General features: G+C 35.0%; 1 protein-coding gene, 1 non-coding gene and 1 pseudogene across 2 annotated transcripts; all 3 read right to left on the minus strand.

Moving 5' to 3' along the window:
- Positions 1 to 1,019: 1,019 nt before the first annotated feature.
- On the minus strand, positions 1,020 to 1,205 carry LOC129246510 (U2 spliceosomal RNA; annotated as a pseudogene).
- A 238-nt stretch (positions 1,206 to 1,443) lies between these two features.
- On the minus strand, positions 1,444 to 1,644 carry LOC129246533 (U2 spliceosomal RNA). Its single transcript, XR_008582474.1, has one exon. It is a non-coding gene; the product is annotated as a U2 spliceosomal RNA (small nuclear RNA).
- Positions 1,645 to 50,880: 49,236 nt separating this feature from the next.
- Positions 50,881 to 105,822, minus strand: LOC129245888 (uncharacterized). The gene is made up of 3 exons (XM_054884321.1): positions 104,744 to 105,822; positions 98,147 to 98,307; positions 50,881 to 52,972 (listed from the first exon to the last, which is right to left on the minus strand). The coding sequence occupies exons 1-3, from the start codon at positions 105,752 to 105,754 to the stop codon at positions 51,814 to 51,816; spliced, it is 2,331 nt and encodes a 776-aa protein (XP_054740296.1). The 5' UTR covers positions 105,755 to 105,822; the 3' UTR covers positions 50,881 to 51,813.
- Positions 105,823 to 144,179: the final 38,357 nt, after the last annotated feature.

The raw sequence follows: 144,179 nt of genomic DNA on the forward strand, positions 1-144,179 counted from the left end.
ATTAGAATTAATTAGCTGCCCACGGAGTTACATTCATAATATCTGTTATTCAAAGACATGAAGTTAAAAACCTTCCTTCAAGAAATAAGTTTTCAGCTTGGAGAAAATTATGCGTAAGAAAAAATTATAAAAAGATAGTTTGATATAATAAAAAAAAATACCAGTCTAACGGTTAGACTTGATAGAAGTGAAACCTTCCGTAAAACAAACTGAGAGAGAATAAGACAAAAGCAGCGTTAGGAGCGGGATAATTATAGGTTCATTATAATATTGCTATAAAGTTCATATTTTATTTTCTTCATTTTATCATTATTCATCCTCAATGTTTTCAATTTCAACAAATGATACGAGTGGCTTATGATAGATAAAATATGATACAAATGCTTTGGTTTCGATGTTGTCAAAAAAAATACCCAAACGGACCGAAGAAACAGACTTACAAATTTCTTCCATTTTCGTCTACTTGTATTCATATAAAAATTTATGTCTCTTCCCACCAAAGCTAAATGTATTAGTATATTTTTTCTTGTATTTATTCAAGGCTGAAATCCAAAAAACTGTTTTCAATAAATAATCAGAAATGTCCTACAATGCAAATTTCAAAAAAAAAAAAATTTTATTTCTTGTGATTCGAACCAAGAATTTTGGATCGGAAGCTCACATTGCTAGCCGCTCGGCAATCGCGCCATACTGTCGGTGTTGGCCTAAAAGTTATTTAGTTCGTCGCTACGTTTATATGTAATTCGTTTCACTTTTTCCCAAATCACTCCCAACGATTCTAAAGAAGTTTTCACTTCAAAAATTAATGTACGAAATATTTATACCGATTCACTTAAACTGACTTTCAGTATCTAAACCAAAAATAGAAAAGCCAAAAAACTGTTTTCAATAAATAATCAGAAATGTCCTACAATGCAAATTTCAAAAAAAAAAATTCCATTTTCGTCTACATGTATTCATATAAAAATTTATGGCTGTTCCCACCAAAGCTAAATGTATTAGTATATTTTTTCTTGTATTTATTCAAGGCTGAAATCCCGGCGGTACTGCAATACCGGGTCAACCCGTGGCAGAGGCGGAGCAAGCCCATAAAACCCTCCGCGCATTTCCAAAAATTAGTTTAACATTTGTTGTCCTCCGATGGAGGATCTATCAGATGTTAAGCTGATAGGAAGAGATACCACACTACCTACTTCAATAGATTTTCTAATAAGCCTTTTGAGAATTTACACGCTCACAAAAATTAATGTACGAAATATTTATACCGATTCACTTAAACTGACTTTCAGTATCTAAACCAAAAAACTGTTCAATAAATAATCAGAAATGTCCTACAATGCAAATTTCAAAAGAAAAAATTCCATTTTCGTCTACATGTATTCATATAAAAATTTATGGCTCTTCCCACCAAAGCTAAATGTATTAGTATATTTTTTCCTGCATTTATTCAAAGCCGAAATCCCGGCGGTACTGCAATACCGGGTCAACCCGTGGCAGAGAAGGAGCAAGCCCCTAAAACACTCCGCCCATTTCCAAAAATCAGTTTAACATTTATTGTCCTCCGATGGAGGATCTATCAGATGTTAAGCTGATAACCACACAACCTAGTCAATACATTTTAAATTATAAACCTAATAAAACTTTTGAGAATTACACGCTCACAAAAATTATTTATATCAACATATAATATAACGCTTCGTAACTAAATAACTTTTAGGCCAGCGACGACAGCATGGCGCGGTAGCCGAGCTACTAGCAATGTGAGCTTCCGATCCAAAATCCTTGGTTCAAATCACAAGAAAAAATAAAAGTTATTTTTATTTAGTTCGTCGCTACTTTTATATCAACATATAATATAACGCTTCGTAGCCAAGTTGGTCGCTTTTTTCGTTTCACTTTTCCTCAAATCACTCCCAACGATTCTAAAGAAGTTTTCACTTCAAAAAAATCCATTCCATGCCTTTGTTTCAAGTCTCCCTAACTATGTAGGTTACATAGATTAACCTCAAATATCTCCATAAGTTTTTCTCCGATTTCTTTGAAATTTTATACTCATCGAGGAGTGAAATGTATTACTTTGGGCTGGGTAGGCGATGTACAAAAAAAAGCTATATCAATCACGACATCCACGTATTGAAGCGCATTAAATTCAGCGACTGGGCTGCCTAGGTCATGTTGAGCGAATGGACAATAGTGTTCCAGCAAAGAAGGTGCTCTTTTCGAATTCAAGGGGCGGAACTCGTAAACAAGGAGGCCCTCATCTACGTTGGAAAGACCAAGTTAACGTCGACCTGACCGCCCTTGGAGGCGCTTGGCGCAACATTTTGGTAGCGGCCAAGTTCAGCCATCGGTTGTAGTTGTCAGCTAAGTTAAGTGGAGTGGAATGCGGTTTGCTTGTTTGAAACCGCAATACCAAATATACATGGATAAGCCAGAATTTATTCAAAAGCAGTTTTTTTAAATGGAACTTGCTGTTTAGTTATCCCCCATGCAATACTCGCCAATCTTCCCATATACATATAATATTCGCTTACACCCTTCTTGGGTGTTTAGCCGAGCCGTATCAAGTATTCTAGTCGTCAAAAAATACCAGGAATAATATTTATGATCAAACTGGTCACAATGTCGATTTTGAGCCCATTTTTTTCTAGCAAAAATTAAGCTCAGTATTTTATCTCTTGTATCATAGCACTTTTGCCTAAATTTTTTTAAAACCATTTAAAATATATTAAGAACTTAATGAGCGATTTTAATACTTATGTCAACATTTCAGTTCTCATTCTATAGTTTTTGAGAAAACCGGCCCGCTTAATACCACCAAGAAAACAATACTATCTTCTTCTAACAAATGATTAAGAAGGATATATCTCTAAATTTTTATTTTGTTGGTGATATTTTTTTTTTCTAACTGAATATTTTTAAGCCTGGACGCTTTTAAAACTCCTGTATTTCTTCGCCCAGCGCCAGTTCGAGTGTTAGTTTTGTTAGTTTTGGATTTCAAGGCTGATCTTGTTATCGGTGTTAATGCTGGTTCCTAAATACACGAAGTCTTTTACAACCTCGAAATTATACCTGTCAACAGTAACGTGGGTGCCGATACGCGAGTGCGGCGACTGTTGTTCTATCAGATCAGATATAAATCCGGATCGTTCATAGTAGTCCGTATTCCCGGCTGCCAGAAAAAATGCTCATTTTGCTTACTGTGTTTTAAAATTAAAACAGTTGAGATTGAGAAAGAAATTTGATTGAGAGTACTAGTATTAGTTACTCAATGGCGATTAACTTGTTGTTGTTTTTGTTTTTTGTACCCAAGAATATAACGTTACACTGTTTGCTGACTTCTCTCGAAAAACATCAAGAGTTTAAGCTATCGATTCTTGCTCCATTGGAAGAAGGGGAAATGAGCTTGTATCCTTACCATGGGCGACGCCTGTACTTTAACTTAACTTTAAAAAAATGAATTCACTATTGATATGTTGTTGCCCACACGCATACGCCTTCTCGCCGTGACATGCTAAATATCTAAGGAAAGAAAAGGTAGCATGCTTTAAGGAGAAATGTTTCAAGTAGAATGTGGAAAAACAAGATTTGGTGGAGAAAAACGCGATGAGCACCAAAATGTTCATACTATCAGTAGGAGGAGAGTTTTTTAGCTGTAAAGAAACAAAGAAAAAAATACAATCAAATTTAAAATAAAAAAGGTAAATACGCAAAGTGAAAAAAGGAAAGCATTTTGTGGTTTGATGTTTTTCAACGCAATAAAAGCAATGAAAAAGTGCGAAAAAAGAGAATAAAGGAAGTTAAGTTTTTGAAGGGTTGATTTTTCAAATTCGATTGTAAAATAAATTGCTTGACAAAGACAAAGAAATGATGACAGCAAACTAAGTGAGAATGAGTCGAGTAAAACCGAAGAAAGTTGATACGATTTTATTCGAAACAAAGCAGAGGCAAAAACAAAAATAAAAATGATTGTCGTTGCTAGTAAATACTATACAAGAAAATAGAGTAGCCGTAGTAGTAGACGTAGCCAAAATAAAGTGAAAATTGTAAATTTTCATAATCTGCGACATACACGCGCACAACAACAAAAACAAATAATCTACAATATAATAAATAAAATTACTAAAAGCAATAAAAGCAACAAAAAAATGAAAACTAAAGTAAAAACACGTGCTGTAAAATATGAGTTAAGAAAATCGTATCAGATTTCCGTGAGTGGAAAAATTGAATTTTCGGTGTTGGTGGAGTGCACAGCGTAGCCAACAAAATTTGCATACTCCATTGAGTTTGTGCTTGAGTGAGCCGAATAGTTGCATTTGCATGTGCATGTGTGTGTGTGGTGTGTGCGCATTGGAAATTTATAAAAACTAAATTTGATGCACATAAAAAATTTATTTCATTTTCGCACAAAAAATATGAAATAAAAAAGTAAATATTTTTCATTCTTCTCAGTTACTACGTGTAATGGGATATTGATGAATGGAGCTGAGCTGCGTTGATGAAACTAAAGTTATTGAATCTTTAGGAGTATACAGCATTGCGCTTCTTTTTTTTTTCTGATGCGTAATGACACTTTAATCGCCATATGACGTGACTCGGTGGATTGCAAAAATCGCGACTCACTGAAGACATTTAGCGAAAAACACTCAACACTTTAACACGTGAAGTAAATTCATCTTATATGTATACAAATTTGCTTAAATATGTATGTAAATACTTTATAAATATATTTCTTATTTCTTCATAAATGTATTTAATTAGTTTAAATTTAGATGCTTACTTTGGCGCTTAAGGAATGCTAATGTGACCGAGAAATCCGAGGTAGCCGAGAAACTTTCTTTCGAGTGCATTTTTTCGAAGAGTAATGGACCAAACCACTATTAGTTAGCTGAAAGAATGCTGAATAGAGTTGACAATCCCAATTTCTCGGTATTCCGAAATGTCGGAATTTTTAAATAATTAATTTCTTGATATGAGCACTCAGGTAATTTAAAATTTTTTTCAACTTAAATTGTATTAAAATCTTATTGAAAGAATGTTGCATTATTCTAAATTATAAGAAGCATCATCTTTCTTATACCACGTGTTTTTTTGTTTTTTATTTCCTTGTTCACTCCACTCAGGAGAATAGGGCCACGACAAGACCCAGTCTTGCGTTGGTTTCGTTAATCTATTTGGTTTCTGACAGGGTAGGTGATTAGTCTGCCGCTACTTAAGTGTCCTAAGTGGTGGAAATGCCCACCTGTCGTTGCTTAGGAACAAAACCTTCTTACTGCTTGAAGCGCCATCTGTGCTTCACATTTTTCTGGCAGAAGGATCACACAGGTGGTTGAGGACTTCGCTAAATTTGCAAATATTTGCAATGTAAATAATACGCTGACTATTGTGCGGGAGTAAGGATGGAAAGGATACATTTTTGGTTTTGAGGAATTCGATTTTTTTTGTTCTTGTTTTGTGTTTAGAAACAGGGAATGTAGGTAAATTTGGAAAAATGCGAGGAGCGTGCTTTACGTGGTATACGAACTCACAACCTCTGGGATGGCAGGTTAGTGCACTAACGCTAGACTACCGAGGCTGTGTGTAGAGCATCTCTGAAAACCTGTCAGCAGCCTGGCATGCCTCGAGTCATACAAAGCATAGAATTTGCCATCTCTTTATCAGCACTCCACTTTTTGTCTTTAAAGAGCTCAGCTGACACGCCATCAGTATTTGCTTAAATTATTGAATAGAAGTTCTCTAAATGTAAACTGCGCCTAAAAGCTGCAACAAGAAATTTGCAAGTTTTTTTTTTAAGAAAATAAAGGGCCCGCCATCTATCGTTACGGATTTGAACTAGGTATTATTTGAAGAATGGTAACACTTAGCTGTCATCTGATTTGACAGAAAATTAGTTTTATTCTTCCGCTGAACGAAAATGGTTGTGTATACGTACAAAGTCCAATAGGTTCGGCAGCTGAAGCAAATAGACCACCCAAGGCATTTTCGCTTCGCTTCATGGGCTTGGGATCGACTTGAACCGACTTTTACCGAAAAATCATCTTTTCGGGTGAAGCTCATTTCCGATTTGACGCCGTTGGATTATTATCTTTAAGGTGCCGTCAAAGACCAGTGTTGTGCCAAAAAACCAGCATCAATTGATGCGCTGAAGACCAATATACGCGATGTCATAGCTGAAATACAGCCGCATACAATCGAAAATGTGTTGAAAAATTGGACCGATCGTATGGGATGGTGCATGGCTAGCCGAAGCAGCCATATGAATGAAGTTGTGTTCCATGATTAACCGGAAGGATTGTACTTCAAAATAAAAAAAACAGTTTGGAAAAATATTGAGTAGTTTCTTTTTTATAGCATTTTTAATTCCGTAAAGTTACATGACGGACCCTTTACCTTACCTTAAGCGTGCTACAGCTATTGCATATCCTAAGGCGCACAATTATTTAATTCAGTTATTTATGTAGCTTAAAATGTTTTGAACCTTCGAATACGCAATAGCGGTGAAAATAATAGTAGTGCGATATATTGAAGAGTTCTGACTATTTATTTATTTTTTATTTAATTTTATGCGTTTAAATTTTTATAAAAATATATACAAGCATTGTTCACGTTACAAAAAAAAAAACAAAAATTAACGCCACCATTTTGAAATATTATAACTCTTCCGATAGGATGATTAATTCTGCGCCATTTTGCATAAATCATACTTTTAAGCTGTCTACAAAATTAAAAAAAAAATAGAAAAATGTTCATCAAAATTTCAAATTTTAGAAAAATATGCTGTATGAGTATGCATTTTTGTAAACCATTCGATTTTTAGTTGCTTCTTCCATACACAAAAATTTTGAAGCATTCGCTATATAGTATGAATTAAAATGTATTAATCAAAAATTATCAAAAATCCCTCTAAATCCTAATTTTAGGCCATTTTAAACTGATACTTTATTATTTATTGAAATTGTGATTTACACGCTTTTCCTTATGGTAAGAAAAATATTTTTATAAAAAAAATTTATAAAAAGAAAAATATTCACCACTATTTTCACCGCTACCATGTGTAACACATTTAATTTCGTGCCCATTTTCAATCCTTTTACAAAATAACCTGCTGATATGCAGCAAACGTAAGCCCTTGAAATGTCATTCAGTCAAAATCGTGTAACAAAAAATACATTTACATGAATGTGAAAATAAATTGGTTCATATGTGTGCATGTATGCATGTATGCTTGTATTTGTTATCGCATGAACTTGCATGCGTGTTAGTAAATCATGTAAGGCAAAAGATGAATATCTCAAATGTAATAAATCTCTCATAAGTGCTACTCAAAACTTTTTCCGATTTTCATTTCCTTGCTTTTTCATTTCCGGATTTTTATTCAGTTTTTCTTGTTGAAGAATTGTTGTTCGGTAGTTTGAATGTCGATTGCTGCACAGTATTTCAATTTCGTAATAGTAAATCGACTTGTAACTGTTGAAAAGCTGAGATGAATATTTAATAAAAATATAATAATAAAATTGGTACAACTTTTAATTTTTATGAAATGTTTTTTAATATCTCAATTTTTATATAAGTGCATTGATATGTTACATTTTTGAAAAAAAAAATTCAATAAAACTTATCTTTTTATCTTTTTATATTTAATATTTAATTTTTTTATTTTATTTCGTTTTCCTGCGTTTTTTTAATATTCAAAAATTTTCTTACATCGGTGAACTATTTTTTTCATATTTCATTTTTACTTGAATGCCACTTTTCGAATACAAGGCTTATTTAATTAAATTTGGTTTTTTAATTTTAAATTAAAACTAATTTAAATATATTTTAAATTTTCACTTATTTACTTTTTCATTTATTTTCTTTTATTTAATTTTTTATTTTTATCTTAATTTAATTTTTGGTTTATTTTCCTCCGTTTCTTTAATTTTTAAAAATTTTCTTTCATATGTTAACTATTTTTTTTTTTTTTTTTTTCGCCATGCATTTTTCTCTTCCTCAGCGTTACCACAGGAAATGGCTCTACTTAGTGCTTTTGAATATTTCAATACATTTGAATATAAATTTACTCACACATGAAGCATATAAACTTCGCCATAGTATTGTTGTGCTGCATTGCCGTTAGTTTCTAGACTAAAATGCACTCACTTGAAAGTGTTTTTGTTCGCTTACTTAGCTTCCACTCCAACAGAGGGTTTTTGTTTCCAAACATAAATGCAACCAAAAAATTTCCAATCTTTACTTCCTTACCTTCTGCGCGTTTACGGCGCGAAAAGGAGAACAAATAAAACTGCAAATAAAGTTAAAAAAAAATGTACTACATCCTTAAGAAATTTGATCTATACCAACCATATGTGAACTACTTCCAAAGTGGTCCAAAATGGTTATGGTATGCATTTCGGCAGTGGTTAGGGCGCATGAAAGTGAAAAAGAAATGAGCTCATGTTAGAGGCCTAAGGTGCCTTATAGACAGCAACGCAAAAAATCTTCACTTCCAAGTGAGCCAATATCCTTCTGTCCATTTTTGTAGATGCGAGGCTGAAAATATGTGATTGTAGATACATTTCATGGGAACTCAAACATGAAATTATATTTGCTCTCTTGTCGAAGTAAAAGCTTTTTCAAAGGTCTACTTTTCATATTTTCGGTAAGCAACTGAGTAAGCGACTGTTAGGTTAGGTTACGTTAGGTTGACCTGACTGGCTAAAAGCCATCACATAGACCTATTGGCCTTTAGTGGTACCAGATGGAGCTTGACCTTTACGTTTCCTTGTAGTAGGCTTCTTGTCATAAGCCTGCGTCTTTTGCGAATCTAAGTAAGATCTGAAGCTCTAACTCCGAGAGACATTGTAATCTCTCATGTTGTAGAGCTCCTAAACATTTCATTCGGGTTCTAGCTAATGCAGGACAAGAATATAGAAGGAGTTCTAGAGTTTTCCTCTCTTCTAGTTCGCTGAAGCACTAGCTGGTGCAAACCAATTAGAGATACCATTCAAAGCGATGCCCTTCCTCACTTGGTATTTTCATCCATTTTCTTCTGCCACCATCAGCAGGTGCCATAATGCATATCTTCAAGGCTCAAAATTTTGTATCCATTTGTATTTCTTACCCAGCGGAGCTGCTCATATTTCATTTATCGCATTGTGCCTAGTCGCTGAGAAACTCAGGCAGCTCTTGGGCCCATTGTCTGCCATATTCGGAGTTGCGAAGGCTAGAAGAGCCATACATTTTTTGCAGCATTTTTCCTGCGACCAGCCCAAGAGTCGCATTGGCGGATGTTGGTATTAACTACACTTGCGCCACATAATAGCATAGGCGTGATGAAAGACTCATAGAGAAAGTTTGGCTTTCGTTGGTTGAGAGAGTAGTTTACTAGATTCTAGCAATAGTGCGATCCTATAAAAAATGGTGTCTCAGCGATTTGATTCTGCTGCTGATGTCAAATTTTTCAGCAACTATTAGAAGGAACTCGCACGAAAGAGTGTTACCCTGCCTCAAACCTACATTTAAAATAGCATCTAACTGTTTGGAGAAAGCCTTCCCAATACTGTCTCAGCTAGAGGCAGTTTTTTTTTTTGATGGGTGAGTTTGGGTTCGAAATGCCTTCGCACTTACACCGATCGTCGTCTACTGCGTTGAGTGGTGTGACCGCTAAAACGAACCCTTCTCTCCTTCTGGGGAGACACCCCGAAAACAATAACAGGCAATCCTTTTGCTTTCTGTTTATGATCGCCTAAAAGATGGTGCATGTTAGTTCATTTTTCACCGATCTTTTTCTAAAATTTGAAGTGGTAGATTTACCAGATCTGAAGTCACTGTGATAGGGCTTCAGTCGTTCATATAAAAAAGTGGAAAGAGAGCATAATTAGCAATTTTTATAAGACTTATTAGGAGACTTGAGAGAACGATACTTAGCGTATATTGCAGTATCACTCTTCCTATGGATTGGACAAGGCACACACATATTTTGATAGGCAGCTATGTAACTGCTCATTCACATTCTATATATGAATTGGTATACTTGCACCAACCAATATTAATTTGGATACTTCAGATTATTTTTCATATACCCTATGATCAAAAAGTATCGGGAATGTTTAATGTAAACAAGTCACGCATGTGGGAATCGGTCCATATATTTTTCTTATGTTGGTAGGAATGTAAGACACACATCTGTCACTTTTTAGCGACATCGGATCATTAGTGTCTGCCGCATTTTACCATGGATAATTTTGCTGAATAAGGCCGGATTCACACTATGATGCCGATCACGGTCCGCTCTCGGTCCAGTCTCGGTCCGGTAAAATATTCACAAACGAAAAACAATGACTGTATTCACACTATCCGTGCTGTTCAAGTTTCGGCACAGTCACACTCCAGCATCGATCAAGTTCGAAGAATATTTTGCTGGAGCGTGATCGAACTTGCCGCGACTTGTACTGATAGTGTGAATAACGTTGCGTTCTCGGTTCAGTCTTTCGACAATAGCAAAGGAGTGCAGATCGAAGTTTTTACAATGACAGCTGAAAAATCTTGGTCTTTTGAAAAAGGTAAGTAATTGCATACAGGATTTATTATAAATTTTGAAGTTTTATTCAAATGGTGAATAACTAAAAAATAACGATCAATATCAGTATTCAAGATAATAAAGTAATCAATATGACGTGAATGAATCGCGACTGGACCGATGTAAGAACACAAATGTAGATGTCGAAAGATTTTACCGAACCGAGACTAGACCGAGAACGAACCGTGATCGGCACCATAGTGTGAATCTACCCTAAAGAGTTTGTTTGAAATTTTGTGTTGCGAATGAAATTTCGTGTTCCGATGCACTGAAAATGTTGCAAAAAGTATTTGCCGAATCTGTTATATTAAGAACAAGGAGCTTAAGAGTGGTATAAAGACTTTAAAAGTGGTCGTACAGTGGTAGAAGGTTTGCCTCGCTTCGGACGCCCATCGACGTCGAACACAAAAGTGAAAGAAATCGTCCTTGAAGATTGTCATACCAGCTTAAGAGAGATTTCTAATGAACTTGGCATGATGGCAGTGATGTTTTGGGTATGGGACGCGCTACAGCCATGAGATCAAACAGGATGCGACGAAGGAGCTGAAGGCCATCCCTTCGTCGGCCTACCAGGGGTACATGGAGGACTGGGTTAAACGTTGGCACGTATGTGTTGCTTCAGACGGGTCATATTTTGAAGGAGATAAAATAAATTTGCCTGAAATTTAACTCTGTTTTTTTTTAATTTAAATATTCCCGGTACTTTCTGATCGTAGGGTACACCCGGTTGCAAAATTATATTTAAACAAACCATTATTTTTTTTATGAAAACACAGTTCATAATAGAAAAACAAAAAACACCTATAACGCAAAGTTTCAAACTTTGTACAAAATTAAAAAAAAAAAAAACAAATTAAAAAAAAACCATAAAAACTTTCCAATTTTTTAACTCAATTTTTAGAACACTTCTGGTCATGCAGTTTTATAGCCTATTGATTTTTAATAAAACAAAGTCAAGTTTGAAGTGCCTAAAACATACCTTCGATTTTTTGGCTGAAGTGTCGTGTCTTTTCTACATATACATATATCATATAAAGCACTTGTTTGAAGTTTTTATATGAAAGAATAAATCAAAAACAAAAAAACAAAATCTATTTGAAAATTTTGATTACTTTAGCTATCAGGATACTAGCCTCAGCTGCTTTCTTATTCCATTGCTCTTCGTCCGCCATTATTGCCGGGACACGGAATTCCATCTACAACGATTGTGATACTGCGGTATTCATCTTCTCCGTAGCTTTCCCTGCTAACGATATTTAGCCTGTTGCCGAAGTGGTTCTTTTAAAACTTAAGAACTCTCTGGGCATATAACTAAAGCAATCTTTAGACATCAGTGGCCAGATTGTCGCCTTAATTGTTATAGGAAGAAAATACAATTTGGAACAAAACATGCATATCACTTGCGATAGGCCCAAATTCCATGTCAGTTTCCAGAACTCATTAAAACACCATTGGATGTAGCAAAACATCTGGCTTATATCTTCACTGCCTTTAAAATGACTGCAATTTCAAGATAAGGAAACCAAATTTAACAGAAAAATTAAAAATAAACCGGAATTTCAGGATAAAGAAACTAAATTTAATAGAAAAATTAAAAACATACATGCCTCGTAACTTCAAAATATCACTACCGGAGACATAACTTGGGGCCGATTCTCTAGCGAAAGTGAACAAATCAAAGTCAGCGGCATAAATGTTGATCTCGGTAAATTTAATATTCTCAAAAATGTATGCAATAATTTCACATAAAAAAGGACAAAGATCGAGATCAGTAAGCTGCTCATAAATATTATTTTAGGGCAAAAGGAAATCCATTGTTTTTCGGTAGATGGTCGTCGGTAGCGGTCGATATCTCGTAAAGTATCGAAACCATTTAAATTTCATGATCATCGTCAAGGTGACATTCACACTAAAAAAATTTTTTCGGTGTTTTTTGTTTATTCCACTCAATTGTGAGTTACAGGGTGTTAACAATGGAAGTCAACAAAGAGAAAATTCGGTACATTTTACACTTTTTCAGTGCAATTTTGGTTTCGACGATTTCGTTCAGGCATTTTTGATGTTAAAGAATATCGATATTTTTCATGCCGTAAAAATCACAGAAATAATTGAAGTTGAGCGGCACGTTAGTAGTCGTATTATCGCTCAGGAAATTAAGATCGACCATAAAACAGTTTTGAAATTGTGTCAAAATCAATTTTTACGCAAAAATAATGGATTTCCTTTCCCCCAAACTAATGCATTAGTAAATTTAAAAATATATATAATTGATAAATAATAAGGACATTGTGTGCGAATAACCAGTACCATGCCCATATGGACTAGTTCTATGGTAGTTCTTAGCTTGCTCGATGGTCTACGTATCTTTTTCCCAAAATACGTGCAAGTAAATATTCCTCTGCCATGCATTTGTGCTATCCATATTTTATTGCAGTTGCAGTGTATGCCTTGCATACTTCTAAGTTTGCCGCGTTTCCTCACATGTGCAACTGTGCACAGTCACGAGCTGTAGCTAAATACTCCGTACGAATCGCATCAGCTTTTTATGCACTTTCTCCGCCCCTTTCTTTTTCCTCTTCCCACTCACTTCCCCATCTTTGGGTCTCCTGATATGGTTTTTCCAAAAAATTTCCGGTTTCCTTGTGCATCTTCTGTTGTAGTTTCACTGCCGTTGCAACTTTTTGTATTGTCTTTCAACAAAAGTTTATTACTTCTTTATATGTTTTATTGCGCTACTTAAAGTACAAGTACTGTTGTTTGCTATTTGTTTTTGCTTTATTTTGGGTTCTTTTTTTTCTACTCATTTCAACTTTTCCGGCTGCATTTGAGCCAGTTTTTATTTTTCTTTTGGTGCGGAAGTTGCAGCTTTCAAGAGCTTTTTTGCTTAGATTATTTGCTCGGTGTAAATATGGATTTGTTGTTGTAACCACTCTGCGGGGAACAGTGGGGCTTACTTAGATTTTTATTCTTTCCTTTGTTTTGAAGAAACTTAAGTTATAGTGCGGAAATGGGAGCGCTTTGAAAAAACAATTAAAATTATAATAACACACCGTGCGCCAAAAATTTCCTTTTTTTGTCATCCTGGATAAATTTCATATGCACGCAAAATTAGAGATTTTACATAGTAATGCCGCATACCCAGTTTTTTATTTTCTCATCAATTTAATTTTTCAAAGGCCCTTCAATTTCAAAGGACTAAGATTTGAAATGGTTTTAAATACTTTTACCCACTCCATGATATTAATAAGGACGGCAAACATAAGGGGACATATCCAACTATTAAAAAATATGCTTTTTTACTTTTCGTCAGGACAAATATGTATAGTACAGTTATGTGCTTTGAACATTTTTTTCTTAAATATCCTTGACATTTCCTTATGAATTAATTTGCAAACAAATTTTGCTAAAATAGTTTTTTCAACTCATATTTTCTCATATAAATAATGTTTTCCTTAACATCCTTCAAAATCAGTTAAATAGCCCCTTAGGATATACTTTATTTATTTTTTCTTAGTTGGAGAGTAAGTCTGCTTTTTACGTTTTATGAAGCTTGTAGTACCTTTAATATAAATATTTTTCAAAATAATTCATTAGGAAATTTCAAGAACATTTAAGGATATATTTTTCAAAAAACATTATTGTACCATATTTGTCCTGACAAAAAGTAAAAAAAAAATATTTAGTAGGTGGATATATCACCTTTCGTGTTATATCCATTTTAATATCATAGAGTGTGTAGGAGTATTTAAAACCATTTTTTTTTTGTTAATTTAGACCTTTGAAAACTTAAAGTTCTTTAAGCAAATATAAGTGATGAGAAAATGAAAGACTGGGTACGCCGTATTACTGAAAACAATCTCTAATTTCACGTATGAAATTTTGTGTTGATAGCTTTTACTGACGCTCTGTGCTCTCTTATTATAACATTTCTAGTATTTAATGGTTTCTTCTATTATCTAGATAAATCTATTATCTATTATCTATTATCTATTATCTATTATCTATTATCTATTATCTATTATCTATTATCTATTATCTATTATCTATTATCTATTATCTATTATCTATTATCTATTATCTATTATCTATTATCTATTATCTATTATCTATTATCTATTATCTATTATCTATTATCTATTATCTATTATCTATTATCTATTATCTATTATCTATTATCTATTATCTATTATCTATTATCTATTATCTATTATCTATTATCTATTATCTATTATCTATTATCTATTATCTATTATCTATTATCTATTATCTATTATCTATTATCTATTATCTATTATCTATTATCTATTATCTATTATCTATTATCTATTATCTATTATCTATTATCTATTATCTATTATCTATTATCTATTATCTATTATCTATTATCTATTATCTATTATCTATTATCTATTATCTATTATCTATTATCTATTATCTACTATCTATATTTTTTCAATAATGCATTTTCCTCATTTATACTATAATTTATCTGCTGAATTTCCTTTTCATTTACTTCACACAATAACCCACATTTTTCTAATTGAGCAAAACTTCCGCATCTGCTTTCCTGTAACAGGCTTTTTCCAAACTATCATCCTGGTTATTTAAAGTATTATATTTCCTTGTTTTCCTAAGTTTACTGCTTCTTGCGTATTTGGCTTTACTCGCATGCCCATACCCAGAGATAATTCTGCTCGTGTGCACCAGAGTAACGTTTATTAGCTATTTGCTTGCTTCTTGCCACACACATAGCCACAAAAACAACCGCCTGCATGTCGGTATGCAGCTAATGTTAGTGGTTTAGTGGCTTTTGTCTGGTACTCTGAATATTTTCATTGCTAAGGTTGAGAAAGTACTAGGCAAAAAGTAAGAATAAGACAAAAACAGCTGAATGGTTTAAATTTCTTGCTCACTTGATGCTAGTATTTAAAAATGTTTATTCCATTGTTGTAATGCAAATATTTTTCCTTCTACCCCTCACAAATCCACCGGTGAGAGAATCGGAATGCTTAAATAGAGCAATAGCTGTCCGTCGGTGCTGTTCAGACTGGGCGGCAGAGAGTTACGCATAGTCAAGGAGCTACTAACAGGTCACAATACTATAGTGATGGAGGTTTGGGGGAAAGGCTGAAGTCCCCCACAATAACTTCTGTGGAAGCTGCGGGAATGGAGAAGAGTCAGAGCTAGAGTCAAAAAATCAGAGAATTCTTTAATAATCTGCTTGCTAAGCTAAATGAGTTATGATAAACCAACATTTTTACTGCTCTAACTATGAATATGAGATGGATTTTAAGCTATCGAAATTGGGTACAATTATGAATTGACTCACTAAAGACATCTCGGGAAAAATGCTTAGAGATTTTTATTACAGCTAATTCAATGGGTCCTTACAAGTATAATGGGCGTAGCTGCTGAGTTATATCTTTTGACAGCCACTGCAAATCTATCCTCATAAATAAAAAAGTGTTGAAAAGTTACTAAAACTAAAGTTGATGGACCTAATTGTACCCAAAGAGTAAAATATTTATTGACCTTTACCCAATCTTTGTTCAATTATTGCAAAAGGATTGAGTTTTTTTTTCCTTATTCACTCCACTCTTGTGTTGGTTTCGTTAATCTATTTTGCTTTCTGGCAGGGTAGGTGATTAGCCTGCCGCTACCAGTCCTAAATAGTAGGAATACCCACCTGTCGTTGCTTATGAACAACGCCTTCTAACTACATATTAGAGCGCCATATTTTTCTGCCAAAAGGATCACACAGATGGTTGAGGACTTCGCTAAATTTGGTGTGTCTCCGCTATTACTGCGGTTGCCCGCTTCCTCTTGCTGGCGCCACTTTTTTTGCTTGTTTTAGCAGCCACAATGCAAGTAATGCGCTGACTTTTATGCAGGAGTAAGGATTGTAAGGATAAGGTTTTTGGAGTTGAGGAATGAATTTTTGGTTTTTGAGTAATTAACTCTAATTATCCCATGTAAATTGGATTCTATATCTATCATTTGGCTCCCCCTGATTCTATTGCATGCCCTTTTTTAAGGTGAGGGAGAAAAATTTTACTTATATTGTGCTTGCAGCTCAGATTTTTGGTTTATTGTGAAAACTAGCTAAGTTGTAAACAACTGATTTAAAACAATAATCGTCTAGATATAGGTACTCTTCCTTTTTTCTCAACAATATATTTCTTAGATGTTCCCCTTTTTTTCAATAACATATTTGCTATGCCATCAGCTGTGCAATTTTTGTGCCATTCGTCGCCTTCTCATTCTTCCTTTGACCAACTTTCATCACATTCACTACAAAATAGTCACAAGTTTTTAAGCTACCCATAAATTTTACACATTTTCAATTGGCTATCTTTCAAATGAAAATAAATATAAACATAAACACATAAATTTCAACAGTTGCCCTTTTAGAAGACAAATTAGGTGTTTAAATTAAATAAAATGTGTAGTTTCGCATCGCTTTGGCTTAGTGAAAAATCTCAACAAATGCAATATAAATAGAAGCCTTTTGACACAATCATCAATTATCCGAAGAGTGTTTGCAGCCACACGAAGTTGGTCAGCGAAATAGGGTCAGTTTGAGCAAAGCCGGAGAGCCTGATACTACAAGAAAATCCTATTTACTTGAAGACTTTGCACACACATTTGCACACACGCGCACACGCACACGCACACTTTATGTATCGCCTCATCTCTCACTAAGACCGTTTTTCTTTGGTCACACGCCTGACATAACCTCAAATATAAATATCATTTATATCAATTTAAATAATGGCCATTCAATGTATTTATTTCACTTTCTAACAAGTCATCCTTTTTGGTTACTCATACGCCTCCGTTGCAAATTGGCTGGCTACTTAGCAGTGGCTAACATTCAAACGTTTTCTATGGTATTATTTATAGCAGTTGACTAGTGACAGCCCAAAGGCACCTACGCTTTACATACACATACACACTTACATGCATTTGCGAGCGCAGTCATGCAATCACACACACACGCATGCATATATATTTTAATGCTATCTTCTTAAATCTCTCTAATGCTATTGGCAAATATATTACCTTGTGCTTCTGCATCCCCATCTCTTCTACCCTTCTCATTTTCTTGCTACTACATATCTTTTACAATTCTTCACATTCGACCGCATTGGCAGATAAGCAAACGCCTCGTTGTCCGAGTGCTGAGATAGCGTTGACAGTGGTAAGCTATAAACCACAGGAAATCGGGTATACTATTAGTTAAGATGCTGTCAAAGTGGTATTCAAAGCTGGCAAACCTAGGAAATTACGCACGGCAGAACAAGAAAAAATAAATAAAAAATAAAACTCAATTGTGACCACAAAGCAAGCAAATGCTTTTGTAGCCCAGCGAGCTACACCTTTTTCCCCTATCATACACGCAGTTTCAGCCTGCAGCCATCAGATCTAGTTACATGTTTGTATGTATGTATGCCCGCTTTTCCGATACGTTCGAACTTTGTGTAACAGAATTTGACAGTTAACGAGTAGAGCTACGTCGTGTCCGGCGATAAGAAAATACATTCATCTTATTTTCGACCACTCCATCCAAATCTTCTAAGGACGTTTTCCTTTTTCTTAGTTCCTTGTTAGCGCGTCGCAGCCACAGCAGAGTGAAAGTTAGTGAAAGCAGCGTGTGGCGCCTGCTCGACACTCTATTGGCATCTTCGGCAGAAATTTGAGAATAAAAGCAAGTAAGCATTAGACTGCCCATTCCTTTGTGTGCACCAAATATTCGCAAATTTTCACCAAATTAAAGTACGCACTGGAAGAAATTTCTGAGACATTTAGCGTTGAAATAAATTATGAAATTTTTTACATCTATAGAGAAATACCAACTATGCACTCAAATACAAAATGCATGCAAAAGAAAGTGGCAAATACAAAATAAAAATTTTATAAAATTCCTTGCAGGGCTTTCCAGCTATGGTGGGGTATTAATGGAACTTTTTTTTTAGTTGAAAGGACCATGCCATTAAGTAAATATGTAAAGGATGATATATATATTTATAAAGTTCAAATTTATGCGCGATGGCATGAATTCGAGTGGCTTTACTGATTTCGAGAGGCTCGCACGCTTCCGGTGTTATTTTTAGATATAGACTTACAAATATAAGACACTCTACAAAAAAATAGTCCGGAGGGCTCAATTCATGTGATATCGATGACCAATCCACGTCATCTTGTCAAGCGATAATAATCATTGAAATCGTTCTTAAAATCGTCTCCGTTATAGCATTCGCTGTACGGCACGTTTGACCATTGACACCTGCTTCAGTAACTTTTTTCCAAGCTATTGTCATCTTGATGATTGGCTTAGGTCGAAGTGGCTGCGTAGAAGCTATGTCCCCACAGTTACGCTCATAATGGGAACCCATTGTATTAGCTACAGGTTTAGTAAAAAGTTCTAAATTTTTCCTCTAGTCGTTGTTTCAATCATATTTTTTCTAGCTCCATATACAGCCTGCAAAAAACTATAGTACCACAACATTTCGTGCAGTTTTGGCTGCTTTTATGTATTTACTAGTTTTTATTTTCTTAATTTTTTTATATAAATATTTAAGTTTGTCTGCAACATTTTTAAGGCGTCTGAAGCCAAAATTTTGTTGGAATAACAAAATTTCAAACAAATTCTTGGTTCAACTTGAATTTCCATCGTTAAATTCGAAGAACACACTCGAGATTGACTTGTTTACAGTAGCACAGAAAACAAACTATGTGACATATCACATTGAAATTTGCCATGTAAGCTTATAACAGTCCTACCAAAAAACAAAAAATTTATTTTTGCCATATGTCATTCGCGGACCGTTTTATTGATAACGTCTCGTTCATATTTGAGCAGAAGTTATTCGAACACTTTTCTTCGAACTTCCACACTTTTTACACAGAATGTTTAGTAAAATTTTCGAAAGAGGTTTGTAGCCCATTAATTTTTGTTTCAAAATTCGCATCGATTTCTTTCTATAATGAATATAAGTTTTTTATATAAATGCGCAAGAAAAAAATTATGGGAAAGTTAAAAAATTATCAAAAATAAACTAGAATTGTCAGCCAATTCAAATTTGCACTTTTTTTTACTAGAATTTAATTGAGAACAAAACCGCGTACCCATTTTTTTGGTTTTTTGAATTCTGATGGAAGTTTTGTTCCAAATTGTTTGAATTTTTATAAACTTCGTTTGTTTAAAGTTTAAACTTTCAATTTTCTTGGTATTTGTTGTAAAATACACTACATGTAAAGTAAAATTTATGAAAATACAACACAAAAAAAAAAAAGAAAAATACTAAAAACTGGTCGTAATGTTGTGGTACTATAAATTTTTCGCAAGCTGATGCGCTATTTGGGCCAAAAGAAATGCTTTACCATCTATCTGCAGCCTGATTAGTGTCATTTGCCAGAAAGTTTGGACGCAGCCGGCTGAAAATCTGCACCAAACAGTAACTTTTTGTGGATATTATTAGAAATGGATCCAAAAAATGCAGCTTTTCTCTAAAGCGGAAGCCTTTTTATTTACTATTTAAATTGATTTGACACCCTCTTTAAGAAGTTCAAAACTATGTACTGGAAGTCAAACAAAGGCAAAGTAATACTGTTACAACTCACATTTTAAGGTTGAGCCATTTGCCCTTGCAACTGGTGCTCCTTTGTCATCGTAAAATATTAATTTTTTAAATAAGTAAATAAAGCAATTTAATTTTAGTAAAATATCTGGGATAGAAAAAATGTGCTCTTGTTCATAAAGAGTCTTTCAAAAGACGCGCTTAGTTGTAGTTTTAAAATAAAACATATACAAATTTAGTTTCGATTTCAGGTTTCACTATATTTATTCCCTAGCTAAATATATGTATATATATATATATATTTAAATATATCGATGTTATATATATATATATACAGGGCCCGCCATCTATCGTTACGAATTTGAACCAGGTATTATTTGAAGAATGGTAACACTTAGCTGTCATCTGATTTGACAGAAAATTAAATTTATTCTTTCGCTGAACGAAAATGGTTGTGTATACGCTCAAAGAACGCTGGGAAATATTGCGACATTACTTTGAAAATCATGGTAATGGCAGAATTTGTACGAAAATTACGTACGGCAATGGGAAGAAGAAAAGCACCGAATGAAGCGTATGTGCGTTACTTTGCGAAAAAAGTAAGAGAAACTGGGTTGCTTATTGACAAACCAACGCGTGACCGACCAAAAACCGTGCGTACACCCGAAAATATGCTGCTAAATCCAATTCGTTCGGCAGCTGAAGCAAACCGACCACCCAATGCGTTTTCGCTTCGCTCCATGGGCTTGGGATCGACTTGAAGAAGATGAAGACTTTTACCGAAAAATCATCTTTTCGGATGAAGCTCATTTCCATCTCGGCGGGTATGTTAACAAGCAAAATTGCCGCATTTGGGGCTCAGAAAACCCGCACGCACTCGAAGAAAAGCCGATGCCACAACGAGTCACTGTTTGGTGCGGATTTTGGTCGAAAGGCATCATTGGTCCGAGGAGTGGCCGTAACCGTCAATGGAGAGCGTTACCGGGCCATGTTGAACGAATTTTTGTTCCGAGAAATTGAAGAGGGGGATATTGGTGGCATTTGGTTCCAAAAAGATGGCGCTACTTGCCACACAGCGAATGCTACGATCAATCTTTTGCGCACTGTCTTCGAAGATCGCATTATCAGCCGAAATTCTGATATCGTTTGGCCGCCTCGGAACTCGATTTGACGCCGTTGGATTATTATCTTTGGGGTGCCGTCAAAGACCAGTTTTATGCCAACAAACCAGCAACAATTGATGCACTGAAGACCAACATACACGATGTCATAGCTGAAATACAGCCGCATACAATCGAAAATGTGTTGAAAAATTGGACCGACCGTATGGGATGGTGCATGGCTAGCCGAGGCAAGTTATATGGCGGACCCTGTATATATATATATATATATATATATATAAGTTCCTCTAACTCATATATATATAAGTTCCTCTAACTCCAAGTTTTGTCCAAGAGCTTTCAGTTTGCTCCAGGTCTTATTTGCGCCCTGATTCTCGCTTCCGTTGAATGGCGCCAGGTCTGCCTGCACTTCGTCCTGCCTGTTGGAAGGGGTTCCATTGCAGCGCCGGCTTGGCGATGTTGTCGTCACTCTTCTTCAGGGTGTGTCCGATCCACTGCTATTTTCTTCTGCGGATTGTAGTCACCATATTGAATTGATTAGCCTTCCTCCGTAAATCGGTGTTGGTTCGAGGTCGGAAAATTCGCATTATGCGGCACCAGCAGCGGTTGATGAGCGTTTTCAGACGCCCTGTGATCATTGCGGTGACCTTCCACGTTGTACAGCCATATAGCAGAACGGACTTGACGCATTCGTTAAAAATTCGGAAATATAGGAAAAATTACAGCACTTAAATGTCCACCAAGAATACGTCTACAGGCGAAGTCCGCCAAAGAGTCAATTCATGAATGCTTAATTGTTGAGAACGTCGAGATATCGATCAGCAAGCAATATTCCCAACCAAACGTCCAGTTTCTGGTCTGCCAGTTCCCTCAATGGAACCAGTTTCTTGACATTTTTTCATTAGCTTTTGAATTGTCGACTGATTATTTCTACGAAAAAAATCACGAATTTTGCGATATGTTGTTCTTAAAGAAAATGAAAATAATTTTAATAGTTTTAACGCGTTGTTCTCTCCTCTAAAATAGTAGATCTGTGTACCTGAATAATTTCAAAGATGACACAAAAAAGGCATCGTCTACGAATTATTCACCACTGACATCTTGGCTTCTTTTTTGAAAGACTTTCACATAAATCGGCTTTTTTCTGCGTAATAAATAAAACAAGTGGCTACTTCGGCTAACTGGTCCGCGAATCATGGAAAAATACTGCACTGGTGTGGGATTGTGCCCGAACGTTGAACGTTCAGGATCAAGCGCCATACAAAGTATAGCGACTCACACCTCTTCAGTGTCTTTAGATTAGTTTGTTGAGCCGGAGTTTGATTCTCCAAATTATTTTGGTCTATTATCTAGTGAGGTGTGTGTTTTTGAGCCTGAGAAACGACGCTTCATAGTATGGACTGCTGTTTAATGCAGGATTATTACCGCTTTACATAAAACGCCCTTTGGGTCTATATCTTCATGACGATGTTACCGGTAAGAGTTTAGGAACTAAGTCTATTGGATACAGGTTAAGCAATATTTGCTAGTGCTTCTAATGCAGTGGCTGGAAGCGGTAGTACAGGGACGGCACTCGAATTGTAATCAACTTCAGACTGCTCACGCTAGTTGGCTGAATGATAGTCTTTTGTTTACAAGCGCGCTGAGGCATTTTGTAGAGAGTAAACGCGAGAAAAGAAAATCAGTAATGGATTTCAAACGTAAAAGTGTGATTGTATTATATTTGGCTAGAAAATCACCACCAGCGATTGTTCGTGAGCTCGAGCACCTTAAAGTAAATAAAGTTTTTGACACCGTTAGCATTGCGAAATGTCATCAAAAGACTGCAACGTCACGTGAAATGGTTCAAAAAGTGAAGAAGCAACTTGAGCGAAATCTTCGACGAAGTACCAATCAAATGGCAAAAGAATTGAAAATATCTGACCGTAGCATCCGCCGCATATTGAAAAGTGATCTCAAAGTCAAGCCTTACAAGTTCCAAAAAGCGCATGATCTCGCATCAAAGCAGCAACAAGTCAGACTTGAGAGAGCGAAGGAGTTGCTTCGCTTGGCCGAAAGCAGTAAATTTCCGAACATTGTGTTTTCTACCGAGAAAATCATTCAAATTGAGCAATTCGTATTCGATTAGTCACCACAGGTATTGGTGTGGGCCGCTGTAATTACAGATGGTCTCTCGCCAATCGTTTTCATCGAGCCTGATGCCAAGGTGAATGGAAAATATTACCGGGAAAGTATTCCGGAGGTTGCTTTGAAACCGTGGGCAGACAAACATTTCGGTGGCAGACAATGGACGTTTAAACAGGACTCGGCACCGTTTCACAAAGCTCGATTGAACCAAGAATTGCTAAAAAAACGTTCTCTTTGGGCCATTTTGGAGAGAAAAGTTCGAACTAAAAGATTCACCAACCTCGAGGCGCTGAAAATAATACCTGCAAGTCACATTCGGGCAGCTTGTGATTCGTTTCTCATCTCAAGGCCATAGTCAAGGCAAAAGGTGGTCATATCGAGCAAAAGTAAATTGTTTTTTAATTTTGTATTATTTTCACACATTTTTTTCTTTGAATTGAATAAAAGAAATTTTCCAAACTAAATATATGACTTTTTTTTATTTATTACACTTCGAGTGCCGGGCCCTGTAGTAATAGTTGGAAGATACTCTACACAGCCAAAGAGGGTCTACTCGCCACCTACACAGCCTTATTAACAGTTTAGCGCATTCTGACAGAGCTGTGAAGATTCCATTGCGATTAGTAATTAAACACTTTAGGTTTGCGTTTTTTAATAATTATTTTAATTTTTTTATGTAAGACATCAATTAGTAATTATTTATAATTAAAAATAAACAGAAATATTAAAAAATGAATAAATACATAATTTTGAATAAAAAAGGTAAATAATCAAAAATAATGAAATAAGCATATACATTTGCATATAATAAAAAATAGTTAATTAATTTTTAAATTTTTCTATTTTTTTTTTAATTTTGAATTAAATTAAAATCAAACCAAAGCTGGTATTTACTTTCAATATTTCTATTTAACAGATCTGTACGCGTATGCAATTATATTATATGTAGCATCATTACAATTTTTCTCAATGTATCTGCACTACGTTGCACAAAAGCCTCTGTGGTCTCTTTGAAATTAAACATTTACCAATTGGCCAACCTTACACGACCCTAATTTCCTTAGAACGTCGCTCTACTTACCCAGTTTTCTTGCAGTCTTTCGAGAAGTTCACACAGCAACCACAAAGTCTTAAACCATATGCAAGGCAGAAGATGATAGCCTCTCACCGATACGAGTATTAAGCGAGCAGAGTGGGAAGTGTGATGTCAGTGATATGCCATTTCGAGTAACTGTATCATATCAGTTGGTTGCTGGCTGGAAGGCTGAGCAAATAATGACACCGGATTACGCAAGAATGAATAGTTGGAAAGGTAAAAGGGGGGATGCTAGTGTAGTTAACAGAGAAATAGGCTGATTTCTACTTCTTTTGAGGTTTTACTTTGTACTGCTTTGCCTTTTTTGTTTTTTTTTTTTTGTTATTTACCCTCTGTTTTCCATCATTTTCTAATTTCTTTGCCACTTAGTTCGGTCTGCCGTCTTATCTTATTTAACATATTTGGTATTCTCATTGAACACCTCGGCCATATTTCATTGGCTTGTCTGGCTGACCAGTTGCTAGCAGCAGTTCGGGTGGCCTGATAACCGTTTGCGGTAAGCTTGGCGTAAGTAGGCTAATTTTTTTTCATTTTTTTCTTTGATATTGCATCCTTTCATTTCGGTTATATAAAACCAAAGCGCACATAAAAACTGAGTCAATTTTTTGCGCAAGCTCGAGAGAAGGGCGAACACAGCTAGTTAGCAATTTATAAACTATTTTTTCACTATTTCTGATTTGTACTATTTTAGTTTCTAGCTGCATTTTCCTTTTGCAAACACCATTCCGCTTTGTGGTAAAATTTTACGAAGAAAAGAAGAAAAGGTAAATAAATAAACTTTTACCCATTTGTTGATTTCTGCTGTTAACCTTAAGCTGTGTTGCTATGACGCCTTTTGATGCCCTGTTTACAAATACTGGATCCATCTGAAATGCTATACTCGCATTTAAGAAAATCTGAATATATGCGCCATGGGTATGTGTGTGTTGTATATCCATCAGCATTTTTTGTGTTATTTTTAGTTACATTTTGGTGTATCACTACTTTTTACTCACCCCCTCACTCATTCACTCAATCTTTTTTTCAAACACTTCTCTGCTCATTCAATAGTAGTGTTACTTTTGCTATTATCATTTTTTGTTGTCATTCCATTTCAAATGTTGAATTTTAATTTTACTGAGCTGCTTTTTATTGTATCCTTTGTGCTTACTTTCTTTTGAAAAAATCTGAGGTCGTCACTTTGTTTAGTTTTGCTCTTTGAATTTACCGCAAAAAATATAAATCCCTTTTTTCAAAGGAGATTACTTAAAATGTATGCAAGTTTCTGTTTTTAGCTCCACAATTTTTTTGTGTGATTCAGGATTATTCTTAGCTTTTATGCGCTCTTTTTTATCACACAAACCTTTAAGTTGAAAACTATTTGCGCATGCGAGCCACAGATTGATTTCAGGCGCTGACTTTAATTGCAATAGAAACTATTTTTTGAAGATTTGCCAGAAAAGTATTTATAAAAGTATTTTACAAGTTGCTATGGGGCTCTATGTTCTACACAGAACTGAAAGGATCAAATACAAGTTGGCGCAAAATTAATCACCTTTTTGGATATTCTATCATTTTTGGAAATGGCGTCATACCTCAATCATATTTGACACGAGAGAAATAGATTGGTGCAGTATAGAAACAGACAAGTAATGAAGCGCGTAAAGGTCAAAATAAAGGTGTCAAAACGTATTATTATTTTGCAATTAGTTAAAAATGTATCCAAAAAACAAAAACGAAATAAAAAAAAAACTTGGATATTTTGAGCCACCTTTTGGTTGGCAGACTTGTTAGATACGAATATTGGTGAAGCAATGAGTTTTGTGTAATTTCCTCCAGACATCGTTAGTGAGCTGCACTTTCGCTTATAAAGGGTGGTTACGTTTTAAGGGCCGGTGTTGATTTTGAATAAAATACAATTTTTGTAAGACATTATTGTCATCTCTCTTTATTATGATAATACTAGTATGGTTCAATAACGCATGGATCAAAATATCGGCCAAATGGCCGCCGCGGTCTCGGCGACACACCTCCATCCGATGGTCCAAATTTTCGATGACGCTGCGGCATAATTGAAGTTCTATGCCGTTAATATGCCGAATTATCTCATCCTTTAGCTCTTGAATTGCTGCTGGCTTATCGACGTACGCCTTTTTTTTCAAATAACCCCAAAGAAAGAAGTCCAAAGGTGTCAAATCACATGTTCTTGACGGCCAATTGACATCGCCGCGACGTGAGATTTTTCGGCCATCAATTTTGTCGCGCAAAAGAGCCATTGTTTCGTTAGCTGTGTGACAAGTGGCACCATCCTGTTGAAACCACATATCGTCCACATTCATATCTTCCAATTCGTGCCATAAAAATTCGTTATCATCTCACGATAGCGAAAACTATTCACAGTAACTGCCTGACCGGCCTCATTTTGGAAAAAATACGGCCCAATGATGCTGCCGGCCCATAAACCACACCAAATAGTCACTCTTTGTGGGTGCATTGGGTTTTCGGCAATCACTCTTGGATTATCATTCCCCCAAATGTGGCAATTCCGCTTATTGGCGAATCCACTGAGGTGAAAATGTGCCTCATCAGTGAAGATGATTTTCTTCGAAAACTGGTCATTCACTGTTGCCATTTCCTGCCACCACTCTGACCATTGACGACGCTTAAATGGTCAAGAGGCTTTAGTTCTTGAGTCAATTGCTCTTTGTAAGCGTGTAAATGGAAGTCTTTATGGATAATGTTCATCAACGACGAGCGTGAGAGCTGCATTTGTGGGGCACCACGATGAGTTGAGGTGGACGGCTCTTCAACCACACTATCGCGAACAGCAGCAATATCAAATCATGAAAAAATTTGCGCATATTATAAAAAGAAAACTTAAGACGCCTTCGATTCGCCACTTCTCTGCTCGCAATGTTTGGGGTCTGCTCGCTTGACGAGACGTTTGCATGTGAAAGCAACAGAAAAGTTGTCGAACAAGATTTGCAGCAAGCGAGTTGGCTATACCTCATAAAACTGGCAAAACTTACTATTTGCATTGCTGCCAGTTGTCTTTCAAGAGAGTTTCATTAGACCGCGTTCATACAGAGAGACTTTCGTTGATCAACATTGGTAGTTATCGGTTGGTGTTTTCCGCCTTTTCCCCACTGCTCGGAATGCTTAGTTTTTAATCTACAGTCAACTACACCATTGAGAAGAACAAGAACGCGAGGGGGTTTTAACAGTGTATGTGCATCACAAGTAAAGAGTTGAAGCAACAAATGTTTCCCTGTATGAACGCGTTCTTACTAGACCTCATTAAGTGCTTCTAGACAAATGCAATTTTTGACAGCTATTTTCCAGTGCTACCAGCAAGCATTTACATTCTGTCCAAAAATCTCGGGAATTGTTTATTTAAAAAGCGCGCGTTACACATACATATGTCTAAATTTTTTTTCCTGGATTGTTGGTACAACTGTCCTCTACAGTGTCGTCGATTTTGTTTTTGACATTTCATTATATCAGTCAACTTCAGGTGTGCTCTGCGATTTTACAATGGATAAAAATATCGAACAAAGAATTTGTCTTAAGTTTTGTGTTTAACAGGATTTCGAGGGCCGAATCGCTGAAAATATTGCAGTAAGCATATGGCGAGTATCCTTTATCAAACACAGGGTACATCGGTCTACGAGTAGTATAAAGCTTTTGCAGAGGGTCGAGAAGTCGTGAAAGATTTGCTCCGATCTGGTCGTCGACAAAGTCAAGGAAATGATGCTGGAAAACCATCATTTAAGTTTGAGGGAGGTAGTCCGTGGCATAGCGTGTCTCACGAATCAATTCGCAACATTTTATGCCATCAATTGGGTAGGAGCCGCGTGGCTGCTCGACTCTTTGCTAGACAGTTGAATTTCTTTCAAAAAATGCATCGGAGGAAGGTGGCTGAAGACTTGCTTGACCAAGTGAATTCGGACCCAACGTTTATCCAGCTCATCATAACAGATGAGTTTGACATGCAAACCAGTCCACAGGCGGCTGAATGGCGCTATCTACATGAGCCCAAACCAAAAAAAAAAAACACTTCAAATTCGGTCAAAAGTGAAAGTCATGCTACTCGCTTTCTTTGATTATCATGGTTTTGTGCACTCGGAATTCGTTAATTCATTCCAAATTCTTCTACGATAAATAAAGAATATTATCTGGAAGTGATGCGACGTTTAAGAGAGGATGCGCTTAGGGTACGGCTCAATTTGTGGAAAGAAAACTCATAAATTTTGAACGATCCTGCATGATAACGCACCGTCTCACAGGGCTCATATTGTGAACACTTTTTTGACCAAAAACTATACAAATATCATCGAACAACCCCCGTATTAGCCGGATTCAATCCCCTGTGACTTTTTCCTTTTCCCAAAACTTAAATTGCTACTCCCCGGATGCCGCTTTGAGTCGATAGAGGCAGAGGCCATTAACTAGAATTCGCTGAAGCAGCTAAAGAAGATCTCTTCAAACGCCTTTGAAAGGTGCTTTGATGACCGGACTAATCGTTGGCATATGTGTATTGCTTCAAATGGAGCCTATTTTGAAGGCGACAAAATAAATTTTGATGATTAAACAATTATTTTGCGTTTTATTGAACAACAGAAAAAGAGAAGAATCGTTTTATGGTATACTTTCATATAACGACAACCAAAGCGAAGAGTCGGAACAGACTGTTAAAAAAAATAATTAGTTAAGTTAGCCGGTTGGTTGGTTTTGAATAAAATACATTTTTTTAGGAAATTATTGCCAATTCTCTTTATTATGATAATATTTGTATGGCACAATTACGTATGGGACAAAATAGCGGCCATATGGCACCTCCAAAGACCACCAAATGCAAATAGTCCCTTATCTAAATACAACGCAAAGCAGTCGTGGAAGTCATCTAGTCAAAAAAGAAGTGAACAGGAATTGATATGTTAGCCAGAAAACCACCATCATTTGTATAAGCCTGGTCTTTGATAATTTTTTCCCAAAAAGGTTTGGTACATTTTCTATGTACAACCAATGCCCGGAATTTTGTTATATGGAGAAAATGTGAGATATCATCAAGAGAAAAAATTGTCAAAAACCAGCGAACATTTGGAGAGACTTCGTATTTGCACTTTGTTATCCTAAAATTTGGTAGGCTATAAAGCTACATAATAATTTTTTTAATTGTGATTAAAAATTTTAATGAAACCCAAAGTTTTTTCTTTTAAATTGTGGCCAAAATTTAATAGGCTATAAAGCTGTATACTCAATTTTGTAAATTCTGATTAAAAATTTTGATCAAAATCCATTTTCTTTTCTTTTAAATCTTGTACAAAGTTTGAAACTTGGTATTTATTATGGAATTAGCTATATTTTTATTAAAAAAATTTTTGAAATAAAATACAATAATAAATAATCAAGTAGCCAAAATTTGTCTATATAGGATACCTTTATAATAATTTCGGGACGGTGTATCATGAATAAATATTTCTCAATGCAGCAGCTCATAAATGTCTCGTATAACTTATTGTGCAAGAATTTAGCGCTGACAATTTCTGCAGCCAATTTGCTAACATTAAAATTAATGCCTCACCAAAGTTGTTTCTCCTTTAACTGTCTGCCATAAAAATGCAACGAAAACCAACCTAGAGCGGGAGAGAGAAATGGGTAGCTGTAAATTGTACGAGTATCTTCCGCCACTCAAAAATTCTTTAGCTTTGCTGCTGTGTGCTTTGCCGTCACTTGTGCAGCCCTCGCCGTGGCTGTTTGGCAATTTCCTAAATAGCCGCATTCGGCAATTAAAATTGTTCGAAAGCCTCATCACATCGTTTATTAAGAATATTACTGTTTTTGTTGTTGTTATGATTGCTGTTATTAACGTTTGCTGGCGCAGAGGCTTCGATGAATTACGATGCGTTTCCGCGTTGATGACATTAATGTGCGCCCGGCATACTGCTGCTCCTTCATGATTTTGTTCCTTCATTACTCTGCTTCCTCACTCTTACCGCTTGCGAATTGCTTTTGCTTTTACTGCACAGCGATAATTTTTGTTTTTCAGTGGCAGCCACGTTGGCAAGTTGCGCCTGATTACAATTATTGATGCTTTGAATAGCCTCAGTTAGCGTTACTGGTCCTGCCAATTTCCTTGAGTGTCAGCCACCTGCTTTCCTGCTTAATTCTTGCAACTTTTCACCAGGGAAATTGCCATGATTCTAGTTTTTTTTCTCTTTTTTTCAAGCGTCTCCTATTTTTTTATCAGTTCATTTCCGTATTTTTATTTTGTAGTCAATAAAAATCATATCTTTATGCTCTCGTATTCCATGCATAAATCGTTCATTTGACAACGTCCAATAAATGAAATGGCATTGTTAATTGCTGTTGTTATGCTGTAATGTGCGTTTACATAAAAAACATTTTTACAGCACACTTTGCTCCAAAATATTAAATGCTTTAATGGGGTAGGAAAGCGGACATACGTAAATGTGCATTGATAAATACCTAGCGGCAGGTGCTGAGATGAGCTGTGGGTATGGCTTCAAGGCAGAATTTATAAATTCTAAGTTATGGCCTCTTAAAATTGTAATCGTAGGCGTAATAAAGTACATTGATGCCACGTTACTCTTACCGAATTGCATGTGTGTGTATATGTGCCCGCTATGCTGAAACATATTTTTGTCTGTAAACGAATGGTGGTGACCTGGTGACAGACATTCGATGTGTACTGTAATGGAGCTGTGAAAAAATAATGCATACCTGATGGGCGGAAGCAAGTGCGAAAATAAAGATTGAGAGCCTTTAGTTTACGTGCCCTTTATGTGCGCTACGATTTCGCTACATAGCTTTATTAAGCACGCCAACGGAAATTTCTGACTACTATGTAGAAGATGAAATTCCAATAACTGCACACAATGGATGATAGCTGTGATGAAGATTGTGAACGAAAATCAGCAAGCCTCACATTCTCACGACTTTGCAGGGTTCCATATCAAGTGGCTTAAGAATTTAAAAATTTGTTCTGAATTCTTATAAACCTCATTTATTTGAAGGCTTGAGTATAAAAAAGAGATAATTGATCAAATTTTGAAAAACAATAAGTTAAGATTTATTCGATGTAGATGTATAGGCGGCCGCCGTAGCCGAATGGGTTGGTGCGTGACTACCATTTGGAATTCACAGGGTGAACGTAGGTTCAAATCTAGGTGAAACATCAAAATGAAGAAAAACATTTTTCTAATAGCGGTCGCGTCTCGGCAGGCAATGGCAAACCTCCGAGTGTATTTCTGCCATGAAAAGCTCCTCATAAAAATATAATGAAAAAAATGTCTGCCGTTCGGAGTCGGCTTGAAACTGCAGATCTCTCCATTTGTGGAACAACATCAAGACGCGGGCCACAAATAGGAGGAGCAGCTCGGTCAAATATATAATTTCTTTTTCTTTCCGCAGATTAAAAATAAATTGTGATGTTGACGTTTTTTAACAGTTGCTGCCTTAAAGGGGGAGCCTGCTTTAGAGGCTTCAAAAAACCGATTTTTTGGTGGATTTTTTTGGGAAGGAAAAAAGTATTCGATTGAGACGAAACTTTCAGGTGTTATTGTAATATATTTCAGCAGTCTTATAAAATTGTTTCATTAAAATATATGTCATATTATGCCTGGTACAAGCATTTTGCCGAGGTGCCTCGAGTGTGCATGTGTCGTGCGGTGGGAAAGATGCAGGTCGCAATTTTCATCTAAATCCAAAACCCAAAAATTATTTTATTTTCGTATAGTATACCTTCTAGTTAAGCCAAGAAAGTTAAACAAAAGGTGAGAAATTCAAAAATTTTTCGCTAATTAAAAAAAAATTCATTTTTTTGGAAAAACAAATTCACTTTAGATTGTTTAAGGTACTTGACCACCTTATAAGTTTCAAAAAATTAAATTTTTTTTTTTTACATTTTTTTCATTCCTTATACTTTTAAAAATCATCACCTGAAACTGTTTTTTTAAATTCGAATTCTAACAAAGTGAAATCAGTGAAAATGTGCAGGCGCATCCTGCACTCATTACTTGCTGACTCAGCGGAAAGAAAATAGCAAGTTTTAACTTTAAACGCGTTTTTCCAGAAATTACTTTTTTTCGAATGGCGGACACTTTATCTCCGAAACTGCTTAGCCGATTTTAATGATTTTGGTCTTGTTTTATTTGTTAAGATGTTTTGTATGCCAATTTACCACATTTTGCAAAAAAAAAGTTAATAAAGTATTGCTTTTTAAGCATAACATTGTGAAAAACAGGGGTGTTTTCTTAACTTTTTTTCAAACATCCGCCATTTTTTTATTATTTTTTTTTTTTTGTCAGTTTGTGGTAAATTCTCACGCAAGGAGCCTTCCTTTTGAAAATTTTGTTTCTCTCTTTTGTTTTAGAATTACCATTTCTAAGATTAACTGTCCGCCGCAAGACATGATTTTCTTCAGGCCTCGACTTTGGCGCCTCCTGGATATATGTTAAAAAAAGAAATTTTAATAAATCAATTTTTTTTTGTATTATATAAGCTCTAAATAAAAATTAAAAAAAAAATTTATTTTAATATATTATACAGAACATGAAAAAAAATTATTGAATATGTTGTACTTTTTAGCTTTTCAAGGTGGTCAAGTACCTTAAAAAGTGGGTTAGTCATAACTTTCATAAGGTTCAACTAGAAGAGAATTTAGTTCCGAATACAATCAATGTTATCTCGTTTCGATAGGACGTTTAAATTTTTCCCTATCTTTCCAATTAGGAAAAATCGTAAGAATAAAAAACCGAGAAATCGCGCGTCAAAGTTTTTGTATATAAAAAACCCGCTCGTATACCTGCTCGACGCTTGCTCACAATTTCTTCTGTAACTGCGAAACTATTTTGAACTAGCTTCTGAAATTTTGAGGACACATTCTTGGATAGTTTGAGAAGACACTTATGCAAAAAAAAATCGATTTAGCCTTAATTTCGCGTGTAGAAAAAGCTCCGAAAATTGATTAAAATCCATGAAAAAGTGTTCTTGAAAAATAAGTTCATAAAAAATAATGCCATTTTCGTGTATATAATAAATACTTATTTTTACTTTTTAGCTCAAAAATTAAGGGGTTACATACGTCCAGCAGCGCAAAAAATGCGCTGAAAGAAAAACTCTTTTTAGAAGGGATAACAATAGAAATAAATATAAAAAAGTTTTGTACATTATTTATTTGTACTAAAATTTTATAAAAAAATTTATTTTAACTTTTCTTTACAAAAATTAGTATCATATATTTATAAAAAATCAAGTGACCCAAAGTACAATCAAAAAAAAGTTGCTCCACAGTCTGCGTCATTTCTCCTTGAAATGTTAATGGATCTGCAAAAAGTAAAAAACAAATCTTGGAAAATAAAGTTGTGTGTCTGCCAAGCCGGATCAGTATTAATAAAGGCCAGTACTCGCATAAGATATAAAACATTCCTGCCTAAAAAAATTCCACTTATTTCACTAGCTCTGCCAACTGAGAAAATGTTACAAAATCTATTTTTAGTAATAAAAAAGAAATTAGAAATAATGCAACCAATATCTGTTTTTGCTCTAGATAAGCAATGCTCATAATTTTTATACGTATTCTCATTATATTTGACGCTGCTGCAATAACAAATTCGGCCTTTTCAATAGCAAATACAAAGACAGCACTAAAACGAAATTCACGCATAAAATGCTGTAAAGAAGAAAAGGGTAACAAAGGTCGCTATAGCAACAGAGAGTACACAAAATCAGCAAAATACAAACATCACCACCAGCAGCAAGCAAAATAAATCTGCATGCTTTCTAAATAATTAACGCATCCAGCGGCGATGCTTCTTTATTTTGTCACTGTTGCTTTTTGCCGTTTTTTGTTTTCGTTTTGCGGACACTCGGGACCAGCTCGTGCTAAGTGAGAAATTGCTAACCATTTGCTAACAAACAAAACAGGCTTGAAAACATAAGCAGGCTAGTGAACAAGGCGGAGTATATGTAGTGGTATTTGTGGGCAGCGCTCTCTACATATGTATGTAACAGCTTTCTCATCCTAATGATATTTTGTTCTTACATATTGTTGTTGTATTTGTGCAATTACATTAAATGACCAGTTACTTTTTTACCTTCGTCGCTACTGAAGCTTTCAGCGCGCCTTCGGTACCCCATTGCTATTGTGGTTGTGCTTGTTGTTATTGTGCTTATGTCCTTTGTTCATTTGTTAGTAAGCCAACTGTTGTACATTGTTGGCATTCTAATCCACAAACCCAGTTAGTCAAGTGAAGCAGAAGCTGTCAGTTCCTTTGTTACAAGGACCGCCTCATTTACCTTAATTTTTTATACAAACTCTATTGTGTAATTTCCTCTGCTTTACTCTGTCACTTTTTATTAGAAAAATATAGAAAATAAAAAAGCAAACACAGCTAATACACTGGCTTAGCATATTGTGCTAACTAAGTCCAGTAAATTGGTTTTCTTCATTTGAGTTTATGAGGCGAGCTATACAAGTTTACTATGTGAATTAGAGATACCCGCAGTGTCGCTGCGGAGCTACTCAACATCTCAATTTGAGCAATGAACATCATTAATATAATGCCACTTGGAGCAATTTAAATAATGAGCAGAAGTTTTGAAAAAGCAACAGTGAATGGTATTTGATACACAAGTATCTATGGTACTTGTATAAGTAATCAGTTAAATAACCAGTGGGTTGCCTAAGGCGTAGAAAAGGTGAAACTTTGTAAGGGCAATAGTGATTTCGGCGCTGCTTTGTTCTTCATGGGCAGATACGTGTAACTGACTGGTTATATATTGGGTATGGGAATAAGTTTCCGCCCTCGTAAAATAGGTGTCACCACTGATCTGTTTTTGTGTTCGCTCTAGTAATATACTGGTGTTTTGAAGGCATATATGTGAGGTCTCGATCGCATTAGTTGACATTCGTTTGACGCGTAAAGGTCCTTTTTTATCTGACGTCAATATTCGTTCCGAAAAAACAGCATTTGCGTGAAGTCAAGCACGCGATGCAAATGATCCAGAAAGCAGGTATCTGGATGCCACATCAAATGAAGGAGAGGGAGGGATATCGAGAGATGCTTCTTGAATGACAGAAGAGAAAAAGTTTTCCGCATCGCATGATTATGATAACCCTAAGCGTCGAAAATGTTTAAGCCTGCCAGGGGAACCAAGTGCATCGACAGCGAAAAAAAATATACAAGCTTTAAAGGTTAGGTTGTTCATCTGGTGGAATCAGAAGGGTGTCACCTATTATGAACTCCTTAAACCATCTGAAACCATCACTGGCGATCGTTACCGATTGCAGCTAATGGGTTTAAATCGAGCTCTCAAAGCGGCCGAAGTGGGACAATGAGGGTAGACATGACAAACTGATTTTGCTGCATGACAACGCCAGGCCACACGCTGCTTAATCGCTCCAGAAATATTTACAGGGACGGAATTGGGAAATCTTGCTCCACCCGCTGTATTCCGCAGACATTGCACCTTCGGATAACTATCTGTTCCGGTCAATGCAGTTAGCCTTTATTGAAGAGCAGTTCACTTCTTACGAGAGCATCGCAAACTGTTTTAAGGAACGGATCAAGTCAAAACAACTCGATTTTTTCGTCAGAGGAATCCGCATGCTGCCTGAAAGATGGAATAAAGTTGTAGCTTCCAATGGCACATACTGCACATAATATCACGTCTTATTTAAATGTCTAACTAATTTGTAACTTTAACAAAGGAAGAACGGACACTTTTTCCCATACCTAATAAATAAAAATTAAAAACAATATATTCTTTCTTAAAACTTCGCTTTATTCTTTATTAAAATTTAATTCTTTGATGTGTATCACCCTTAATTATGGTTATTAAATTAAGCCAAGTGATTTGAGTTATCTTTTGTTTTTTTACCTGTTAGGTTGCCATATCTGTAATTAACATTCCTGCTAAACTTTCAAAGCCATTCCTTGACGTTACGACGTGGTGTAAGTCTTGATGTTCTAAAGAATGGTTAAATTTCAAGGGCCGATGTTGAATGTGAACCACATCTAAACGTCAACGACACCGTTGGACTTCTTTCTTTAGGGTTATTTGAAAGAAAAGGTGTACGTCGATAAGCCAGCAACAATTCAAGAGCTAAAGGATGAGATAATTCGGCGCATTAACGGCATAGAACCTCAATTATGCCTCAGCGTCATCGAAAATTTGGACCATCGAATGGAGGTGAGCCGTCGATGCCGTGGCGGCTATTTGGCCAATATTTCATTCTATACGTAATTGAGCCATACCAATATTATCATAATAAAGATAAATGATAATAATTTCTTAAAACAATTCTATTTTATTCAAAATCAATACCGGCCCTTGAAACTTAGCCACCCTTTATAACAAATGGAGGGATCCATAGTTTTATGCCCTTTCCGAACACAGATGTTGTTGTAAATGGATGTTGTTTCGATAAGGTGATTAATTTTGTGCCACCTTGTAGTATCTTAGTAAATGAAAAGTGTCCTTACTTTAATTTAGGAAGGTATAATAAATTGAAAACTTAGTAACATTCATCCAGCAAAAGAGTGATGTGTGCTACCTCGTCATATGAGCTGGTCTTAAATTTAGATTTAAAGGCACCATTTTTTATACTAGACTTTAATTTTCTTTAAATCCGCCCGACCTCCGAAGAAATCTGAAGAGATCTTGTGGTGCCAAGGATCCAAAGTGATCGCTTCTTAGCGCATCAATGCCAAAGACCTCAAGCCTGTATAGACCGAAGGCCGGGCAGATGCACAGTAAAAGGTTCGCCGTCTTATCCTCCTTTCCATATGCTGGGCAGAGTGCACTGTCTTAGATGCTTACCTTTTCTGTGAGTTTTGCCCATAGAAAGTGGGATGCCATCAGTTCAACCAGCTGCATACAGTCCCTTTTGCTTAATGACAGGAGGGTCTGCGACAGTCGGTCGGACATGATAGGTAACAACAGGTTTGTCCATCTGCAGCCTCTCTCGGCCTGCCCTGCTCGTTTATAAATTGAGGTAACCCGTTTGCTAATCGTGGCTTTGATGGCTGCAGAGGGAAGTGACAAGATAGGCTCCGGCCCAAAGAAGTTGGCCTCAGAGCTTATTCTATTTAAAGAGTCTGAGGTCTCGTTACTCGCGATACCCACGTATTCCGAGACCCATGTTAGGCTCTCAACTACCCTTTAAGTGGTTGGAGGGTGGCTTTCTAAGGTCTTGAGACAGATTTGTCTCTCCACCTTTTTTTATTTGCTTCATTGAACATTAAATAGTTGATGCGGCACACTTTCACTGGATTTAGAATTTTAAGCAATATGTTTTGGAAATATAAATCTTGAATTTGGAGAAATGCTTTTTTCGTTGAGCGTCTGGTTGCAGAATTCACCTTTAAAAATTTATCTTTTCAATGATTTCCTTACTTTCTACTTACCTGCCCTGATTGCCTCGTAAATCTAGAAAACCTTTTGTTTAGGTTTTTATATTTTTGCTTTTAATTCCAGCTTTATTTCTGCATCTTTCTCAGTCTTTGTATAAGAAATAACATTTTTTCGCTTAAATTTTTATAATTCTTTTCTTACACTTTTGAATATAATTACACAATATAGTAATAGTAATAATAATAATAGTCGTATTCTTCTTAATTTTTTCCTTGTTAGTTTATTATATATAAATTTATTGTAAATTATATTTATAATTCAAATAATAAATTCTGGTTAGTTTTTTTGTTTTTGCTCTTATTTTAATATTTTAGTGTCTATCCATTTGTTGTCCGCTTTGCCTCACGTATCATAATAACTATTTTGATTTTTTTGTTTTTGTATTTATCGCTTTCCGCTTGTGTTGGTTAATACTCTAGTTGTTGCACTTACCCAAGTATGTAGTTCTTGTATTTGCATTTAGTATTTTTTTTTGCTCAATAAGTTTAGTGCGTTTAGTAGCTGTGACAAATTATGCTGACAAAATTCAATTTTTTTGTTTTTTTTTTTTTGTTTTGTTTGTAACGCAGCTATTTTAATATTTATTTTATTATCTTTTCCGTTTTTCTTAGTTGATTAAACCTTTTTTAATCTGTGCTCCGCTATATGTTTTTAAGCTACCCCAGTTTTTCATACAGCAGCATAAACATTTTTTATTTTCCGAGTTGCTTGTGTGCTTTATTTACAAATGCAAAATAAAAAGCAATCCCTTTCTAACTACACAATTTTGGGTGACGTGTACTCGGAATTTTTTACCGAACACAGGCATTTTTGGAGTTTCCTAATTTGTTCATATTGTTAGCAGCGTTGCCTTACGATTAATAGTTAAAAATAATTTATGGTAAACAGTGAAAAAATGTATAAGATAATAAAAATATATTATTAATCATAATGTTAATATAAAGGGTGGTTAAGTTTCAAGGGCCGGTGTTGATTTTGAATAAAATACAATGTTCTTAGGAAATTATTGTCATTTCTCTTTATTATGATAATATTGGTATGGCTCGGCCTCGGCGGCACACCTCCATCCAAAGGTCCAAATTTTCGATGACGCTGAGGCATAATTGAGGTTATATGCCGTTAATGTGCCGAATTATCTCATCCTTTAGCTCTTGAATTGTTGCTGGCTTATCGACGTACACCTTTTCTTTCAAATAATCTCAAAGAAAGAAAACCAACGGTGTCGTTGACGTTTAGATGTAGTTCACATTCAACATCGGCCATTGAAATTTAACCAGCCTATATTATATATATTTTTAAGCATTGAATTGAGCGCAGTTGGCAACAATTAGTAATGATTTTCAATTGTTGCAGCAGCAGAAACATTCTTCAAACATATATGTACATACATGCTGGAGTGAAAGTCCTTGGTGGGATATAAATCCGGATCGTTCGGTAACGTAAAACCGACTGTCATGGGAACATTTTCTATCTAGTAGCTACATTTCGCTGAAGAAGTACCAGCAAAAGTCAAATGACTACTAATGTCGTTAACTACCTAGTTTTTATGTATCATAGTCCAAAACACGAAAATCAATCAGAATATAATTTCGAAAACTGTTTTTCTCTAGATTTTATAAATTTTTTTTTCGTACATATAAAAGTTCACTAAGCTGTTCGAAACTTAGTATGGTGACTAATAGTCATAGATAGGAATAATAATAGCCTTTTATTCTTGCCTGATACACTGTTTTCTCACTTTAATAGTTTGATTGAAATAAGAAAAATTTGGCAAATATTTACATTTTTTTCCAAAACAAAAAAATTATAATAATATTAGATTAGATTAGATTAGATTTGTGGGCGGTTGGACAAGTCCAAGCAGTCAGTCAGTAGAGCATTGTACTGCACCCGGATAGATATCAGTAGAGAGAATATAGATAGGAATGATAAAAAGTGGATGATAAAACGGACAAATTAGTTTGAGGTCACTCTTCCATAAATCTCTTGGATTAATTGATAAATTTACCTAAGAGATCCGGAAGAGGAAGCGTATGAACTTTGTCCATACTCAATATAACGCAACACAATGGAAAATGTAGGACAGCTACAGAGAGAATGCTCTGCTGTGTCGTCATTCTCAAGACATGATAGGCATATCGGGCTGTCTACAGACGTTGTGCCCTGTGATTACACCCACCAGTACTCTCAGGTCCTTTCTGCTGAGTTTTAGGAGAAGCGTCGCTATTTTCCTGTTTCGTTCTTTCACAAAGCACTTGGCTACTCTACACGAGTTCAACCCAGACCAACGTCCTCTATGGGTAGACCTCATGAAGTCGTCAATCCATAGTTGAATCGATGCGGAAGTGACACCTAGAAAGGGTTCAGGGCCTAGTCGCATACTTGAAGAGCCTTCATTTACCAATTTATCAGCCTACTCGTTCCCAGTATAATAATATTAATTAATATTAAAAAAATTCTACCGAAGTGGCTAAAATTGCTAATGTTTTACTTTTTTTATTTTGTCTGTCTTCTTCCTTTCTCACTGTTTTCTCAAAATAATAGTTTAAAGTAGAACTTGGTAAATATTTAAATTTTTTCTAAAACAAACAAAAATTAAAAAAAACAAATGATAATAGAAAAAATTTTTATTTATTACAAGGTTCATAAAAGTTAATTTTGACTGAAACTGGGAGGATAAATCTAATATAACAAATTCTGCGATATAATGCAGTACTTTTTAATTGTGCATAATGATTTTTTTGTCAACTTTCTATGGAGTTTATAGCTTTACGGCATACCAGATTGGCATTGAAAGCTAATATTCATCCTGAACGATTCCACGTCAAGTCAAATCCAGGTATTTGGAACATTGTCGTAAATTTTAATGAACATTTTATCATTTGCAGGCTTGAGTGTAATAAGAAGTAAACTGAAAATTATTTGAAAATGTTTACCTTTTTTGAGATTTATTCAATGAAAATTTTGATTCCGAGGTTTTCAAAGTGAAATATAAAAAAAATATATTTTTTTTTCTTAAAAACGTTTTCCAAAAAATTTACTGGCTTATACATTTTGTTTTATATTTAAGGATTAAAACAAGTTTTTTGAAAAAAAAATTAAACAATTTAAATAATGTTTTACTGAAAACAATTTAGTTTGAAAAAAAAAATCAATTTTAATTATAATAATTAATTTTATACATTTTTTAAGATAAATATACTTTTTAAACAAATTTTTTGGAAGCAAAATATATGAAAAAACATATTTGTTTTTAATTTTTTCCAAGCAACTTAGTTGTTTTACAGATATTTTGTTAAATTTCTTAAGATAATTAAAATACTAAAAAAAAAATTACTTTCTGCTTAAATAATTTTCCCAAAAAATTTAGTACTTTATAAATTTTGTGTTAAATTAGATATAGTTTTTAAAAAATATTTTAGAAATTTTTTCCAAAAAATTTAGTATTTTCATAAATTTTTTCAACATAAATATAAAACAGAGAAATATAGAAGAAACTAATTTTTTTATTAAAAATTTTATTTAAAACTTCAGTGCTTTTATAACTTTTTTTAAGATAAGTATAAAAAAGTGAAATAAAAAAAATTTTTAGGAAAAGTATAGTTTTTAAACATTTTTTTTGGAAAAGAAATTAATTTTGTCTTTAAAAAGAAATATATATTAGTTTTTTCCTTAAACATTTTAGTGGTTTCATAAATTTTTTAGGATAGAAATGCTTTTTGAAACAAATTTTTTTATAAAAAAAACTTAGTTTCTTGCATCAACATTTTTCCAAAAAAATTTAGTACTATTATAAATTTGTTTCAGATAAATTTAAAAAGTTGAAATATAAAAGTAAAAATTTTTTTCTTGGAAATTTTTTCCAAAAACCTTTATACATTTTTTTAAGATAAATATAAAAAGTGAAATATAAAAAAAATAATTTTTTTTTTAAAAATGTTTTGAAAAAAATTCAGAGGTTTTATAAATTTTGTGTTAATTTTTAAATGTAGTTTTAAAAAAAATATTTTTGGAAAAGAAGTGAATTTTTTTCGAAAAAATTTAGTGGCTTCATAAGTATTTTAGTGGTTTAATAAATATTTTTAGGATAAATATGCTTTTTTAAAAAAAAAATTTTGAAAAAAAAAAATTATTTCCTGCTTCAAAATTTTTCCAAAAAAATGTGTACATAATTTTATAATTTTTTTGCTTAGTTTTTTAGGATGAATATACTTTTTAAGCAAAATGGTCTAAAAAAATTTACTCAGAATTTTTTGTTCTGTTTTTCTTTCTTTTGTTTTTTTTTTTTTAATTTTTGGTTTTGAACATGTTTCATTTGTTTGTTTGTGGAATTTAAATAAAACACTCCAACTTAAATTTTTTTCTCTTTTTTTTTTTAAGTTGAAACTTTTCTCTATATTCTCCAAAAGTTTCATAGAGGGATTCCCGAAACTTTTTGGGCTATATTCAAATAGGTACAGCGAAAAATTTACGGCAATGCCGAAAATACTTCGGATTACTTAACATGGAATTGCACTCCTGTTATAATAATTATAATTAGTTGCTGTGGCGCCATCTGGTGGGCGGTTGGTGCCTCCTGTTATAACTGAAGAGTACTTTGACGAGTTTTTAGATATACCAAACGTGATTTCAAACAGAGTGAAGGTTGTAGTTTTAGATCCGCAGGGCCTTCGGTAGTGAAAGTTAGCTTCTAAAACCTGTTCTTCAAGTAAACACTTGACATCTCTGTTCAAAATACTCGTGCAAAAAGACGCACAAATCTCGTATCACGCACCAAGTAACGTAATCAAATAGCCAAGTCGTAGATATTTATTTCCATAAAGAAATTTATTATCCAAATACATATGTTCCGTTATGCCAAGTTTGTTTGTCTTCTAGTTATATGAATGAATAATATTGCCTGGTTTGACCAAAGAAGAGTTCTTTCATCTCGAAAATCCCTACTTGTTTTGGTTGAATGCTAAAAAGAAGCATCATTCATCCATTATTTTGCCAAAGCTGACTATTGAACACTACAGCCAATTAGTTCGCGGCCTTTAGGTTCCAATGTGGAGTTGCCCTTTTTAGATATAATATACAGGCATTTAATTGTTTGTCTAAGAAACATAGGGCTAACAAATCGACAATTAACTGCGTACGCGCGAGTGTTAGCAGTAATTAGCGACTCTGTGACGTACTTTTTGATAGTTAAAGTGGAACACCTAAGATGCAATAAAAAGTAGTTTTCATATGTTTTATTATAATAAAAAAATCAATTATTTTCAATGCTGAACACTTTCAGTTTTCGCTCAAAATTGGTGATATAAGAAAAAATTAACGAAGCCACTGCTTATCTTGCCGTTGGAACATCAACTGTTTGGAAGAGCGCAAAAGTACGTGTGAAATGAGGGAACACAATACTGCTGCCGAGTGCCCGAATTTTGCTTTAGATTGTATTTTATCAGCCTTTGGCGCATACACTTCTGTTAGGTGTTTGTCCGAGCTCCTCCTCCTATTTGTGGCGGGCGTCTTGATGGAGGAGCCAGTAGTTTTAAGCCCACTCCGAACGGCAAATGGTTTTTTATGAAGAGCAATTTGCTCCCTATATCTATTTGAGTGATGCTTAATTTCATGACGTTAATGAGCGCCTACCTGCAAAAACTATGAATAACTCTTACATATTTTTATGTTATCATATTTTTTCCATGTTGGATTTCGGAAGGCTATTATAAGAATTTGAAATATAAAATTGTGATTTAATGTGCGCTGATGTATCAGAAATTACTTAAAAGTCTTACAAGTAAAAGTTCCTTAAAATAATATTATATAAAAAACTCAAAACGTCATACAGCCTAGACTAAAATATTTTCGGAAATGAAATTCCTACAAATTCTGCTATTTGCGCTCTGAACCTTTTTACTTATGAAAAATGTAAGAAATAAAAAAGCCAAAAATATTAAAAAAAAAATTCGAATGCCTCAGGCGTAGTGAAATATATAGCCATTTGGCCATGGTTGCTGCCAAAATTTTTCAGGGAACATGTTGCAGGAAATTGTTGTGCAACATTGTGTATAGATTCATCTGAAAATGCTGCGTTCTGTAAACTTCTAAAATACAATTTGTGGGTGTGAAGTAAAAAAAAAAAATTGTAGTTTTTGGTTTAAAAAGTACACAATTTTCTTTAAACAAATTATGGACCTATTTAAAAATTAAAATTTTCAAACTTTTACGAAAAGCATTCAAGAGACATCCTACGCTGCACAAGGAGTTAAAAAAACGTATACATTGTAACCTCCAGACACCAGACTCCCCTATTAGCCGGACAACTTCTTTGACAGAACATTTTTTGCAATGCCTTTTATGTAACGGATGAAGTAAGCCTCTTTGGAGTGAACACCCGAGACTGAAAAGCTGATTGGTAGTTAGAGAGAGGTTTCAGCGTCCAGAAGATATTTCACTGTATATGGATTGGAAATAACAAGGTAAATAAAATTCCTGCAAACCTACATATTTAATAGCCTTAAGGGGTTAGGGGTAGTCAGAATTTTCTTAAAGTTTGATTGTTTTTTACATTGTCTTAAAGTATAGTACGCCAAAAAAATTGTGTGAAAGTTTGAAGAGAATCTGAGAAATACTTTTCGAGTTATTTAACAATTAAGAAAGGGCGCTCGAGCGCTCCGGAACGTTTGCGAGCAGCAGCTGCAAGCAATTCTCCTCGGTATGCTGAAAAAATGGATGCTGCACGTAGCAGATAAGCGCGCTAACGATAATTCTCGAGAAGGTAGAGTGCTATGTAGGCAACAGCAGATCTATATTTTGGAAGCTGCTATGACGGCTGAAGAACTATTATATGGCCCAGGAAAAGATGACCAGGAAAGAGTAATTGAATAATTTGTATAACTCAACATAACTCCCTCAAAACTATGTTTTTTGCACTGGTGATCATTGTAACTTAAAAACCGCTTAGTAGGTTTCAATAAAATTTATACTGCTTTTGAAAAACAAAAAAACCTCGTGCCTGATCGAAATATTTTTTTAATTTCGATTTTTTTTAAACAATTAATTGTCGGTTTTTTCTCGAAAATCTGAAAAACATTTCCTGAGGCCACCATATTGCTAAATTTGAAAAAAATCTTCGATCAGGCACAAGATTATCTATTAATAAAACTAATTTTTCTTGTCCGATTGATTTTAGATGAATCTCCAAGGAGTTGTGATGATCACCGCAAGCGACTTCTGGAGAAACGGGCTCCACATAAACAGCGATAACTTTTACAATTATGCATTGATTTTTTTTTTTGAAATTTTGCTAAAGTCGAGTCGAAAGATGATGTATTAATGCTATGTTTTTATTTTTATAAAATAAACAATTGACAAAAAAAAAAAAAAATATTGAAAATCATCATCAGCAACACACCCGTTAAGATCTACATGGACGGATCTAAACTGGACACCGGTGTAGGATCAGGGTTATATGGCGAAGAGTTTTCTATCAGTGTATCCTTTAAACTACCGGATGACTGTAGTGTTTTTCAACCGGAAATAAACGGTTTTCATGAAGACTTCAAATGGTTAAAGATACACAGTATATCATCAACAAATAGCTGCACTCGACAGCCCAGCGGCCCTACGAGCGCTGGATCCAAATAACATCAAGGAGTGTCTTGCAATCTCTTAATCAGATGGCCAAACAATATCGTATTATATTATGCTGAATTCCAGGCCACACAGATATACCAGGAAACTGTAGGGCTGACCAACTTGCAAGAGATGGTACCTGTATGCCAGACATAAGTAATTTTGTGGAGGTATCTCTCGCAACTTGTAAGCTTCTCATTAAGGACGCACTACTCAGTTTTGCGGATCAAAGATGGATTAGGATGAAAACCTGTGAAATTGCTAGGCAAACATGGCCAATACTAAATCTACGTCTGTCCAACAGTATTATACAACTGAATAGACTTCGAATTAGGACCTTAGTAGGGGCCCTCACAGGACATTGTCTCATAGGAAGTCACCCAAGAAGATTAGGCGTTTACATACATAATTTCTGTCGTAGCTGCAGGAATGAGAAGGAGTTGGAAACAATTCAAAACCTTTTTTGCACTTGCCCGACTCTAGTCAGAAGCAGGGACCGATATTTAAGATCCTACTTCTTAATGAATATAGATAATCTATACACTTTAGGTATCAACAACATTTTACGTTTTGTCAAATGCTCAAGATATTTCAATATGCAAAGGGAAATGTAGCCCAGGCCCCGCGGCTTACATCGGACACATTTCGTGGTCGCAGTGGCATCGCTGCCTCTATGTGCGATGCGGTTGCCAAACCTCATTTTTTCGGACCTCTGACTACCTCTAACCCCTTACGAAATCAATATAAAAACTTGTTTTTAAAATTCAAATTTTTTATCATAATTTTTTGCTAACAAATATTTACCTATAATATTTTAAAAGCAAGCATCAATATGAGTGTAATATTCATTTTGCTCAAAAATTTATTTTTTTTAAACTATTTTATGGTGCGATCTATTAAATTTAGTGCATTTAATAAAAAGTATGTGACAAATTATAGGATGAAAAAAATTTCATTTTCATAAGAGCCTTTATTGTATTTTGCAGGAAAAATTAAAACTATTATTTTTTTCTTATTTTTTTATTATAAAAAAATTTATTTTGTAAATTCAAAATGCATACATGGCAAACTTATAAAAAAATTATTTACATTAATTGGAAAATTGCGTTCGACTTAAAATGAAACTCACGTAAATAATACATAGTTATGCGTAATATTTGTTCAATATACTAATTTTATTATTAGATTAAATTTTTTACATCATTAATCTGTTGTTGTTTTTTTAAGTATTTACAGCGTTTCTATGCTACTTTATGAACTTAAAAAGCAGTTATTTTTAATTAATGTGAATTTTTTTTTATATTGTCCATTTCATTGTTTTCCTTCGCCTATACACTCTCGAATTTTTTATTGCCAAACGCATGTGGGCAATAGTATTATATTTATAGATGTGTGTGTGTAGTGTGAAAAAATTATAAACAACGTCGAGTAGTTTACAAAAAAGCCAGAGGTATTTTAAGCGTAGAGGAACTCGCTAATAATTTTTTTTAAATGCAACGTTGATTCAAAAAATGTCTATAATATTACATAAAGTATTTATACAATTTAAACATAGTTTGAATAAAAAATTTTTGCAATTTTTTTAGTAAAAACTTCATGGTTGAAACTCTTAAATCAAGGAAAAAAATTATTTAAAAATCTTAGCGAACAAATCATTTTTATATCTGCATTTTCTATACAAATTAGCTTAACTTCAGTTGCAAGGAATAACTAAAACTACTTTCTTACTTAAAATTAGCGTTAAAATTTAAATAAGGGACTATTGTACATACATACATACAAAATTTTTAGTTACTTTCACAAAATTTCTAACTTAAATTTGTGTCACTTAGACCGAATCAAAAATAGGTTAACTTACTAGTATTTATATTTTGAAAATTTACACAAGGCAGCTCATTTAAATAAAGAATTTGAATAGGTCGGAGAAAATTTCTTTTCAACTAATAGAAAATTCCTACTCGTCGATGCTATTTCTAAAACTATTAGATTAGATTAGAATTTAAAATTTTATTAGTCATAAACTCCATCAATGGAGAAATGAGCAGAATAATATTTAAGTTAACTAGCAAAAATGCTTAAAAAAAATTTCAAACTAAAGAAACTAAGCTAAAAGGCCGAAAGGAGATTTGTGAAAAACCTATTTACAAAATTTCTAATGCCTCAGGCACAACGAAATGTATGGTAAAATGTTTAAAGCAACATGCTGCAGAAACAATGTTGCGCAGCATAGTGTGGATAGACACATTTGCAATTTTTGCGTTTTTGAAAATTTTAAAGGAAAATCTATAGGTGTGAAATAAAATATAAAAATTCATAGTTTTCGCTGGCGTAGTTAAAATCCATGATTCAATTATTAAAGGTTTGCTCACTAGTATGTACATACGATTTTTGACACTCTCTTACAAAAGGTTGTATTTAAGAAGGTGAATAAAGTGGAAAATATTAAATTATTTTTGGTAAAAATGTTAGCAAAAAAGTATTTTCTTACTTAAATGGAAATAAACTGCGAACGGTGTAAAAAATTAATTTTAATTAATATTTGAGAGCAAAGAATGGTACAAATAGACGTTATTTGCGGAAATTGCCAAGTCTAATATTAAAACAAGAAATTATTTCACTTAATCCAAGATTATATTTTGTGAATTGATTTTAAAATTTAAAACCGATCGCGAAGTTGCGAAGATTCGCCAAAATGAAACTTTTTTGTTAAAAATAGATAAATAATTGGCACGTACAATTCTGTTAGGTGTTTGGCCGAGCTCCTCCTCCTATTTGTAGCGCGCGTTCTACAAATGGAAGGACAGTTTTAAGCCGATTCCGGTAGATGGTTTTTTACTGTGTTTTGCTAAGCCTCCTCTGGACAATTCATCCATCCATGGGAAGGTGGGCTCATTGGAAACAAGTTCCGTCAATACCAACTTTTTTATAATGAGGTCTGAAATGTTATCGACCGCGTCGTGACTATCCAATTATTCTCCCTGCCGTAACTCTTTGGAAAATGCTAGCTTTTTGCAAAACATGAATTCTGTCTAAATCACATCATAAGAAATAAAGCTTTGTAAATTCTCCACTCATCGATCTAGGATTGCCTCAATTACTCGATCATGTCTTGACTTAAGCGGTATGTATTTCATGTCAGACTATCATAGTCCTGAACATACCGATGAAAACTCTTTAGCGAGCTGTTGCTCGTAAGCAGACCATATTGAAAATGAAATGTTTTTTCTACAAATACTTTTCTTTTCTTCACTTCTACAAATACTTTTCTTTACTTTACTTTTCTTTCACTTTTACTTGAAATTTCTAGAGCTAGCAACCCAGTGTCTTGCAGTGGAAGCCGATTTGTCAAGAGAGAACGTTAAAGCTGCTTACTGAGCAAACATTTCATCATTGAATCATGGTTAAACACCTATTTTTGTTTTTTGGACTCTGAAATTTTTTTGAAAATTCCCATAAAAACTACAAACTTTTTAAACAGAATTCTTGGAAAAATATTTCAAGTACGCAGTTTTGTAGTGCATTCAATTTTAGCATAAGAAAGTGCACGTTTCAAGTAGCCCAAACATCACCCTTTTGAATTCGCCATGTCGTAAGAGCCCATGAATAAACAAGCAAAAGGAAGTGGAATTGCTTGCTTGAGAAGAAGAAGAGTAGGCGAAAGCAATGGAAACAACCAAACACAACAAATTATACGTACACACACATACTTTTTTGCCACGGCGTCTTCCGCGTAGAAACGCAAACAAACTGCATTTGGAGGCTTCATACTAATTTGTGCTCTCACAATTTAATACACTGCACTTCGTTTTTCTTGGTTTGCTTAGTTTAAATCTCACATATCACAAAACTACCAAGCCATTCACTGCATTTTCAGAAACATGTAAGTTCTCTTACTTTTGTTTGCTTTGTATTGCGAAGCGAGCTGACGTCAGACTTGTCAAAATCGCGAAAAATAAAGTAACTGTTTTTGAATGGCGCTACCTACTACTGCTCAAATCGCCTTGGAAGAAAAGCACTGATAGAAATCGATAGTTGCGGTTAATCAGCTGTCAACACAGAATGAAAAAAGGCGAATTCATTCTTTGCCATGCCAATCAAACCTACAAAACACTATTGTTGCTCTATTGCCACCACCTTTAACCCCTTGCCGTGCAAATTTAGCTCAACGTCCACGAGTGGTAAACAGATCAGAATAATATAAATTACTTTGTAATAGCAATTATGAGACTCGTGACTAACTCTGGCGGCGTACACATAGAAACTAACATTCAATCACGACCCAGGCTCGTGATGCTTATTTTTGATCCGACGATCTATTCACGAGCCTGGCTCGTCATATTCATGTTTGGACCAACATTTTCATCACGAGTCAGACTCGTTAAGGGGGAACTCGTGAAAATTGAGTGATTTTCATGAATTTTTTTTTATAAGTAGAGATGATAATTTGAGGATCGGACAGATTATAATTTATTTAACATATATTCAACTATACTGACGCACATTTTTATTAAAAAAATATTAAAAGTAACAATTGTTATTAATAATATATAATATTAATGCAATGACGTCATTAACAACTGATGCACCCTGGTGGCCACGATACAGCGTTGAGAAAAATCATCTGAAAGCAGAAAACCAAAAAATTTCTTAATCTATACATCAATGGTTATCGTCGTACGTGGCGGTTTTGTTTTTTTTTTTTTTTTGAGAAAAAGTTGCAGGTTTGAAAAATTAGTTTGTGTTTTTATCCTGTTTTTGTTTTCGAAAGGCTTGAAAAAATATTAATTTTTGGAATTTTTAAAAACGGCTATGTACGACTGTAGGCAATACAAAAAAAAAATTAAATTGGCTCATAAGTCTCCAAGAAATCGAGGCCACCTCGTTCAGAAAAGTCGTTTTGAGAAAAACGCGTTTAAAGTTTTCATTGGCCGTTGTAGCCCACTACCTGCATTAATTGTATTGGGTATAACTTCGTCAAATTTCAAGATGTTAAGTTAAAGTTTTTTTTACATATTTTTGAATATATCTACTTTGAGAAAAAAATCGATTTTTTTTTTAAATCACAGTGGTGTTCCCCCTTAAAGCACGGCAAGGGGTTAATGAAAGCGCCTTAGTAGAAATATTGGAGTTCAGCATCAAAATTAGACCTGAAAAGTGCATGGTGCCCTGATGTGAAAAGTTTCGACATGTAAAACGTACTCTGTACTCATAGTCATTAAAATTAGTATGGAAAGAAATTATTTCACAGCAATCTGCTGCCAGTTTGGCAGATTAAGAAAAAATATTACCGGAATTTGTAGTTCAAAAATATTAAAATAATTAAACAATTTTATATCTGTTAGTTTTCTTAGTGTTTTGTTCTTTTTTTGCTTTGCTTTGTTATTATTAAGTGCCTCCTTTTTCACATTACTTTCACACCCATTTCGAAATAAATTTATATTTTATGTAGGCATTATTTGCAATTTTTCAACTTGAACTTGATTTTAGGTTTTTGCTTATAGTTTAAGTTCTACTGCATAGTTTTCCGGCTATTTGTTTTTTGTTTTTTAAGAATTTTTAGTTTTGCTTCTTAGTAATTAATTTTTCATATTTATGATTTTTGTTTTTAGTTTTGCTTTAGATTTACTTAATTTGTAATTTAGCTATTTTAACTCTATACGTATCCCTTGTTTCATTTTACATTGTTTCTTGTTACGTTTACGCAAATATATTTTATTTCATGTTTTTGTTTAAGTTTTGCAGGAAACTCTTCGCGAAAATTTCATCTATGGCTAAATTAGTACATATCATGAATATTAATGCATAACGTTTGCTTGTATTGTTGTTGCTCTTGGTGTATGTATGTATATATGTGTTTAGAACTTATTACTAACATATACCCTTGTTTCGATTTATCGCTGCGTTCATATGACCTTAGCTTTGTTTATACATTTATAGCTGTTTTTTGCAGCTTTTACAATTAAAGCGCTTGCTTTTCCTTGCTCTCTGCTCTCTTTGCTGACACTCTTCTTACATGCGTTTCGCCCAATTCAGCTGTTTACATTCGAATACACTCATCTCCATCTCGTTCGCTCGCTGCATCGCGCTCTCTCTTCTTTTAATGAGCTCTCTTCCAGCGCCACTCTCTCTGCTACTATCCGCCTCCGTGCCCACGTTCTAAACTAGTTTCACGTAACTACTGTAGTTGTTGTTGATGCAGTAGCGCATTTCGCCTTCGGCCTCCATACCCATATCTCCGTACTCATCACTTGCATTACCCTTAGCGCCAACACCCACTTGCCCACCCGGGAGTCATACGTAGACGACATGCGGCTTAGCCGCTGTGCCGCCAGCACCAATCTTACCCATCTGCACCATGCCATTGGGGGTGGGCGTATTACCGTCATCAGTGGTGGACATGAGCGCCGCCTGCTTGGACTTGCTCATCGTCTGCATGTCCGGATAGTCGTAGTGGTCGAACTTTTCATACAAATGTTCCGGTTCATCGCTGTACGCATTCGCATCCTTTACTGGCGGCAGCTCCCATGGTTTCAAGGCACGATACTCATTGGCGATCGCCTGCGCCGCCAGATATCGTTCCAATTCCAGTTTGTCCACTTGTGCCGGCAGCGTTTGTTGATACTCATGCGGATGCAGCGGTAGCATGGCGTGATGTGTGCCACCCTGTTGCTGCAACGTATGATGTGGATAGGTGAGACCGCCCACACCCATGCCTAGCGCACCGCCAGCGCCCAGCGGCTGATGTTGTAGTATGCGATCGTGTACGTTTACGATCGATTTGCCCGAACGGGTGAGCGAACGGTCATGCAACAGCTTTCGGCGTCGCTTCACAAAGCGCAGATAGAAAAGAATGCTGGCGCCGATGGCGAACACGAGCAAGAGTGTGAAGATGGCGCAAACTATGGTGACAATGTGCGCGGGGCAGGTGATGTCACTTTCGGACATGGTTGCGAGGCGACGACGTGTGCGCACATTATCCTGCCAAATGTCACATCCGATGCGTTCGATGTCGAGTTGTAGATAACCGGTGGAGGAGCTGCTGGTGCGTGCGGGTTGCGTTGGTATATGTTTTTGCTGTGCCACATATGCGGCGGCAGCTGCTTGCGCTGAACCGGCATCGGCTGCACCCAGCGCTGCCACGGCCGCTTCGCCCTGACTGTGCGTGACATGTACACCGGCAATGTTGTTGGATTCGCCATCAAAGTTGCCGGTGACAAGACGCCATAGCCAGAGCAGCGAGCAATTGCATTGTAGTGGATTGTCGCCGAGGTACAGGCGCTCCAGTTGATCGACGGGGAATTGTGCGGAGTAGAGTGTTTGTAGACTGTTGCCTTGCATGTAAATTTCGAGTACGTTGGGATTGCCCTGGAAGAGGCGCATAGGGATGTCGTAAAGTTGGGGATTGTTGCTGAGATGGAGCTCTTGTAGATGAGTATTATCGATGAAAGATCTGTAAAGAGATAAAAAGAAGAATAAAGGTCAATCATGAAGAAGGAAAATAAGTTAAAAATGAATTTCGATTCAATGGTTCGTATAAACAGAATTTTAATAATTTTTTGAATCATGCAGCGAGTGCAGGTATCGATTTTGTATCAATTGTCTACTCCATGTTCTTGGATAAGCTTCTTCAGTTCAAATCCCTCTTACTTTGCACAAAATCTACTATTCGAAAGTACCTGGGCTCCTCGCCTTCAGAATAACTGCCACGAATAACTGCTAGGTATGAAAAATTAACGTCAGAAAGACAGTTCTTGGTGCATGTGACTCAACTATGGAATTCTCTTCTCCAAAATTTAGTATCTACAATATAAGTAGCATGGCGGCCTCCGTAGCCTAATGGGTTGGTGCACGACTACCATTCGGAATTCACAGAGAAAACGTTGGTTCGAATCTCGGTGAAACTCCAAAATTAAGAAAAACATTTTTCTAATAGCGGCAGTCAATGGCAAACCTCCGAGTGTATATCTGCCATGAAAAAGCTCCTCATAAAAATATCTGCCATTCGGAGTCGGCTTAAAACTGTAGGTCCCTCCATTTGTGGAACAACATCAAGACGCACACCACAAATAGGAGGAGGAGCTCGTCCAAACACCCCAAACGGGTGTACGCGCCAATTAAAAAAAAAAGTAGCATGAACTTATTTAGATGCGAACTTTTGAGATATTGTATATTACAACTAAGAGAGTTAATTTTAATTTTAGTTCATAAGTGATTTCTTTTTCTTTGAAACTTAAAATATAGTATTTTGGTAAATTTTAGCATACAAATTGTAACCTTGTGACTAGCACCAATAATTATAAGGTTTATCCTTGATGCGAATAATAATAATATCTAATTTGTGATACAAAAGTTTGCACTGTGTTATGCAATAGCAGGTTAGGTAAGGCTAGGTAATGAGTTGCACTCAGCCACCGTTTGGTCGTCATCCTCCTCTAATTCAAAGTTCGCCCTTTCTTTTTGCCTCTCTGTTCTAATTATTTTTCCCACTGTTTTTCCTCTGCATGGCATCAGCAAGGACGGATTTGATTCTTTGTCCAAGTGAGCTCTTACATGAGCAGCTATTTACTTTAAGACACCTTTTTGCTCTAGGATTTCGAAAAAAATCGATTCTTTTTTAAGTTATGATAGTTTATACTTTCAGAAATATACTTGCAAATTTTATATTGAAATTCGTTCTAGTTTAGCCGTTAAACTCCTTAAAACGAGACCGGTTTGGAGTACGACGCCCAGGTATAAGCGCGTTAACCATGTTTTTTCGAGACTATTTTTTCCGAGTTAGCGTTGGTAATTTCTCAAAAAGTACTAAATCGATTGATTTGAATTTTTAATATGTTATTGAGTAGACTTGTGGCTCTCGCGAGTACTAGAATTATAATTTTATTATACAATTTTTCTATTTTTTTAAGAGCGAGAACGTGAAAAAAAATACTTTTTTTTTGTTTTTCCAATAAACAGATAAAATATCTAGAAACAATTTTTTTTTGTTGTAAATCTGCTACCCACCATAGCGACATGCCTCCGGATGAATAATCGACCGATTTTTTTTTTTAGACGTACCTAAGCAGCCCAATCAGTTACGCCAGTGGCATGCGTTACGTCAGTGGAAGCAATTTTTTTTATTATTTTCATTAAAAAAAATTGTTTGTTTGTTTGTTTTTTTTTGTAAATAAAGAATTGATCTAATTAATAAATACGAAGATCAATTGATATCGATTGTTTTTCTTCAATTTACAAGCCTTAAATTTTCAAGTCTCTAGACCAGAAATGTGCCTTAACCTACGCAATAGGGGTTGGTTGGTTGGATTGAAGTGCTTCCGCTCTATTTATTGCCCCATACCCGCCATCAAGAAGTTGTACGGTTATTCCATCACGACCATATCTGGTTCCTACGATTGAGAAAACTCATAAGGTTTCTTATGCCTGTATCTGCCAGATTTTCGAGGTTTTCAAAAAGCGGTTTACCAAGGATTAGGTAAGTAGGTAGGTGAAATAGTTGAAGCACCATTTTCCAAGAAACACTAAAGCGCCGCTTCGGCACCATTATGAGACCTCCAGGGTAGATATCTACTGCCAAACAGAGCTGTTGATGTAATGGAGAAGAGTGGAATTTAGGTTGGCACACAGACTGCCGAAGAAAGGTGCACCCAGTGACCTTAACCGTCTAGCTGCTAAACCCGAACATTTACTGAGAAAGTGCTCAACAGCATCCTTCACTGAAAGGTCGCCAAAATTTCTACAAGGTGTAAGCGCTGAATAACTTTGTCATTTACCAACCAATCGACATCAACATACATGTTTTCGATACGTCAATTCAGTACAATTTCAACCATGGATCGCTTTACACCGAAAAAACGCGAAGTCGATGATATAAAACCGGAAAAGCTTGGTAAGATGATGATAAACGCAGAAAAAAGATCGCAGTTTGTGGTTGCTAATAAATTGATTGATACTGTATTCAAAAAATAGTTTTAATAAATTGTAAATAACCAAACCAAATAAAAATACCTAACTTATACAAATCAGTTTTTTTTTCAAAGTTATACAATGTTTTCATACCGACATAAAAGATGGCGTACCCTGTACTATGCAAGTTAAATGGTAAGCCCAATTTTTCCGCGTGTGTGTCGATTACCCAATGACCGGTAAACACAGCTACGAGTTTGGAAGTTGAATGGGTCGAAGTCCCCAGGACTTTCTGAGTCCACCTTCCATTGCACTGGGTTCAAAGTGTAGTATGATTATAAGTCGGATATGCCTTAACATTAATATTCATAAACATTTTGTTTTGGCTTTTATTTTATTGTCCACTTATGCATTCACTGTGCTGTGCCGTTTTAAATAGAGTATCATATTTCTTAAAAGGTTCATTACACTTGAAAGTAAACGCAAACATAGCTAACGTAATTATTTTATGCGCGGCGCGTGAATGCTAGAATCATATTACACAAGTAAACACCGAAAAATTGTTGTTGGCTTGCATTGATAAAAATTACTATAAAAACGCTTGTACTTAGTATGTAAGACACAAGAAAGAAAATAATCGTTTCACAAGCTGGATGACTAGCTTGGAACGACAAATAAATAAATATATTTAACTCAAATAAATATACTTTCTTTACAAAAGGGTTAACATCCTCGCCTTCTATAGGGCAGAACATTCGCAAAAGAAGTGGAAGATAGTGTCTTTTTTCACCGGTGGTTTGGCAATGCAAATGAATTTTTTAAGAGGTGTTTGCAAAAAATAAGGTGAACTTTAATATTTCTCAAAAAATATTCATTGACTCATCAATTTCTATTTTATTTCCTTCAAAGCAGTCCCCCTCAGATATGCACTTTTTGGTATGTCCTTGAGCTCTCTCAGCGATTCGGTTTTTGTCTCCTCCATCGTCGCAAAACGCCATTCTTTAATGGTTCTCTTCAATATTGGGAACAAGGGGCCAAATCTGGTGAACACGGTGGCTGAGGGTATGATAACGGTCTTGTTTTTGGCCAAATAATCTCTCACAAGCAAAGATGAGCGGGCAGGTGCATTATCATGATGCAAAAGACATGCATTTTTTTCCACAACTCCACATTGCTTCACGCAAATAGAGCATAGCTTCAAGGTAATAGTCCCTATTTACCGTACGACCTTATGGTAAGAGCTCCTGATGCACCACGCCATGGTAATCGAAGAAAATAGTGAGCAAACCGTGGACATGTGATCGAACTTGGCGTGCTTTTTTTGGTCTGGGCTCTCCTGGACTCTTCTATTGCGACGATTGGGCTTCGGTTTCGAAGGCAAAACTAAATGCCCACGATTGGCCACCAGTTATGAGCCTTTTAAGCTAATCTGGCTCATTGTAAACGTCACTCAACAATTCCTGAGCGATGCTAATGTGACATTGTTTTTGGTTAGAATTCAGCAATTCGCCGCTTCACGCCTGATGCCCAAAGTTTCCGAAATTGGATATTTTTTTTTGTACCAAAGTTATAGTTTTTTTTTGTTTTCCTTGTTCACTCCACTCGGGAGTATAAGGCCTCGATAAGACTCAGTCTTGCGTTGGCTTCGTTAATCTATTTTGCTTTCTAGCAGGGTAGATGATTAGCCTGCCGTTACCAATTATAGTTACCCACCTCCCTATTCCTTTTTACATTGGCTCAAAGTTTTCAAATTTTGTCAAAAGAAAGCTTTATATAACGCTCGAAAAGTTTTAGCAATCGATTTCTGACAGGAATATTGTTGTCAACATTCCATTATAGAAATTCACGAGGATTATTTTTGTGGAACACTTTAACCCTTTGTGTGTCAATTTGACCTCTTCTTTAAGAAAAGTTCAAAAAGTCCTTTTAAGAAGAATATTTGAGCACTAAATTGTTCTATGAAAATATTCGCCAGATAGTTTCAGTGGCAGTTGCCGAAGGCACAAAAGCCATCAACATAAGCGTTAACTCGTAATTTACCAAATTAGTATACCTATGATCACTTTTCCACTCCAAAAATGCTGTTGGACGCTGCAATTAAAATACCAAATAATTAAATGCTGAAACTAAAAGCTGTGCAGCATAAATTAGCAGCAATGTAAATTTACAAAATAAATATTTGCCAGTAAATCTGCTGCAAGTTGCTTGCCAGTGACATATTATTGTCGTTGTCATTTCTAGCGAACATTGTTGCTCAAGTTGTTAATGGCACTGCATACATTTCATGTGATATTACAGAATCTCTGCTGCTTTTAAGAAATTTCTAATGTTAATGCTGCTATTGGAGCTTTTTTGTTATTGTTGCCATTTGTTTTCTTACACAATTCGCCTCGTTTTCTTTATTACATGAGAAAATATGTTGGAAATTAATTTCAGCAAGAAAATGCTTCACTAGACTAAATTAATTGCCAGTGTGCATAGCTGAGACACAAGTAGCAGCAGCGGCGGCAGCAGGAACAGTGGAAAAAATAGCAGAGCAGCAGCGACAGCAACAGCAAAAGCAGAGACAGCAGTAACAGCAGCAAAAAGAACAACTGCAGCAACATCCGTGTGTTTTATTCCATATGCAATACACCCATACAGGGACACTTAAATCCAAAAAAATAAAAAATTAAATAAAAATAAAAAAAATATATAAAAAATGCAATGTGTGCAACACTCACACATGCCATTATGCTTTTCTGAGAAATTTCTCTCTTTACCCCTTAAACTAATAAAGAAATTGTAACAAATGACATTCTCGCTACTGCTGCTCCATTGCAGCTAAAGTTGCTGCTGCATTTGCCTTAACTCTACATACGAGTATATAGCCACACGTGTATGCATTCCACTTGTTGTTGTCGTTGGCAAGTTAAGACTGACGCATAAGCTTACTGGAAATTTCCTACTCGTATACTCTGTCTTTGACAACTGAACCTCCTATTCTTCGTCTTTCTTGGAATTTTAGTTTCCTCAAGATTTGTGTGCTCGTATTTGCTTGGCGCTTGCTAGCTACTTGGTGTGTGTGTGTGCGTGTGTTAGTTTGTATAGCTGCTAGGCGACATAGAGTAATGCAGCAATTTCGAGTGAAATAAAGCCAAATAGGAGCATTTGAAGACGTTGCTACAAGCACTAGCGATATGTCCCATATATGCAGGTGCACAGTGCTTAGGAGTAAGTGAAAATTTAGTGAGATATTCTTTTAGCGAAAAAATTTTTTTGCGAAAAAAAGAAAGGAAATTTTAGTTTAGTAAACATTTTTTCATCTACTGTACCAAATTCAAGGTAGTAGTCTGGTCAAAAATTCATTTTTATGAAGGGTGGTTAAGTTTCAAGGGCCGGTGTTGATTTTGAATAAAATACAATTTTTTAAAGAAATTATTATCATTTCTCTTTATTATGATAATACTGGTATGGCTCAATTACGCATGGATCAAAATATCGGCCAAATGGCCGCCGCGGTCTCGGCGACACACCTCCATCCGATGGTCCAAATTTTCGATGACGCTGCGGCATAATTGAAGTTCTATGCCGTTAATGTGCCGAATTATCTCATTCTTTAGCTCTTGAATTGCTGCAGGCTTATCGACGTACACCTTTTCTTTCAAATAACCCCAAAGAAAGAAGTGCAACGGTGACGTTGACGTTTAGGTTTGCTTCACATTCAACAACCTTTAAATATTTTTTAGGAGTTTTTTTTTTAATAAAATGCGATCGTTTTGATTTTATACCATAGTATGTTATTATTGCCATCAAATTGTATACAAAAACATTTTTTTTCGAAAAATTATTTGTAGTAGGGTGGCACGAAAGTAAGCGTCTTAAAAAAAGATAGGTGTCTTGTCAACAGGATTTTGGCTCTTGAGGGCATCTGAAATGAAAAAGTTAAACTGAGGCTTGTCATTCTGTAGGCTTGTCGGGATTTTTTGTTTTTTTTTTGAAAAATATCAAATTGGCGGACTTTTGAAAAAAAGGTATGTTTTTCGGGTGGAAATCAGACTGTAGTATGGAAAGTTAGGGCTGAAAAAAAACGAAAATAGCACCTGCCAGAATGACAAGCCTCAGTTTAACTTTATCGTTTCAGATGTCCTGAAGAGCCGAAATCCTGTACACAGCCTATCTCAAAGGGGACATTTTTTTGAGATTTTTAAATATTTTGATCCTTTCGGCAGTTTTAGGGACTATTAGACACTTTTCAATTTCAGAATTTTCATTTTAGCAGAATTTTCAAAATATTTATGAAGAATGTTTTGTCCTGTTACTACAACAACAACAAGAACATCATTGCGGTCTTCAAATTTTTTACTCATTCTGACATCTTTACCATTTTTTGGTGTTTATTTTGTTTTGTTGTTATTAACACGTTCAGCACCAAGGAAGTTTAGGCAGTCCCTCATCACAAACCAGGTAGAAATTTATAGCTTTTTGTCTAGGACAAGTGTGGGTTTCACATAACTTAGTTTCATTCAAAGATACAAAATTTACAAAATATTTTATGTGTTAAATGAAAATTCAGTTGTCTTACGACTTCTTTTGGATGTGAAAATCTCGAATACATGGATTGATACACACACCAATTCCTTGACCTTTGAGTTAAGTTAAACCAGCGTCCACGACGGTCCTACGTGACAACCGAGCTGACACATATATGTGACGCTTGGTACCGGACGTATTAAGGTAAGATTGATTTAGCGTTAGTTTTTACATTAAGATGTTATTGCTTTGTTCAGCAAATTTTCAAAAAAAGAGAATTTTTGGCAATATTCTCCTAAAATTTGCATTGCAAAATAATAAACACTTGGCAATTGGCAGCGAAGAAAAAAGAAAAAAAATGGTTTTTCGGTGTACAGCATAACTCGCGACAGAGTTATCTGAAAACAAAAAAAAAAAAAACAAGAAAAGCATTTGTTGAACGATTCGTCTCCTTACTGATTTTTTTTTCGATTTTTTAATTTTTCGCAACACTTGGAAGGCAAAAAACCGATTTTCGTTATTTTTTTTTATTGTGGGATTAGTAAAAAAAATATGTAAGACGACTGATCCAGTAGAATTTGGGTTATGGCGTTTGCAGACTTTAAGAAATATAAAGTTTTAGAATAATTCTTCAAGGTCAAGCAGGTGGAGGGATCCGGCCTGGCACAAAGGATGCCAGAATACTCATAACTGGGCTTCCAGCGATTTGAAATTTTTAGACAATATTCTTGAGAAAAATCACCTTTATTTAAAAATATAAAAAAGTATGCAGAAAAACAAAATTAAATAAATTTTTACACAATATTTTTAAGATAAGTCACTTTCATTTAAAAATATAAAAACAATTTATTCAAAAAAAAAAAAAATTTTAATAAATTTTTACACAATATTCGTGAGATAAATCACAATCATTTAAAAATACAAAAAAAAAATTTAAATAAATCTTTACATAATATTCTTGAGATAAATCACCTTCATTTAAAAACATAAAAATAAATTCATGCAAAAACAAATTAATTTTAAAAATTTTAAATTTTTTCTTTAAATAATATCTTTGCCAATGATTCGACTATGGTGAGTAGAGCCGTATCCAGTCTATTGTGTGATAAATACGAGTAACTGTCACCTTTTTCCTGTAAATATTTGCTATAGAAGAGCCAGCTTCACATTTTCCAAAATTTTTTAAGAAATATCAGCTCATAAAATTGGAACATCTCTATGTTACGTTTTGCAAGGTACGGTAGGTAGGTACATGAAATGGTTAGAGTACCAGACTGACACTCCTCAAGTAGCACTAAAACACCATTATGATAGTTATAGCCAGCCAGAGATGTTTGTCGATAGTATTTAGGTTGGACCACTGCCCAGAATGTCGAAGAAAGGAACACCCACTTTCTGCATCCTGCGTCTATTGTACCGGGGCTATAGGATTTTTGTAGTACCACACGAAGAAATGGAGCTCTATCTGATCTATGGTTTCCTGCGAAATAAGTTGTGCAATTCCTCTTTAGCAACAGTGAGGAGTATGCCGATGACCGACCGAGTAGGAGACCTCTGAAACCAATTTAGCCGACCATTTGCTTCAAGCTTGTCAGACATTTCATTTCTGTCTATGCCCCAATGTCCTCGCACTAAGATCAGAGAGCTGTTATCTGCACACCCAAGACATTTATCTTCTCACAGTATTCGGCAGTTTTAAGGAAAAATATCAATCGGCTGATTAAGAGAAAACCCCAGCTCCGACGCCCGATTCCATCTTGGAGCCATCAATGAAGGCAGAAGTAACAGTACAGATTTTTCCCACGTCCTAATCCTGCCTATTTGGAAAGATTTGCCTGGTGCAACCTTAAACTCCAGTTTGCGGATAGAAAGCTCTGTATGATGTTCAGAGCAAAATACGGTGCTAACTGCCCAAAAATGTTACCATGTCCCTTGAGAGATTGCTTCCAAAAGTCAATCACCTCTAACCTGATTGCACCTTGCTATATAAATCATGTAAAGCCTATGGGAAGTAGATGCAAAACGATATTAAGGGCAGCACTGGCATATGCGCTGCTGATGCCACTACAAATAGTCCTTTGCATCCTTCTCAGTTTAGTGATATTATAGCCCTTCGGAAGAGCTTCCCACCAATCCATACATCCTTGCGTTAAAATTGCTAGAACCCCTACGTTGTTCATGCAGAGAACGATCTGTGGTTTGAGTCCCCATTTTTTGCCGAACACAGGTTCGAATGAGATTCTTTGATATAGTAATATTGAGGGAAATAAATTAGTGGCAAAAAAATTAAACGCCTTAGTTTTTACTTGTTTGTTTAATATTTACCCGTGCCGCCAGGCTTTGAAAATTGCCTTTGAGTCCCCATAGAAAGAATGCACTTTTCCGTAAATATGGTATAAAATGTTTACCGATCGATATTTTTTAATCTGTTATTTTAACTTATCTTCATAAATGCGCAAAAAATTATGCCAAAGAAAAAGAATTAATACATGTTTTTTAATTGAATTTTTTTAATTATTATTTTTTAGAGGGGTTTTCGGTGTCTCTTTAAAAAAAGTTAAAATTGTGTTTAAATAAAGCATATTTCGTACAATACTTGCCTCACCGGATAGACTCTGATTAATGAATATTATAAATTTGAGTGAATACCGGGTGCACCATCTTTTATGTCCATATGAAATCATTGAATAACTATGAAAAAACACCACTGATTTGTATAAGTAAGGTTTTTTTATTTGGTTTGGTTATTTACAATCTATTAAAACTATTTTTTAACTATTTTTTAAACTAAGTAAAACAGTCGTAAGAGCTACAAATCAGTCAATTTCACAACCATTCACAGGATTCCTCTAAAAATTTTAGTCCACACCCTTTCAAAATGAAATTAATTAAAATATAGGTATGATGCTCTGTATCATTTGAAGCGCCGAAGCTTCTCTGGCGGCGATCTGGAAAAGTTATATTTCTATATCTATTGAAAATTCGTATATCGTCCATTTTGGAAGAAAATAAATTTGTTATAATTTACGTTTACCAATTTCCTTATTTCAAATCCAAAATTCACTCACTTCCATCTGTGAGTACATATTTTCCCAAAATTGGATGCTGTGCTTGTGCAGCTACAAACACTTGGCTACTTGCTACCTACTGCAGCTGTCTTCAGTGCCTACTGCAAATCTGTGTGTTTTACTGCTAATGCAGTTGACTTGCTGCCGCTTAAGAAACTCTGCTTGCCAAGCAAAAACAGGCACGTACACACACAAACACACACACACACACTAAGATATATTTACAAATGCTACTTTACGCACATTCAAAAGCCGCTGAACGCCAACTTTGTCACTCATACGCCACGCTGCACATTTTCATTTGACTAAAAGTGCTGTTGCGTAATGTCATTGCGAGAAAGGTATAACAAAATAACACTTACAATTTGCTGTATGTGCTGTAGTGTGTGTGCATATTGTAATATGATTGCGCTATTTTGTACCTTTGGCCAAAATCCCTATACGAGCTTACGCAAACACTCGCACACTTAGATGAGCTGTCGCCTATATGGCATGCATTTACGTGCTCAAACAGGTACATATATATGTATGTATGAACTCACACGTTCATTTCTTGGGATCTACATCATTTCACTTGGTTTTATTAAGTTAAAATGGATGACTTTAAATAAATCTTCATTCATCTCCAACTGTCTTAAGAGACGTTGTCAGCCTGTATTTCAGTTTCTATCTATCTGCATGGGGATATCAGTAGCTTCCGTTTGCATGTCAGTTTAAATGTTATCCTGCCAGCACTGCCTGCTGTTGCTGCTGCTCCCTAACTATTTGGTTGCAAGCGTAATAGTGGCTTGCAGCTGCTTTTATTCAACATCCGACTGTCGGTCTGACTGTTTGTGGCCTTCCTGCCTGCCATTGGCTTTTAGGTTGATGAATTGTTGCGCTATAATTCAGACTAAAAAGCTGTTGCCGGCATCAAGCTGGCGCTCTACCGGTTCGCTGTGCTGCTTGTTGCAACATGTATATATGTACGTATATACAGGCATAAATACATTCATTTCTTTATGTATGTACCTAGCAAGCGCAAGCATTGCGATTAACTCGCCAGTTGAAGCAAGCATGAAGCGTAGTTAAGAGATCAGTTGGTTGCCGCATTGAGGGGGTTTTGTTGCAAGTTGCAAGCATGCTTGCAATTTCCTGTTGCTTAATTAAAGTGTACAATTTTAATGTGCAGCATTGAATTGCGAAAATTAAATAATAAAAAAATGGAGTTTCAACGAGAATTAAACTAAAAGAGAAACAGTGAAAAGCTGTTGAAGAATAATTCAATGGAAGTGTAGTGCAAATTAAATAAAAGATAATTAGAAATGTTAGTAAAAAATTTAATTCTCCAGTGAAAAATATTTATGCCTTTACAAAATTAATAAAAACAAAAAACACGAAAGCCGCCACAATTCAAAAACAAAAGCAAACACAGTGGCAATCCAAACCAAATAAATGCAAAAAGATGTTCCACCAAATTAACAAGGCACACTGTAGCAACCACAAAATGCAACAACAAATATGCGGAATTCTGTAACCACAAAGAAGCAACAACCAAATCCCCCAAAAGCACTTAATAATTGCTTTGGTTAGCAAAAGTAAGCAACTTTGGTGAACACTACCCTAGCAAATGGAGCCACGAATTCACAGTACAGCCGTTGCATTGGTCTTTTAGGTGCAGGCCAATATATTTTTTTATAGAGACCCATATAAGAATAAAACAAATAAAAAAAGTAAGAATAAAACAAATAAAAAAAGTAAGAATAAAACCTAAGAATCTTTGCTAGGAAAACTTTGCATGCTTTTATGTGCGAATTAACACATTTTTCCTATGCAGCGCGATACAAAAGCCATATAAAGGGCTCAAATTCTAGGTGAGAATAAGAATGCGAGACCCATATAGTGAAAGTTTCAAAGTTTTTTAAAGTCAACTTTGCATATTTTTAGGTGTGCGGCACTATTCTGGGGTTTCAAGTTCAGGATGAGAGTGTAAGACTCTTATTGACAACCTTCTTAAGAAGAAGTCAGACGCAAACTTAAAAAATGGTGTGCCTGTTATTATTCCTATTACAACATTTCATTAAACCTTAGTATTCGGAAAAGTTTCTGATTATGTTGTAAAGTGTTTATGTTTATTTTGAAAATAGTTGAATATGGTTCACAAGGTTTTTGTGCTTTAAATGGCTTTCGGGAAAGTGGAAAAAGGTTAAAATGCATATCTAGGCGAAATACTCGCACCTCGAGTTGGTTGGTTGGTTGGTTTAAGTGGTGATTCTTCCAGAATCCAACTAGCGCTTCCGCACCATTTTGTTGCCACATTCTCGTTACCAACTTCTTTACCAGTTATTTACAGCATAACTATATCCAGTCTGACTCCAGACTCCCGAACAGCGGTGTACCCAGGGTTAACATTCTGTCCTTCCATAGGGCAGGGCATTCGCAGAGGAAATGGAAGATTGTTTCATTTTTCTCCGGTTGTTTACAACTGTGACAGTATGTGTTGTGAGGGATGCCCAGTTCGGCTGCGTGTTCTCCCACAGACCAAAAGCCAGTTATGACTGCCGTTAGTCTCCAGGCGCCCCGTCGTTTCATGTTTCTCAATGTTGCTTAAGGTTGTAGGTGAACCATAACGTCCTGCTAATTTTGCATTTCGTCTGGTCTCTCCATCTACAATCTGCGATTCGGAGGTATTTTGGGGAAATTGCACTCTTGCCTACACCTAATGGTGTGAATACCGATTCGGCAAGATCCTTCTTCGTAGCAGATCCCCTTCTTGGCTGTCCATCTGCTTTTTCGGACCCAGATTAAGGTAACTTTATGGTTTTCACTCAAGGTGGCGTGGCTATTCCTGCTTTGTTCCACCAGTTTAGAGTTTGTTGTAGCTGAACCCAGTGCCTGGATTGCAGCTTGGCTATCAGAAAGAATAGCGATATTGCCCTTAAAAGAAGGATCTGCGATTGGTAGCCTACGAGCTTCTCCAATTGCCAGTACTTCCGCCTGAAAGACACTGCAAGCATTAGGGAGACGCACAGATCTTTGAATTTTAAGTCTATGAGAATATATATATCCCAGCTCCAACACCACAGTACATTTTACCGCCAACTTGATTAGTGAGAATCCTTTATTCCATTCCTCGGGTACTTAATTGAAATATTTTAAGAGAAAATTTAAACCTTTTAACTCTTTTCGAAAGGGTCCTTTTTCTTCCCTTTGTTTCAAGAAGTCTGAGAAAAATGAGCTTAAGAGGACACTGGAGGTAGAGTTGTGCTAGAGATTTACTTATTTGTGTAAGATGAGCTGATGATAATGTGGCAATATTCTTCTTAGTCTGTTAATGGATGAAATTGTATGTATGTAAGTATGTATGTGTATGGTAGCCATATGAAAGGAAAATACGTAAAGGAAAATAAGAAAGCTGCACTTCTGGTTTCGTTGCCTTCTTAATACGATAGTTTGTTGGCATATAAGGAAATCTCGAAATAAACAGAATATCATCCTTACTAGTCAGGATCCTCTCGCGTATCTCCATACATATATACATATCTCTATACATAAAAGGCGGAATACCTAGGTCGGGCATATATAGACAACAGGAGAAATATTTTTGTAGAACATTGAACACGTTAATTAAATCACGAAAAAATGCTTTTAGGATGTTTTTTAAAGGTAAAAAAAAATTGGGGGGTCACCTGAGTTAAATACTTTAAAACCTAATTTTTTTATATTCATAACCTTACGAAAATATCGTTTCAGTAAAATTCTTTTTGGATAGTCTGAAGAAATTGGTTTGCTAGGTCGCCAGTGGGTTGAAATGTTTTATGAAGTTTGTTTTCCTCACCTATACTATTTCACGAAAAAATCATATTAGAGAATAGTTTTTTTGTTTTTTTGAAAAGTCTGTAAAAAATTTAGTTTGGGAAGTCACCAGTGGGTTCAAATATTTTAAGAAATTGAATTATTTGGCTATTAATTATCTCAGGAAAAAGTTGATTTACAAAGTTTTTTTTCAAAGCCTGGAAAATACTCATTTGAAAGGTCATCAGAGGGTTAAAATGTTTTAGAAATTTATTTCCCGGAACATTAATCATCTCCTGAAAGAATAGTTTTAGACAGGTTTTTTGTTTTCTTTGAAAAGTCTAGAAGAAAATTGATGTGAGAGGTCAGCAGAGGGTCAACAGAGTTAAAAAGTTTCAGAAACTTATTTCCCTGAACATTAATTATGTCATGCAATAATCATTTTAAGCTGTTTTTCTTAATAAAAAAAATTTTTTTTCGAGAGGTCAGAAGAGGGTTAAAACGTTTTAGAAAGTTATTTCCTGGAACATTAATTATGTCACGAAAGAATCGTTTTAAGCAGCTTAAAAAAAATGTTTACAAGAGGTCACCAGAGGGTTAAAACTTGGTAAACAATTTTTTTCGTGAAAGCTTGACAAGGAGTATTCACACTCAAAATCTTCATAAGAAGAGTAATCAAGTTTATAGGAAATAAAAAAAAACAATTGACGTAGTTTCCCTGAAAATATGCTTTATTTCAGGGACATTTAGGGAAAGTGCATGCGTAGCGAATGGACAGAGCTGTATATAATACAAAATTTGCCTGCGTCTGTAATTTTCTTTCAGTTAAGATTATATAGTAGATTTAGTGTAATGAAAAGAGATATCGAAAACGACTATCTTGGAAGTGATGACCGCAATGCATAATGACAATGATAACCACAATGAGTGTAGGATTTTCAGGTCTCGGCTAGAACAGCAAACGGAGATTAAATTGCAAATTTGAACTAAGATACAAGTAAGTTAGGTTAGATTTGGCAACCGCATCGCACATAGAGACAGCGATGCCACTTAGATCACGAAATGGGTCCGTTGTGAGCCGCAAGGGCTGGGCTACATTTCCCTTTCCATATTGAAACATCCTGAGCTTTTGACAAAACGTAAAAGGTTGTTGATACCTAAAATGTATAGATTATCTATATTCATTAAGAAGTAGGATCTTAAATATCGGTTCCTGCTTTTGGCTAGAGTCGGACAAGTGCAAAAAAGGTGCTGAATTGTTTCCAACTCATCCTCATTCCTGCAGCTAGGACAGAAATCATGCTTGTAAGCACCTAATATCTTTGCGTGACTTCCTATGAGACAATGTCCTGTGAGGGCCCCTCCTACTAAGGTCCTAATTTCAAGTTTACTCAATTTTATAATACTCTTGGACAGATGTAGATTTAGTCTTGGCCATGTTTGCCTAGCAATTTCACAGGTTTTCCACCTAATCCATGTTTGATATACAGAACTGATTAGAAGATACTAGTAAATATAATTATATTTGAGCGAATATCCATTAATTTAATTTTTAATTGCAATTTTCCAGATTTACCTCAACAGTGTAAACAAGAACATAAATAGGCCACAGTGGGAAAGTTGGTTTGCGAGTGACTACCGTTCGGTACTTTCGGGTTCAAAAGATGGGAAGTACATATTGAGTAAAACAAAGAAAATGTTTAAAGCATGTTCTAAGCATAATTAAAAATGAGTGAAAGACTTTTGTGTAACATGTAAAAATAAAATTATGATCTAAGCTTGAGACACCAGCAGTTATTACTTTGAAAGCAGAATTACATCAAAGTATGCAGCGTTTGGTTAATTTTGTTGCGGCTAAAAAGGTGATGTGTACGAGTATTATGAAATGCTTTTGGTGAACCATTGACGAAAGCGATGAAGCTGAAGGAAGTAATCAAAGCAAAATGTGCAGAATTAAGGAAAAGCAAAGGAATCGTGTGCAACTCGCTTGCTTCCAGTTCCGCCGAAGCGTAGAATGATATCTGACTAAGCGAAATAGCAGATTGCTTCTGTTGCTGTTCCAATTTTTCAGTAAAAGAAGCGAATAGTTATTGATCGAAATTGGCAAATATCAAAGAAACAAAACTATTTTTAACTTTCCTAAATTACATCATTTTCTCGTCCAACAGCACGTCAGCACTTAAATAGAGGCATTCGAACACATGTTACATCACACAAAGTAGCAGCAAAGTGTTAGAAAATGTTATGCATTTTTCAATATTTATTCAGAGTTGACGTTGACGAATGAATTTTTAATCAACACTCAACACTTTCGCCCCTACAATGCAAATATGGTAAGCACACATACACACATATATGCACGCAAGTGGATATTTTTCCAAAAAAAAACAAACGCCCGTAAATATGCAAAGTCTAAGCTTGTAATAAACAAAGCAAAGCCAGCGTTAGCCAGCAGGCGTATTTATAAATATGTGTGAGTGTGTGTGTGTGCTCATAAACGATTTTTGTTTACTGCACCGCTGCAAGGCGCGAGCAGCCTTCATGTCAGCCCTGAACCAACAACAGGCTGCAAACTCTTGTGCTACCGCCCTTTGCGCCTATTCTTCAACTTCGACCGAGCCGTCACAATTTTGTTTGTTTGTGTTGTACACCCATCACTGCATCACTCATGCAAATATTCCAACATGAAACTTTGCCGTTGCATAACTGCACGTGGCTTTAACTTTGTGCTGCAGTAGTTGCTTTTGATGGCTCTGTTATGTTCATACATAAATGTATATGCATACATTAGGGTGCGTCACTTTTATAAGAAAAAAAAAATCGATACTCTTTTTCCAACGGCATTATTAAATTTATTTATATGTAAGGACTTTTTTCAAAATATTTCGGAAATATTTTAAGATTTACGTCAGCTGACCCGATTTGCAGGTCCCTACAAAAATCGTGTTGAGTTTGTACGGATACAAATTATAATAAATTTTTTAAGTTAACAATACAAGGTGGCGCAAAATTAATTATCCAGTTTATTGTTATTAATCATCCTAACATTGTTTTTGAATAACTTTTTTACTAAATCGAAAAAAAAAGCAAAAAACAATTCAATTATTTTGAGTGATGGATATCCTTAGTTTGGCCTTTATGCGCTCCATTGTTTGTCGGTTTGTATACTGGAGCTGTCTTGGTCACAAATCTCAAATATGACGCCATTTTCAAATACTATAAATCTTCCGATAGGGTGATTAATTTTGCACCACTTTGTGCAACGCCCTTTTAAAAGGCTATGAATCTTCCCACAGGGTGATTAATTTTGCGCCACCTTATATATGGAACAATTAATTTTTAATATTTTTTTTCAAAAATTCACCTCAGATGATGAGTGAGCTCAAGCGTAAGAGGCTTGCAAAAAAGTTTATCATTGAAATGAAAGTATTGAGATTTGGGAGCTACTTTTAAATCGCTTCAGCTCACGTAAATCTACATATATTATTTTTCTGAAATATTTTAGCGTAAGTCTAAAAATATAATAAACTTGATAATTTCGTTGGAAAACTACACCTTGTTTTGACGAGGCGTCCTAATATTCACATATTATTGACAGAAACATGCTTTGTTAGGTATTTGGCCGAGTTTCTCTTCCAGCTATTGGCGTGCCTCTAGATGTTGTTCCAGAAAAGGAGATACCTACAATTTTATGTCGTATCTAAAATGCAGATGGCTTTTTATAAGAAACCTTTCATTTCCTAGCGAGTAGTGGCCGTTATTAGAAAAAATATTTTCCATCATCTGATATTGCATTCCCACAGTGGGCTTCGCACTCTGTCGAACTGTATGGTAGCCACGCACAAACTCGCTCAGCTATTGGCCTCTGCAGCTGTCGCATATTTCACTTATTTCTATACTCGTATTTTTTCCTTTTTCTGCTCAACAGCTCTCTCCGCTGCCGCTTAAACCTCACTATTTCACTTTGTTATTGCTTTGCATTGCAGCAATTTACCGCTAAATGTGGCATACGCGCAGAAAAGTAGGTAACTGTTAAGTTCGAAAAAACAAGCATTTTTTATAACAGTAATAGAAATTATTTCAGGGCCAACAAATATGCAATGGAAACTTTGCTTTGCTCTGCTTTGTTGTTTGTTTGCTTGCCTACAAAGCTTTGTAACTGCACAACGCCGCAACTGTGCCGCTTTGCCTACTTTACGCCTGTTAGTCGCGTCGCGTTGGGTGTGTGTGTGCGTGTGTGTTGTTTGTGTTTTGAGTTTTTCACTTTGTGGCGCAAAGTTGTTTAACACCTGGCTGCGCGGGTGGGTGCTCAGCATGTTGCACTTTTACTTTGCGAATTATTTTTCCATTAGTGTGCTTTTAAAATTAATTACATGGAAAATTGACTTGGAGATTTTGAGTTTTTTTCTCTTTTGCGTTTTTTACTTTTTGCCTGAAGTTATTGAGTACAGCAGAAGTTATCGGCATTATTGTATCCAGCGGGCGGAGTGCTATAAACTCGGCGTTAAATGCCAATTTGATACTTTTGAGGATTTAACTGGTTAGTTTTTTAGGTACCGCAGTTATACATGCATATAAATATTAACTTTCTTGGTCATAGACTAGTTTGGCGCTCACAGTGCACTTTTTTGGGGAAAAGTCCGCAAAAAGAAATTTGAGACAAAGAAGTTGTGGCTTAGCACGTGTTTGCCCTTCTTCGTTTTGCTGACCCTCAGCTATCACATTAAAGCACCCATAGTTCCATATTTCATACGCTCCCCATAACCGTTCAAGTATTTAGCCGAACTTTTCCTACAATTTCTGGTATGCGCTTCTGAGTGACAGCTGATTTTAATGAGAAGCTGTTTCAAGACAGAAATACTTCTATATGCTTGCCATTGCCTAGTGAAGGCCGATCTCTATGAGAATAAAGGTTTTTCATTTGATGTTTCATGATTTTTTCCTTATAGTAGGGGCCCCTGACTCGAGGGGCAACTGAAACGTATCCTTACAAGTTTGATGAAGAAAAATCTGTTGCCACAGTTGATTTTTTATCGACTACTTTATTTTTGGTGGTGAGAAACTAAAATAAAAGCAGAAGTCCTAACATAGGACCCAGTTAAAGAGGAAGACTTTTTCGAGGATTTGTATTAATCGCATAAAGTTTTAGTGAGAATAAACTAAGAGTGAATCTCTTCAAGGAATATATTTGTAGAACCTTTCAACCATCTAACTCCTTTTTAACAGGCTATGTAAGGTTCTTGCCAAATAGGTCGAAAACACCCATAATAAGACAGATGGGTTCAAAAATGTACTGAGAAAAATTGCTCATTAAATTTTATTTTCTATGGTTAAACATTATAAAGGGTCTTTCAAAAGCGACGCCTAGATGCCAGTATTGAATAATCCCTAGACGATGCGTTTTTTGTGCCATTTTTGTTATTTGTCAAGTGCTGTTGATCGGAGACTATGTATTCGAGAATGTGCAATAATTTACCTATTTGGGTATAAAAATCTCAACAAATAAGAATATGTCACTGGTAATTAGTGAGAGAGTTTTAGCAGCAAATAAATCATTTTAATGTGAAACTGCTTAAATCAATTTTATTATTATCTCGCGACCAAAAGTTAAGGATATACCACACTTTGATCCTCCCTGTGCTTTCCTAAGGTTGCGAAATGTGGACGCTAAAAACTAATGGTCTTCAAAAGAAACATTTTACGACAAATTTATGGACCAATAAGGCTGCCGCACGGTACTTATCGAATAAGAGATAATCATGAGCTGGAAAAGCAAAAAAAGAAACTATGTTAAGATTCATAAAATCTCAGAGGATAAGATGGGTTGGACACGTGTTTAGAATGCCCAAGGCGAGAACAACTGCAAAGGCAGTTAAGCCGAAGAAGAGGACGCCCCAGAAAGAGATGGCTCGAAGACGTTCAAGATGATCTTGCAAAGCTGAACGTGCGGCGGTGGAAGGAAGTTGCCTTACATAGAGATGGGTGGCGAAAAGTTGTGAATCAAGCAATGGTTCACCAAGGACTTTGATGCTAAGAAGAAGAAGAAGAAGAAGAAGAAGCAGAAAATATTTGTCAAGTAGACAAATTTTACACGGTATAATAACGCGTTAAAATTATTAAAATTTATTATGAAAATGGTTAATCTTTAAGAACAACATATCGCAGAACTAGTGATTTTTTGGGTGGAAATAATCGCCCGAATAAGTCGATAATTCAAAGGTTGGTGGAATAATTAAAAAAACTGGTTCTGTCGAATATAGCAAAATAGCTGTCAGAATAAAAACTGGGCGTTCTGTTGAGAATATTGCTGCTGTTGCTCAACAACCTTCAAGCTCCATCGATACCTCGATGTTCTCAACAGTGAAGCATTCATGAATTGACTGCTTGGCGGAGTTTACCTGCAGGTGGACATTTAAATTACATAATTTTTGACATATAATTGATAAAAAGCGTATTTTGAATAAAAATTGTGAAACCTAAATGAATCTGAATTTTTACAGGCTTTATTTCAAACCAAAATATAAACGCGTCTTTCGAAAGACCCTTTCCTTATATGTATATATATAATTGGCGCGTACACCCTTTTTGGGTGTTTGGACGAGCTCCTCCTCCTATTTGTGGCGTGCGTCTTGATGTTGCTCCACAAATGAAGGGACCTAAAGTTTCAAGCCGACTCCGAACGGCAGATATTTTTTATGAGGAGCTTTTTCATGGCAGAAATACACTCGGAGGTTTGCCATTGCCTGCCGAGGGGCGACCGCTATTAGAAAAATGTTTTTATTAATTTTGGTGTTTTCACCCAGATTCGCACCGACGTTCTCTCTGTGAATTCCGAATGGTAGTCGCGTACCAACCCATTCGGCTACGGCGGCCGCCCTTTCTTTAGGTGAGAATTATTCTTACTTCCGTTACTTTTTCGACAAATTCGCTCTCCCAAATGCCGCTTACCATCAGAAGGATATTTTTTTACTAACCTTCACTTTTTTGTTCGGAATTTCTCTATCTTTAAACGAGTTTTTTAATGATCGTCTGCCGCTCTATGTTCGGAAGCCTTTTATGTGAAGAAAATACTTAAAGCATGCAAAAAAATGTTCGAAAGATCGATACAACTTTGAGCGAGTTCAAACTCTCATATTATTATATTCAAATGCAATTAGCTGGAAAGTTGTATAATAAATAAATAATTGGCGCGTACACTTCTGTTAGGTGTTTGGCCGAGCTCCTCCTCCTATTTGTGGTGTGCGTCTTGATGTTGTTCCATAAATGGAGGGATCTACAGTTTCAAGCCGACTCCGAACGGCAGATATTTTTATGAGGAGCTTTTTCATGGCAGAAATACACTCGGAGGTTTGCCGTTGCCTGCCGAGGGGCAATTAGAAAAATGGAAAGTTGTATAGCCACAAGTTTTCCTGATTAAAAAGTAGAAAATAATATTTTTTGAAATTTTATTAAATTTTTGGGAAGTTTAAACTCTGATTTTATGGTTTCTCTCTATTCAACCGAATCGTCTGACATATTGGTATGCTATCAATGGCTATCGCCCGCACTAGAATCATATTATTATTTCAATTATTTAGTATTTTTTTGACTAAAAAACTGAAAAAAACCAAGAAAATTAATAATCAGTATTAATTTAGTAAATTTTTTTTTCTAGTACGGGACATAGCTAAAGTCATACTGATTAATAATTTTCTTGGTTTTTGTGGTTCAAATAAATAGAAGAGCAAAAATGGACAACACCGTCCAGGTCCAATTTTTTGGAAGGGTCAACTTCAGCGCCATTCTTAAAAGTATTAGAATTAAACAATTTTTTTTTAATTTTTGTTTGTAAAAGAAGTTAATTAAAAAGTCTAAAAAATTTAAAAATCGTCTTTCATTTTTTTTTATTGTAAAAAAAAATCTTGAAAATATCCCAGAGTTTTCGAGCTCTAGACCGCCGGGACCCCTTAAGCCCCAAATTTGATGTGCAGGAACAATTTTTAAACAACCCTTCGTAGCTATGCACGCATTAATTTAGTATGTATATGTATATGTACTTATAGTAGTATGCGCATAACGGGTATTTGTTAGTTCTTTCAGGGCAAACGATACATAGTTGCAACAAAACAATTAGCATTCCATTTGCTCCCAACTCTTTAACTGAGCGAGCGGTGTAAATTTCACTTTGGTGTCTGATATAAACACCACCAGCAATTAACGCCAGCACACACACAGTGTGCCCAACTCCAAAGCAATCTGCTGTACATTCATACCTACATATATATATATATATAAACACTCCAATACATATACACTATTGTACACTATGCAATGGCAGTGCGAGTTTCAACGTCAAACTGCGCTCCAGTTGTCCTCTACCATCAACATCAGCGACATTGCGCGCACCTCACGTCCTGCACCAGAGGGTAGCATCACGTGCAATTTTAAAGTGCCATAAAAATTAACTTTACATTCGCTTTGATATTTCGCAGACGCAAACGCAGACACCTATTAGTGGATATCATCCCACAGCCCTCACCAACTAATTGCACTGAGATGGAGTGTGCGAAAAAAGGACCTGATTGCCAGTCTCACTAACTAACCAGCAGAATCACCCTGTGCGAGTTTGTCTGTGTTTTAGTGCCTTATTTCGGTTGTCTGCTTGCCCATATTTTTACCTAAACTCACCCTTCTACGTATCATCATATTTGAGGTGTCATACTTGTAATGGCTTATATCATTCCGTTGGGATTTGAAACCTACACCACTCAGAAATATTTCCCCCGCCCTTTTGTAACGCATGCACACGTGTCGTTTGCCCTTATTCACCTCCGTGTGTATGTATAAATTGACATACCGTGCACACACACACATGCGGATAATAGTATGTACATCTGTGTTCACAATAATAGCAGCGTGGCATATTGCAAAGTTTTGACTATTTATTTTTTCTTATTAATTTTTTTTTTTATAATATATGTACTTCACCTACAACAACAAAAACCACGCATTTCAAAGTTCGAAACTTTGTACAAAATTTTAATAATCAAGAAGTTTTTATCAATTTTCAAGCTTTTCAGTCAACATTTTGAGACCAATTCTAGGTATGCGCTTTTGTAGTCCATTAAATTTTAGTATAAAAAAGTGTCAGTTCAAAGTGCGCCAAAATTATGATAAATTTTGTTTGTTGATGGCGTGATGCATTTTCTTTCGTCTAACGTATGCAAAAAATTATTTAGAAAAATCACCGCACTTTTTTAATTACTTCAGACTTGTATTTTATACAAAAATTCAATGAGTTATAAAATGGCATTCCAGATTTCTTTCTTAAAATTCTGATTAAAAAGCTTGAAATTGTTTTGATTTGTCTTTTAATTTTCTGTAAAGTTTGAAATTTCACACTCTTCACACTATGAACTATATTACAAAAAAATAACAAAAAGAAAAAAAAATTTAATTAAAACTGAGACAATTTTTTTTGAATTAATATAAATTTTTTAGAAAGTTTGAAGCTTGGAGCTATATGGTTTTCGTTGTACTATGAAGTATATTTTTATAAAGAAAAGCAAAAAATTATTAAAAGTTTGAAATTTTTAAAATATTTTTTTCAAATTCTTAGAAACTTTAAAACTTCAAAAAAAAACAAGCAAAACTCTTTATGGCTTTTGTTGTAGTATGCAAGATGTTTTTATAAAAAAAATTTAAAAATTAAGCAAACAAATTTTTCATAAACATTTGATAGAGTGTGAAATTTTGAAGAGAATTTTTTTGAATTTGTAAACATTTTTTAGAAAGTTAGAACATTCACGCTATATGTAAGTTTACTGTTTTAGTATGAACTATATTTTTTTGAAAATGCAGAAAGAAATTTAGAAAAGTTCTGATTAAAAAGTTTGAAATTTTGATAAAAATTGTTCGAAATGTTTTAAAAAGTTCGAAACTTCGAGCTACATGGTATTTTTTTGTAGCATAAACTAGTTTTTATAGAAAAATAAGTAAATCAAATAACAAAAAATATAAAGTTTGAGATTTTTAAGAAAGTTTTTAATTTTTTAGAAAGTTCGAAACCTTAATACCTATAAAGAGGGATTAAGTTTCAAAGGCCGATATTGAGTTTGAATAAAATATATTACAATTTTTTTAGGAAATTATTGTGATTTCTCTTTATTATGATAATATTGGTATAGCTCAGTTACGTATAGAACAAAGTATCGGCCAAATGACCGCCACGGCCTCGGCGGCACACCTCCATCCGATAGTCCAAATTTTCAATGACACTGAGGCATAATTGAGGTTCTATGCCGTTAATGTGCCGAATTATCTCATCCTTTTGCCCTTGAATTGTTGCTGGCTTATTGATATGCACCGTTTCTTCCAAATAACCCCAAAGAAAGAAGTCCAACGGTGTCGTTGACGTTTAGGTTTGGTTCACATTCAACATCGGCCCTTGAAATTTAATCACCCTTTATATGATTTTTAGAATTTACAAAAATACTGTTTAAAAAAATTTAATTTTCACGAAGTTTTTCTGGGATTTTGGAAAGTTTGAAACTTTAAGTCAGATTGTTTTTGTCGTAATCAGAACTATGTTTTTATAAGAAAGTAATAAAACGAAATTTGCATAAATTGTTAGTATAACTACTCAAGAAAATGTTGTAAAAATTTTAAAGTGTAATTCGCTTTATTCTTGATTCTATGTGCACTTAAGTGAGCGTGCGTCGGTTCGACCCCGTAGCGCTTACGATACGATGTTTTATTTTAAACGGGGTTTTCTCAAAACGACTGTTTTGATACGGTGGCAACGATTCCTCGAAGATTAGTGAACCTATTTTAATTTTTTTTTCAAAATTTTTGTTATCGAATTGGCTATCGTTGTATGTAGCCGATTTTTAAAATTTTGAAAATAACTACTTTTTTGGGCCTGTTAAACATAAAAAAAAATGGTGAAAAAACAACATTGAAATTCAAATAACCACCATTTCGTCAAAGAAAAAAAACAAAAAAAGGCCACCTGCAAGATAGCCACTATTGTGTAGATTAATAAAATTTTGGTTTTTTGATTTTAAATGACTATTCATTGCTGTATCGCTGCCACCAGATGATGTAATTATTTTTTTTTCACCTCGTTACGGTTATTTACATAAATTTGTCAATTTTCAATATTTTTTAATGAAAATTTACATCAACATAGTTTAATACATATATGAATAAGTTCGTGCGGTTTTTTTCGAAATTTGAAACTTTATTGACGTAAAATGGTTACAAATTTAATATTCAAAGTATTGTCCATCGCTTACTACTACTTTTTCCCATCTTTCTGGCAATTCACGGATTCCCTTTGTGAAAAATTCGGTCGGTTTTGCCGCAATCCACGAATCGATCCATTTTTTGACTTCATCGTAATTACGGAAGTGCTGGTCAGCCAGGCCATGTTGCATCGATCGGAAGAGATAGTAATCGGATGGCGCAAGGTCTGGACTATACGGCGGGTGGGGTAGGACATCCCATTTGAGCGTTTCTAAGTATGTTTTGACCACTTGTGCAACATGTGGCCGAGCATTGTCATGTTGCAAAATAACTTTGTCGTGTCTATCGGCGTATTGCGGCCGTTTTTCTCGCGGTGCTCGGCTCAAACGCATCAATTGTCGTCGGTAGACATCCCCCGTAATCGTTTCATTCGGTTTCAGTAGCTCATAATACACAACACCCAGCTGGTCCCACGAGATACACAGCATAACCTTCAGGCCATGAATATTCTGCGCCGACGTCGATGTTGAAGCATGGCCAGGGTATCCATACGTTGCCCGACGTTTTGGATTGTCGTAATGGACCCACTTTTCATCGCCAGTCACAATTCGATGCAAAAAACCCTTTCTTTTGTGCCGTTGAAGCAGTTGTTCGCATGCCATAAAACGGCGTTCAACGTCTCTTGGCTTCAATTCATACGGCACCCAATGGCCTACCTTTCGGATCATTCCCATGGCTTTTAAACGTTTGGAAATGGTTGATTGATCAACTCCCAAAGTTTTTGCAACCTCTTCTTGCGTTTGAGCCGGATCTTGATCGAGCAATTCCTCCAATTCGGTATCCATGAACTTTGGCGGCGCACCCTCGCGTTCTTCGTCTTCCAAGCCAAAATCACCACTTTTAAAGCGTGCAAACCACTTCTGGCACGTTCGCTCAGCTAGAGCATGCTCACCATAAACTTCCACCAAGATACGATGACTTTCGGCTGCTTTTTTCTTCATATTAAAATAATGAAGAATAATTCCCCGCAAAAACACATTATTTGGCACGAAATTCGACATTTTCAAGTGTGGTAAAAATATTGTTGTTTACGCTTCAAATAAAAAACTTATACTGACGTTTGTGCCTTACGACAGTAGCTCTCCAATGAATGTTTGGAAATGTGGATCGATGGAATAATAATCAAGGCACGCCATCTGTTGTAAAACCGCACGAACTTATTCATAGTCCTATTATAATAAATTGCCTTCTGTCCGATCTTCGAATAATCATTCCTACTCACAAAAAAATTCCCAAAACTCGACTATTTTTTGACCCCCCACAGTGGCGTTCCTTAAAAAATTTCCAATGAAAGGGTTTGAAATTGTGCAAAGTTTTTTTTTAATTGTTTGGAAAGTTTTAAACTCAATATGGTTTTTGCTCTAGTACAAACTATGTTTCTATAAAAAAGATAAATTATATAAAAATAAATAAACAACAACAACTTTGCAATAAATCGTGCTGCCATTGTTGTGATCACAGCTGTAGGTGTTTGTAGATTTGAGCGGATTTCCATTAACGCATTTGCATAAATATTTATGCGGCGCACTTAACTTCACGTTCGTCGCTTATTCCCATATCCTTTGACTTTTGCTGTGTAGGTGCGCACAACCACTGGCTGTTATGGAGTCTACCGCTACCTTTGTTGTTCGCTCACTATTTGCCACTAATATTCGTGCCTACACTAGACTAAATTCCATATTTCACCCAAGCCTGCTTTCCACCCTTGTTTCAGTTTACCTTTACCGCCTATTTGTTTATTTTAAACCCATTTTGGTATTTGTTGCAATTTGTCTCTTTGCAAAGCGGCGTTTTTTCTTTCTATTCCTTTCCCTTACCTGTTAGTTTTCTGTCGTTTTTTCCTACCGCAGCTAACATTTCGTACAGGAATATTTTACCTTATAAATATTGCTTCATGCCTGAGCTGCTTTGGAATATTTAATAGACATTAAGCTATGCTCAAGTATGTACGGGACTATGTATGCTTGTATGTGTGCATGAACATATGTAAATTTTTGTGAATACTTTAATCCATTTTATATTATATTATAAATGGAAATATGTACATGTAGAGGAATACATTAGTTTCTCCTTAAGCTCGAAGGTTTTTCTAGTTTGGCTGAAATTAAATTTGCACTTTCCATTAGATGAGATTTTAGAACATTTACATATGCAAATCTTTTGTTGCAGAATTTGTTTATCTTTTAAATGAAAAAATACTTATAACAAAAGAGGTTTAATGGCTTTCGTTTGTGGTTGTTGTATTAGTGTAAATATTTTACATGGATTTCTCAAGAATGCAGTGACGCGGGTTTACTAAACAGGCATGAAAGGCAGCTGCCAAAATTTATTCAACTTAACTATTTTAGGAAATTGATTAGAACTATCAGTAAGTTTTTTGCTTGATTTGCAAAAATATGAAGAAATGGAAAATATAAAAATATGAAGAAATGGCAAAAATATGAAGAAATGGCAGAAATATGAAGAACTGGCAAAAATACGAAGAAATGCCAAAAATACTTCGTGCTCGCAGATCTGAAGCATAAAAAGATTCGTTGAGAAAGCGAAAATTCTACAATAGGCATTCGCGTACAAATCGCGACCAATTGAAGTTGATGCTGTGAGGTGTGAGAAATGGCTCTCCAGAATGATGGCGTCGTATGCCATACCAACGCTCCCAGGGAGTTCGTCTTATGGAGGGAAACATTATTTTTTGTGGTGACTAAATGTTTTTGTGCTCAAGAAAAGAAAGAAAGGCTAACGGATTTTGCATCACTATCGGGCTAACAACTCACAGAGCCGTCATTGATTTTATAGCCTGATATGGTAACGGCTGCTATTTTCTATTATCTTTCTAAAACTCAATTTACTCAAAGTATTGAACTACGGCCACCAGTTTTCAGTTTCGCTCGCTAGACGACGTAAAATACGATTTGTGGAAAAAATTGCAGTTGATTACGGGCAATGTGTTTGAAAAAAGTTTTGTTTTATTTGGTTGTTTGGTTAATTTATCGACATATGTGACGCGGTTTTTTCTGAAGCCTGTATGCTCGTTTTTAGGAACCGAGCGCAAGTAGATGCCGTCAATACTGACTATTCGAAGCCTTTGGTAAAGTCAATCTCTTAATTTTAGTATTTAAAGCAACTAGTCTTAGCTTTCATTCCAATTATTTTGTGTTTTTTTCTTTTCTCCTTGCCAGCCCTTTCGACGCTTTTCTGAGCCAACTCATCTGTTCTCATATCTCGCCGTTTCATAGTTTCTGAAGAAATATTCGGCAAGGGGACCGTGCCATATATTGCTTTTAATTTATTTATTGAATAGTAGTTATATTTGCCTTTTGATAGAACTCGAATTTTGCGCTTGTCGGAAATAAGGCATTCCTTAACTAATTTTGAACGCACCAGGAACGAGTTCAAGGTCCTAATTTCCGCTTCGCTGTCGGAGTAAGTGTTTCCCTCCCTTACAGTAAGGAGCAATAAGTAAGAAATCAATCCACCGCTCCATCGATTGTGGCTATCTTCACTTGGTAAGCACTACAGTGGTCCAATAGCCTAAACTTGAGCTTAATGGGCAGCTTCTTGAGGAATTCTCCTCTACCAAACCTCCGTCCAACTAGGAACTATCCGCAAAAGTTTTTGCTATCCGCGGTCTCTAAATGTTGCACTCCTCCTTTAGAGAAATATAAGTATCGCTCGGAAACAGCGAGGATGTGCCTTGATCAAGTACGGTGGAGATGTACTCAAAGTAGCTAAGATTACTAGAGTATCCCACTGGAGCTTAAGTCCCACTTGTGGCGCGAAGACCTCAATCTGATTGCGGCAAGTGTAGTGGCAGTTTTCCCTGCGATGTCCCCGGGTCTTTCAAACTATTTAATTACTAGAGTAGAAGTGGTACGAATCGACCCACCGAATTCCATGAGGGCAGACCATTAGACTTTCGCAAGCTTGTTAACTGACGTCGTCCTCTCCAACGAGTTTCACTAGACAGGGACTACATACAACAAAATTGACTTCTTAGTTGTATTTTACAGGCAGAACGTAACTTTAGAGTACAGCTCTTATCTTTCGCCCATAGCTTCACTTCTCCCATATAAGGCGAGTATTGCACTCCCGATTCTATCTTTAGTGTTAGGCTTTCACTTTAGCGCTCTGTCAAAGATGAGTCCGGAGTATTTTCACTAGACTTGCGCGAATACTTTTCTCAACTCGTGAATACTTTGTGATTTAGAAAGGTATAAATTGAGTGTATTTTAGCTAAGAAAGTAGTCTACCAGCTTAATTTCATACCTCTTAGATTCCATAAACCTTTAAATGCTCATTATTACCCGTCCGCAACTGTAGAACATATAATATATTTGATATATCTATCACATTTGAGTATGCAAGCACACAAATTATTCTGTAAATAATAATAATGTGAATGCAAATTACAATTTGCTATGCTCGGCGTGTGCACTTATAATTTCCCTCATAAATTTTACGCTTACACATTTACTCCAGCGAAAACTTCATTCAACACTTTGCTGTCAGTGAAAGTTAATTAGGCAAAGTTCGAAACTGAACAAACTTTCGGCAGGAAAAGTAGTTGGTGGCGGCAGTGTGCAATAAATACGTACATATTTACGAAATGCTGTCGCCGTCATTGCCTTGAAATAGTGGCAACTGAAAATTATTTTCGAAATACACTTTATTTTGGAAGTTCATAAATTAATTAGTATATATTGCAGTTAACTGTATGAAATACTGAATTAATGCAAAATTATGCAGAATTGAAAATAATTGAAACTTTCGCATTCGCATTAGTCTGTACATTTCACTTACATAGTCGCCGTCTGTGCGCCTGTGCGAGCGAACGAGGAAAACGTACGAGAAAACTTTAGTAGCTAAAATTCCGAGCGAAATCTGAGTTTATGCACTGCGTTGAAAGTTATGAAAGCACCACATATTGGCACCAAGTTTTGACTATTTATTTGCTTATTTTTTAATTTCAATTATTTCTTTTACAAACATATTATATATGATAATTCATTTTAAAACTAAAACTAAACATAAATCCATGTTTCAAACTTTGTGCAAGATTTATAAAAAGTCGACAAATTTCCATCGAAATTGCAATCTTTGAATTTGAATAAAAAAAAATTATCAAAATGTGTGAATGAATCTTCGTAGCCTATTAAAAAAGTGTAGGTTTGAATTGCTTCAAAATTCTTGTTGATTTTTAATAATTTTGATGAATGTGTTGTGCATTTTTTCCATGTAACGAATGCGAGAAAATGTGAAACATAATCCAAAGAAAAATTGTTAAAAATCAACGAAAATTCTGTGCGACTTCAAATTTGCTCGCTGGATACAACACTGTATAGCCAATTTTTTTTTTAAATTTAAATTAAAAATTTTGATCAATTTTTTTTTTTTTTAATTTTAAGCAGCTTTTTATTTTAATTAAAAATTTTAATCATTTTTTTTATTTTAATCAATTTAATTTTTTAATTTTAATTAAACATTTTAATAATTTTTTTTTTAATTTTAATTAAAAATGTTTAGTAAAATTTGACGAATTTTTATTTATGTTTTAGATCGTTTAAAACTTTTGGGCTAATGAGGTTTTTTTTTATAGAATGAAATATATTTTTAGAAAAAAAATTGTTAAGATTATTTTTATTGTATTTTCTCATTAATTTTAGTTGTTTTTATTAACTTTTTTATGCATTTGCATCACAGAATTACTGCTTTGAAAATTTATGTAAGGAAAAAAAGGGGGGCTGAAGCTCATATATTTTTTATAAATTACAATATACATATTATAAAAATTTATTTCATAATTTAAAAAATATTTCAATAAATTTGTAATTATTATTATTTAAAGTTTAGTACAAAATAAATAGCTTTCGTTAATAGCCTGGACCATTGGGCTATATCTCTATAGGTGCATGGAAGCTTAGAGATAAGCAGAAGTGAATACCTCTTTTGTGAATATCCACTCATTTTAAGAATGTGTTGCAAATTTCTGGGTGACTTTTTATGTATTTTCGGGCATGGACTTCCAAAGCGACGTACGGGAAGACGTCAAAAATTCGAGGAGTGAAGAGTAAAGAGTAGGCAATAATTAATAATTAAATTTGGAACTTTTTAGCTTTTCGAAATATTTTCCTTTAAGCTTAATGAACTTCTCCGGCAAAAATATCTTGTAAAAGTTTTAAAGGTAGGCAAAAATGTCCTTAATTTCATTTATCAACAACTTCGTTTCCTCATCATGACTAATTTTTTTTCCGCCAAGTTCTTGTTCATGTAAGATCGTAGGTTCGAATCTCCGTGAAACACCCAAATACAGAAAACAAATTTTTTTAATTGCGGTCGCCCCTCGACAGGCAATGGCAAACCTGAGTGTATTTTTGCCATGAAAATGGTCCTCATAAAAATGCCGTTCGGAGTCAGCTTAAAACTATAGGTCCCTCTATTTGTGGAACAAGATCGATATTCGTAAAATGTCACTGAAAATAATGCACAAAATTTTTCGTTTGTATGCATGAACGAATATAGGATAAGCCCACCCTCAGCTTGGCTGTTCACCTATACATACAACCGCATGCCTAGACATGAATTTATTGCAGCACAGCACAAGAGCTTGGGAAAAATAACAAATGTACCGTTTGTGCGTGGTATAATAATGCAGGCGGACTTAGCAGACACATACATACGCATAATAATGTGAGCACGCATACAATTGCATATTCATAAACACTTAAATAATTATGTGTTAGCATTTGAATGCAGAGGCAGGTTCATAGGTATGCAGGAGTATGAAGAACTTTTTGAAAATTCTCATAGCAGACGTGGTCGTGGAATACAAATATAAGCATACATGCATAGCATGTACATATACAGTATATTAGGGTGAGCCGAATATGCTAAAGCACTGCAAGACCTTTTTTTATTTCGAAAAAGGCTGACATTAAATTGGGCCACAAATCCCCTGTTTTTACTTTTCATTAAAATTAAATTGAGATTCGTATGTACTTTTTAGTACTAATTAAAAAAAAAAAAATAAATAAAAATTTATTAAAAATTTCATTTGAAGAAAAAAAAAATTATTCAAAACTAATTTTTTCTTGCTTTTTATTATAATTGAATTCAGATTCTTACGTATTTCACATTTGTTTTTCTCCTCTTTTCTCAAAAAGCTAGTGATTTTGCTTTATATTATAACTGAATGGAGATTCCTATATATTTCATGCATAAAATTAAAAATTACTTTTTTATTTTATTTTATATTTAAAAAAAATTGCTTTTACCTTCTCTTTATTGAAAATTAAATTTTTATTATTTTTTTTTTGTATTGAAAAAAATTGAAAAAGAAAAAAATTTATTAAAAATTTAATTGTTTTATTTTTATTATAATTGAATTAAAATTCTTATGTATTTTATATGCAAAACAGTTATAGAGAAACATTTAGTTTTTCCACTTTTTAATATTTTCATATAAAAAATGTGTTTTTGTAACTTTTTTTTATAAAAATTTAATTTTTTTTCTTTTTATTACCATTGACTGGAGATTGTTAAGTACTTCATATACAATTTTTTTATAAGGTTTTTTATTAAATTTTTTTCTTGGTGTTTTTTTAATTGAAAGCAATTTTTTGTAGAAGTATAAACTTTTTTACAACTGTTTTTCATTAAAAATTAATTGTGTTTTTGTTTTTTATTATAATTGAAATTACAGTAAATATAACCAGGACTAGCAACTGGTGCTATCGGCTAGAAAAAAAAAATTTTTTGAAATATTTTTTAACAAATATTTAGTGCTTCGACTTTTTGCGTTCGCATCTATTGCGGATTTTGTTAAGGAAATACATACGAGTGGATTTTTTGGCCTATTAACTGCAATTTATAAGCCAAACTCTAAACCAATAATTTGTTGCAAGCTTTTCGAAAGGTTTAGAGAAAAACTAACCATCTATTTGAGGCTCGTCTGCAAAGATTATTTTGTGGTTGGCCAACTGTCATTAATTTAGCAGCATTGTCTGAACACTGTGTCTCTTATCGCTTAGAAGTGGGTAGACATAATCTATACTTGACTTCTCAAACTCTTTTGACACATTTTCTCATTCTATCTAATTGAGGAAGTTGGAGAGCATTGGTTTTTAGCCAGCTTTTTTAATCATGACTGAAATTTAATCCCACTAGCAGAATTTTATAAGCCGAAGTCGTAAATTTCAAAGCTAATTATTTTATTGCAACGTCTGATGTGTGCTTGAATCTCTTCAATTTGTTCTATTTATCAAGGATATTGGCAGCTGTTTTAAATCTTCCATATTTCTACTCTATATGCATGATCTTAAACTCTGTCATCGGTTTACCTGCTTAGCAGGCCATCTCAATAAATCATAGGAATAATTTATCGTTAAATATCAGTAAATACTTTCATATATTTTTTTTTAAAACTTCTAATTCAATATAGTATTTTAAGTCGCCAGCTCATCTCAGTTAAGAATTTCATCGTTGATTGTGGAAATGTAAATGCTTACGAAGCTGCACGCTGACGTAATTTAAACAACAATTGGCCTCCTGTAGAGAAAGACTGAACTAGTAACCCACAGCACTAGTTTAAAACTAGTATACCTCCGTCAAATTGTGAAGCGCTACGCTGCTTATACTGAGCAGAATTTGTATTAAGTAAGTAATATTTGACTTACTTTAGAAACATCTTCAAAATGTACAGAAAAAGCAAAAAATAATCAATTATTTTGCTACTTTCTTTTTGGAAATGAAATACGGTTCAGCCATCTAATTTTATAACTCACAACATAAAGAACTGTTTGCCTGCACCTCAATATTTGAAAATTGTCTTTGCCAATGCATATTTACACTCCTCTATTCGTCGCCTGTCATGCCCAAGTTTCCGCGCTGAATTTAAATGCGCATTGCAAATTAGTCGTGTAAAATATAGAATATGCTGTCAACTACTGCGCTCGCCTACTTTCAGCTCCTGTCATACACGCATGTCACTTTGCGAAATTATTATTGGGATTCCGCCTACTTTGAGGCATCGAACAGGCGCCACCTATCATTACAGCACCCAGGCCACGTGTCTCTTTAAATTGTTTTCAATTTCTGCGTACGAAATTTAGCAAGGCGCATAAGTAAAAATACATATAAATATAAATGAATACACACATACATATGTACATATATACACACTTATTATATTTACGTAAATGATTGTCCTTTGTTAGGTGCCTGGTCGGTCAATCACCTTCAAAATGAAGTGACTAGTTTCTAGAAGCATATTTTTCGGGGCAGCAAAACAGCAAGGTTTGCTAATGCGGTAGAGTGGTGATCATTATTGGAAAAAATATTATTGTATTATTAGGAAAAACTCTTCATATCGTTTACTTTTTCCTACCCATACTTGCCATCGAACTCGGTCCCAACTTATCAGTAATAATCCTCGAAACCCCCTCAGCTACTTTCGCCCTCCATAAAATACATTTTGTATTGTATTTTGCAATTGACGAGCATTGAGTGTCCATAATTTTTTGTTGTAAATTTTAATTACTATAGCATGTAAATTTGTTGTAGCATTAAAGTATCAACAGCAAAAAGTAAGGAAATTATTCACCAGCTGTTGATTGGCATCATTAAAATGCCATTACCTTACCGGCGAATATAAATAAGTTTGGTTTGTGGCGTTGGTAGTGAAAATTATGAGCTCTTGGCTAATTTAATAGGTAGTGCAACTGATAGTGCGTAGCTCATGTAAAAATTTAATAGTTTTACATTTAGTAATTAAATTTTTATAACTCTATAAGTTATATGGGAACGACGGCGCTATTTTCCGTCGATTGTAAAGATGATTTAAAATTGAAGAAAATTTCTGCTAGTGTTGACAATTCTTGGCTGATGAGAAAACAGGTAACCTGGGAAATGTGCGTGATTGGGGTTCTATGTCACAACAGTACAGCTAAAAATACTAATAAGTGCTGTCTTCACCTCCAAGCTCAAATTTGTGCCTTTCGAGACTCTTCACTTTATGGGTGGATTTTAATTTATTTTCCTATGGCATATTAAATTTACAAGATGGCGCACAATTAATCGCCTTATCGGAAGATTTATAATTTGTGTATATGGTACACACGTCAATTATATTTGTTATTTATAAAGTAGACAGCTGGAGTATACAAACCGACAAGCAATGGAGCGCGTGTAGGTCCAAATAAAAATTTCTATTTCTCAAAATCATTTTGTTTTTTTTCCAGTATAAAATTTATTCAAAACCAAATTTGTTTGATCAATTTTGCGCCACCTTGTACATATAAAGGAATATTTCGAGCTGAAGGTCCTTTGTGTGGGAAGCTCGAGGGTTCTAGTAAAAAAAATCACCTCATAGGGAGTCTATGATTTCCGCTAGTTCTCGAGCGTCACACTATTGAATTTTTTGTTTTGAGACTTTTGTGCCTTCAAACTATGACGTAGAGACCAGAACTGATTTTTCTTATTTTCAAATCTGTAACAAATCTCTTACAAGTAAACTCTACCATTATTTACAGGTTGCTTACGGTATGTGTCGCTATAACTTCTCGAAACTATTATTTTTTCTTCTTCTTTTTTATATGAGACTTGGACGTCTACAATTTAACTCAAGAAATGAAGACAGTTATCGTCGCTTTTTGTGCAAATCACACAAATTTTGAAGTCTTTATTTTCTCAAGTGCGCCTGTTCATTCCTACATAAGGTTCGTGTATTGGCAGCTTCAGGCTATGATGCAAAATCTATTGCAAAACGCAAAAAGCACGAGGAACCATCGGGAACTGTCCGAATTTGCATTATTTATTCGCTTGCCCTTGATCACTGACGAGGACCCCTCTCAAATTGTTGTTCAAGAAATTCGGTAAATTTTGTTTAAAATGAAAGCTAATAAGAGTTACTCTCAAGTTGCCCCCAAATATCGCACGCACCCTGCATTTTCATGAAATATAATTAAAAATAAATTAAGAGCACAATTAAGGCAAATACAATTGGCCAGATTTATATTTTCTGCCAAATGTGTAAAATAATAGCGCATTTCTTTTTAAATTCCGTTTTCATAGGTATAAATTACGTAACTAAATACGACGAGGCGTGAAAACTATCATTGAAGTGGGTTTACTTTTTTTCTTTATATACTGTAAACTGTAAAAATTTTATTTTTTTTGTTTTGCGGAATGAATGTTGATAACAAAAGTTTGTTTTGCCAAAATCGACAATAAATTGTTTTTTTCTTAACTTAGCGCAATGGTAGGAGACTGGCTCCAAGCTTTTATCGAACAAACCTTTTTATTGGAATTTGCAATAAAATTTACATTTTTTTGAGATTTTATTGTCATTTTTAATGACTATTGACATTTCTGGCATCTTATTAGAATACTATTTTACCGTATCTTTTTTTTAGGCACACAGTTGAATTTCTTGGTTTTTTAAATTAAAAAATTCTTATAAACAATCCGTCATAGGTATACACCTGGTAGCAATAATTCTAAAAAGTAAGAACTTTGCATTAAACGGGAAGTTTGCTGAGGAGTAATGAAGTTCACCCCACCTCTTCTCTCATCCTTTAAATCCCATTTCATGAGCATAAGTAATCTTCCCTAAATGCTTGAGAAAACAAATTTCCGGTCACCTATAACTCCATTCCATTCATACAATCGTAATAAAGTCCTTTCATGCCGCTGACCTTTTTCTGGTATAGGTATAAATCAAATTTTTGGTTTTTAAATATTAAATAATACTTCTTACTATCTTCCATGGCGTTGAAGGTTGTTGTTTAAAGTTGGAGGCAACAGTTCTTCTCATCTTATTCTTATATTCTTCACAAATTATTTAGTGCTCACGTGTGCGTTTATGTCGATATTATACTTGGAGGTGCCTATGTTTATATGTGACTGATTGCCTTTTGCCATTCCATCAACGTTTGATTTCAGCGTTTTCGAGCTCACGCGTCAATGAGTTGAAAACCACTACGATTTAACAACTTTGTATAATGGACCCAAATGCCCGAGGCAGGTAAAGCGATGAGAAAATAAAAAAAGCAAAATCAAAGAAGAGGAGCCTTTGACGAAGACGTTGCCAGAATTGACTACAGAGTGCGGCGTGACGTATGAGTGACACAAAATGAAGATATGTGCAGTGCAAGAAAATTGAAGGCTAGAATTCAGTAGGAAATGCTGAAGGAGGGTAATATAGTTTGCTGAAATATTTGTAGGAACAAAATGAAAAGTGCTTGTTTAAATAGTATACTGCGTACGTAAAATGAACAATAAACTAGCACTGGGGCTTCGTACCCAACTGAGATCAAAGTATTTATAAGAAATTAAAAAAAAAACACAAGAAACAAAAACATCTAGTTCGGTTGACCAAAAGTTGTAGTGGTTGAAAGAATTAAATCAGCTTGTTATAGCACAGCCAAGCAATGCCACTGTGGAACCTAAACAGGTAGCCGAAAAGTCTGCTCTACACTGCCAGGAACAACTACAACGCCAAAGCAGCCTAAGCGCGCTTACAGTCCTAGCTACTTCGTGCAGTCTGCCCGTGGCAAATTCAATTACCTCTGCAAATATTATGCAAATATTAAAATCTTTCGACTAACTTGCGCTGTAACACGCACCCACCCACACATGCATGATTCAATGAAATGCCTCACCCCACCCTGGCTGCTTATCAAATTCAGACATGTCTGCGATTTCAATAGCGGCATCTATGAGTAAACGATTTAAAGCTCCGCAAATCGGCAGACAAACGTAGACGACAACACACGTAAAGATGGGCACAAATTGCGCAGCACAACAATAACAAGGAATGCAAGAATAGGAATAAGTAATTCGACGAGTTCAACAACAGGGAGCAAAGGCAGACTAAGTGAGGGTAACTCAGAGCAGCAACTGAGAATTTGCTGGCAGCGCTTCTACGTTATTTGCTTACATTTTCGGAGGCATTGGCAAACGAGTAGCGGCAAATGGTAGTCAGCAATGCATTTGAGCGCTTAAATGTATGCTAACAAAAACAGCAGTCCCGTTGGTAAACACATGCAAATCAGCAAATGCGGCGAAAAAGTGTACGAAAGCAGCAATCGGATTTTGTGACTGCGTGGCAGGCAAGATTGCTTTTGGTTGCTTTTGTCTGTTGTTGTTGTTAACTTTTGGCGTGCTTTTTTTCTTTTGTGTAATTTTCTTCTTTCGTTGCGTGCTTGCTTGTTGGCTTGCCTCCTGTGCCGACGCTTACGTGTTACGTGAAGATGCCAGCGCTCGGAAATGTGCTGCCAACCGGAAGCGGAAATAAGCGCGCGAGCGGCTTGTAAACCCGGCCTTGGGCTTGCCACTGCAATTGAACTGCCGGATGTTTGTGTGTAAGTGTGTGAGCGTGTAAGGTTACTCCTGACATATACTCGTATGTTTGTCTGCATGTGTATGCATGCTTGTATTTGTGTCTGTATTTTTTCGCCACTTATGCAAATTCGCCAGCGAAAATGCTTGAAAATTGAAAATTACTTGCAACTTGTCGATTGAATAGTATGCCGGCGGGCAAGCGACAAAGTTTCGGTGGAAAGAAATGCGGAAAAAACGGCGGCCAAAATAGTGAATACTTAGTAGGGGATATGCAGTTGAGTGATTGAAGAAGTGGCATGTGGGTTGTTCTTAGTTTGAGTGACAGTGCCACGAAAGGGCAACAATCATTCAACCAATTTGTTGAGGTATGTGGGTATAAGAATTTGTTTGCAAACGAAGCCTTTCATGAAGTCATGTATATAATAGAATGAGGATGTACTCGTATGCATTACACTGTGCGACAGTAAAAGTTATCTAGAAAAATTTTATAGGCACCTGAAACTATATTTTCTACATAGTAATGCTGCTTTTTTAGTTTCTAATTTTTTCATCACTTTTAAGTATCAAAGAACTTAAAAGATTCAAAGGACTAAGTTTTCACAAAATGATTTTAATTACTTATACCCACTCCATGATATAAATAAGGACAACAAACGAACAAACAAACTTTTCGTCAAAAACAGTAACAGCCCTGAAATAAATATGCGAGTAACCTTCAGTATTTTTAAAATTTTCTAATGATAAAAAAAAAAAATATGTAAAAGATGAAAATGTATTAATACAAATCTCAAATTCATTATTTTTTCTGTTTTATTAAAATGTAAAAAAAGAGTTGAATTGCCCTCCTATGAAATAAAGTATACGCAGTGGATACCTTCGCTTACGGCTTCCTCGTTTAAACTTTAAAGATCATTAAACAATTTAACTGATGAGAAAATGAAAAACTGAGTTAGCAGCATTACTATATAAAATCTTTGCTCTCAAGTGGATATGAAACTTTTCATGGATAACAAAAAAAAATTTGATATTTGTCGCACAGTGTTATCTCTTATTTTATATAAAAATTTGAACATTTTCGCCTTTTCTTCACAAATTTTCTTTGATGCAGTTTAAGTTCATGCTCTTAAACGGCCACTATGATTTTTATAGAAAAATTTCAAGATATAGCCAATATTATTAGTTTAATTGAACTGCTGAGGCCACTATAAAGTGATCCCGGTAAAGTCGTGCCAGATACTTAAGGGGGGAAACCGGTTTAGGAGGCCAACATTTTGGTGTTTTTCGAGAATTTTTGAACAAAGAAGGAATAATCAGAAATTTTTTATGTTTAGAGGATACCTTATTTATATTTTTAGGTACACTTTTAAATTTTTTTGAAGCTATTTCCGCGCGAGATAGTGGCGTTATGAATATGCACCTAATTGTGGTAAAAAAAAAAATTGAAAATTGCATGCTTTTGAGGCGCTTGAACACAAAGTAGTTTTTTATACCATATTCTTTTTATCTATTTTGCTTAAAAAAAAAAATTTTAATGATAATATAATCTCAAAATTAGGTTCATATGGATTAGGATTGAATAAGGAATACTCCGAAAAAAGTTTATAATGATTGATCTAAAACTTTATGAGCTAGAGTGCCCACCAGTTGAAAAAAGTAGATTCGAGAAAAACGTCGTTCTAACTAACGTGCGCTATGGTGCGGAACCGACGGGCAGTCACTTAAGTGCTCATAGAATCGGGAATAATGCGAATTTGGCTTTAAAATGTTTATCACATATTCTTGAGTGGTTATACTAACGATTTATGCAATAAAAAAAATCGATTTTTTGATCGATCTAAACCGGTTTCCCCCCTTAAGGACGTTACTAGTTAGGTCGCTTCTGGTTACTAATTTTGAAAATTTACAGAATAGTTGTCATACATAATTTTTTAAAATCTTAACTCAGAAACTTATCGAACAACCATTTTTAACTCCCAGCGGTTGGTTCTCTCATGGTTCCCGTTGATGATTTTTATTAATTGTTATACCCTTTAAATATAAACAGAAAAATTATCGGACCGTTGAACGAATATTCCAGTGGTTGTGCGTCCATCAAATTTTTTTTAAAATAATTCTTAAAATAGCATTTTTCGAAATTGATTAAGCTTAGGACATCAAGTCACGTAACCAAATTAATCAGAAATTATTTAAGTAATATTACCTTTAAGTTTCTACTATTGTCTGGACATCTTTTCCGTTAGCGATGTAAGTAGAGGGTCATGTGGGCACATATTTTTTCGTTACCTTATTTCATGTTATAGCAAAAATAATTTAAAATAAATTACAGACAAATTCTGAATTAAGAAAGTATACATTTTTATAAATCTGTCTTCAGTGACCTCAGTAATTTTTAACTCAGCATGTACTGAAATAAAAAGTAAACATAGCCACAATTTAGTGTGCCTAAACTTCTTCAAAGAAATTATTTTGAACTCACCAACCAACGTTTCCTTTCCTACTCATTCCCTCGCCCCATTTCCCAATTCTCCAATATAGTCTTTCAATTGTCAATAATAAAACATACCAAATATGTTATGTAACCTTTCATAAGCGCATCAGTATTGACAGCTGACTGCTAGCAGCCGTAATGTAATATTATTGCTATACAGTCTAATATTACCCAAGAGGATATTTAACCTACGTATACGTAGCTATCATCAAACGGAAAATGAAATATTCCACCGCATACAGCACGCGATAGCTAGACTCATTCACACATAAAATCGCGCTGAGGCGCAAACAAGTATTGAAACACATTGAACCGAACCGAACGCGCTGAATGTCAATGTTGTTGGCAAGGATGACAAAGATTTGTAGAGGAAATTCACATAAGGACTACGGGGACGCAGCCAAATAGACAGCTGGCAGACGAAAAGTAGACGAGTGAATAAGTGAACCATAAACAGTTAGAGGACTATCATATGCATATCTATGTACGAGTATATGTATGTAGGTGCGTGTTTGAGCATAAGAGCTAAGTAGTAAGAGCCAGCTGCTTCTGTGGCAAACGCAGACAAACAATCACACAGATGACTTAATCGCAAATCAACTTGGGATGCGTCAATTCGCGCAGCAGAAATTATGCTCAGTACGATTTGGCTGCACACAAACGCTTTTTGTAGGAGGAGACAAGTGAAGACAAAATGTCTGTCATATCAAAGCGTGGCAAGGCATCGGATCAAATGCAGGCAAAACCCGCATAACCTGCATGTGTGGGTATGTGTATGTGTGTATATTGGCATGATAGAAGCCAAAGATAAACTCATAAGTACATACCTACATATGTACATTCAAGCATAAAGTCACAACTACCAAGTACAGTTAAAGTTCAAGGCATTCGTAGCTGCTTGGGCAGGCAAACGCATATTAATTTGTAAACACTTGCAAATAACACATTTGGTTGCTGTCATACAAAATATCGACATTTATACTTGCCTATTTGTATATATAGACAAATACATATATACGAATCTGACTTGCAATGAAAACCTAAACTAGTGAAAAAATGTCTAGTTCCAAACTGGTACGATTTGGACCAGTCACAAGAATGTCAAATGAGAAGAATACATATTCACAAAAAAAAAGAGATCTGTCGCCGCGGGAGTTAGATCTGACAACTAATGTTTTATGATACTGGTTTCAGTTCGCTAAAGAGCGATTATATGGGCCCCCACCTTATCGGCATCTGACGCCGTATAGTAAATTCACGATATCGATAGCCAAATAAAGATTTTTTTGAAGTACGAATAAGGATTTAAAAGTAAACGAGCTTTATTGTGAGATGCAGTTACGCTCATCCAAAAAAAAAAACCAAAAAAAAAAAACCATAAATTCCCATTCCCCTATAACCACATAACCTTAAATATGGGCAAAAGTCTTCTTTTTGTTCTAAACTTTTACGCCAAAGTAGCCGAATGGGTTTATATGTGTATGCTCCGGATTCGAACTCCCCTGAGAGCATAAAAAACCAAATATCGGATAAGGTGTTTTCTAATATTAATCGTCCCTCGGCAATTAAAAGAGTAAACTTCCGTTTTTATTTCTTCCCTCATCACCTCCTCTTAAAACACAATCTGCCGTTCGAATTGACATCAAGATGGAGGTTCATCTGGTCATGGAACAATATCAAGAAGCACACCGTAAATTAGAAGAGTAGATTGCCTCGAAAACCTAAGAAACTTCTGATTTTGATGAGTTTAGTTTCAGACACGAAGCGTCAAAAATCATCGGAAAACTTGGTTCGTGCTCAAAAATTATTGGCGCAGCATTCACTATCTGTCACTTTATCTGACAGGTAAGATTTAAATGGTAGGTATTTGGACCAGCGCTTCCAATTTCATCCACAAAATATACCCCAAAATATGTCACTGTTTGAAATAACTTTATTATCGGAATAACTTTATCTGAAAAATATGCTATAATAATATTTAATTTAAATGAATATATTTACATATATATAAATGTAAATATATCTGTAGGCGCGTGATGCTGTGAAGTCGGGTTGTAATTATTAAACTTATCTTGTAATTATAAATGAAACTAAGTATGTTTGGGTATCCCCTTTCGTCCTAGAAACTAGTGGACTACTTTAAGATTGAGTTCAAACTCTGATATTCAAATGCTTCCATTTTCAGGTATGATATATAGAAAAAATTGGATAGGTGGCGCTAGAGTCAAGATACTTATGACCAATTTATTGACAATCCAATTCGGTTCATATTCAAGATGTAAAATGGTAAGGCTAAAAGAAATGTACTGCTCAAAATTAAATCGATAGGTGGCGCTAGAGTTAATGTATTTCTTAAAATATTTTTCTTCAGAACATTGACTTAATGCGTCTTTGTAGGTGTACCCCACTTGCAGTAACAAAATTTTATAATCTTATCTAGTAAATAGTTCGAAAGTGTCCGGGTTCGAGTCTCCGTGTACGACAGTGTTTCGGACACGAAAAAACTCATCATAAAAACCACCGGCATGCGGAGGAAGCATAAAAGTGCAGGTCAACAACAACAGCACACACATCATTAATTGAAGGAAGAGCTGATTCAAAGGTCTCGAAAGGCAAGATGGACAACTTTGCGATTATCCTTCAAACAGATGCACGAACCATTAACTAGTGTGCAGTGTTCATTTAGAGCGAAACTACTCCAAGCAGCCTAACGGTGAGTGCACTCAAAGATACATCTTCTCAGACACACGAGACTTAATTTGCTAGAGGCACATAATCGCCTTCAACTCACATGAAGCAGCTGCCAGACTAACTAGAAAAGCCATGTTCTTTACACTATTATTGCTTAAGTCTTTGCGGCAGTGAATAAAACACCATCAGATAACAGCTCAGAAGAAGAGAGAAGAGGCAACAGCTATATACAATGGCGCTATACCACGTTGCGTCCTTCGTTGAAGAGCGTGGAAGCAAACGATCTGAATATCTACAAACCTCTCAAAGAATCGACTATGAAGGCTAACAGGCATTCTTATTGGTCACTATTTCAGTTGCTTATATGAAGAACAGAGGAAGCGTAAACTGGTGCTGGCTTCAAATTTACTATACCCTCAAAGCTCCTGTATTAGCATATTTTCTTGCAGGGTTCATATATTTATATATATAAGCAAACTTGGCAGCTAGACTTGGATGTATTCACTGTGACTACTGTATCTACTTCCTTGAAAGATTTTTTTCTGATTTGATATGAAAATTACACCCCCGAGAAGTTATTGAATTATTTGCATGATTTGATTGCTTGCTATGCTGTGCTTAAACGCATGTATGTGTATTCATGTAAGAGAACTGCATACACACGTACGTGCATACATATATACACTGGTATGGTTTCTATCTGCCTGTGAATGTGGCTTTGATATGCTCATTGAGCAGATATCATCATTTGAATGCTGATGGTAACACCGTTTACGGCCCATGAATTAGGAAGTGATGGGCAGTCAGGATCAAGTTGTCGTAATTGATGCAATGGCAGATGGATAGTTAATATTAATTTAGGTTTTTGAATACAGTACGAGAGAAGTTCATATCAGGGAGATGATGTAAGATTGGAAGAATACTTTAAAAATGTAAGCGATTAAGTAATTATTTGAAACTTTCTGAAGACTGAATGAATTTCATTCCAAAACTTTCTTTTAGAGGAATATATTTAATAACTATACGAGTAACACTTAAATTTCTTCTCAAAAAACATTTTCGCCTCGGCTGGCGATCACTTACTTTTCTATATTTTACTTTCCATTAAATGGGGTTTTATTACCACTTTCATGGCCTCAGGTGTGCATAGCAGGTCTAATGATTGTTGATTCTTAATTCAAATGAAAATTTAAATGCTGAAACAAGAAGCACATCAAAAATAGGAGAAGGAGCTCAGCAACGGGTTTTGTAACCCAAAGGGATTTCAAACGCAATTAAAAAAAAAAAAATTAGTTATAAAAAAACTATTATTATTTCATTTTGTAACCCAAAGCTATAAAAAACAAGAAAAGATATGCTGCAGTTTCATGTCAAGTTTTTATATTTAACTATTTTCTATGCGATTAAGACCTCTACAAATTCGCTCTTCCATTCCCACTCTCCCATATGTGGCATTTTTCCACTTTAGCCAATGCCATTTATATATTAAATAAAATATTATAATTTTTACCAAAAAAGTTCCGTAGATAGAACAAAAATAATTTATATCAATATTTTGACTTACCTTGAATCAATGCGATTGAGACGATCCAAACGATTCAAATGCAATTCACGCAAATGGAACAGATTTAGAAAAGCTACAGCAGGCAGCTGATTGAACCGGTTGCCGCTAAGCGACAAGTAGGTGAGATTGGATAACTTCGAAAGTTGCTGTGTAGGCACAATCTGTAATAGAAGTAAGGAAATGTTTATTACAATAAATTAACTAATTATTATTTTTATTCAATGTGAAGTATCGTACTAATTTCTCTAGCTAGGGTTGCGCATGAAATATTTCAACTCGCAGCTAACTTCCACTGATACGTTGGCATCTTAATTTAATTTTCATTTTCCAACAGCAACTCAATCGCAGATCAATCGAAAAATGCATTTGGATTTGGCAGTTGGCTTACGGAAATGTTGTATGCTATTAAAACTTGAATATGACGAGATAAAGTTCAAATGAAGTGCAAATCGAAAAGGGGATAGAGAGAGATGTATATAATAAGTAGATTATTTTGGCTGGGGCGCCATAAGCAGCAAGATGGTGCATAATTTTGAATATGCAATTGCATAAATACATTAACATATGCACTTATACATATATGCAATATAAATATATTTGCATAAATAGTAACGCAATAAAGCAGGCAATTACTCTATGATTGTGTGCATGCGTGTATGTATGAATACACCTTACAGTGCAAAGCTAAGTTACGAGTTCATGGTATTTAATGAAAGAAGTCAAACTAGTCTGAAAGGGACTAGTTTGAATGGAACTAGTTTGAAAGGGACTAGTATTGGCCCAGTTTAAAAATGTCAACTCAAAGATGTGTGCAAAACAAATATTATTCTATTCTATTTTTATTCCTCTTATTTTTTTATTTTTATATTTATTTTTTTATTTATTTTTATTTTTATTTTATTTTTAATTTTTAATACTTTTTTGGATAGGCTGCTTTTATTTAGCTACGGGATAAAAACATTTTTCAAATGTGTAATTTTTTTTTATTGAAACATATTAAGTCGGAATTTTAATATAAAAAAAGTAAGTATAATATTTTCATTCATAAATTTATAATGTTTTTAAAATATTCATTTAGCAATTTTTACCAACTTTTCCAACTCATCCAAAGCTTGTGACTTTTATCACAAATTGGAGTAGAATTTTAAATGCCTCTAATGAACTTGTTCATTAATTAGTGTAATGCCCATGCAGAGACTATATAGTTAATTCATAAATGCATGTTTTATTTTTCAACTCATCCAAAACGGGTGACGGGTCACCACATATCGGACTAGACTTTATATGCTTACTAAAAGCTACTTCAAAAATAGTGTAACATTGTTGCAGAGCCTTAGTAGCTTATTAATCTTAAAAAGAACAGTTTCAGCATTGAAAAAATTTTAAAATCTAACTACTTCAGCTGCTCAGAAAACTGGTCGTAAAGTAGTTCAGTACTATTTGGTTTGACTGCAGGGTATGTACGAGAATAATTGACTGGAGTAAGTGCAAAGTAAGCAATATGCCATTATTTGATTGATTGAAATGGAAATTTGTGTTTGATTAGTGCGGAGTGGGAATGACACAGCAAGGATGCTCAGCAAATCATAATCAACGATGATGGCGGAGCTGAGTCAATGCATTTGCTATGCAAATATATATTTATATTTATGCAAATAGTGCTCAAATTGCCAAGAGGTGAATGAAGGAAGTCAAGACGCACAGCAGGAGTTGCAGTCTAGATTGTGTAAGAAGCTGATGATTGCTAAAACTCTCGGCGAGCATTAGCATATGTAATTGCTTTTCGGCGTCTCAGTTCCAATACAAATGTGTGCTGCTATGATTCACTGTATTTTGCATGTCTTTTTTTAAGAAATATGCAATCTGGGAAAATGAATATAAATTGGATTATAAGTGATTAAATGTTATGCAATTCTCGTACTTACTTATAAAAATATAGAAACCTCTAATTCAAAGTACGTTACGGCACGCAGGGAGAAGGGCTGTACCAATATTTAAAGTGGAAATTTCTAAATTTTTTTTTCGCATGAATGCTTTGAATATATTTTATTTATATTTTAGGCATATTTTAAGTAAAACGATTTTTTTTTAATTTCTCCATTGGCCTCAATAAATGTTACATTAAGTATTTCAATATGTTAAACTTAACAAAAAATTCTTATGCTTTTTTTTACATAATTTGCTCACAACATGCGTTTCATCAATCTTACGTTTTTGCACTCTCGCATCACTTCACATTCTATCCAATTCTACATCCACAGTGCACCACGTCGTATGAGCAACCTCATTGTACCAACCTATTAAGTACTGCCCATTTCACTTGTCAAGCTTAGGTAGTACGTGCAATGCCATCGCGATAAAAGCAGTGAATATGCAATAGTTGTTGTAGCAGTTACTACTTTAGTTCTTTGTGGTTGTATTAAGATGTGCATTTTGAGGTTGAGCGATAAAATAATTGAGCACTGCACACGAATGTTGTGACATTGCAGCTGATGAAGGGTCGCATGGAAATCAATTGGAATGGAAATGTTAGTATTTTTTACTTTTTTTCAATAAAGTGCAAAGAAGATTAAAGATAATTTTTTGTCTATTTAAGACATATACCATTTGGGCTTGTAATTTAATAGCGAATAGAATTTTGCGTGAAATGTATAGTAAAACTGTTGAAGAAACTGCTCGATGGTGAGAAAAATGCTTTGGGTGCTTGATGAAATTTAAAGGAAAAATATAATAAATTTGCCTCTTAAAGATGATTTGTATGCTTTCACTTTAAAATGCTTGAGATTCAAAGATCAAAATCAATCCTGAAAATTTTTAGGATTCATTTGTGCATATTTTAAAAAAAGTCCAAAAAAAAGATCACAAAGGTGTTTGATTTTTTTTACATTTTTTAGCGCAAAGTATGAGAGACAATTTAAATAAAGTTAAAAAATTTAAAACACAATTAAAAAAAAATTGAAATTAAAATAACCATTTTAGAAAATTTAAAACAGTATTAAAAAACATTAACAACAAATTTTACCAAAAAAATTTTTTTTTAATTTTTTTTTTACTTTTTAAGGATTCATTTGTGCAAAAACAATTTCCACAATTTGAAAAAAATATGAACAAAGGTTGTTTTATTTTTTTTTTTAATTTTTTAGCGCAAATTACGAAAGAAAATTATAAATCTTTAAAAATTTAAAACAGTTAAAAAAAAAAATTATGAAAAAGGAATTTATTTTATTTCGCCTTCCCGTAGACCGACAATTATTTTAATTATAATTCAAGGAAAAAGTACTTGGATCAAATAACTAAATTTTAGTCGCTATATTTCTAATTTTTCCTCCTTACATTCGAAATACTTCTTAAAAAAAAAACAAGGCTATCAAAATTGTAAAAAGCTTACAAAATTTAAAACAAAATTTGGAAAAAATTTAAACAAAATTGAATGAAATTTGAGATTTTGATTGACAGATAAGATAGAATATTTTTACAGTTTTTATTGCGAAGTAAAAAATTTAAAATAAAATTTAAAAAATTTGAAACAGTATAGAAACGATTTTTTTTTTACCAAAAAGGACTTTTCAAATTTGTTTACTTTTTTAAGCGTAAATTCTACAGAAAACATTTATTTTTCCTTCCCTGAAGTTAACAATAACATGAGTTATAATTCAAGGAAAAAAGTCTTGGACAAAGAGGATAAAATTTTTACCTCTATATTTCGACAACCACACAAAATTGATTCAACTACCATCACAAATGTATCTTAAGAAAAAAAAATTTGTGTTTTAAAAAATTAAAAAAAACCAAGATCGACAATTATTTGAGTTATAATTTAAAGAAAAAGTGAAAACGTTATGTAAATTTTAATTCTTATGTATCGACAACCACTTGAAATTTTCTCCACTTTCTTGCCAACTTATGCTACAGTACAGCTGATCATCTTTACTACATTTCATCAACATCGAAGCGGTGAAGTTTTTAGGCAAACACATTTAAATTTTCAGTATTTATCAATACATTTTCGCTTCTGAAGCTTTCAGTCGCCAACGATTTTCCTGAAATATATCTGACCAGAAATGTTTAAAGAACCTGTTTGGATATTTATAAAATGTCTTTCATTCATGTCAAAACTTTCTGAAAGAGTTTGCTCTGGTACAGTGGCAGTGCTGCGCATTATTTAAGCTGACTGACAGCGTTGACTGCATAATGCGGAAAGGTGCACGTTGCAAGCAGATAGTGAAATACCCTACTGAATATCTGGTATACCTGATACTGTGGCTGAATATGACGGCTAGCTTATCAAATATGATATGAAAAAATGTAACAAAACTAAATACGTATTTACAAAGGATGAAGTGAAATTAAAAAGTGGCAAGGATCCGTTGCTCGTCTAAACTAAAAGAACAAATACCACAACTAATAAACTGCGATACTGGAAATGTAAGGCAAACAAAGTTAAAAATAAAAATAAGTGCAAAAAAGTATTATTTGTCATAAATTTTATTTGTGAGAATAAAATACCTCTTAATTACGTTAGTTGCAAGCGAATAAATTGAAAAAACATTTTCTTGTCTTCATAAAAATATAGAGCAAAAAAATGTGCGCTGCATTTTAAAATGTGAAAAATAGCGCAAATTGAAAAAATTGTGCTAGATTTTGCGAATGAATAAGTGAAGGACCAGAAAGTCACAAAAATGTACACTTGTGCACATACATATTTAGGTATATACCAAACACACAATGTAGGTAAGTATTTGTGCCACAGCGCAACCTAATGGAATTTGCTTCAAACTCGCCACGTAGGAGAAATAAATTATGACGCATAAGATTAGCCGTGGCTGGGCTAAGTTGACAAAATAGAAGACAAACTATGTATATGCAGTAAGTATAAGGCTTTGTTTAGGAATACTTCGAATATGATTTCATGTTAGTAACTATTCGAACTGTCACTGACATAGAATTTCCTCTAATTAATTGGCTGCTGGGAACATTTGAACTTGGCGTGAACTGAGACACAAACAGGCAAGCTTATGAAAAGTGTAAAACTCACTTAAATTGAAGAGTGGAGGATGTTCATATTCATGGGACAATGCATATCGCCATCGCCGGGCAAGAGAAGGTGGTTTTGCGCTTGAGTTAGATGACCCTGGGACACTTAATTTGGACGGATAATATATAACCTATTTAAGAAAAATAGTTTCAGTCGTTTTTACACGAGCCCCGAAAATATATTAAAGCTTTCTAAGAAGGGAAAAAGGTATTAAATATAAAAAGAAAAAAGTTAAAAAATAAAAAAAAAAATTAAAATGAAAGTACATTGTTTTGTTACTACAAATTTCTTTAGCCAAAAATAAAAAAAAATTAAATTAAATATATATTGTATTTTTTTTATTTTTAACATGTTTTCAAGCTTTCGGAGCATAAAGGCAAACAAAAACATAAAAACACTGGATAAATATTTTTTATGAATTAAAGTTTTGTTTTTTAATTTTTGCAGCATCTAAACACATAAAAATTTTTTTTATTGGGTCATTCTTATACACAGCTACTACCAAAAAATGGATTTTACCCAAAAATAAAAACAAACGAATTTGAAAAATTTTTAAATTTTTTTATTAACCCTCCGTTGAGCACCCGGGTCTCACCAGGCTTTTTCGACGTAATTTAAAATATTTCTATTATACCGAATGACATGAGCTTCCGACGGCTCATTTATTTTAATTCTTAACTTTATGTTAAATTTTTGTAGCATCGAAAGAAAGAAAAAAATTTATTTGACTATCCTAATAGCCGCTACTATAAAAAAGAGGATCTATGGATAAAGATAAAAACAAACTAAATTATATTTAAATGTTTTAAATTTTGAACATTTTTTATTAACCCTCCGTCAGGCATCCGGATCCAGGTGTTGAAAGGAGAATGGAGAACGGAGAAATATTTTTTTATTTAAATTTTTAAATCTTTAAACAAATTTTATAGGATCGAGACAGAACAATTTTTGTTTGGGCCATCCTGATACGCTGCCATTAACAAGAATTGTATTAAAGCCAAGAAAATTATATACGCATTGTTGGATTTCCATTTTTAACATTTTTTTTTAATTTTTTCTCCGTCGAGGTAAACATAAAATGATTAAAATTTTTTTGTTTTAATTTATACGTCATTGGTGCAAAACAAGCACGATTAAAGTCTTTTCTTTTTTAATTTCAAAATTTTTTTTTAATTTTCGTAGCATCAAGAAAAGAATTTGTTTGGTTCATTCTATCTCACAGTCATACAACATAAATTCTATAAATAAATTCTTTTAAATTTGAATCACCCTGTTTTAAACCGACAATATTCATAAAAAAATTATATTATAATAAAACCTCTCATGCCTTGCATACTTTTCAGAGTACAATTTTTCTTTAAAAAAAATCGTTGCATACTTCTGAGATAAAAAGGAAAACATTTATATTTTTCACCAGCCTAAATGTATGCCTTATTTCCATGGAGAGGTATATTACTACAACAACTTCTTTGCCGTCCACTTTTAGACATTTCTCATTTTCGGTTTTTCCTTCTCAGAATATACACCACCCCAACCCGTCTTAACCCATAAAAATCACTTACCGTCAAGTTGTTATCGGCCAAATCCAGATGCTTCAGCGTTGTCAGCCCCTCAAAGGCGCTCAAATCCAACTCGGAGATCACATTGCCTCTCATCGTCAGCACCATCAACTCTCGCAAACCTTCAAAGCTATCGTTGCGCACATATTCCACCAGATTATCAGATAAATCTAGCGATTTGAGCGCATGCAAATGTTGCAAATTATTCGATGGCACATCCAGCAGCTGGTTATTTTTGAAAATCAAAATCTCTAAGGATATCATATTGCGAAAACAATTGTCCTCCAAACTCACTATATTATTATTTGTCAGATCGAGTTTAATTAGCGACGTGAGATTGCTCATTGCGCTCGGATGCGCCACCTCAATGCGATTGTAGCTCAAATCGAGCACCAACAAATTGCTCAATCCCTTGAAGGCGTCCTTTTGCAGTGCGCTCACCGAATTACGACTCAAATTCAATGTACGCATATCCTTTTGATATTCGAAATTTTTCGAGCCAAGTGTTTCGATGATATTTTGTGAGAGATCCAGCACTTCTAGCTTCATGTAAAAGGGCAACGTGAATTCAAGGTTGCGTATCTTATTTCGTGTCAAATTGATATATTTCGTTTCGGGATTCAATTGTATGGGCACATCCTCGAGCGCGGCGTCAACGCAATAAGCCCGACTATTGGCATCGCCACTGAGGCACTGGCATTTGGAGGGGCAGAAGGCGTACGCGTGCGAAAGCAGACTCAGCAGTGTGAGGGTGCAGAGTAGTAGAAATGTCGAAGGTGTAAACGAAGGCATTGTAGTTTTTGCTATTGTTGCTCTGTGATGCCTGCGCTCCCGGTTTCGGTGGTATGGTTCAGTGCAGTTTGGTGCAGTTTTTGTGGATTTTATGGGTTTTGTGTTATTCGTAGCTTTCGTTTTATTCCATCTGACTGGACTGGTGGACGCTGCATGTGTGGCCATTTTGTTTGATTTGTGTTTGCTTTGAAAGCGATCGTATGAGGTGTTTTGTGCGCTCATTTGTTGTTGTTGTTTTTAGTTTTTATTCAGGATTTTATTATTTTAGAGCTGAATTCAATGTGGCTGCATGCTGGGAACTGTAATAAAAAGATAATAGAAATATTATAGAATTTTCGTATTGAAAGTATTGCATAGCGTATACTAGGGTGCCCCTTAATTTTAAAATTTTTTTTTTATTTTTTTTACTTTTACTTAAAACCAGATGGTGCGTGTATGAATTATAGAAAACAAAAATTTTTATACAATTTTCTTAGAAAAGAACTATTTTTCTTTTCTTTTCTTCTGTAATTTAAATATATACATATCTACATTAGGGGGCGTCCATACATTACGTGAGATGTTTAAGGGGGGTGGGGGGTCGAGTCAAATCTCATCTAATCTTACGTTGGAGAGAGGGGGCGGTCTCGGCAAATATAACACAATTTTTTTTCTGATTGAAAATTAAAAAAATTATATTATTTTGGTCCATTATCCAGATTTAATCTTAAGCGTAATCGTAGTATGATTAAGATCATTCACTAATTCGTTCGAAAGAAAATAATTTCATTCATATTTGTTTTATACCAAATAGCTCAATTTAATCTGAATTTACGGTACAGTGTAGCCCGTCGTTTGTTTTCGCGCCACCATCAGCCGAACGCGCGACTCGATGAACAAGAGCGTACGAGCTGAGTGGCAGCGACACACGGACAGGTTCCAACCTTCTTTCTTTAGAGAGAGCCAATATTTAGTCCAGGTACATTGCAGTTGATTCATATCAAATTTTTATGCGTGCCTATTTTTTTTTTTTTAGTTTTCTAACGAGCGCGAAATGTCAAACAAATTTTTATTAAGAGTAAAAAAAGGAAATTGTTTTTAATTTTTTTTTAGGTTGTGAAATGCGATGATCAGAACTGCTGCAGCCCACGTCGGAGTGATCTGCATATGATTCTTCACGACCGTTTTCTGCCACCTCCATACCCTATCACTTAGGTTGATTGACGTTTGATAATTCCGGACTTTAAAGAACATGACGGAAAGTCATTTGCTCCATTTCTAATACGCCTACCGATTCAACCGCTGAATGCCTTTATCAGCACGCCTTATGATCTCTATTGCCTAAGTATACGTGATGATTTAGAGAAAATATGCTGCAGTACATGCGGTATTTACTTCGCATCTATCACAAGAGCTGCAGAGCACAGGCGAGCAGCTCACATTGCACCAGCTAAGCAAGCGCGTATGTACCGCAAAGTGCGACCCTCACGGATTGTCGCAAGACGGGCTAATGAGTTACTGTGCGCAAGCGTCAACGGCTTAGAGTGGCTAGATCAGAACGAAGTTGAAGGAGCAGGAATTAGAGTAGATATTCTTTTTTTAATCGCAGTAGTTACGATTTAAGTTTTCTATTCGTATTGTAAAATTTTTATTACACTTATAACTCTCAGCAATATTGATTACTAGTCTTAACTAGTCGTAAATAAAAGCACGAAGCAATTTTTTTTTCTTTTTACAATAACAATCCAACGCGTTTACAGAAGAAACCCACATTTTGAAAAATCTCACGTGAGATTGGGGGATGGGGAGGGGGTTGAATAAAATCTCACGACATCTCATCAAGGGGGGAGGGAGGTACAGAAAATTGAAAAAATCACCTCACGTAATTTATGGACGCCCCATTAGGGTGGCCCAAAAACAACAAGAAAGACATTTTTTTGATGCTAGCCTCTATATTTGTCCTACGGCCAAAAAAAAGTGTTTCAAACAAAACTCAAAAACATAAACAAAGAAAACAGCGAAATAAATATTGTTAGTTTTTTAATTCAAATTTTTGTTTTCAATTTTGGGGGGTTTTCATAGCTCCTATGCATTTTTTTAATATGTATATTTTTTAATAGCGCATACAAAATGTGGTGCAAAATTCAAAGGCCGCACCAAAATCGAGTCTGTAAAAATAATTATATTAATAATACAAGGTGGTGCAAAATTAATCACGCAATTTTGTGTTCGAATGACTACCAACTTTTTTATTAAATAAAAAAAAATAGTTTGAATGATAGAAAGCTTTATTTTGTACTTTGTATGCAGCTGTCTGGTTCAAAGGTGTCACATATGACTGATGTACTACGCCATTTGCAAAAATTATAAATCTTTCGATGTTGTGATTAATTTTGCGCCACCTTGTAGTATAAGTGTTTGGACATTTGCGAAGGGAAATTAAGATTGGTCATTAAATAATATAGAGCTGTAAAAATTGTGTTTGCCAAAATTATGGGAAATTGCATTTTTGCCATTGATATTCACTAAAAATTTTCAAAATGTTTGTGGCACTCGTAAATAATAAAAAAAATAATAATGAAAAATAGGTGTCTCTTTGACTATATAATAAGTTTAGAAGGATGCACCAAGATAAAAAAAATTGTGTTTGCTCCATCCTAATATTCAATTATGGACAGTAAAATAGGGCCAATTTTTACCAGTTTTGCCTGCTGACTAGTTTCTATTAATTTTTTATAAAAGTTTAAATCAATATACAACAGAAACCACCTTAATCGTTGTTTCAAACGTTTCACATTTCACAAAACTTCAAAATTTTCATTCAGAATGTATAGAATAATTTTTGGTATGCGGTTTTATAATTCAATCAATTCTAGTATAATAATGTGCAAGTTGTAAGGAGCTACAAATTCTTGTAATTTTTCTTCTTGAAAGTGGTATTTTTGTCCCTACAAAATACGTCTGACAATGTCCGTCTTTTGGCCCAAGAGCAATTTAGTTCCTTCCTTTGCTAGATTGTCCGCGATATTTCTGCGAAGAAAGCTTTTCTAGCCATGAATCGTACCATACTCATTGTACTGCAGGCGCCCATTCTTTCTAGTATTTTCATACATTGAACAGTTGCCTTCGAGGTAGTGCGGCAGTGTGCAGATTTAATGAGAGCGTGAACATTAGATTGATTGTAGTAGACAACACCATTTCGAGGAGAATTTTTTAAAAGTTAATCTTTTTATTCTTATTAGTTCAGCCTGAAAGACGCAGCAATAGTCCGATGCCGCAAGCTAAGATTTATTCTGAAGTCTTCTCGGTTTCGGCAGCTTATGCCTGTGTTCAAACTAATATTAGTGCGAAGATCTAACTAAAGGGTGGTTAAATTTCAAGGGCCGATGTTGAATGTGAACCGAACCTAAGTGTCACGTTTTTTTCTGCACTTCATTTGACATTTTTCAATTCCAGACTCATTCAATTTTAATCATTTAAAGATACACAATCGAGCAATGCGTTAAAGTTATTTAGGCTTATTATGAAAAGGGGCGTTCAAATCAAAATGCATATCAAAGAAAATCATCTTCAGTGATGAGGCACATTTTCATCTCAGTGGATTCTTCAATAAGCAGAATTATTGCATTCGCATTTGGGCGAATGATAATCCAAGAGTGATTGCAGAAAAACCAATGCACCCACAAAGAGTGACTGTTTGGTGCGGTTTATGGGACGGCGGCATTCAATATTAGTAAAAAATTCATAAAATTTAGTTTTATTATCGGTTCAATATTAACACAAAAAAATGTTGTGTATGCGGTTTATATGTATGTGTGTGCCCATTCTACATACTAAAGAGTTCACGAATTCGTATGCACATTTTTTTAGGTTCTTGTAATTTTGGTTCAAAACTTTTAGCTTTGAGTCGTAAGGTATTTGTTGAGGTATTTATTTGTGCACTGTATTAAAAAAAATTGTTAAGATTTCACTACAACTATTTTGAGCTGAACATAGTTATAACTTGAGCTCAGATATATCATCTTTCGGCATTACTTTTTCTACAAAATTATTTATGAAACCTCAGCAATTCTTCAGTTTGAGCATTCTCAGGAAATTTGGTTAATTATAGGTTTACTAGGCCTACATTGGTACTCATCGGGCAATATTGCATCTCCGGCAGCCACCTAGTCATGAGAAGGTGGTTAAATCTTAGATAAAGTATCGTTGGAAGCGCTGAACTTGTCAATGATTTACAAACATGTAGGCATAAGGCTGTAACTGAATGATCGCTGCGGCTAACTCTTTCTGTAAGCAGCTCATCCAAGTTAACCAGAAATATGCAGGGAGTAGAGTGGGCGGCAAAATGAGTATCAGCATAACTCCTAAGTATATTATTATTAAAAGCAAAGCTGCATATCCGGCCTCTTAAAAAAATTGAAATTGTAAGCGATTTGTGTGAAGTCTGATTGATTCTCTATGTGTTGCTTGTAGTATCCGCAAGTATACTTATACTTGAAGGTAAGTGAAAACTAAAGTAAATTCGGGTTGTATTCGGCTTTAGTTTTTTTTTTTTCTTTTTTGACAAACTGGTGTTGAATAGACACTCAAACCACTAATACAAGTATTGTACATAAAAAGGATTTTTCGTAATCCAACTAATACACTGCAATTGCTTTAAAGATAAATGTTTACATTGTCAACGATTTGAACTTTACCCCACATTATTTGTTACATAAAAGTATGTGCCAGAACAGCCTCTTGTAAGAACATGCGCGTAAGTTTTATAAGGCTAAAGAAACAAGAAAACAATCAAGCGCTAAAAAAGTTAGAAAACTTATTCCTTCCATCACTTTCTCCACGCTTTATACCCTCCTCCAAAAATTAGAGCACTTCAACCACACAACTTTTTTGCTATTGTACTTTTTTGGTATTTTTTTTAGCCTCCCCCAGTGCATATAATACAATTTTGTTCGCAAAGTCATAAAAAACTAAAAATGACGTTTTGTCGTAACTTTTTTCATATTTTCGTTATTTTTGTTTACTTTTCAATAAAACATCTGTGTGAATTATTAAGTTGCTTGCTTCGTAGCAGTGTACGGAAGTGCTGGAAAAATTTCACTCATATGCTGGCACAGTATGAAAAAGTATTGCATACAGTGGCTTTGAAAATCACACAGCTTTGGTTTGCAATACATCGATTTTTTAAACTTTTAGTGTAGCAAATATTTAGTTATGAGGCTTTTGTGAAAGCTTGGTTTTTGACAAAAATGCTAATGCGCTCAAGTCGCAAGGCTTTATAAAAACTACGCATAAAAATTAAAAATTAAAAAAAATATTCAAAATTTTGAATTTTATTCTCTAGAGTTTTTTTGAGGTTCATATACAATTTTTCAGCTCACGAAAATTTGCTTCATAGTTTGATATGCTTTCCATTAACAGCTTCGGAAATATGAATTTTCCGCTGAGTAGTAGCCTGCTTAAGCTTCCATTATAAGACACTAAAATTTAATAAACTACAAAACTGTATACCTAAAAAAATGTAAAAAAAAATCCAGTTGAAATTTCGAAATTTTGTTGATTTTTCGTAAGTTTGTTAAGGAGCACGCGGTCTTCATTTATACTGTTTTCGTTGGAACGTAAACGGTAGTTTTACAAAAAATTTACAAAAAAATATAAACTTCATCAATCTAATTCACTTCACGATTTTCAATGGCACTCAGTGTACTCGTATTTATGGTATATGAGTTATGTACGGCATGGCGTATGAACAACGTACACAAAATGCCAAAAAAATAAATAAAATAAAAAGCCAGAAAAATGTCAGCGGTAGGGTGTGTGTGAGCGAAGAAGAGTTGCAGTTGTGGCAGAGAGAAAAGGAAATGGGTTAAAAACAACGTACGTCAAAGGGGAATCAAATGTGAAGTAGAGGCTTATGACGAAAAGAGGGGCAGTGAAAGATTAAATTTGGGAGCGAACGGGTGACGGTTACAAAGGTATCGCTCAGCCGTTTGCCGCTAGCGAAAGTTTCAACGCTACCAACGCTCTGCATTTTCAAGAGCATATTTAACTGGCTTGCTGCACTACATAGCATTTACAAAAAGCATTGGCATAAAGGCTTAGACGCTTTGGCGGAACTTGCTGAACTGTTATATGCTGTTCTTTTTTTATTCGCGTAACGCGGCAGTTTATTAACAAAAGCATTTTGCCTTTTTGTACGCATGCCGTGAACTTTATTGACTGCGCGATTTCTTTTCGAATTGTGTGTATTTTCAGCAATCAGTTGGGGCCGCCTCTTTATGTTGGTCGGAAAGTTTTAGCAAAAGTTCTTAGCACATTTTTTCCGCTATGCTGTTTGCTTTCCTCGGAAATCTTCACTTGTACCACAAACTTTGTTCATTTTGCTTTTTGTAAATTATGTTGCTGTTTTTCAGAAATACTATATTACGACACACATGCCTGAGAGGCGACTTGCAACCTTTGGCTGCGGTAAAAGCTGCTTTGGGAATTTTATGTTTGAAGGTAAAAAATTAACTAGAGACTGCTTTGTGCACAAACGAGTGTGGGCTAATTGGGATATATTATTTTTGTAGTAGCGAATGTACGAGTATTTCTTTCATGAAGTTGTTGGTAAAGAAAATCTAAGAAGTGCATTTCAGAGAACTCCAGGTTAGGTTAAATGTAGAGAAATTTAGGTAATCTGTAGCGTTTGCAGAGGAATTTTTTAGAGAAAAATGATCACTGTAATCGAGTGGTGGCTTACACGAAAGCATGGTTGAGTGGTCGTGTGGTCGATGCCCACTGACAATATGTTAGTAAGACATAAAACTATAAAAAAATTATTTTTTGAGCGATTCCATGTCATTCCACGCCAGGTGATTCAATTATTTTGTTCACCGTCGTCAATATTTCTGAAATTATTTTAATTGTAAACCTGAGTACAAAAAGTAGTAAGCTGAAAAATTTTGAAACAAATTTTATAATTTTGAGAACTAATCAATGTTGAACATTTGGGTAAAAATTGTTTCGGTTATTTTTAAACGCATTTTATTTTTATTTTTTCTATCTTTGTTTAATAAAATATGCTTTGAAAAGACATTTTTTTAATAATCTTTTTTGCTCAACATTTTCGAGCGAAGAAATTCTTTATCGCTATTTTTGAAAAACTCACTGCTCATAGTGGGGTCTAACAACTTTTTGAGTTATATTCAAATACGCATAGCAAACCAAAAAATACCTAGTGAACTGCTACAACAACAAAAACAGGCTATCTGCTTACTAATGTGCGTAGCGACGATTCGGTCGATTTGTAAACGGAGTCTAACGATTCGTTAGAGTTGTATTTTGTGCTGATAAGCCAAGTGAGTAGCGCTGGAGTGGAGATATTTCGAAAAATCGCGTTTAGTATCCTGTACGACCCAATTGTAATGTAATTGCAAAACATTTCACGACCTAGTTACATTCGTCTTTTTTCGTTATCGTTTTTTCATCGCACATACCATAAAAAAAAGGAAATCATATAGGATTAATAATTTTGATCTAACAAGCAACACATTCCTATATACAAATAATGAATAGAAAGTCCGTTTCAGCTGAATTTTGGAATGGAATTTCAAAAATTAGTATTATTTTCGATCCCTGGCTTAAATTACCAGTTCCATTTTGTATATTTGTTGAAAAGATAGATACAGGTTAGCCGAATTATTTAGTTTCGAAAGAAATGCGTCTCAGTCATCATACCGGACTTCCGTAAACTTTTCCTGTTTCCAAATTAAGAAAACTCGTTAAAGGAGGGAGATGTGCCATGGTTAGGGATATGAAGAGTGCACTAATCGAAGAACTCTAGGCCCTAACAAAAAGGGTATATCAGAACTGCTGCAAAGAATGGAAAAACCGTTTACAAAAGTGTATGAATATTTTGAAGTGGAAGAAATGTGGATGAATAAATTCGAAGTTTTTACAAAAATAACATAAAATTTGGAGTTATAATATAAAGTCGTATTTTTCGTGTTGTTGAAAGCAGTTATAAAATTGGTAAAGAGTTGATGTGTATCGTATCTTCCTTCATGGGTTTTATCCAAGACTTGGTTTATTATGAACATTTGGTCGATGATTGGTTTCCTAAGTCTAAAACCACACGGACCAAACGGTTTATTACTGGTTGGTGTCAATACTTTGCATTAAATGCTCGATAATGCCGAATATTTAGCAAAAGTTGATTGCTTACTCAGATGGCCGAAAATGCAATTTTCTTATATTACCTCTAAATTTGTTCTATGCCGAAGAAATGAGACACCTATTGTTTATTTATTTTTTGGTTAACATTTATCCAACGCCAACAGTGTGAAAATGACCATGCATTTAAATTTGGCAAAAAATGTTTACAGATTGGTTTTATTTAAATATTTTCTTTTACTTTTTTGTCACAAATGTCAAAACAGAGATTCCAAAAATAACAAAGAAAAAAAAAAAGAAATAAATGTTTCCGATTTTTAAAAGATAAATTTTTAAAAAGATTGTACACATTTGTAATGCGAATTTATAGAAAATTTCAGGTACTATAACACATTATATTTCGTGCTAGTAAATGGCAAGTTTCAAGTGGCTTAAAAATCGCGTTGATTTTTTGCATTTTTTTTGTTGGCGGCCTCGTGGATTTTTTCCATATAAGAAATGCTCTACATATTTTTATATGAAAGAAAGGAACAACATTTTCTTCAGAAATTTGATTTATAAGCGTAGAATTTTTATGCAAATTACTTGAATTTTTTTTAATCTTCGCAAAGATTGATACCTGGACTTATTTCCCTTTTGTGGGATAATGAATATATGTGCATAAAATATTATTAAAATTAAATGAGAAGCAAATAAATAGTCAAAACTTGTCACGCAGTGTCTTAAGCGTTACAACTGTTTATCGATAAGTTAAAGTCTGGTTAAGCACCACTCTTATTTTAATATTATGAAACATAATGCCTATACAAAAAAATGTCCTTGTAAACGACCTAAGTATCTACTAGTCGAGGGAAGCATATTTGAAGCAAATGAAATGTTGTTTCGGGCACCAAAGTTGTTAGTAAGGCTGGTGCATAAACGGATGAAAGCATGAAAGTGCTCTGCAAAGTAAACAGTTTAGGTTAAGAAGCTCAGCCCTAGTAGCTAAGCAGTGCTCCTTTTTTTAATATTGTAAATAAATTTAATTTTAAAATAATAATATTTAATATTCTGTGTATTTAGAAAAACAAAAAAATTGGAAAAATACAAAAAAATCGATCTACTTTGAAAAATATTATTAAAATTAAAATTGCAGGCTCTTACAATTTAAATTTAAAAACATAAATCCATGACTAACAAACATGTAAATACTGGTGATTAACTAGAAGTGCAAGGGAAAAGCTTCTACAGAGAATTCCTTTGAAAATCTCTTAAGACAAAAAAGTGGTGCAGACATTTCTTTCTCCACTTAGCTGAAACCAATATCCAACGTTACAAGTATTTCCTTGCAAAGTAACAGCATTTCCTTGCCATTTTCAACGACTTATCGCTGCTAAGTCGGGCATTAGTGCAGAAGCGTGCTTCTAGGCGCTGTAGAATTGTGGAATGTATGAGTTGCGTAAGCTAAGCTGTCACGAGGCGCAGGGCAATTTGCGTAAGCAAAGCAATTTTCACTGGCAAAAAGCAAAAATTGCATGCTGACAGATGCTAAGCACTCGCGAGCAACAGTCAAATGCGACAAGAGTGCGGAAAGTTAAAAGGGTGAAGGAAAAGTATGAAAAGCAAATGCAAAGAGTTGGATCATTGATGGAAAGTAAGCACTAAATTTAATAAAAAACCAAAAACTGCCGAGGAAGTGCACTGTGTGCGCAAAAGCCTCAAAGCGCAAAGCAACGTAAAGAATAAAACAGACTAAAAAACAAGAAAAACCAAAAATAAGGACTCGAAAACAATAACAGCCCTAGTTTAGGCTTCGCAATTGGCATCTCAGTTAAGGTGTATGTATTAGTGTGTATGTACTCGTGTGAGTGCCCAACATGAATTTTTTGCTGCTTCACCGCCATCGATATTTGCCACGTGCCACACGTGTTGCGGCACTTTCAATTTTCCAACAAATATCACTATGCGGCACTTGTACTTGGCTTTTTATTGAAAGTGCAAGCTGCCAAAGTAGCAAAAATAAAAACAAAATCTAAGGAATTTTAGAAAAAAGCCACTGCATAAAATGCCAGCAGCAATTGCTTAGAAAAAATGCCGGAGGGAAATTGCAGCGCACTCTGGCGCAAAAGGGAAATAGCGGTAAAAAGCTTTGAAGTGGTAAAATGTCGCAATGACTATTGACATTGGCTAAAATGTAGCTGTGCGCTGCCTGCCTGGCCGCCTTGCCTTCCTAGCTTACGTGGTGTGAAGTTTAGCAAAAATAGTGAGACGAAGAGCGCGGAAAGCAAAATTTGCTGAATTCTTCTAATATTGAGGAGGAATGCGATTTCATTGAATTCCACTGCAGCGTTCACATTTCAATTGCAAATTTAAGCAAAAACTTTCAGTTGTGAGAAATCGGTTTCACTGCTTTCACTTTTCCATTTTCGCTGGAGATCTAGTATTGATTTTTGGGTTTACTTTGCTTTCAAAGAATTTAGGAAGATTTTAAATTCAATTCGTTACATTGAGTTGGTAGTTACGACAAGAATTCCCAAGTCAAAACTGGAGGAAACATTTTTTGTTCAGTTAAATTCTTGGCTCATACATATTGGCTGGCAGAAAATAAATAAATAAGAAATTAAAAAAAAATTAGTTTATTTTTCAAGAAAATTTTGTTACAAATAACTTTTGTTGCGTATGCATTTTTTTAAGTAAAAATAATTCTTATATTATAAAAGAATGGCCCACTAAGTCTTAACTTTTTCAATATTTACACTGAAACTACTGAATTAAAGACATTTGCGCAGATGCTTTTTTGATTGAAATTGAAATTGTGAAATTAACGGTTATTTTTCTGTTCAAAAATAAGTGCTAGACAAAGAAACGTAGAAGATGTAACCGAAGACATTGTTACTCTAGAATCATTTCGAATGCAAAAAAATATGTTTTTATCTTTCGTTAGTACTGGAAGACACTTAGAACCGAAGAAGTATTTAAAAATAAAAATTGAATTGTTTTCATGAGGCACCTGAAAACTTTCCAAAATTGAAAAAATATGTAAAAACGTAAAAACAAACATTTTTTATTTAGTTTTTTTTCAGTAGCATTTTTGAAGCGAAATTAAAAGGTTAAGGTTTTTTTAAATTTTTATACCAAATCATAATTTATTAAAAACTAATTTTCTCAAGGCAATTCAGTAGCAATTTTCTTAGCGCTAGAGGAACGAATTGAAGAAAAAAAATTAAAAATATTGAAAAAAATAGTTCTAAGTTTTTTGGGCATAGAATAAATTTAAGGGGTTATATGCGTCCAGAATTTTAAAAAAGGCAATTTTTTTTATAATTTATTATTCTTTATGGTTCTAGGCGTATTTCTATGTAAGTCGATTGAAAAAATTCCGCATAGATACAAAGTACAGGTAGCTGTCCTTCGTTTGAGGCACTTGAAAGTTTAAAATCGTTTTTCTCGAAACTACTTTTTCCGGCACGGTCTACATGATAACTCATACAGTTCTTAATATTTTTTGATGCGATTTTTTCTAAAATATTTTAAAGTGTTTTCCCTATAGTCTTTTTCTATTCGTATTCAAAAATTTTATAAACATAATTAAAGTGTGACTTTTATGACGTAAAATGCATACTTTTTTTAAAATGCCGTAAATTTCGAAATTTTTTGAAATTCAAAAATCCGGCTCGACAGACTACAACTACAACTTTATTTTAAAATTTTTTTTACCCTTTACAGATTCATCAACATTTCAAGGAGAAGTGATGCAGACCGTGGAGCAACTTTCTTTTCATTGTACTTTGGGTCACGTGATTTTTTACGTACTAATTGTGGAAAGAAAAACCGAAATTAAATTGTTTTCTAAAGTTTAAGTACTAATAAACAATGTATAACATTTTTTTATAATTAGTTCTATTGTTATCCCTTCTAAAAACAGTTTTTCTATTAGCGCATTTTTGGCGCTGCCTGACGTATGTATGTAACCCCTTAAAGGGTAGCATCAAAAAAATTTTGTTGTCTGGGCCATTTTAATATATATCTACATATATGGTGTACGCACCCTTTTTGGGTGTTTGGCCGGACTCCTCCTCCTATTTGTGGCGTGCGTCTTGATGTTGTTCCACAAATGAAGGGACCTACAGTTTCAAGCCGACTCCGAACGGCAGATATTTTTTATGAGGAGCTTCTTATGGCAGAAATACACTCGGAGGTTTGCCATTGCCTGCCGAGGGCCGACTGCTATTAGAAAAGTATTTTTCTTAATTTTAGTGTTTCGCCGAGATTCGAACCTACGTTTTCTCTGTGAATTCCGAATGGTAGTCACGCACCAACCCATTCATCTTACTACACATATACACTCAAGAGCAATAAAATAGGTGTGCAACATTTTTAGCAGTTTGGACTGTTTTACTTTTATTTATTTAGTGCCTATTAATTTGTTATAAAAAGTTTGAGTGATTATAAAACAAAAGTCAGATAAACCGTTTTTTTTTTCAAAAATTTGGAAAATTAGAAAAATTCTATAATTTCTCACCAAAATTTTTCAATAAACCTTTAAATGAGCGTTTTTGCAATTTTAGTATTGTACAATAATGTGAAAGTTGGAAATTGATTTTGGAGAATTTTTTTTTACTGCTGTTACTAGCCAGTATCGAAATTTGTTTATATTTCATAAGTCTCCCATAAGTGAGAGAAATAGGGGTTTGATATATGTTCCAAAAAAACATTCTAGTACTTTTTGCTTTTTTCGTAATTTTTTTTTATCAAACCAAACCTTCTGTGGAAGAAATTTTCTTTTTGTTTTATTACAATTTTTTATTTTTTTTTTTTAATTTTTAATTAATAGGCTTTCGTAATTTCTAGTTTTTAACTAATTTAGTTAACTTAATTTGATCACAGGTACTAGCTATTTCAAGAAAAAAATGTTAACATCGTTGCATTCTTTCAAATCTTTCTACTGGTAACTATTTTTTAGAAGCGCTTACTCTCTACGAATTACCTGCTGCAATAAACTTCTTATTGCTATAAATCAAATTGTGTCAACTAAGTAAATTTATTAAGAAAATCCTTAGCTACCCCAAACTTCTTTAGCTACCTACTCCTGCTACGGCCAGCTTTCAACAACCAAAAATTTATGAAAGCCAGCTGTCGGAGTAGCCTGCTGATGGAAAGCTCAATAAAAAACACCACCAAAACCAGTAAAGATGCTTTAGAGAATAACTTAGTATAATATGACAAAAAACAAAATAAAATAAAAAAATTCAAATTTTAAAATTTTTATAAAATAAAAGGTGTACATATAAGTTTCGTAGCAACGTTTAGTCACCAAGAAACTTTGCATAGCATAGTTGCTGCTTGTTTTACCACTTTCTATGGCTTTACTACTTTTTAGTTGACGGCACCCATTTTCTGCATGGCGTTCTTTATAGTTTACGCTCTCAAGTTCTTGGTTTTTTACATTTATTCGCCAGCAGAGCGCAAATTTTTCCTTTTTATTCCACATACTTTTTCGAGCTCTTCACACAGAAGTTGAAAGTTTCTTTAGCATACTTTATGGCGATTAAAAGTTTTTGCCATACAGTTCCACACTAACACATATGAACGTACACTCAGCAACTGATGGAAACTTATTTATTTCTTCATATCCTGGCGGTCGCTTACACTTAGAGCTATCTGCATAGGTGAATATGCAATAGTATGAATTTATGAACCAACCAACACAAGCGGGACTGCCTGTTTTCTTATGGAAGGAAAAGAAAAAAATTAAATAAAATAAAAACATTTAACGATAACAGTTCTCAACGTTTATATGGTCAACTTTGGAACTCGATTTGATAAATGCGCTACCGTTAAAATTCCGTTGGGGAATTGTGTAAAACTTTCGACTTCTAATCGAATTAGCTGCATACTTTAAGGAGTTAGTAATGCTTGTGTGAATGGTGCCGAAAAATAAGTTGACTAGTTAGTTTATGGTGATTTATTTGCAAGGCAGAAGATAATTGATTAACTGCCGTAGAGACAATAGATGATGGCAATTTGAGATGGAATTATTTGAAGCAGAAGCAAAGAACTGGTGCGACGGCTAGGATATTGGAATATGAAAAAGTTGGTTCGAGGACTTTGCTTTTACGAACTGTTTAACTTGTACATGTAGAATATTAGGCAAAGTTGATATCATTTAATTTGAATTAATTTTTAGAGTGAACAGCCAGCCATGTTTCTATGTGATAAGAAATGACAACTCAGAGTTGTTCATAGATAGTTGGGGCAGGTAAACGGAGAGGCCCGTTAGGTAAACGAAGAGAAAAATATTCCCACTTTATTAGAAGGCGGTTAAGTAAAACAAATGAACTCGTGAGCAAGGGCAGATATTGAACTAAGCCAAAAGATCTCCTCATTCCTCGTTAAAAGGATAGACGAAACTATATCGCAGCAGTGCAAGGCTGATCCAATACAGGCTAGAAGAATCACACATAGACGACCATTCAATTTAAGGTAATAGGAATGCATTTTTGGAGGAATATAGTAACTGCCTCATCTAGTGTAAGAAATCAAACAATCGCAGGAGCCATGAAAAGTACTGACACAAAAAGGGGGGGCCATGCTGATATGTTAGCCTCGCGAAAGCAAAGCAGCTGAGCAGTAAATGAGGGCTTCCATGTCAAGGGACACAAGTATTTTCGAGAGTGCCGCCAAATCTGTTTATAGACTTGAGTATCATAAGAAGTGAATTGAAAAAGATTATAATTTTCTGTTTTATTCAAAGTTGAACATTTTCGTACTTTTTTATTAAATGTTCTTTTTAACATTAAAAACTTTGTTGGATAAAACATAAACTAAAAACAAAATTTTTTTCAGAAATTATTTAAAAATTCAAAAATTACACATGAAAAAAAATTTTTTTTTTTGTTTTTTTAAAATATTAATTTAAAACTAAAAATTAAAAAAAAATGTTAACTAAAAGCAAAAAAAAATTTCAAAAAAAAAATCTTTCACCGAAATTAAATTTTTTTCAACACAAATTTTTTATAAGAACTATATATTTAATAAATGGCGATGAGGCGACGTTTTTCAGAAAAAAAAATTTCCAAAAATATTCCAAAAAAATTTGTTTTTAAAGATATTTTTTTTTTAATTAATTGTTTTTTTTTAACAAATTTTTCAAAAAAATTTTTTTTTTTTTATTTAAAAAAAATGTTGTTTTTAAATAAAAAAAATGTATATATATTTTTGTATAAATACTATATCTCTCTGGAGGTGCGAGGGCGTCTTTCAAAAATTAAAAAAAAAGTTTTTCTCAAAAATATTGAATAGAAAGATTTGATTTCTTCCAAAAAATTATTTTATAAAAATTATGTATGGAACAAAGCAAATATATTTGTTTTTTTTTGTTCTTTTTGTTTTTTATAAAAGCTATATATTACACTAAAAAACAAAAATCAGTTTAAATGTTATAAGGAATTGAAGATATTTCACTTTGAAAAATCATATACCAAAATTTTCAACGTTGAATAAACCTCGAAAAAATTTTTTTTTAAATATTTTCAAATTTCTTAGTCTACTTCTTGTTCCACTTAAGCTTACGAAAGCACTAATTTTCATAAAAACTTACGATAATGTTAGAAATAATTCACTCACTTTCCATGGAATCCCTCATAGGCCAGAATTATTTCACCTTCTTACAGCTACCGCAGTAGGGAATTGAAGTAATGCTGAGTCTCACCTGATGGACACCTAACGGAAGTATAAGGTCAAGATTGATCTCACTACTAAAATTATTAATTTTTTCTAGGTTTAGTAGTTAGCTAAAGCTCTTATAACCTATAGGTAGGCAGAACAACTTTGAAGCTTTGCAATCTACTATTCTCGTGATATGACTCGTGGCTCACTTGTACAAGCGCTAGTCGCAGGCAGCTAATGAAAAATAGACACTCCCAGTACATGAAAAAGCAAACTCATGGTGGCTTTGGCTGGCTAGCTCAACAACCGTGCAAGTTTATTGGGTTGTTTCTGTGACCTGAGACTCGGGTAAGCTTGAAAACTATGTATTCAGATGTGAGAAATCTGATTGGTTCAGGTTAATTGTATTAAAATATTTGTTGCCGCAAATGTTTTCCATTAAAGTTTTAATATAAAGAATCTGCGTAGTAAAGTAAGAAATTCATACAGATTTTTACATTTTGCAGCAAATGAAAGTTTATATATTTTAAATTATTTTTCCGTAAACTAGAGCAACTACTGGACTCCCAAAAGGGCTTTTGAAGAAGCTGCTGTAAAGAAGAAGACTCTTAAAGCCAACAGTATTTGTACAGCTGGAAATATACTATGCGGAAAATAGACTTTGAGGGTTTGAAATAAGCGCATTACTAGAGTTGAAAATACAGTGAGCGCCTAGGGGCGTGAACACCATGGGCTGGTATAGAAATCCAAGTATGTACTTGTAGGTCTGGTCTCCGTGTAGTATCCCAAAGCGCCGTATTCAGGTCTATGTATACTCGGAGAATTGCCTGCAGTCACTTCAATTTCATGAAGCTCTTGCGTAAATTTTAATGCACTTTTAATTAATTTATTACATGATTTCATAAACAAATAAAAATATTTCACCCGAACCAATAACACAATTTTTTTCAAATGAAGCTGTCACTTTTCTATTTAGCAAAAGACAAGACGTTACAAAAAGAAGAATTTTCATGGCATTTAGATAAACACTATAAATGTTAATGTCCACCTAGGCGGAAAAAGCAAAAACAACGAAAAATGGGGACAGCTGTTGAATCCGCTAATGCCTTGTTGACATGAAAAGTCATAAATTTTAGTCGAAGTTTTCGAAATAAAAAAATTACGTGAAAGTCATTCACAGGGAAAATTTAAGAAATATTTCGAAAATTCGAGGTATTTTTGGAAATAAAAAATGGAAGATACATTCGAAACAAATTAACAAAAATATTATAAAAAAATACTGGAAATTTCACAAAACTAAAAGCGTAAAAAAATGTTAAAAAAAAACAAACACAATCTGATAAATATCTAATATAACAAATACCATCGCCTCCGGTGCGTGCGACCTACTGCGCGTGAAAATTTATTAATTGGCATTTAAATAAGTTGCACGAATTAACATGTTAATAATTTAAGAGCAAAGATTCCCAAGCAATGCCAGGCGAGCGACATAATAAATTGGCCAAAGTTTTGAAGTAGAAGTGCGCAGAGGGCAGTGGGCGCTAAAATAGCAAAACAGCAGTCGCCCTATCGTAGGTGGCGGAACGCACAACGCTGCAAAGTTTCCAACAGTTTAAAATTCACTTTGTCATAAAATGAAAATGTTGCCAAGAATTGCTATAAAATATAAATGAACGCGGCACACACAGGCGTGTAAAAGTGAAATAAACACACACACACATATATAAAAAAGTTGGAAAAATGTATAAATAGTTAGTGGGAGCAACAGCAACGTCAACATAATTTTCCAGCAATGAAAATTATCGATTTAATAGCCAGCCAGCAAGGCCTGTAGTGCCAGCTGGTGGGCAGAAGGTGTGCGCAAGATTTTTATAGCGGGAAAGGCATGGAGGAGAGAGAGGAAAATTGAAGAGCATAAATGTGTGTATGGAGACGACTACTATCATACAAATTTGTATTCTATTAATTGTGGGAACCCAACGAGAGGTAGTCCCGCCGGTCTGAGGTGGTTTTCTAAAGCTTTCAATTTCTTCAACTTATCTACATAGTAGTAGTAGTAACGCAATAAAAACACTGTGCAACTGCATGTTTGGGGCGCAATACTTCCAATTCTGGATCTAGAGACCTAGACCCATATATTGTAGTAAAACCTCAAAAGCGTTTTGAATTCTTTGGTCAAATTTCTTTGCTGCGGCTGTTTTTAAATGCACTATTTTGCCAAAGTGTGTTTAGAATAAATGAGAAAAGGAGTTAAAATACCACTCAGAGAGAAATATGTTTTTAAGATACTATAGTAGAATTTCTCGAGGAATAATTTTGCAGAACACTTTAACGCTTTAGCTCTCTTACGAAAGCTCGTTTTGGCCACTTTCTTAGAAACTTGAAATAAAATAACATTTTGAAGGCCGCTAGAGGGTTAAAATGTTCTAGGAAATTATTCACCGTAACATTGCACTAGGGGTCTTTTCGAGCAAAATCTTTGTACCTGCTTGCTTATTACCACTTCTCTCACCTAGCAGAAATTGGCACACAGTGAACAGCAATTTTTTCAAAACATGTTCCCTTTGCTTTCCAAATTTTATAGGTAATAGGACGCAATAGATAAATTTACTTAACGCAGAGTGATAGTAAACATTTCAAGCTTTGACAGCAAAGAAGCAGCACTCCAATCGGTGAAGTCATTTTTAATTTGTAGCAGTTCGAAAATAATTTTATGATTTTTTAAAACATTTTTTAATATTTCCCTGTTTCTCTGCAAAATATTTTGAAAAAACCTGCCAGGGGTTATTAACTTAAGAATTTAAAAAACTATGTAAATCAGAGACATCTGTGCATAGTCATTAGCGCACATACAAGTAAAAATTTCTGCGTCAAATTAAAATGTCTCATCTTAATTCAAATAAAACTCGGTGTACATTTTTTCCACTAAAACCTGCGGATAAAATATTTTTTTCTTTTTTAAATACATTCGTAATAGTGACAACAAGCTGGTCCATTAATGATGTACGTTCACACAAAAATAAACAATAACAAAAAATTACAAATACCAAAGCAACAGTGGCAAATTCTAAGTATATGCACTGATTAGCAGAAACTTTGCAGACATTAAAAAATGTGCCCGAGCAGACGATAAAAGTAGATGACGAGAAGAAAAAAAATGGCAGATGAGCTGTAATGAAATTCGCCCAGCAGTGAGTGGAGCGAAGCGCCAATGCTGGCCACCAGACCCAGGCCAAATAATTTGCTCAAACTATTCATAGAGTGCGTCTGCGAATTCAAAAGCCACACGCTGCAACTTGCAACAGTAGTGTGTGGTAAGGCGAAAAATGCAACAATGATGTTGCTGACAAAATGAATTCGCGAAAGTTGCAGCACAAATTACAAAAAAAATAAAAAACTTAAAAATCAACTAAAAAAAATAGGGATATACCAGCGCCAAGATTTGTCTTTTGCTCTACAACCTCACACAATAGTTCGCTATTTTCGTCTGCTGATGCGCGAGCTGCCAACTAACTCACGACTCAGCGTGTGCAAGGCGGCTGTGTGTGGCAAATGTTGCAGAAGCGCGACAAGCACTTGTCGGTTGTCGCTTGGAAAAGTCTGCGACTAACACAGACGTCTATTGTGTCTACCTCGCCGTCTGCTCTGCTACTTGCAACATGTAACTTATGTGTTGAAAAAAGAAAAAGAAAATAATAGTGATTTTTGCTGCAGTTTTGCTTTTAGCTTCTGCTGCTGCTAATGTTGTTATTGCTGTTGTCGGTGTTGCATAAATGAGTTGAGTGTCGCTCAGTGACAACAGCAATAATGTTTGGTAATGTTGCAGGAAAACAAGTACCTTTAATTCTTGTTTTTGTTGTTGTTGCTGCTGCTGTTGCACTTGTGTGCAAAAATGTCATTGTTCGCTGATTTTATGGCGCAAGAAAAAGAAGGCAATAAAAAAATATTAAATTACTAAAAAATTTTGCATCATGGGGAATTGGCAATTACTAAGTATGTGCAACACGGAAGCATTTCACACTTCAAGTGTGGCATGTGGAATGTTGCATGGAAATTGATGGATTACGAAAAAGAAACAAAAAGGAGATAAAACTTCACACGGCGGCCTGATATTTTGTGAATCTGAGGAGGTATTTTTTTTAATTTTTTCGAAAAAAAAATTTCTTTTTACTTTTCTTTATTTTTACTCGATTTTTAAGACTTTGCTAATTTCAAAAATATAACAGTAAATACTTATGCGAGGTGTAAAATTTTTAGGATAGTATAAAATTTTTAATTTAAAATAAACTAAATTTTCATTTCAGCTTTCCATGCGAAGGTGGCGAAAATGCTACCAGGTAAAGGGGGCTTTCAACAGGGGTGCTCTAATTTGGATAGGTATTTTGCTTCGTTGGACTTCAGAAGCGCCTCCAGCTGCTGTAGCCGACAATAGCGATATGTTAAAAAAGCGGGCTTTGATGCGGATTGTTGCGAGACTCTCGTCCACCGGAGTGAACGACAGTACTTGGCGACGAAGTATCTCTCCCACAACAAATCCAACACCGAATTTGCGCTCCTTTACATGGCAGCTGTAGTACGCTTTTCTTGCCTTGTCCCAGCCTTTACTCTCACGAGGACATCAACCAGCAGGGCAGTGACACCTTCCCCATTAAGGGACCGGACATTCCATGTGCATGCCCTCAAATCGTAATCCTTATTTCGTTTGCAGTGGTCATCATCAATATAGGGAGGTCTCATCCGAGGCTTTTTTAATCTTTTCATTGGGGGGGATTTTTAAGTAGCGGGTCCCAAACCCAGCGCACAACCAGCTATCCTGGAATGTTTCGCCTTCTCACGTTAGCTCACTCCCGAACGGATGTTCGGAAGCTTGCCAGAGGATACGTGGGCTGATCCCGGACGTTGTGAGCTGCCTGAACCCTATGCAGAAAAATCGTGAATGGCGATCAGTAACTTTGACCAGTTGTAGATAAGAGAGTTCATATCCAATATCGACCACATACATATATTTGTGTTATCAAGAAGCGGTCAGCTATTGTCTGGACCGCTGATCAAATCCAGTGGTAATACTTAGTTTTTTCAATTCGTTCTTCTCTCCAAAAGTTGGCAATTTCGGTTGCTGATTATGACTCTAAGTTTTAAATTTGAAAATCGTGTTTCATAAATGATGGAAATGTTTGCGGTTTTGCACAAAACCAGTATAGACTAAATAAAATTTATTTGTGATAATTTTTTCGAATTTTTAAATAAAAACCGTTCTTTATATTACCCAACATTGGATTGAAAATGAGAATAAGTATTCTAATATTTTTAGAAAATTACATTCTGTCAAAAAAATATCGGGTCATTTAAAAAGCGCGCGTTACACATGCATATGTCTAAATTTTTTTTCCAGGAATGTTGATTCAACTGTCCTCTCTAGTGTTGAAGAGTTTGAGCTTAATCTGTAAATTATATTGTTTTTTACATTTAATTATATCAGCAAAGCAGAATATGCTCTGCGATTTTCACTATGGATAAAAATATCGAACAAAGAATTTGTCTTAAATTTTGTGGGGATTTTGTCAGGATTTCGTGTGTCGAATCGTTGAAAATGTTGTAGAAAACCTATGGCGAGCGTTGTTTATCAAAAAAGCGGGTCTACGAGTGGTATAAGGCTTTTGCAGAGGGCCGAGAAGTCGTGAAAGATTTGCTCCGTTCTGGTCGCCCATCAACGTCTTCAATGGATTAAAACGTCGACAAAATCAAGGAAATGGTGCTGGAAAATCATCATTTAAGTTTGAGGGAGGTGGTCCGCATCCGTAGCGTGTCTCACGAACCAATTCGCTAGATTTTATACTATCAATTGGGCAAGAGCTGCGTGGCTGCTCGACTCGTTCCTAGATAGTTGAATTTCTATCAAAGAATTCATGGGAGGAAGGTGGCTGAAGACATGCTTGAACAAGTGAGTTCGGAGCCAACGTTTATCCAGCGTAACATAACAGATCAACTGGCGGCTGAATTGTTGCTATCCACATCAGCCGAATCCTAAAAAAAAAAATACACATCAATGTCGGTCAAAAGTAAAATGCATGCTACTTCTGTGATTATCATGGTTTTGTGTACTTGGAATTCGTTAGTTCGTTGCAAATTGTTCTACGATAAATAAAGAATATTATTTGGAAGTTATGCGACGTTTAAGAGAGAATGGGCTTAGGAAATGGCCCAATTTGTGGAAAGAAAACTCGTGGATCTTGCACGATCTTGCATGATAGCGCACCGTCTCACAGGGCTCACATTGTGAACACCTTTTTGACCAAAAACTCGAGAAATATCATCGAACAATCACCGTATTTACCGGTTTTAGCCCCCTGTGACTTTTTCCTTTTCCCAAAACCTAAATTGAAACTCCGAGGATGCCGCTTTGAGTCGAGAGAGGTTATTAAGGAGAATTCGCGGAAGGAGCTGAAGAAGATCTCTATTTTGAAGGTGACAAAATAAATTTTGTTGATTAAACAATTATTTTTCGTTTTAATGAATAATGCCCGGTACTTGTTTGACAGAATGTACCATATATAATTTTAAGTTAAAAAAATAATTGAAATGAAATTAAAAAAAACACCATTTTATCAATATTGGCAACTATCATATTTAATAAGATTATAATAAATACATATTTTTCCACTTATATAGTTACTTTCTCCGAATTCCCATAGAACCTTCTACAAAAATATTAGCCAAACGGAAAGTGGCACAACATTATTTAATTAAATTATGTTCATTTTAGTATATCCCAGAGGGTTCAAGCTACTTTTCCATTCATCATTTAAGGCCGTTTTGTATTTAGAGAACAGCTTTTCCGAATTTGGAATGGATTGGTTATGAATTCTGGGGGAGCTATTCATTATATGACGCGAAAAAATGTTCTTAAAAATGGAAATCCAAGACTCTAAAAATTGTATATAATCTAGCATTTGCGACCCATATAACATAACATCACTGCTCACCTGTAAATCACAAATGAGAGGCTCTACCGCTGTTAATGCATACGGAATGCAGCTCAAAGCAAGACTATGTTAGTGACTATACAAAGGTATCAGTGTTACTGTTAATGTTAGTATTGATTCGTATGCTAAATAACAACTACATATGTACAGATCGCGGAGGAACAATGTAGGGATTTATGTTGAGCGGTTTATGTTACCGCAAATGAATATTTACATACAACAACTAATATTGCTGTTAGCACTCACTTTTGCATAACTGTACACATATATAATTGTGTATAAAAACTGCAGATGAATTCAGTATTAGGATGTAATTCTAATTCAATTTATATTACAATGGACCACATCAGAGGTCGCAGTGCATCATTGAGAATATTATAATTAATAAAGTAATTTTTTAGTAGGGATGTAACTTATTTGTTAGGCTAGGTTAGGTTAAGTTAAACTGGTTGACTGGCAGTCACGCTTAGACCGGTTCGGTCCAGCGATACCAGATGAAGTTCAATAATTATGTGATTTTTTAAATAGTCCATCCGAATAGTGCTTGTTTCTGTAGCGAACTTAAGGAGGCATCACCAACCTACTGCTGCGATATCTTCAAATCTATCAAACTGAATAATCTTTTGAATAACATAGGACATAAGCAAAAGAGATCTTTTACAGTTTCCCTTGAGCTCTGCTCCCTATATTTCTTGTGTTCCTCGCTGTCCGTAAGTTAAGTTTTGACATAGATTGTCACGCAACCATTAAAGCAATTCCACTTATTTGTAAGTTCCAAAAGTATTGGAATTGTCTTGCAATATAAAGTAGATATTTCTGCTTTATGGAGAAAAAGTGTCGGAATGTAACGGAGCTGAAATGTCTTTATACTTCGGTAGCTGAATCGACTAAACAGGCGAACTTTAAAATATCCTGGAAAAATAAAAAAAATGTCAACTGAAAACAGAAATTTTGAGTCTTTCGGCTTCAAAAATTTAGTGTTATTAAGTGTTTATATAGCGAAGTCCTCAAATATCTGTGTGATCCATCTGGCAAAAAAATGTGCAACACAGATGGCGCTCCAAGCAGTAAGAAGGCGTTGTTCCTAACCATTTAGGACTGGGTGGTAGTGGCCGGCTAATCACCTAAAAAAAAAAAAACAAAAATAAATAATTGGCGCGTACACTTCTGTTAGGTGTTTGGCCGAGCCCCTCCTCCTATTTGTGGTGTGCGTTTTGGTGTTGTTCCACAAATGGAGGGACCTACAGTTTCAAGCCGACTTCGAACGGCAGATATTTTATTTTTATTTTTATGAGGAGCTTTTTCATGGCAGAAATACACTCGGAGGTTTGCCATTGCCTGCCGAGGGGCGACCGCTATTAGAAAAATGTTTTTATTAATTTTGCTTCCACCGAGATTCGAACCAACGACCTCTCAGTGAATTCCGAATGGTGATCACGCACCAACCCATTCGGCTACGGCGGGCTAATCACCTACCCTGTCAGAAATCGACAGGATTAACGAAACCAACGCAAGACAGGCATGTGAAGGCCCTATACTCCCGAGAGGAGTGAACAAGGAAAAACAAGTGCTTTATAAGTGATAAATATCGGGTGTTTTTTAGCTGCATTAGAACTATTGAAATGGATAACTTAGGTTTGAAAGCTGAGAATGGCAAACTGTGTTCACATTTCTGTTCAATAAGGTTTGCCAAGTCATCACAAATCGTTTAACGCTATAAAAGCGCTTAAAAATTGTGGAAATTTACTTAAAAAAAAAAATAAATAAATAACTCTGTTCGCGAAATTCAAAGAACGGAGTATTGAACAAAACGCGGAAATGTCGATTCATCGTCATTCTGTAGTTGTTGGTCTTTGTCGTTCGGTTATGTGGGAGATTTTACGTAAGGATCTTAATTTACATGCCTATGACATACAACTCGTGCATGAATGGGAGGCAAATTACTTCTGTTTGCGCCGTATTTTTGCTGATTGGGCTCTTTTGGATTTATTGTTCCGAGCCCAATGGAAAAAGTTGTCAAAAATTGAGCTGATGGAGTGAACTTTATAGTACGCGGCCTCGACGGATATATGCCGGATATTATATTAAAAAAATAAATAACCAGATTATCATCATAGTTATCATAATTTAGCGTTACAACCCGGGATGGGTTTTTGCCTTCTCCACCAGATTATAATTAAAAATAATCCATTTCAACAATATCTCAGTTTTGTAAGATTATTTTAAGTTCCTATAGTCTTAGCGGACTCGGTAGTCTAGCGTAAATGCACTAGCCTGCCATCCCAGAGGTTGTGGGTTCGAATCCCACGTAAAGCACCGTCCTCGAATTCCTCAAACCCAAAAACTTATCCTTTCCATTCTTTACATCCTTCCTCCCGCACATTTGCATTTGTGGCTGCTAAAAAAACAAGCAAAAACAAAGAAAAGCTCACAGTTACACATTGCATCAAGTGGTGCCAGCAAGAGGAAGCGGGCAGCCGCGGTAATAGCGCAGACACACCACTTTAGCGAAGTCCTCAACCATCTGTGCGATCCTTCTGCCAGAAAAAGGTGACACACAGATGGCGCTCCAAGCAATAAGAAAGCGTTGTTCCTAAGCAACAACAGGTGAGCATTACCACTACTTAGGACTGGTTGCGGCAGGCTAAACACCACCATACCAGAAATTAAATAGATTAACGAAACCAAGACAAGACAAGTCTTGTCGAAGCCCTGTGCTCCCGAAAGATTAAAAAAGGCAAAAAAAAAAATAAATCGCAGATACCAGCTAATTAAATTTTTGTTTTAAATTTTGAATAAACTATTAAGCATTTGCTTGAAATTATAACTCAGGTTAGGTTCTGTAAGGGTTAAACATTTTTATAAATTTCAACCACTGATCCTATTAAAGCAGTGATTTCTATTTCAATTTCAACAGCTCCATTTATGCACTGTTTAAATTCTTGCGCTTGCCTCACTCGGACACTGCAACCTTTTTATGCTTTTGTGCCAGAGCTTTCTACTTTTTTTGCTGTGAAAGCAATGCGTACAATTTTTTAATAGAAAAAAGCACAGCGGCGCCTGTGGCAATTCTAGCTGCAACTGCAACACTCTGCATTTTTTCTCAGCCTGGCTGGCAAGTAAGATATCTACTATTGCAACCATAAATCTACTTAAGCAATAACAACGGCAGCACACGCTGCAGCAAAAGTGCTGCCAACAGGCACAAAATGTGGCGGGAAAGCAGCCAACATTTGAAATTTACCAACTGGCTGCAGCGCTCCAAAAAAAAACCTCACAAAAAAAAGTAGTAGTTGTAGAAAAGGAACTGCGCTTGGCAATGATGTTTGTTGGAGAAAAGGCGGTAAGGTCTTGGTGGCAGGCGGAGAGTAGATATACTCGTATTTAGATACCGCTTTATTTGCGGCAAGTTCACTCACTGCAGCCAACTTTTTATGGCTGCGCCACAATTTAGATGTTTCACGCTGATTTTTCGGCACACCACTAATGCGCTACTGCAAATAGTTTTATAGCAAATTTTTATAAATGTCACAATGCAGTAAAAAAGCTGGAGGTCAGCGTTATTGCGCTTTAAAAACAAGCAGTAAAAATTTTCATCACTAGTCAACTGCCTCGAGGCATCGAAGTGCAGGAGACTAGCGTGCATTTCCACTACTTGAAAACACTTAAAAAGCGTTCGAATATATTTTTTAATTTTTTTAAATACGTCTCAAGTTTTCATACCTTGCCAATCGAATTGCTTCAAAAACTTGTGAAGCGCAATAAGCCCATGAGCGCTATTTCACACAGCGCCATGTCTGCACCAAAATTCTCACAAAAATTGCGCGATCCAACTGCGTTCGAGGCTCTTTACCTCAAACAGGCGCCCACTGCCTCACTAATTCGCTTTCCATATTTCATCTTCCAGTTGTCAGCGTTTTTAAGTCTGCCACTTCACTGATGGCGGCTCTATTTCAGTGTTCATTCGTCCATTCACTCTAAGTGGCATTCACTCATTTACGTTTCATTGATTGCTGTAGAGGCGCAATTTTCACCGGCGCTTTTCATGATTTTCCAATTAAAATGTAATAATTTTATTGCAGTCCACGTCAATTCTGTGAGCTTCACGCCATATCTCCTCTCTTACAAGCCCTGTGGTTACGTAGTTGGCTGCAATAAAAAATGTCGCACTAAAGTGGGTCAACATCGATTATTTTATCTTAGGTCAAGTGCGGGCAGACTTTTTCGATTGTGCGTTGCGTGGCAGCAGTAAGTGAAGTTAAAAGGAGATCGGGCGTGGCATTTTATTGAGGATTTTGTGGAATTTGCGTTGAGAAGGCTACTAAAAATCATTTTGCGACACATTTTTTAATGGAATTTATGTGTGGCGTATTCATGATACTGTCGCATAAGCCCGTGTGCGATATTTATGACAGACTTCCATACACTGCAATATTTGGTGTGCTTTTGGTTGTTGCCTCCCAGATGAATTGGGCTACAATTTTATTCAGCCTACGAATAGCAGTCGGAGTTTTATGAAAATCTTTTCCATGGTAGAAATACTCCTTAAAGTTCGGCTGAGCGCCTAGTACTGCTCAAGAAAACTTTTTAATATTCTATGTCCGCAATGGGCGGCAGGCTAATCACCTACGCTGTCAGAAATCAAATACATTAACGAAACTAACCCAAGACAAGTCTTGTGGAGGCCCTATGCTCCCAAGAGGAATGAACAAAAAAAAAAATGTCCGCAATTGTAACTTTTTACCAATATTTATAGAAATTATACATATCTCGACTAAACACAAACAAAAAACATTCAACGAAGCTCATCAATTTTCTTTTCTGTGCTGGCTGCCAACTATTTAATGCTTGAGTAAACTGACCGATTTCGGTTGGAATATCTCGGTAAGCGCCCACATGAATTTTACCACCAAACTTTCCAAGTAATTAACCACGCCAGTGTGTTACTAGGTCTAAATAGAGCTTCGAGCAAGTAAGTGAGCCCGGATGAACTTTAATAAGTGAAAAATTTACATGCATTCCCTGTATGTGTAAGTATGTACGTGTGTATAGGTGTATTTTTATATGAAAATCAGCTTAGAGCAAAGCAATTTGCCAACAAGTTTCACCTTAATTTCCTTTTGGCAAATAAAGCAGAAAGGATCAGTAGGCGCAAGGCAACAGGAAAACCAAGCAACGGCAGACAGTTAACCCCAAGCCGTTGGTCGGCGGCAGCTAAAGCCAATAACCGACGTAGGCAGCGCAAAAGGCACTGGCGTGCACGGCAGGTCCAAAAGAGTTAAAAGTTGGCATGGCTGTCTATAGAGGCCACAAGCATTGTGGCAGCGACAAAGCACAGCGGCGTAAAATAATTTTGGTTGCGCCTAGCAAAAAGTTCTTTTTTCATTTGTGTTATCAGGCTTTTAAATTTGTATGTATCGTGTTAAATGCATTTTTTGCAACCCCTGCCCTTCTTTTTTGCTATCTAGAGCTCGTTCAGCAGCCAGCGGCGTTGGTTATAAAAACGGTTTGTTTGTTTACTTCTGCCAAAGGTTTTTTACACACACACAGAAAATATTTTCACTAGCTTTCGGGCAAGGGTTGCCTGTGCCAAGAAAAACAGAAAAAAATATTAAAATTATGAAAAGAACGAATGAAAAAGTATCTTTATTAAAAGGTATGAAAAAAGTGAATAGCAACACATTACTGCTCTCGCTGCGGCTACTGCGTGACCACTGGCGATGTGGGGGTTGTGGATAAAATTAAATCAATAAAAGGTACAGGCGCACACGAGTAAGAGATAATAGGAGCTGTGTGGAGCTATTCAACTTCCATTAATCCCATTTTTATGTAGATACTAGAGGCTTGTGCACTTGTGTTGAGATACCCACCTAGTCACTTTATCTTTTCACAATATTCGCAATATTTTTCATGCCAAATTTTTTATAAAAATATTTATAAATTAAAGCTCCTATGGTTCACATGTCGTTTTCAATGTCGTATGCCTTCATGTTGAGTTCGATATCACTGTAATGAGTGAACCATTTCTGGTGATCTATAGTTGGGCTCCATTTAACATCTTGAAAGTAAGTCAACATAAAGCAAAAGAAAAAACTATATTATATTACCACAACATTTTGAGCAGTTTTGACTACTTTTTGAATTTGCATAATTCTTTATTTTATTTTATATTTTCGTTTTTTATATTTAATATAGCTCCTGCTACCGCAAACTTCATTCAAATTAAAAACTCAATCTTTGTACAAGACTTGTTAAAATTCGAAAAATTTGTATCAAAATTCCAAGCTTTTCAATTATAATTTTCAAATAAATTTTTTCTACGCAGTTGTATAATCTAATAAATTTCAGTTCAATAAAGGGCAAACTTAAAGCCTCCCAAATATCGCGCTGACTTCAAAATTTTTTGGTTTTTTGCAAAAGGTTGCTGCGCCTTTTCTGCCATATCAAAAAAATGTGCGTGCATTCGTTATATGCGAAAAATGCGCAATACCGTCAGCGAAAAAATCAAAAATCAACCAGAATTTTTAGCCACTTCAAACTTGCACCTTATTACACCAAAATCCAATGGGCTATAAAACTGTGTACTCTAAATATTCTGTTTGAAAAGTCAGAAATTTATAATGAACATTTCTTAGCTTTTTAAAATCTTATTCATAATTTCAAACATAGATTTCACAAATATTTTTGTAGATTAAACAATCTTTTCATAAAAAAATATATAAAAATTAGAAAAACAAAAGTAAAATAGTAAAAACTGCGCAAAATGTTTTGGTAGTACAGTTTTTTCGTGAGTTGTATGTGCATGGATCCAAACCAACTCTACACCTGAGAAAATCAGCAACTATGTACCAACAAAAATTATTCTCTCTAAAACTGCTTAAACTGGCCAAATTGCAACCATTACAGTAAAAAACAAAATTTAACAAGCATCCTCTCTTTTTTCCTATGCTTCAAATGCACTTTCCCCACACTCCCGTTTGATCACATGAAAGATTCTCCTAAAAGCCGACTACGCTCTTAAAAAACACACACACACACAAAAAGGCAGCACTCAAAGTCTTTAAAATGTCATCTTTATGCAGCAAAATTTTCACTTAAATTTCGAATAAAACTTTTTGATAGAATTTATGCCACAACAATAGCAAAAACACGAATTGTACTCTTACAACTGGGTAGTTAACGAAAAGCGGAAAAGTTGTAGAAGCACATACATACATACATACACATGCATAAAAGTAGAAGTAGTAGAAAAAGAAGAGTAAAGTCACACTAACAAGCGACAAAATGGCAAACAAATAAATAGAAAAACAAATTCAACACAAGGACATGAAAATAGCAAGAGCACAAGAATATATTTTTCGTAGCAAATAAAGGTGCCACCATGAATTGCTGTTGGCTGGGAGTCGTTAAGGCGAAATGCTGGTGAAATAACGAAGCGAAGTTTTATTTTTCGGACAACAAAAGTGTCGGTAAAAAAGCAGGTGAAAGTTTAGAAATTAGAAGTGAGAGTGAATGTGTGTCAGTTGAAGGGGAAGTGGGAGGAGGTGGAGTTAGTAAGTTGTAGAGCAAGCGCTAAAAAGCCTGTGGTAGTTGGTGAGGATTTATAAGCAGAGAGAAAGGAGATCTAAATTTCGTAAGTACATAAAGATTTTTCAGTGAACTAAGAGAATTTGGTTGTTATAAATCCCAAGCTTAAGTGCAACGCTGCGCAAATAACTGTAAATGTGACTGCTTGAATTTTGCAAAGCTTGAGTGTGGCTCTATACCATTTTTGGATTAGTCAACAAATTTGGATGCAAAATTGCTGAAAGGAAATGGAGATTTACTTGGCATGAAATATTAAGTCTCAACAGAGCAAACAATGGACTTTCAGCAGCGCAAAGCTATAAAAATAAATTTAAATTGTTTAAAGTCGTAAAGTAGGAGAATCCCCAAACACATTTTGTTACAGTTTTGTTGCAATTGAAAATGCAAGTGAAAGTGGACTATAGCCTCAGGTGCAAAGCTTAAAGTTTCACTAACCCAGTTCTGTAAAATTCAGTCACAGAGAAAAAAAAACACAAACACCCAAAGCAATATAGCGCGAGTAAGAAACTAAGTGAAGCGTTCGCAAACAAACAAACAAACAACAATAATAACCGCAAGGAAAGTATGTAGCTTGTGAGGTGGCAAAGCAATTGCCAATTGCCAACTCTTGCCACACGCCAACAAAAGTCATGACTAACAAATTTACAAGCACTTGTGACAAGCGCAGATAAAGGAAAGGAGTGAAGAAGGCAGGCAGCCAAGGTAAGTAAATCAATGCAAATATAGTTGGTAAACCAGCGTGAAATAAACTAGAAATTTAGTTTGCTAAAAAGCAAAAAAAAACAATCCCAACTGCTGGCGTTCGCTGTTTTCTTTCGCACGACAAATGGCGTCCCGCTAGTGCGAGTGAATTAGAATATTTGTTTGCACACAATTGAGTCAACTCTGAGTTTCGCTTTTTGCGCGTTTCAAGTTGATTCTGAAATTTCACTGCGACACTAACGCAAAATTGCATTTTCACATGCAAAAGTTTCAGTTCTCAGCGGGCGTAGACGAGCGCACAATCCAGCTGTAGCCAACACAAAAAAGAGCTTCAATGCCAAAAATATGCATATGAACTTTCAATTTTATTACGAATTGCATGCGCTTCGACAGAAAAAGTTGTAAGCATTTGATTTAATGCTTGGGGCAAAGCTAGAGAAAACTAGGTAACTGCCACTTTTTGCTAATAGGTGTTCCATTAAGGGCACCTATCTTGAAAGTTAAAAAAAAAAAAAATTTTGGGGATTATTTTTAAAATTCTGAGGTTTTGGTTTTGTTACAGGCGAGCATTTCTGTCTAAGTTATAGAAAGAAGGAACCGTGATATCTCTGTTATAAATAAATGGACAACGACTTAAGGGCGAAGGTCTAGAATTAAAAAAAAATCGATTATTTTTTTTTTTAATATTTCGAAATTATAGGCTAGATTAGCGGCAGGGTAATCACCTCCCTACTGAGAGCTAAGAAAGGAAGAGAGACGTATTATCCGACAGAAGAAACGAGAGGTCGAAATACGTGAGTCCGGGGAGCTTTAGATGATGGCTCATAGGAACAACGCCCGAAAGTTCTACCAGAAAGTTCGGCGGCTTACAGAAGGTTTCAAGACCGGGGCGTTTTCCTGTAAGAAAAGGTGATGTCTGAATTTGGTATCCCCACAAAGCTAATACGGCTTTGCAAGATGACGTTGCTCAACACCAGCAGCGCCTTCAGAATTGGGAAGGACCTCTCCGAGCAGTTTGATACCAAACGAGGTTTCAGACAGGGTGACTCGCTGTCGTGTGACTTCTTTAACCTGACGTTGGAGAGCATTGTACGAGCCGCAGAACTTATTGAACGATTTCTACCACTGGAAAATACGTGCACGCGATAGAGCAGAGTCCCCATAGGTCGTCTGCTACATTTTTAAGGCGTCTGAAGCCGAAATTTTGTTGGAATAACAAAATTTCAAACAAATTCTTTGTTCAACTTGAATTTCCTTCGTTAAATTCGAAGAACACACTCGAGCTTGACTTCTTTACAGTAGCACAGAAAACAAACTATGTGACATATCACGCTGGAATTTGCCATGTAAGCTTATAACAGTCCTACCAAAAAACAAAAAATTTATTTTTGCCATATGTCATCCGCGGCCCGTCTCGTTCATATTTGAGTAGAAGGTATGGCGCAGAAGCTTGGACGATGACAACATCCGATGAAGCGACGCTTGGAGTGTTTAAAATAAAGATTCTGCGCAAGATTTTTGGACCTTTGCACGTTGGCAGCGGCGAATATCGCAGGCGATGGAACGATGAGCTGTATGAGCTTTACGACGACACAGACATAGCGCAGCGAATAAAGATCCAGCGGCTACAAACGCTCCGGCTCTCATAGTATTCGATGCGGTACCAACTGGTGGGAGGATATTCCCAGTATTTTCGATTCTACAGCCGTTTTAGCAGGTAATATGGGACGTAGCTACAGGTCATAAATAAAAAAATAATTTTTGGGGTTTTTGAGCTTCATATAAATAGAAAATCCAAAATGGACAACTCCGTCCATGTTGAATTTTTCGGGAGGGTTAACTTCAGCGCCATTTTAAAAATGTTTGGAATTAAGAAAAAACAGTTTTTTTTTTCATTTTTGTATGTAAAAGAAGTTAGATAAAAACCCTAACCAATTTAGAAGCTTAACATTTTTTGTATTGTGAAAAAAAATCCTGAAAATACTCTATTTCGAGCACTAGACCACCGGAATCCCTTAATAAGACTCTCCCAAACTATTTACACGTACACGTAGTGGTCCCCACCTAATTTAGATCCAACATAAATATAATTTTATTGTCCTCGTATAAGACTCACGCCCACTTTTTATATGCTAATGCTAAATTTTCGCCCATCCATCTACTGTTATAAGCTATAACTCTCATTGTTTGAGAGTTTATTGGATTCCAAAAATCCAGCGAAAATTAAATTTTTCTAAAATGTGCGCGGACATATAATGCTGGACGGGACTGAAGGAAGGCTATCTTCCTTACTTGTGTTTTTTTTTTCTTTTTTTGTTTGATATAAAAAATACATTTACGCCGATGCGCGCAGAATTTTTCGGATGTAGAGAAACAGGCTTAGGCCAAACGTACCATTATAATGCCAATTGAGTGGGTTCTCAACTTCGTCCATTTAGCTTCCCACGTGATGTAATGTAAGCAATTTTTTTATGAAACGCTGGAGGTCCCGAATATCCATTGCTAAGAGTTAAAAAAAAATGCTAAGCGCGAAAAAGTCCCAGAGATCGTTTTCCTCTTGCTTATCTTCGCAGCTATGACAGAAGTCATTTGGGGGATAGCCGTACGTCGCCATAAGGCAGGGCTCAGAGGTGACATCTACCACCGCACGCATAGAGGAAACATTGAAAATAAAAGAGTAAATCGATGACAGAAAGGATATACTAAAGCGGGTTATGTTTGAGGGTTGCACAGAAGACCAAACGATGACTACTTTGCGGTTGTGTTAACCACTTGATACTACTGATAAAATCAATATCTGATTTTTAGATCTTCTGATCCCCAGGTCTAGCAAAAAAGTGAGAGCCAAGATGTCTGAATCTCAACCCGGTGAGAGCAGGACTGCTGACGAAATTGTGCTGAGACGATTTTATCTCATCTGTTATACAGTTGCTGCAGAAAGAACTCGAAGCAATACCAAATCTCACTGCTTGGACAACTAGTGGACAATGTCCGAAAATGAGCATCCACTAAATTCGAGAGCTGTGTCTTTTTAGCCTTAGGAGTTCCCTCGAGTGCCTTTAATCTACCCGTGGTCAGAAGGATCTCACGACGTTGCACCAAATGCTCGTTACAATGTTATAAGTCTGATACAAAACCTATCCTTTCACTCAGTCTTAATGGAACACCCCACATATGTGTGCACATCCATTCATATGGCATTTTAACTTTTTAACTTTAACGGATGCATACAACTCAATTTTTGCTTCAGTATAGCGCATCTAATGGAAGTGAAGGTGTACTGGGTAAAGAGTATTCTCGGTATTTTAGTGGCATTGACCAACGCAAAATTTTGTGTCAACCTTGCCTCTAATTTCGCATTGAATCTCGAATATTTCATTGCCAAACCTTCTTTACAAATGGAAAATTCGTGTTTGACTTTAATTATATTAACGACTGACTATTGAATTTGAAGGTCAGGAGTAGTTAGTAACTGAATGAGGTAGTCGCAGAAAAGAGATATGAATGCCTGTAGGAATTACTGGTACGAAATGCAAAGGGAAATCGGTTCTTGCAGCCAGATTTTTAAACTTAAAAAATTAAGAAATATAACTGCCATTTGTGGTTAGTACTTTAAGCCCTTGGGTAAATTAAGCCTCGTATGAGTATTTATTTAAGCTGCCCGACTAGTAAAAAGAGGCGGCACTACGAGTTAGTCATGAAATTACTTATGAAATGTTCTGAGTTACTCATTAGTTATAATGAGATTTTCACATAAATTTTTCTGTGGGCTTGAGTATTTTGAGCTTTAAGATTCGTAAAATGAAGTATTTGAGCTGTCGGACTTATAAAAAAAGTGTCACTTAAGTCAATTATGAAGTTACCCATCAAATTTCATGGGTTACTTGTTAGTTATTATGAGATTTTCATCTAAATTCTTTGGTGAAGTTGAATTTTCAATTTGTTAGCGTTAAAATTCGTAAAATTTTTATGTTTTATAAGACTCATATTAGTATTTATTTTGAGCTATGGACTAGTAAAGGAAGGTAGCGCCATGAGGTTGCTAATGTTACTACTTAAGGTTATACATGAAATGTCATGAGTTAGTCATTAGTTGTAATGAGATTCTAATGCTTTTGTGAGCGTGATACCCTTTTTATATTATTTATTTGAGCTATGTGACTCTTGAGGAACGAGTTACCCTTAAGCTTACTTAAGTAGTTATCGCAATCGCTATTTTTGAAACTAGAAATATCGCCGTAATGCACTACCAAGAAAAATCAAACTGCCTTTCGCCACTAGTTTTATATTTATTCTGGTTAATTTTATTAAGTTTAGTATTGAATGCAGTTTTTTTCTTTTTATTCCGTTTTATTTTCGACTGATTCGCCTCAAAATTTTTAGCGTTGTTATTAGTAAATATAAAAAGCAGCCTAAAGTATACAATTTCCAATCACAAAAATTCCTACCAGACCTCTTTACGCTCATTCATCGATTAGGTGATTAACTGCGTTATCTGTATAAATCAACATTAATTCAATTTAAATATTTACTTACCCCAAGCGTGAGATCTCTCTTGTGAATGATGAAAATTTTGCACTCAACGAATGTGTAATTATTTTGATTTAATGAAAATGCAACACTTGAAATGCTGAAATGAGAAATAAGAAATTTTTGGTTAAAATTGGAATTATTTTTCATTGAAAATTCTGGTAGATGTATTGAAAATGAGAAAAGAAGAAATCCTATGCATGTAAATAAGAAAAAATTAATAAAATCAATAAATTAGCTGAGTAAATCAAATATGTAAATAATATAAATATAGAATACCCACACCAGAAAAAAATCTACGAACGCAGATAAGAAAAAAACTATGATGTTATCCTCACTTTGTCAGTAGTTTTGCTCATAAATTTCGTAAATTTCAAAACATGGGCATCATTTTTTTTTTTCAATTTTTTTTTTATTAAACCTTAAAACAGAAATACCGAGAATACGAGTAATGACGTGCGATCCGGCGCAGGTCTCTCAGTCCAATGCGTAACTTATCAAAAACCTTAACTACGTTTCTCTCGAAACTCCATTTTTCAACGTCGCTGGACACCTTCATAACTAACATAGTTTTGTTTTAAATTTGTAAACAACGCGGATTTTCAAGTAATCAAAGCATACAATTTTTAAGTTAAAAAACAACGCGTCGTTTTTGTAAGAATCCAAATTTTAGAATTCTGAAGGTTTAGAACTTCGGACAGATCCCTCTATCCGCAAACTGGAGTTTGAGGGTCGTACTAGGTCAAGCTTTCCAAAAAGGTAGGATTGAATCGTGTGGAAAATCTGGACTGAAGCTTGCCCATCCATCTTCACTGACGCCTTCAAGATGGAAACGGGCGTCGAAGCAGGGGTTTTCTCTACATAGCCAATTTATTCATCTCCTCAAGAGAAAAGATACCTGTAAAATTTGGAAAACAAAAAAATTTTTTTTTTTCATAAAATGTTAATATAATCCCTTAAAAATATGTCAAAAAAATTTTAGAACGTAAATTTAAGTATTTCTTATATTATAGATCGTCAACGGTGACGACTCTGTTCTTTGCGTTCGAGCGCTGGGAGAGGTACAGTTACGTTGGCGACTTTAGATGCGTTTTTCTCAAAACTATATTTTTCGAATTAACGTACACGATAACTCGAAAAGTTATTGATCGATCTCCCTGAAATTTTGCGCACATTTTTTCTATGATATTACTTTCTATGTGAATTTGCAATTTCGAAAACATAATTTTTTCGAAGCAAAAATATCATAGTAGGAAAATTCCCCCCAAAATTCATTTTTTTTTTGAAGCATTTTATTCCGCTTTTTTTCATTTTTGTTTAATTCATATAGAAATTATGACATTAAAAAAAGAAAAAGTTTTTGGTTTTTTGTATTCAGGTCACTGACGCCGATGCTACAATGTCCGCCGATGGAGAAGCCTCGCTGCGACCTTCCTGGAAGAATTGAGTGTACATCCACCCTTTCAAATGATTAAAAAAAAAACGTATATTAGTTTCGTGTATAAATAAACTGTATGCCAATGTTGAAAAAAATATATTGACTTCTTAATTTTAAATAATTTTAATGAAAATCAGGGAAAATATGGCCGTTTACATTTTATGACATTTTTGACAATTTTTTCTTTTTTTTTTTTGTTAACGCTGCTAGGCCTTTTCTCCCTTATTAAAAAATTCTAGCATGTAACATAATTTGTATGGAATCAAAAGCGCGATACATCAGCAAAAAAATAAAAAAAATGCAAAAAATCAACGAACCATTTCATTCACAATTCCAGGCCTAACCCCTTAAAACCTGGCGCAAAGGCCACCAAAAGAGAAAATTTCATCAAGTAAAGTTGGCAAGTAATCTGCACAATTTATCCACTCAGAAGAGAATTCTGTCCCCACTTTAATTACCGCTTCAAGTTCGAGAAATTAGTGATAAAAAAATTTGCTCTATACCAAAGTCCACGAAAATGTTTATTTCTTACCAGCAGCTGTTAACTTTCGCTCGCCGCTTCCACAACGATTGTTGTCATTTCACCATTAACGGCTGGTTGGCCAATATCGTTTGCTATGTCATTGAGTTTAAACTGCCTTTTCCTGACTGCCAACAAATATGCCCGCCTAATCGTATAACCGTTCTCGGATAGCGTCCAATCCACTTCACTTCACAATCCATGTAAGCAATTTCATTATCTCAACTTAATCTGTTTCTAATCTGTGTGTCGGACACGGTCGTGAATTTCATAATTTGATTTTTGCTCTACGCCACACTTTGCGAATTTATAAACATACACACAAACACACACATACACGCTCAATAAAAGCAATAATACTCCTAGCAATGCGAAGAAAGCAATTCAACTCTGCAGCTCAATTTCAGTTTGTACGCCTTATCGCGGTTTCATCGACACTCGCAGACGCGCGCGCGTACACCAAGGCAGAGGTTAAGAAAAAACGAGAAACGACTAGCGAATAAAAGTTGTAGAAAAGATTAAGCAGCAGTAGAAAGCCAGCAGCGGCAGTCGGATAAGCAGGAAGTAAAATGCAGGCGATTTTAAGTAGACGTTGCGAAGTTAAAGTTGTCGGTCGGCCGGACGCTACAGCAAATTGGCTTTTATCGAGCGCACGAGATCGAACAAGCAACACGAAGTGTAACTGGCATCGTTCAGCGGATGCCTGAGTGAATGAGTAAGCGAACGTGAATGCTGCTGAGTAGTGAGTGCCCTCTGCCAGCAATCGCGTTGAGTTTTAATGATGGGTGCGCACGACGTGCTGCTTTGGCGCTTTTTCATTTACAGTTGTTGTCGCGGCTGCTGTGATGACTTGTTGGCTCGCTTACTTGGAGTGTGTGGGGTGTATGGGGTGTGTACGGCAAATGAAATGAAATCATTACAATTTAAATCGTGCTATTGCAGTGCACAGACAGCTGCCGATGAGGGCGAGTGAAATGTGCAGGAACAGAAAGCAATAAAAAAGAAAAATTAAACGCAAGCAGTAGCTAAGTAATAAAAAGAAAAGCAAAAAAAAAAATGTATATACATATATACGCAGGCTGCTAAGTTCGCAATGAGGGGCTTGCA

The sequence above is a fragment of the Anastrepha obliqua genome, chromosome 4, assembly GCF_027943255.1.
Source record: "Anastrepha obliqua isolate idAnaObli1 chromosome 4, idAnaObli1_1.0, whole genome shotgun sequence".
Taxonomy (NCBI): Eukaryota; Metazoa; Arthropoda; class Insecta; order Diptera; family Tephritidae; genus Anastrepha; species Anastrepha obliqua.

What these genes read in the sequence shown, in the direction of transcription:
- LOC129245888 (XM_054884321.1), bottom strand. Translation starts at nt 105,754, where the DNA reads ATGAGCGCACAAAACACCTCATACGATCGCTTTCAAAGCAAACACAAA. An exon ending in TGGCCGATAACAACTTGACG is followed by an intron (nt 98,308 to 104,743) that starts GTAAGTGATTTT and finishes CTTCTATTACAG; the next exon opens with ATTGTGCCTACACAGCAACT. An exon ending in CTCAATCGCATTGATTCAAG is followed by an intron (nt 52,973 to 98,146) that starts GTAAGTCAAAAT and finishes ATCTCTTTACAG; the next exon opens with ATCTTTCATCGATAATACTC.